Genomic DNA, 129,179 nt, shown 5'->3' with positions numbered 1-129,179 from the left:
AGACGTAGCTAATGAAGAGATTAATTCACCACAGGTACAACTGCAAGGACTGCAATAAGAGAAAATAGGCCGAACGTGTTTCAAGGTCAAAATAGATTTTTTCAGAACTTTACAAAACAACTTTTCCTCATCACTTGCGGTTTCTCACACATGAAAATATCACATCTGCTGCCTTTTTTTCCCCTTTTTTATCCCTATTCTGTTTTTTTCCCCAAAACACCTGCAAAATGCAGCAGCCTTAGCAGGTAACTTTCCTGGGATAAGGGACAGAACTGGCTATTTTCTGGCCATATCAAACACGCATCATCGCTTCTCAGTTTGGAGCAGTGGGAATGCTCTAATGTTACAATCTAAGGTACCCAACAAGTGGGTCCTTGTTTCTCTTAATCATAAAAATCCTGTGTGAGTAAGAAGTACTAGTCCTGAGAAAGAAGCAGTGGAGTGACAGAGCTGACCTCACAGTAATTTCGAATACTACCCCAGAACTACTCTCTTAAATGCAGGCATCTCACCAACTTCTTTTTTTAACTTTTCGTTATTCAAACTCCCTTCCTCGTGCCATTATCCTCACTGCCCAGGTGATCTCTCAGGAGGAGAGTCCACACACTGACACACAGTTGTTCACCCTGGTTCTTGCCATGTCAGCTGTCCCGCTACAGAATAATGTCCCAGCACGTTTCAGGAAACCTCTCCTAAGAAGACAGCTTTGACATAACTCCATCATTCCACAATAAAACACACTTTTGTTTTTAAACCAGGGTTCACATTTGCAGAGCACAGGATCTGTCAATAAAATGGGGCGATAAAACAATCCATATCATTCTGTCCCAAAGGAAATGGCAGAGAGGAGGCAAATAAAATTAAGAGCAGCTTTCCTTCAAGTGTTTCTATGATACATGAAATCTTTTGGGGTCAGCCAGGGATCTCCCCCTGCATCTCAGCAGTGTCCCTGATTTTCCTCCTCCTTCAGCTTTACATAATCCAAACATGAATTTCGCACCCACACAATCAAATAACTGCATATGAAAAGGCAAGAAAGAGCAGTAAATGTAAAAAAACCCAAAAACTCTCTGGAGAAGATATTTGATTTTCCTATTGCTTGAACTCACAGCAGACAGCTCAGGAAAATCAGCCTCCAACCTACCTTCCTGCATCTGGCAGGAGTCTGTCTCCCTTTCTAGGGAAAGAAATCAGTAGAAACGTTTCCTAACCTGAAGCTTTTAATGTGGAATTTATTTTCCAAAAAGTGAGGGTTTTTTCATGGACTTGAGAGAAGAAAAATGTTTTTGAGAATCTATTCGCCTTGCAAGTGTGGGATAGCAAACACCAAAATACTGTGGGATTTTCAGTGAAGAGAAGCAGCCACACACACAGAGAACATGGAAACTGCCCTCACATCTGCCATCAACGCCATGTCTGGATGCATGAAAAATCCCACAGCAGAAACGTGCAGTATGGAAGCTTAGCCAAACCTTACCTCTGCCCACCTGAAAACCTAGCGTGCTGGGGTTTGGGTAACCCTCATTAATAGGGAGATAGGGTGATCAATGGAAATGAAGCCATACTGCCTGTATGGTACATGATGCTGTATCCAGACTTCTAAAGCAATTTTAGTCTTTGGAAATCAAGAGGATCCATGCAAAAAATTTAACACTCCACAGAGAAGAAAAAATTGGTGCTGTGCTTTTTCAACTTGCCAAGTTAAAGCAATGTTATTGAAGACTCTCTTACATAAATGTTCCTCGACCTCTGAATGAACCAACAGGTCTTAAAAACTGCATTAGCCAAAGCAAATTCCCACAGCAAATGAAACATTTAGCCGAGAGTGCACTGGACTTTTCTACGAACAGCACAAAGAAAACTCCAAATGGCAAGTTAGCATTTCCTGTTTGGGTCTAAATGAGCCCAAGAAGCTCGTGATGAGCAGCTGCCAACATCTAGACAGTAAAACTACACCACACTGATTCCTCCTAGAAGATGAAGCTAAAGCTGATGGGAGCAGTTTAAGGCAAGAATGTAATGCTTGAGGGCCAGATAGCTGCTAAACAACCTATTGTTTCTCAAGGCAGGCAGAGAGCATTAGGAACTCCAACCAGGATCTCATTCCAGCTTCATCTCCTACAGCATATTCAAGAGCCTCATGCAGTCCATAACCCTCTGAACATCCATTACCCCGTGCACTGAGGCACAGCTGCCAGGAACGAAACTGTCTGTGGCCATTTAAAAGTGCACCGTGACACAGATAGACAGGCGCGAAGAAAACTGCTCTGACACCTTCAATTCTGCAGTTTAAATACTCAGCTCTGCAAAAGAAGGGGATTTTAGCAGGTTTTGACAAATAAATGTACATCCTTATGTCACATATCCTCTTGGTGTCTGGATACAGACATACATGTAGTCTTTAAATAAAAAAAGTGTAATTCCATAAAAACCAACCTGTACCTGGTTACTAAAGAAGAATCTTGCAATCATCCAGATGCGCAGATCCAGCGTGATCGTTACATGTCTCAGGAGGTGAATTTATGTCACATACAACACTAATGGGGTTCCTGAGTAAACTCCTTAGAGCAAAAATGTCTTCTGCACTCAAGAAAACAGCTCTTAGGAGTCAGGTCCTGTTGTTTCCGGGGTTCAGTGAACTCCTATGACGTGCAATAGAAAAACCTGCCTTACGCCCGTCCCCAGGGTGTGAAGGAGCACAAGCCCCTAAATAAAACCTGCATTTCAAAATTCCTTAATTAGTTTAGTTTCTATTTCCCTACACAAAGCTCTTATGGCATGAGAATCAAGCCTTTGGGGTGGTATATCCTTGGGTTTACAAAGATATTCAGCATTCCAACATCAAATTTTAGTAATAAAAGGCAACAAAGGCTGCAAGCTTGGAATAGCAATTAGGCTTGTTCCCAAAAAAAAAGGCAGAAAGTCTATATAAAATAAGCTGTGGGGGTTTAATCAGTGACAAACTTCAGACAGAGCTCACACAGTTGACCTCTCAGAGCTTTTCTTTCGCAACTTGAAGGATATTCTGAACTTGAAGAGACCTATGATGAGGAGCAGTTTATTTGCTCAGCTTCCTTCCATAAACCAGAAATATTTAGAAGCAGTCAGAAGGGATCCTACCACGCATGCTGGAATGCTCAGCCATAACCCGTACACTACGGAGAGAAACAAGTGTTTGTTGCTAAATCATCTCAGTATTTTTGGCAGTCATTTTACAGATAAAGCAGGAGACATGTTCCTTGTCCGCGTATGCGTCCAAATCGTGGCAGCAGCAAAGGGATAAAAAAAGAAACAATCTTTGTATCATTCTACTCACAGGAGGAAGAAAATGGAGAAAAGAATGATATCTTTATTCCACTGAAATCGGCCACAGAATTCCTGCTGGCAGCAGCAGGTTTGAGACTGATTCAGAGACTCTCTGAAAGGATGAATTTAGATGGATTCACTCAAATGAAGCATAAAAATCAACACACTTGGGCAAAACTTGGAAAAATTTTGGCCCACAACAAGTCCCAGTGATGCTCATCCAAAGAGCAATGAGGAAAGACAGAAACCAGTCCAAATCCACAGAGGCTGACAGCACAGGAACACACGGCTCAGCTCAGCCCTGAACGGCAAATCAGTGTTTTGCATTATTTAACAGCGTTAGAACATCCTCTCACCTCACAGAACCTGGGGGAGAAACATTATAAAAGGCGAAAGCACCAAACAGATTTCATTTGGCCAGAGCAATGGAGTTACTCTTCCCTATCTTCAGGATTCTTAGAACCTGTTTAGTAGTCAAGGCCTCACTCCTACAGTTCAGCACCTACCAGATTTCAGTCTGATTTTCCACCAACATCTTCAATCCGAATTTTGCATTGCCACAGCAGCAAACGACTTGTGACAGCAGATAACATGATCTAGAGACTCACACCCGAGCCAGACTATTCTTATTTTGGATCCAATCCTTGGGGAGCTGGCAGCACTGGAAAAGCACACACGCCGGAGCTCCAAGCTCTCACAGCCTGTCAGCTACACTCTGCTCAACTTTGACATGCTCATGTCAACATCACCACGCTGCAGCAACGGGAACACTGGGAAATAACTAAAACACAGCACAGTTATCTTACCTGCAGGGTCAGCTCTCACTGTAAAGGAGCGCTGCATTAAAGCAGTTTAAAGCATCACTGCTCCTATTTTCTCTCAACTTCTACAATTAGTTCACTCTAAACTATCTGCATCTGAAGGGGAAAAGGTCAACATATATTTTTTAAAAAACTGCTGTCATGCACATAGTCTCTGGGGACTTATCGCCAAAATCATGACTCTAAATATCTCCAAACAAAGCTTATCTCTCAGCCTTCCAGCAAGAGCATTTAAAGTGGAAAAATGCACGACTAGCAAAGCTTTTATTAGCAAATTAATCTGGGCTTGTTTACTTTGTAAAATACAACAGAATTATCGGTTGCACTCTGGAGCAAGCACTTAGGCAGTAACGAAATAAAAACCATGAACTGCACAGAGATTACAGAGGAAAACCAGGGACTCCTGGCAAATGGCCCCACTTGGGAATCAATGGACACACTTCCAGTCCCTCCCCATTTCCCTTCTGACAAAGCTGCACCTTCTCCACTTACGAAAGTTAATAAGGACCTAGTGCTCAACTGTAACTCTGGCAATGCATTAAAGAAATTCCTAAAAACAAGAAACAGAAATATTTCCAAACAGCTGAGTGAGTATCAAGTACCTCTTTACAGACCCTTCACAAAAAATATCTTGTTTCATTATGTGGCCAGCTGGACTTTAACAAAATGCCCAAAGAACTTGAGTTCTAAACCAAATCTGAACTAAAGTCCCTTTAGTCGTCCCCACAGGGTTTAGGCTACATTGATATGAAACCTCCAAAAAGTTGCTGTCTGCCAACTTTTAATCTCCAGCTCTTCCTCAAAGCAGGAATAATGTGCCTAGAGAGTACTGCCACTATTTATATTTTATTAGATACATTTCTAAGCAACTGATTTCCCCCAGTAGAAGATTTTATCATTTATTTTCTAGACAGAAAGGGCTCAAGGTCAGGAATTCATCCAGAAGAATGTGTTCTCTGCCTGTAGCAGCTCCCACTAAGGCATGCTTGATAAACCTCTGTCAGCAGGAGAGAGGTCAGTTTTCTGTTCAAACTCAGGTGCTGAAAGAAAATCATTGCACTTGAGTGTTCTGGTACCTCCACTAGACCTCTCAAATCAAATCCAGCCTTTCAAAACTTCCAGGAAATCCATATCTTAAATGTTATCCCGTCAGAAAAAGTTCAGAGTTTGCCATTTTCCTAAACACATTCCCAAAGTGAAAAACACACACAAGGACAAATGGGAATCCATCACTGCCCTCAAATAGGGAAGAGGACTAAAGCCAAGCAGATGAACTCCTCTCCTCAAGTTTAAGTATTTCAAAACTTACCATGTCTCTGCCTGAAGATTCCTGGCCCATCTCAGGTCATCTTAAAACACAAGAGTGGAAAAGCACTTCTTGGCTTGCTTCACTTGGCTGCAAGAGCACATTTTAACTACAATCCAAAGATCTTCTTGCCCTCTTGCACTTCCACGGATCCATCCTTTACCACAGGTTTGCATTCTACCCCTTCTGGAAGAACTGCATGCCACTGACCAACAGCTCCCCAGAAAACTCAAACATACTCAGGCCCAAACTCCTGAATCCACAAGGCCCTTTTCCTCAGGAATGGGTGATGCTGAAGGCTGGCATTTGTTTCCAATTAACATTCTTCCCGTTACAGCCTGTGTGGTAGCCACTGACATTCCAAGTGGCTTTTCAACCTCTCTCTCCCCTCCGTTTCACACATTTGAGCCTTGGACTTGTAAAGCCAAAATCAAGCTTGTGACAGCATCCCAAATCCTCAGCTGTTCTCGGCAACGAGTACCAAAACCATCTTTCTACTGCTCAAGCGTGAACACAGGAGTGTGATTTCCCTGCAGGAAGGCCGGGTACTTGGCACAGAGAAATGCTTTCCCTACCTCTCTCCAGGCCTGAAAAGGCCAGGTAATATTAAGCCTCAGAGCATACAGCACAATGCCACCCCTTATTTTCATGAGGTTTTTGAGTACCAGGGATTCTGGGAGCTGGAAGATTTCCCCCAGAAGCCCAGTCCCTACAAATAAGGCAGTAGCAATCTCTTTTTCGCCGCTTTCAAACAAAAGTAGGGGATTATACTAAGTAAAACAGGCTAAAAAAAGTTATTTACCATTATTCCAATTGCAAAGTTAATCAAGGCAATCAAATTACAAATACGTGCCTTGACAAATGAATCCACAAAACTCAGCTCCTTAAATAAAGGAACATATGGATGTGTGCAGTCACCTTAATGATGAACCTAATTTACACAGGCTTCTGTAAACATCTCTACCCAAACCCAAAGTCCGTAACACCACAGTTGTGTGCAGCAAAAATGGATCAAAATCATCAAGGTGCTGTTGATGCAAAGCACCAATCCCTTATTCTGATTTTTTCTGTGATCCCTGAAACTTAGAAAATAGAGCAAAACACCTCGCTCAGGAAAGCAGCAGTTGCTGTTGCTTTTAGCACTACGCTGAGCTTCAAAGGAATGAAGAATACCTTATTTACCATTAGGAATCAGTCAGATTAATTAAATATAGGTAGGTTAATAATATCAAGTGAAAAAAGAAGTCCTGCTGCCAGCTGGCCACATGGCTGCACAAACGGAGGGCTTTGCAAAGACAACCAGGGATTGTTCCGACACCTGCCTGCTTCCCTTTGGCAGCCTCAGCCACAAAGAGGGAGCAGCGAGCGAGTTCTTTGCATTATTTTCAAACTCAGCAGTGTTGAACACTGGGTTACTTCAAAGGGCCATGGCAGCGAGGTGGAAAAGAAGTGTACACTGTAAAGGACAGCCTGATTAAGTTCTGAAACAGCAGCAAGATGAAAGACAGAGGAGGAAAAATGTTTTAGTCCAATGTCTGCCTGTCTTGTCCTGGATTTGAGAACCTGGCAACCCTACAGCTGACAGGAGCTGGAGCACCCCCGTGTGTACAGTAGCGCACTCCACATACTTCGGCACTTCTTTTCTTTCCAGAAACCATGGAACCATGCCAAAAATGACACTTAGTCCAGGAAAAAAATTCTTGCACTTCAAGGAATCCACCCTAGTAACTGAGCTTTGGATGAAGAGTTTGGATTCCCCACTAAAACAACCCCAAAGAACAACCAGGTGGACTGGCAAGGTGCCAAATTGTCTGGCAGACAGCAGCAGCCCCTCCAGCACCCCGTAAAAGGTGTCAGATCATACTGACATCTCATTCCTGAACGGGACAGGGGCCAACTCACCTCACCTACAGTATTTCAGGCTAATAATCAAAGGGAGGATAGGAAGGAAACTGCCCTCCTTTCTAAAGCCACAATTCTTTTATCAGCACTGGGTTTTGCTCATTCACTTACAATTTCTTTGTTTTCAGCAAAGCCAGAACAGGAAGCAGACAGGAGAGGTGAGGACATGGTCATTCCAAACAGAGCTACAGATCACATTACTTAAATAATAAAGTGTCATTCACAAGGAATATTGTACCAGCTTTTTTAAGACACTTCAATCGGGTTTCTCAGAGAACACAGCATCAGGTTTTCTTTGATTTCTTCTCCAGAAATCTCCCTTGGCCCTTCCACAGTCAAGAAGGACTGATTTGACCTGACACACACCGTTATATGTATCTGTGCTCCATCTTTGCCTCATCAACGTGGACTGACAACAAAATAATTACATTACCACAAAAAGGCAAACAGCAAAGCTCCGATCCTCCTTCCTGGAAACAGCATCAAACACTGAGACAAGGGTTTTAGGCCAGACAATGTATTGGAACAAAGTCGTTACTATGGTTGAGAACAGAGGTAAGATTTTGGGTTAACAATGTCTTTTTCCAGGGCACAACCACCAAAGATAACCAGCATCACAGCCTGTTCACACTGCATCTTCAAGACAAGAGAACGAAACGTGTATTATCCAGCCAGGATATTTTCAGCACTTTTTGAGTTCCGCCAGAACAGAACCCGTTCAGGGAACTTGAACTTGCCTGACTTCAGCTCCTTAAGCTTAGGCTCCCTCCTAAGTACATGCAGTGCTCCAACAACCCTCTTCCAGACCTAAAATAATGCGGTGAGAAATCCACCACCAAATACACTCACTGGAGAAACTTCATTCCCTTTTAACTCGCACTGGCAGGTCTTGCATGTAATTTTTTAAGGGAAAGAGGGTGTAAAGTAAACATGAATAAATGGAGAACTGCAAATCTAACAAAGCCAGTTTCCTGCATTGAACATATGGGGTCCTGACAGAGCTGTGAGGCATTTTTTTCAGTGACCAGTTTCATAGGCCTCTTTATGCTTCCCAAGGAATCTCACGTTATTTTTTTCCTACACACAAGACATAGCTGTTGTCAGCTTGCCCTGTTCCTGAAAGGTGAACACGCCGGGAACATGAGCCCCTCTCAGGTGAGACTGCTGAGGAACAAGAGGCGGCTTTCCTCAGCACTGCATGGAGCACCAGCTCCCTCTACCACCAACTTCCCAGACAAAAATTCACTCCCCTATGCAAAGTCTTTTTCCAACACCTTCAGATGAGGCAAAACAACAATATTCATTCAGAGAAATCTGCAAGACCCTTTAAAAGTCTAGAACATTATCCTACCTATAATGCAGACCCAGAAAGGGCTTTAACACATACCTTCTGATCTCCTTACCTGTGGATTTTGAATTGTTAGACACCACTGGATGAGATGCTTTTGGCTGCTTTACCTTCAGTTTCACACCTGTTTTGGGGAGTTTTTTTGGTACAAGAATATCCTGGCTGCATCCAGATATAACTCTATCACTGACGTTCTGAGACTCCTAGCAGTGAAAACAGTGAAAGACACGAGTGAAACACCCCCACAGGTGAAGTGCAGTGTTATTAGTACAATGACATCTGCACTTCTTCTTCCAGACCGCTGATTTTAGCCAGAAAGCGTACCTCAGCCCTACCTATAAAGTCCCACTAGGCTACCACAACAATTCAAATAAATGCTTCCAAGTCTGCATTAAAAATTTTGCCTCTCTGAATTTTTGTTAGTTTATACCACAGTAGTAGCCTGGAATCTTTTAAAAAGTTAGAGCAAATAATGAATTCCTGATCATTTTAACAAAATAAACCAACAAAACCCAAAACTTCTTTACCTTCAGGAGTTAAGAGTAAAAAAGATGCATTGTATACAAGTCACAGTTTTATTTCACTCTCACATGCCCGATTTCTTACGGTAATTCAGGAGACAAACCTGGATTTCTGGACTACTGCACCTGCAAAACGACCACCCTTGAAACACAGCTTCCCAGTAAAGACACATTTTTGCTGACCGATCCTTCTTTATGGCCGGCCAGCGTTTTATTTGGAAAATAAATACACAGCAAATAGGTACATCTCACTAAAACAGCACTACTTGAAACAGCTCTTCCTGGAGCTCAGTGGCGCTGTTTCTTAAAGCTGTATTTGGTAGCCAAGGCTGCCACGATGTCTCTGTAAGGAGTATCCGAGTCGGATTTGGTCCGTGGAATGCAGCACAGCCGGCGGAAGGCGGGAGAGCGCAGCAGGAGGTTGTGGGAGAGTCCCACGAGGCTCGAGGACAGCCAGTACAGCGCCATGGACTGCAACAAGACAAGCACACGTCAGCTCCCTGGGGGCAAGGAAAACACTTTTTAGGCAACTCCTCCTGAACCACAGCTGTGGGTTCCTCCCAGGTATTGATAAGAATGACTCACCTAAAACACTCCTCCTCTCATCTGCAATAATGGCTTCCATGTGAAATGTAACTGTCTGTCTCTGATCTCTTCTGGGGAAAAGTGCCATCTACACTGAGGCTTGACAGTTCTTAAATTAATTCATATTAAACTTGCTTCAACTTCTGTATTTGAAACTATAATGGAACAACCAGACACTATGTTTTTGCTAAGAATACTCTGCAGTAGAAAACCTGGTAAAAATAAGAAGTGTTTGAAGAAAGATGTAGAAATCTTCCTAATTTAAGAACTACACTGGTTTCCAGTTAACAAACATGTGCCTGCGTGTCTTGTCATAAAGCTTTCCTCTCCTTTTGCAGACTACACGAAGGACTTCAACTCCTTGCAAGTCTGCAAAGCCTTCCTCCTTGAACAAAAACATTCCAAAGGCAACAAGATTTAAACACACAATAGACAGAATACCTGATTTTTTTTCTTAAGCACACAGCAGTAGAAATATGAAACATGTGAGGCCTTTGGGCTGTCCTTTAAGCACCAGAACAGACCGGACACAGGTGACGTCCCAAAGGTCACCTCGGTACTTACAGAGGGCACGGTGGCAGCAATAGGGATCATCACCACGGATACCAGGCGGAAGAAGTTCGTAACAAGTTTCTGGAAACGGGAAACTGGCATTTTTTTTTGGGAGGCAAAGATCTGAAAGAGGAGAAACTCAGTCATAAACAAGCTCTTTTTGAAACAGCCATACTGAGGATTAATGCCCAGAAATCTCATTAGAGCAACGTTCTAAAAGAAACTGCAGTCAAGACTGAATATTACTGAAGCTCAAGTAGATCTGACACATGTTACATGCGACCTGGAGGTCTCTGAACAAAAGACACCTACATTAGAATACACAGAGCAAATACACAGACTTTGTTTCACTGCATTTAAAGCAATGATAATCTGCAGCCACCTTCACGTGTTAGCCCTTTGCAGCCACTGCTGCTGGTTTATTCCACCAACATACCTCCACCACCAGCAAATTCACCAGCCCCAGGGAAAATGGCAAAATCCACGTGGAATCAGGTGCCGTGAGGTCTGTAAACCACAGTGCTCCTCCTGAGGAAAACTGTTCTTGTACTACAGGAAAAAATTTGAAGAGAATACAGAATTCAGTAAAATTTGCTGTCTCAAGTGAGCCAGAACTGCAGCATGTGTCAAATCACAGACTCAAGTTTCTAGGTATGTTTTATCTGCATGGTAAGTACGATTAAAGCAGAAATCCTTGCTTTAACGCTCTGCTACCAATGTAAGTAAGAAGAGTGAGAGATATAAGCTGAGACCCAGCTTAGCTCATGACAGCCAAAGACACGAAAATCTGCAATAAAAAATACTTTCATCTCAAATACTTTACAAGCCAGTGAGGAAAATATAAATGCAGTAACCTACAGCGTTTATTTCCTGATTTTGAAAAGCTGGGTTTTTCTAGTAACTGTGTAACTAGCTACATTTTTGCTTAAAAAGAACAAACTAAACTCCTGTCTAAAAATCCAGTATATAATTTTTTTTAATTTAAAAGACCCTCGCACATTCACCTCGTCTACAGTATTTCAGATGGAAAGAAAAAAAATACAGATTAGAAGTGAGTGTGCTGTGGCATGTGTAATATTACTTGCTAAAGTGAGTTATCAGACTACATCAAGTTTTAAACTCATTTCAAATTATATTAACTATTATTAAAACTAATTAATTAATTAATTAGATTAAGTGGAAACTATATCGAGTTCAAAACCTTAGCAGCCGCCTGTTTTTATATCAGCTTGTACATCAAGCTCAGGACGCTGCGTTCTTTAAGCAACGAGGTGTCTGTGAAAGCAGTGGGCAGGTAAAAAGCAGCAGTGAGAGAAGACAGGGGTGTAGCACCTGCTGAGCCCAGGGCACCGACGCTGCAGTTGCGCAGGGCCAGGGACACGCACACCCACATGGGGATCTGCACCCACAGCAGCAGGGTGGCTTTGAAGGGGTGGCAGTTGTCCCGCACGTACAGCTCCGTGACAACCCTCCGCATGTTCTTCGTGAAGTGGAACCTTTTGCGGAGAGAAAAACAGAAGTTCAGAGCTTTGGAACGGGTAGCATCTAAAAGGGAATACAGAAATAAATCATGGGGAGGGAAAGAAAAATCTAAGCTCTGGGCAACGGCAGAATCTTGCTGCCAAAGTGCTGTGGAGGACCTTCCTTCCTGCCAGGCCTCACTCTAGAACGGATTCAGGAGGTGTGTACACTCGCCCTCATACCTGGCCACCTTTTCAGACCAGCCCAGCTGCTTTCCACGCACTGCAACTTCATAGCGAAGGCGCTTGGCAAGTTCCTTAATCTCAGGCTGCAGGTTTTCCAGCTAGCTAAAGAAAAGGAGAACTGTTTGGGCACAGGGGCAGGTAACAATTGCTTCCTCTCCTCACCTCTGTTATCAGTTATCCCTGGTAATTCAATACCTGAACAAGTATTAAACTCATTAATTGCCACTGTAAAATTTAGTATCTGTCCAGGAATTAAACATATACGTTGCCACCATATAATTTACTACCTCTATGGACATTACACATATTAATCACCCTTCTATGATTTAATACCAGCACAGGCATCAAACATATTAATTACCACTGTAATTTAACACCTGCACAGGTAGTAAACGCCTGTGAGGGACATCTTGTCAATGTCTTCTTCAACACCAGTGAGCACCTTTCATCTTTAAACAAAATAACTATGTGAAGGTAAAAGTGACAAAAGTAACAGTGACAACCAACTACAGTAACAACCAAAGACAGTCTCTTACTACTGCGTGAAGCGAAGAGAGAATTTTATTCCTTTTAGATTTTGTACTTCTTTAAGAAGAAAATTATTTCTACCGCAGCTGAAATCAGGGCAATTCTTAACAAATATCTTTCTGCCTGCATTCAGGACCTGTAATCAGCTACTTCACTTAAAAAGACACAGCTTTAACGCCACTTCAAAAATAAAAATAAATAAATGGCAATATTAAAAACTATTAATAGACAATGTATATTATAGAATGTGTCATTTACAATACACTGCATGTAATATATAAATACATTGTGTTATACATGATAGAAATATATAAATTATAATAACATACTATATAAATAAGAGCAATAAAGGCCATGAGGACTCAACTTGCAGCGAACAAAGTCACTACCCACAGCATATGAGGCCCCATTACCTCAGAGCGCAATAGACGCTCACTTTCGCAACCAAAAAAAGCACAAAATGTAACGAAATTCTTCAACAAGACCCCAAACTCCCCCAAACCCGCGGCAATAAAAGCATTGTGATGTTTATTCCGCGGCCCCCTCGGCCCCTCCCTCGGTCCTCCCCTCAGAGCCCCCTCACGGCCCTCAGCGCTCCCACCTTGGCCAGCAGCCGGCCCTGCTGCGCGGCCAGCGGGAGAGTCACGGCGGTGCGCAGCACGGCGGCGCCGCCGGCGATGGCGGCCCAGCAGGGCAGCCCGGTGGCCTCCTGCAGCGCCGCCAGCCCCCCCTCGGCCCAGTGCACGGGCGCGGACCGCGCCGCCCATTCGTACCAGCCCTCAGGGCCGCCGCCGCCCGCTCCCGCTCCCGCCGCCGCCAGAGCCGGCGGGGCCCGCGCGCCCGCCCGCGCCAGCCGCCACATGCCGCCGCTCCCGCCTCTGGGGCGCATGCGCGGCCCGCGCGCCCGCCCGCGCCAGCCGCCACATGCCGCCGCTCCCGCCTCTGGGGCGCATGCGCGGCCCGCGCGCCCGCCCGCGCCGGCCGCCACATGCCGCCGCTCCCGCCTCTGGGGCGCATGCGCGGCCCGCGCGCCCGCCCGCGCCGGCCGCCACATGCCGCCGCTCCCGCCTCTGGGGCGCATGCGCGGCCCGCGCGCCCGCCCGCGCCGGCCGCCACATGCCGCCGCTCCCGCCTCTGGGGCGCATGCGCGGCCCGCGCGCCCGCCCGCGCCGGCCGCCACTTGCCGCCGCTCCCGCCTCTGGGGCGCATGCGCGGCCCGCGCGCCGCCGCCGCCGCCGCGGCCATGGCGGCTGAGGGCACGGGAAGGGCGGGCAGGGTACGGGAGCGCCTCACGCCGTCATCCGCATTGCACTGTGAGCGGACTGGGTACGGGCCTGGAACGGAGCTCGGAACACTCCCAACGCCCTCCTGCCGTGGGCAGGAACACCTCCCACCACATCACAGAAGGCGCTGGGTTGGAAAGGAACCACGAGGATCAGGGCGCTCAACACCCGGCCCGGCGCAGGCATCACGCCGCAGGCCCGCGAGGGCTGTCCAAACCCTGCGTGGAGGCTCAAGGGCTTATCAAACTGGCTCTGAGCCCTGCCAGGGTTGGGCCAGTGTGTCACCCCTCTGCCAGTAAATACTTCTTCCCAACAGCTAGCCTAAATTTCCCATTTTTCCATTTGTACCCGTTACTACTTGTCCTGGCACTAGAGCCCCTGAAAAAGGAGTCCCTCTGGGGCTTACTTGTAACCACTTCAGACAGTGGAAGGCTGCTATGAGGAACCTAGCAACCTCCTCTTCCCCAGGCTGAACGGCCCCAACTCTCTCAGCCTGAAAATTATATTCAAGAGTATTTAATCATTAACAAGCACTTCATGGTTTCACACCAGTAGTGTTCTCCTGCCCAGCTATATTCTGAACTGTCTCCTTCCCCCTTCTGTGGCAAGGAGAGGTCAGAATACCCCTACGACCATACACACTCTGCACTGTCTTCTCTTCCTCTCCACGTTTGTCCTAACCCTGGTTCTGCTCCCTTTTCCCAAATAAGCAGCACCTGCCTGCTCCTTAAGGAGCATGTTCCTTGGTTTATTGGACGAATAAAACGCATTCCACTGCGGGGGGAAAGGATCTGAGAATAAAAATGGTCCAAGACCCCCACGCAGGATCTCCCGTGCCTAGCCCAATGCCACGGCATCGTGGCCCAGGCATGGATTAAACTGTCAGGTCAGCAAAATACTCTGGAATTCACGGCTGTAATAAATACTGAGCACGATCTCTCAGTGGGATTAATAATTAATAACCCTAAACAGCACTAAAGCCTACAGCAAATTATTGTAGCACAGGCGAAGGGCACTCACCCACACCACAATAAGGTGCGATACTGAGTTTTCAAAGCTTTTCCTGAGCAGTTCCTCACTTTGGGATCTGTTTTGTGACCACCAGATCTTCACAGGATGTATTTCAGGAGATCAGACAGCTGGAAAAAGGAGCTTGCTTTGATTCAGAGCAGCACCTAAGGGCAAGTATACGGCCTTGGGTATGCAAAAGGTTTGTGGACACCTCAAATATCACAATAGTTAAAAGGCAATAGTTTCTGTGGCCAGCTGAGGTGTTTTCTTGGTTTTCAAAGGGGGAACCATAATAAAACCAAGTAAAACCAAGTAATACTTAAATCTGAGTTGCAGATCTCCTTTGAATGCTATGTAAGGGAACTGTACAGGGATCCTGACTGTATCTGTGTCACTGCTCACCCAGCCCGGCCTCACAGGAGCTACCCTCCTTCATCTCCTGCTACTGCTGTCCACAGGTGACAGCTCCCGACAATGTGTACAGCAATTCCCACTTGGGGAAATAAACCTTGGCCAAATAAACCTTCACGGGCCTTATTCTGGAACAGACCCACCTTTGCAGCCTTCAGGAGGGAAGCTCTCCTCAATGTCAAACAGAGAACGTATGTATTCTCAAAAAATTCCAACACACATTTGGAAAACACCCTCTGATAATCCCTGGGGTGTTTTTCTTTTTATAACTTACTTAAATTACACAAGTAGAAAAGTTATGCTTATTAATAGTTTAATGTATGAAGGAAACATCCAGATTTCTGAATATGAAGGTACATATCTCACATTAATTTAAGTCTACATAAAGTAGAGCCTCTATAACTGACATATTGAAATTTACTTTCTGCTTAGCCATTTGTTATGTAAACAATTGTACATTTATTTGCCATTCTAAAACTTCAGGATCAAGTTTACATAATTTTGCTAAATTTCTGTGTTTGCTCAGAAGCAGTTTACAGTACTAAAACCAACCAGCCAAAGAACAGCTTCAACAGAAAGTTATGTCAAAAAAAAAAAAAAAAAAGAAAAAAAAGAAAAAATAAAAAAAGAAAAAGAAGAGGAGGAAAGGAAAGAAGAAAGTCTAACTAAGTTGAAACATATGATGGTGGGGAATGGGCGGTCACAATGTTCACAGAAAAAGGTCAGTTAGTAAGTTCTTCTGCAAAAAGCCTACACACTTCAGTCAAGCACATCAGTAGAATGATCTGGGAGCACATAAACTGTTTCTGCCAATTGTGGTTTCCTCTGCAAAAAAAGGAATCTCAAGGCCAGCACGTTGATCCCACTCAGCCCAGTTGGTTCATATGCACACTGTTCATGTGAGGTGTCCAAGTTCCAGTCCACACCTGCAAGAGAAACCCGCGTTAACACCATGCTTTGGGCTGCTCCTAGCAGGGCACAGCTCACAGGGACACTGCAGGGCTCACCGTTTTTCCTGTCCAGGACAATTCATAGGACTCTGGGTGTGCAGCAAATGATCTGCAAGCCCAGTTCCTGAATCCCTCCAGTCCCAGAGCCAAGGGACTCGCTCTCCTTTTGACCTTAAGTTCAGACAAACAAGAGCTTGATTTCTGCCCCCTTACCTAACAGCTTCAGTTCCGGGGAATGCCAAGTCTAACCAAGTAAAGCTTTCTTTGGGGGACAAAATTTCCTCATTAAACCAGAAACCACCTCGCAGAGACGAGAAGCCACGTCAGAGCAACACCTGAACTGTGGCCAAACCTCCTCTCCCCTCACACCTATGGTCTACCAGAGCTGGGAGCTGCTCCCCACGGCTTGGATCATTCCCAAGCAAATTAAGCCCCAAAACATCTTTCTTTAGTAACAGGGATCACTGTCTAATTGAACATAATCACAGGATATAATCTAACCAGAGCTACTGATGTTCCATTATAGTATTAGCTCCCGAGGACGAACAAGAGGTTTAGGGGAATTAATCCCTCTGCCTAAATTATATTTAGTGGACAAGCCAGGCAAGATCAAGAGCAGCAAAGAGCTACTTTGTTCCTAAAGAACTGCTTTATGCCCTTCCTCCCTGTGCTCCTGACACAGTCACAACATCCCAAACTACAGAGCCCAGAAGCAGTCCTATTGCTGTGTTCCCTGCTTGGGAAGGGAAAGCTTACCTAACAGCACATAAATTGGCTTTTCCTATGAAATTCTGCCCCAAGATTTCCTTTCCCAAATGCACAGGTTCATAGTTAGCAATCGTGATACATTTAGAGTAAAATGCAGAGTGCAAAAAAGCAGAACAATTACCGTCTGAGGCCCATTGTTTTCTGTGGAATTTGAAACCATCTTTATCAGCGAGTTCCAAGATGGGTCAGCAGCATGAGGCCCGTTAAAGATGGGGCCTCCAGTACCATCTGTGATGGGGGCTACAGGAGGAATTATGGCGTTCCCATACACAGAAAAAGGCATTCCCTGAGGGGAAGGAAAAGCAACAGTCAGGACGCTTTCACGAATGCTACTACTACTGCACAGACAGAAGGATGAAGGGGGATTCATGCAGCATATGGGGGCCAAGGAGGTCATTACCCCAACTTTTGGGAAGTCCATGTATCCTGCAGGGACGGGCTGATGGAATGTACCAGAAGGCGTTACGATTCCCGTGCTGTCTCTCTCCATGGCTTGGTGCGAGAATACGCCTGGATCAGACATGGGCCTGTGGATCATGTGGCTCCCCATGCCGCTGTGACACCAGTCCACTTTATCTGACGGCACAGAGAACCGGCGTTATCCACAACATCCCTCACCGCCTGCTTTCCAGCCTCCAAGTCTGCCTGCCCGCAGTTCTCAGGCTTCCACCTGCTCTACAGCTCAGGAGCACATGGGATGGAGAACACCAGGAATGGCACCTGCAGCCCCCAGGCCAAGAGCACAGAGCACACAAGCCACTGCCAGGAATTTGGGACAGTTACCTGCAACCAGAGTGCTGTTGAAACGGAGGAAAGTTGCAGAGGCAACAAAGCTGGAATTTGGGCTAACTCTCTCTCCTCCAAAAACCTCAATTCCTCGTGCCTTTGGTGCTGTGGAAAGGGTATGTACACTATGAAGACTATTTTCTCTACTTCCCTACCATTCTTCCATTAATTATTTAATATTCTAAGGGACACAGAAGTATCTGTGCAAACCAAAAACCAGAAAATGATCAGCTGCAGACGTGTGCTTATGTCCTAATTCTGTGAATTCATCAGAGGCAGCTTGGTATTGGTGCTACAGTTCAAAGCCCAGACATGCAAAAATCCAATCCTCAAAACAAAATGTAAGAAAATCGCACTTGGAGAAGGGGTAGAGAAACATTTCTGAGGCACCCTAATACTCAAGTGGAGAAGAGACAATCCCATTGTGAACTGAAAATCAGTATGTTGAAGTAGTTGACCAAAGCAGAATCCCAAAAGCCAAGACAGGCACAAAGGACAACTTTTACAGCCACGCAATGCAAATAGTGAATGTCTGAAGCTTTATCTGGGAAAAGACCACTAGTGAAGTAAAAAAAGGGGTTGTATTTGGGGGAAAATTCCAGCACAGTCAATCAGTTAAAACCTTCAGCTGTCTGGACTCAGTCGAGGAGCAGAACAGAGAGGTGGAGCAGTTCCAATCCTTGCAGGTTTTCCAGAGCAGACTGGATAAAGCCCTGAGCAATACAGGCAGAATTCAGAGCAAACCTCATTTTGTGCAGGAGGCTGACAGGGCATCCAGAGGTCCAATCCAACAGTCTCAATATTCCTACCCCCCATCCCAAGCAAAAAACCCTAAAGGAACTAAAAATCAAAAAACCCAATCAAAATGAAAAAAGTTCATCAGTCTCCCAGAAATTGCATCCAAGACTCCTGACAAGTTTGGTAAGAAAAGCTGTAACATCTCTTAACTGAAATTGTTAAAGAACTCTGAAATACTAAATTCTATGTGACTCCAGGAGAGCCAAGAGCCTTGTGCTAGTAGAAGACAAATGGTTGGAAAGAACAAAGGAAACCCAAATGTGGAATATTATCACTTTATAAAAGCACCATCCTCAGCACAAAAAGTTTTACCTTAGCTACAAATTAAAAATTACCTCCTACAGTACAAAGGACCTCTTTATCAACACAGAACACCAGACAGCTATCTTGTGACACCTTAATTTCTCCTCTTCCTACATTCAATGATCCTCACTGTGCTCATCCCTGGAAACCCTGCTTCAGTTTTTCCTGCTCTTACTTGAAGTACCAAATCTTCACAGCCAGGACGTTTCAGAACCCCTGAGGGTTTCAGGAACCTCGTTAAAACAATTAAGTGGACAGGGAGGCTAAGAGAAGTCCTTGCTCCAAACACTTTGGAAAGAACATTGCTGTGTTTTCAAACACTCACTTCTGCATCCTGCCGAGCTGAAGACAAGTTTGGCAAAAACAGTGTGATCAACTCAAGTGCATCTCTGAACAACACATACCTTGACTGCCACCTATACCTTCGAAGGACCAGATCCCACTGTGTCCCACTGGGGCAGCCAAGTTGCTCCCAATTACAGAAGGAGTAGACGTTCCAGTTTGTCTAATACGTGCAGACCGTTCAGTCCCAATAGGAACAGGAACTTTTCTGTCCTGAGAAACGTTACTGGGTTTTTCTGATCCCAAGGACACTGCTGAAGGGGTGGGAGAGGGTGCTCGTACTCCAGAGGACACAGACTGAGCAGGAGATTCTGTAAGGAGAGCAACAGGAGCACTCAGTGATGGCAGCCAGATCCCACAGATCTATCCTTCAGTGTCCAACAACTGACAACGGGGAGCTGGTTAACACCAGATTCATTCACCTCAGGGTAATTTTATTTCCAGATCACGGAGATACTCACCACTGATTTAGTCCCTTATATAAAATGCTTATCACGGCTTGGCAGCTCAGCCACTGGAGGACACACACCCCAAAACCTTAACTAAGTATGTCTACCAGCAACAGAGGATTTGAGGATTATATACTAAACCAGAGCTGAAATAAGCCCACATGAACCCATTTTTTGGTGGGTTTGGTTTTTCTTTCTTTTTTTTTTTTATTAATTTGTTCCCTGAGGGTTTTTTTGTCATTGTATTTGCCAATAAAACAGGCGTTCCTTAAATAAACCAGCACTCAAGAGCTTGTTTGTTTTCTATCCAAAAAAAACTCCTTACTGCAGGGGCCAAAGGCAGAACCTGCCCTCAGGATTTTCTCCTGGAATTCCTTAGGCAGTTCTGCAAGACAATTTTATTTATACAGCAGCTTCTCAGCAGCTTCCTGCTGACCAGAACTCACCATTTGATGCTGATGAACATGGAGGCAATAAACTGAGAGGGGAAAAATGCTGTCTGTTAAAATTAGCAGCTGCAGGCGCTCCACCCAGCGGTGCCCCGGGGGCGTAGATCTGCCCTCCCGACAGGTTCGAGGCAAAGGTTCCCAGGTGCGTAGAAGAAGGTGTTACAGAAGCATAGGGAGAATCCATACTGACAATACCTACAAGACAGAACAGGCACAAGTGACTCCCAGAACTGCATCAAGAGGCCGCCTGTGGAAAATGAATTATTGTTGGTTTTTTTTGGGTTTTTTTTAATGGAAATTAAAAGGAAAAAGGGAAAGCTTTTATCCAATCTGTCTTTGGGGGTGTGTGCTACAATTTTCCAAAGGCAACAGGAGTATTAAGCTTCACACTCTGCAAGTCTATTCAGTATGTGGCAGTTGAGCTGCATACCTAATTGAAAAATGGTTCTTTTATCTCATTAACATCAAATGTCATCGATTAGCCAAGATATTCAAAAGACAAGAATTAAATTACTGCTCCCTTCATGTCCTCTTCAATGAGGAAAGGGAAAAATAAAATCTTGGGGATCTAAGACTTATGCATTTATATATCTTAGGGGCATCCAGGGCCATAGTCAAAATGCTGACTAGTATATCAAGACGAAAAAACTCCATCATCTTCACAAAACAGGAAAAAAAGTGTTGTTGTATCTCTCAACCCATTAACACCTGAGTGGTCCTACAAAAACAGGCAGAGATGGTCCAAAACCATTAACGTACTTTCTGCAAACTATGTAACAGGTTCTGTGACAACCCCTTGGCCTCTGTTTCGGGCAGAAAGCTCAACATCTCACTAAAAAACTCAGGCAGTCAAGGAAATCACATTTTTTGGATCAAATTTAGTAATTAAGAGAACACACACATTCTAAGTTACAAGTTCATATCAAAACACCACTCTTTTGACCATCCTAACCCTTGGAAGATGCTGCATATTTTCCTGCAGCCTCAGGCCAAGGTACCAAAAACTCGAACAGTGACTATCTGGTAGGGAAGGGAGATGGAAATAAGAGTGTTTTATTATCTCAGCTATCAGACAGTAACAGACTGGAACGGCAAAACCACTCTACAGTTACTCGACAGGGCACTTAAAATGAACTCAACTCGGCTTAAAAACCACAAGAATAAACTGTATTACTGTAGTACGGACACAAGCCAGAGACTTACCTGAGGGACTTGGAGCTGGCCTCTGTAACGGTGGCCTAAAACCTGGGGCTTTGGAAGTATCAGACTGGTGTAACGGATCTGAATTTGGCAAAAATGAGGACTTTGCTGATAGCATGGATTCTGGTGTTGTCTGAGAGGAAACGACAGACCCACCCCAGAAGGCATGAGCAGACGTGGGGCTGTTCTCAAACAATGTACTAAAGGGCCCGAAAGGCAGAGTAGCACTGAAGTTGTTCCCCATGGGCTTGTTCGCCGGGTGGGCTGAATTCTGAGAAGCACTTTGTGTACTTAAGGTAGAAGGAAGCTGCACTGAAGAAGGAACGCTGTGGGGCCTTTTGATGTGGTTAACGTTGAGGACTGCGACAGAGGAGTTTTGCACAGGAGCCGGATTCTTGGGGACGCTGCCGCTTCCGTGGACCGGCGGTCTGATGGCTGGGGTTTCCATCTTGGCTGTGGGCTGAGCAGAGCCCATCGACGTCTGGGACACGGGGTAGCTCATCGGAGCGTTGCTCGAGCCTACCGTGGGAGCAGATGAGCTCGTCGCTGCTAAATTTGGAGGCACGACCATGCGAGGATCTGGGGCAGGAACCTGAGGTTGCTGGAGAGGGGGCCTGGCCTCCGGCAGAGGAGCTCCTGGGGGCTGCTGATGAGCAGGATGCACAGAGGAGCTGCTGGTTCCAGGATTGGGCTGCCTGTTGCTGGTTGAGCCGCCTGCATCCACCGCGGGCGGGCTCCCCGCTTCCGGCTCAGACGGAGGTGCACCTTTATTGGGAGAGGCTGCCGCGCAGTCGGGAGGACTGCTCCTGGAGACGCCTGCCGGCTGTGCGGGAGGAGAAGGAGACGAGGGGGAGGATGCAGGGTAGTGTTCTTTGGCAGTAGGAGTCGGATACGTGGTGTTCGTTGGCGCCGTGCTCGTGTTGCTCGCCGTGGTTGTCACGGTGGTGGTGGTGGCATTGGACGTCTTCACCACCGTGACGAACAGCTGCCTCCTGACCGAAGGAGAGCTCGGGTTGCCGCTCGCCGAAGATCCAGGCACAGTAGAAGCCGCTGAAGTTGTCGTTGCCGTGGGACTCGTCGTCAAAGAACTTGCTGAATTCACCTGAGAGCCGCTGCTGTTCTGGCTGTTATGGCGAGGCACCATGTGAGGTTTCGGCGAGTTCGTAGCTCTGGCGGGGCTCAGCGGCCTGACGGGGAACGGACCCCACGTGGACTGAGCTGGCGGGAAGGTCCCTCCGAAGTGCGTCATGGGCAGCCGAGGCGGACGGATCTGCTGGAAAGTCTGAGCAGCGAGGAGCGCGTGTGCAAACTGCGGAGGAGGATACGCCAACGGAAGAGAAACTTGGAAACCGGGCCGCACGTTGTTCACGGGGTTCTTGATGCTTTTGTGAGCGGATGCTGAGGAGATTGCAGGCACGGTGAGCGCGGAGGCGGTCTGAGATGTCGACGAAGCAGCTACGGTGGTCACTTTGATGCCCACGAGAGAACTGTTAGCAGCTGTAGTGGTGGCAGGTGTTGAGGACCCTATTTTGGAATTTACAGTTGAACTTTTCAAACGGTTCTTTGGAATAAGTTCATCGATTTCTTTATCCGGATCCTTAATCAGAGCATTGATCAGCTGTGTGGCCTGTCTGGTTGATTCTGTGCCACCCCTACAAAAAGGAAGGACAGGGAAAGCGCATCTAAAGCATTTACACATATTACAGCCAAAGGCCTCCCACACTCAATCCAGCCTATCTTCCATCACCCTAACACAAACAGGAAAATAACACTATCCAAAAACTGAGCTTGGCACAGTCCTGCTGCAGAAAATTACTCAAGAAGTTCAAGTTGAATCCTCCAAATCCCAAAAAACTCCCATGGATAAAACATTTGCTTCCCTAAATATTCCTTCGTATTTCACCACGTACCAACAAGCCCAAACAGAGAATCCCAACGTTTGTGTTCCACCTTATCTCACAAGCTGTCTTTTGTACCTGCTGGTGGTTGTACTCTGTTTCCCCGCCCCATTCATCTCCCCTGCTTTCAAGGGATCTTCCAAGGAACCATCAGATCAAGCCTCTAATTTTCCTATGCAGACAAACATTCTACAAGGAGAAACCAGCCACAGGCAGAGCCAATGCAGGATCCTGCTCACCTTATTGTGATTATTCGGTCTCCAGTTTTATCCTTCTGCTTGTCAATGTCTATATGCGCTCCCGTGCACTCCCGGATCGCGTTGATGTTACATCCTCCTCTGCCAATAACTCTGGAAATCACAGTTGATGGGACAGAAACCTTCTTGGATCTATATAAAAAAGAAACAATATTAAGTAGGGAACACTTTCACGGCAAGAAGCTGTGGACAGGCTGGTCAAAAGAAAACTGTATTTTTTGATTCAACTTACGCAGCAGCAACTTTGTGAAATCTCAAACCCACCAAGAAGGTCATTCAGCAACCCCAAGGAAGGCTACACGAAGGACAGCATCAAAGGGAATGAGGGGAATTATTTTGTTTACCTTCTCACAACCTCCTTCCAACCTTCTTCCCTTTTCTGACCACGTTTAGGACTAGCAATGGTTAGCTTTCCATTTGGAGAAGAAAGGGGAGAAGGAGTGGATTTTGTGCAAGTAGACAAGGAATTACTCGTCACTTCATTAATGACTTCAGACAACCTGCAAAAGGAATTAAATGCTGTCACTATGTGGGGGAGAAAAAAAGGATGACTTGTACTTTGCATACAAGGTCACAGGAACTTACTTGATGGATGACTTGCCAGGGACTGCTTTCCTCTCATCCTTCGGACAAGTGACGAGCACTGACGGCTGCTTTTTGTTGCTCTGTGTGTTAGTGACAGCTGTGGAGGAATGATTGTCACTTTTGTGGCTGCTGTTGCTATTGCTGCTCTCATCGCTACAGCTGGAGATCCTCATATTGTCACTGTCACCACTCTCACTAGTGCTGCTGCTCTTGGATTCTCCATTCACCTTCTCAGGCTGGCTATAGGAAATTGGAAGCTGATCATCAAATATAATCTGAACATTATCAGGGGCTACTTTGTTTTTCCTGTTTTTCCTCTTGGAGCTCGTTGTGGTGATAGTGTTATTCCTCTTCCCGTGAGAACCTGCTAATGTAGTCCAGGTTGCAGATATACCTATGGTGGTGGTGGTGGTAGCACTGGGAGGCTCCATTGGGACCTCGGGATCATCTGATAGAAGAGTAAAAAAAAAGCAGGAGTAATTTAGCTGGTTTCAAGAAACCTGAGTATTTTGCTTACCAAATCACACCTGTCCTATCAACTTTAGGAGTAACTTTTTTACACAGCTCCAAGAAACACACAAAACCCTTGACTATGGGGCATCCGTCAGTCTATTACGGATGTCATACCAGCTCACACTGAATTTCGTTCTTTTTTTGGAATAATTGCAGTAATCACCTTCAGCTTTTAACTTCTCTTTCTCCTGAGCAGCTTGAAGTTCAAAATTCTCTTTATTTTTTGCCTCTATTTCTTCTAGTTTTCGCCTTTGTTCTTCTTTTTTCTTCCTCCTCTTCTCTTTCCTCTTCTCTCTTTTGGCAGCCAGAGCCAGTCTCCTGCTTTCTTCCCTTAGCTACAAGTCAAGCACGTGGAACAGCATTACAAGATGTCCCATGCATTTAAAGAAATCCAAATGCTTTTTATTTCCTTGGACTTTTCTGTTTTATTTTTACTACACTACTATGGTTTTTAGTAAATTAATTTTTTTAAAAAATATTTAGGACACAAAAAAGGTTTAGATCTAAGATCCACATGAGTATGACTAGAAAACGCCCTGCTCATTTTTTTGACAATTCATATTCAGAAATGCTTCTTTCGGTACAGAGGAAATAGTTATATCGGCATTTCCTGATCCAATGTCTCTCAATAACAGCAAAGTTCAAAGATTACCTGAACAAAAAGATGCTCAGCTCTAGACACTCCAATTATGATGATTACACACACTCCTGTACCCCAATAACTACTTTTCCCGACCTTATCATCTTGAAGGGATGTGAAATTGAAATTTTAAAAGAGAAATATTCCTAGCTGCAACTCTTTCCACTTGCCTTCTCCAAGTCCAGTTCCTCTAGCAGAATGCTTGCATTTTTGTTGGCTTCTGCAGCCTGTCTATCTTTGGCTTGAACAATTGACTCCATACACAGGTGGCACTTCTTCAGCATCTCCTGAAATGACAAAGTACATCGAGTACAAAGTGCCACGTGTTCTCATTTCCTGCCGTCTTTCCGCAAAAATTCCAACGGGACTTGTGCTCTGGCTGAAAGCTGGTGGCCAATGAGCTAAAGAGAATTCATAACACTGTCTCTGAAGCTGAGACACAACACTGCTCCTTCTCAAGTGTTTCCTTCCCTCCCATCTTACCTTATCAGTAATGGTTGCTATGTATCTCATGCACTCCGAGTCGGATGGGAACTGGTTTACCTCTTTCACCAGGTAACGCACCACTTTCACATGACCCTGCAAAACAAATTTCAAGGACAACACTTCCTATCAGACCAGCTTACTGAGAAACACCTCGGTCCCAGCACTCCTTGCCAAATATTTATCTGCAACTCCTCAACACATGAAGCTCTCAACACTCTGAGATCGTTCTCACCTTCTGAACTAGCGAGGCACATTTCTGACACCAGAAAAGGCACGTAATTACCTCTTGTCAGGTTTCCCTTACTCCAGAGGTACTTGCACAGACTTGTGCCTTTTTGGGGGCAGTTTTCAGACGCCCATCTCTAACAGCTTTAAAAGCTAGGGGCTTCTACAGTCACCTGCAAAGTTGCCGGTACTGTGACACCTCAACTACACCCCCTCACTAGCAGAAATCACCTGTAGACTCAAATCAGGCTAAAGTGCACTTTTTTTGACCAAAGTCCTCATTTTCTTTTGCACGGGGAACCAATCCTATTTCCCCCCAGTTCTACCACACAGAAACACGCTGCAATTTTCACCCCTCACACACAGCAGAACTAGCTTCAACACACTGCCTGTAAAGCAAATTGCAATTCGAATTGAACACCGATACTACACAGGTGACACACATATCTGTTTCTGAAGATTAAATGCCAAGTATTCATATTAACTGACATTTTATTAAATATGTAGCTCCTGTCAGTATGTTCTACTTCTAACAGCTACATAGGGATGAGCGAGACAATCCTAGCTAAGAGCCAAGCCGAACTTCACATTCTACCTTTCGGAAGGCTGCCATGAGAGGAGTTATTTTCCTGTTATCAGCTGCATCCACATCAGCTCCAGCCTGGACCAGCAGCTGGACAACATCAAGATGCCCCCCATTTGCTGCCAGCCACAGTGGGGTATTCCCCTTCTTGTTCCGCACGTCGATGTGAGCTCCCCTACAAAACCAAACACACTCCATCAAAACCCTGCATTTAGGCAAAAGGAAGCACTCAGACCCCAAGAACAACTTAATTTGAGTACTTCGGAAAAATTAAATTATGTAGGAAACGTCAACAGACACACAGAATCTTTCCCATTCCCTAAGCCTTTACTGGATATTTGGAAATATTGTACATTGGGAAAATGAAGTCTAAATACAGCCACATTTTTCTTTAAGCTGCTCACTTGCAAATGCCATACCTGCTAATGAGGAGCTCACAGAACTTGTAGTGCCCTTTGTCTGCTGCAATGGTTAAAGCTGTATCTCTGGATGAAGGTACTGGGGGAGCGTTGACATCGGCACCTTTGTCCAGCAGGACCCTGCCCACTTCTGCATATCCCCCAGAGGCTGCTTCCATTAGCGGCGTGAGACCAGTCTGGGGCAGGCAAGCGGGAGAAAGAAGCCGTTAGTGGGGGGTGAGTGGCTCACCTGAGACACAGTATTTGTTTAACTTACAAACACAATGGATTACTGTCCTTAGGCTGGTAAGCACCTGAAGATGAATCAGCACTTTTTTGAGGAAACATTTTCTGATGAGCTTTGCAACCACCAAAATCTTAGCCCCTAAATGCAGCCGTTTTTTTTCTCTACACCATCTGGTTCAGTTCAGTTAACTGGACTAGAAAAGCTGACTTGCACAGAGGCAAGAAAATCAGGTAACAACAGACAAACACCTCTCTCTGGAGCCCCCTCCAGCTGTTTCCTCTTTACCTTGGCCCTGTGTTCCACATTAGCTTTTCTATCAAGCAGCAGGCTGACCACCTCAGTTCTTCCTTGGAAACAGGCCAGAGTCAGAGCTGTATTCCTGTTGGTCTCAATCTGGGCGTTTATATCAGAGCCCATGTCCAGTAACAGCTTGACAGCAGCAGTGTGCCCATTCATGGCTGCCAGCATCAAGGGAGAAATGCCCAATTTGCTACCAGTTCTGAAAGAGAAGGAAGAAAGAACCAAAACTGCTTTACAGGTCATTTCAGAAATGTGATTATAATGAACTCATGAAGGCAGAGTACTCACACAGGACTGAAAAATCAGCTTCATACCAAGATCTACTGAAGCTACAAAAGGTTCTCCACAGCAGCATCGTTCAGGACAAGTATTTCTACTTAGAGACACCACGCCTTGTTACTTTTTGATTGCTTCCAATTGAAGGGCATCTCTTATGAGGTGTGCTTATAACTTAAAACCTGTGCTTGGCCCTTTCCTTGGACCTGTGTGGCTCACACCTCAGCTGTTTTCTACCTCCCAACGGATGCAAAAGTGTGGCATAAATGCACGCACACAGAGAAAACTACGCGGGGAAAACACACACACACTTTCCTCACGTAACTCACAACCAAGCACATGAGATAAGGGCTGTAAAGGGAACTTGCCTGGAATTGATTTCTGCCCCAGCATTCAGCAGAATCTTGATAATGTTCACGTAGCCACCCGAGGCGGCGAGGCTCAAAGGTGTGTAATCAGACACATTCCTGTGCTCCTTGTTTGCCCCTCGAGCTAGCAGCAACTCCACCACCTGCAGTGTTTCAACAAATAACATCTGGTTTTCTCCCAAACTTGTGAATCTCCCCAAGACAAATGCTTTTTAGACCTAAGTATTCTGTTGGAAGATGTCAATGGTAAGAAAGCCGCTTTCATCAGTTGCTTTGCTATACCCCTTGCCTTCATGACCAGATGAGGCCAAACCTGTGTTCCCAAAGCCACTGCAAAACCTCCTTGGAAAAAAATCCATCATGACTGCTCTTGAGTATACCAAATTCAACAGCAGTGAAAGAAGAAGCAGATCTCTTCAGGATTATTTCAGCTGTCTTTAAAGCCTGCCAGACCCAGACACTCAGTTTCAGTCTGGTGTACAAAGTACTCCTGCTTTTTGTCCTCTCCTGCAGAGGACTTGACAAGAAACAGAACTGTCTAGCAACTCAAAATCCCAGTGTACACTGAGGTGAAAACCCCTGGTGTCACTTCCAGCGCAATGTTAAATTTGCTTCACTTTCAGGTCTTAAGCATTAAAAAAATTTAGATTAGACCTGCACAATTCTCAATCAGAATGTTTTCCCATGAAATCACAGAACAAATATACTGTCAAACCCAAAAATCTGGGCAGGAGGGTGTTCTGACATCATCTCTGCTGCCCAAAGCCCAGCTTTTTCCCTTCCCCCTCCCCTCCAAAACTACAATAAGGCTCATCTATGGAACCCGTTTGTGTCTAACTCCTCATTCTCAACAAGAACACTCATGGCATTCATTTTCATACCTACATCTAATTATGCTGGTAAAAGTCCCATAATGGGGCACTAATGACTGCATTCACCAGGACACCTGCACAGCGCCAGTCCAGTTATCAAAAGAGAAAAAGCCATCTGTATGAGACATGTTGTAATGTCTAAATTGGAAAATCTGAAGCTCTCTGCATCTCTTTTAAACACACAACCGGTGTGATCGTATCTTTTCTGCAAGTTTCTTGTACTGTACTGGCACAATATGTCATTCACACTCTGCTTCTGAAGATTTAAGGTTTACTTCACCTCTTGCCTCCCTCCTGAACAAGCCAAAGACAAGGGAGTGTCCTTGGTTCTCTCAGACTGGGCTTCAATATCAGCTCCATTATCCAGTAAGATTTCCACAACACCCACATGGCCAGCTGTAGCAGCCAAAATAAGTGGAGTAAACCCTGAAACAGAAAACATGACATGACTTAAACCACCAGAAAACCAAGCCTAAGGGTTTCACGTGAAGTCTAGGCTTACTGGGGATTTATTCAGTGGGACACAACGGCAAAGCAGACGGCTCATACTGCCATGGTGAGATACCCACCTTTCTTGTCCCTGTGCTCAATGTTAGCTCCTCTCTCCAGCAGGGTTTGTACCAGTTCTTCATGGCCACCAGCACAAGCCAGCGTCAAGGCTGTGTCATGGTTACTCTCAGTCTAAACCAAACAGACACACACACAAGATAAATACTTGCTTTTTCATGGACAGCCCCGTTAGAGTGCACGTTAGCCAAAACACAACCATACTCGTGCCAAAATAAAACGCTTCTGTAAGCTAAGGGCATGTTTATGGATGCTCCCCTTGACAGCTACCTTCTGTGTGCAAGCTCATGACAGGATTCTGCCTCTCAAGGCAGCTCTGTTGGGAGACTTAAGAAGAAATCCTGACAAGAACTGAGATTCTTCAAGAACTGAGCTCTCACCTGTGCTCTGCTAACCAGATTAACTTCTTTACCACTGCCTGACTGGGACCTTTAGACGGTATAATGAAGGTAAGAATTCTGTCTTTAACTCCTAGCACTCTGGTTCAACCAAAGGCTTCATCACAGCACAATCCAAGCCCAGTGCCACAAGCAAGTAGCAAGGGCTGATTTTTCAGAGGTTTCTCTCCTTTTCTCCACAATGATCTCATGCCTTTGCTCTACTCCATGCTGCCCAAATCTTAGTCACGTTAAGTACAGCCCAAAGCTGCGCATAGATATGTGCCAGTTAGTATGTGCATACTTTCAGCTGATGGCCAGCTAGCTCAAAGTCAACAAAAAGTTGCCCTTTTAACCATTATTTTCAATACAGAAAAGCCTTTCCCTTAGTGGAAACGAGAGCTTGAATTACTTCCTCTTGCTAAAAAATCACAGCATTTATTAGTTTCAAAACTTTCATACACCCGTGATCTCTGGCCAGCAACTTGGAAGCACAACCGAGAACTCAGTGTGCAATGCTTTAAGGCTTATTTTTGTCTTACGATATCAGGCCAGAAAACATTTAATTTATGTCAGTAGACAACTCTGCTGTTCCTCATAATCACACTGACAACAAAGGAATAAGAAATACAAGTGTTTAGCCATTCAGAGACTTTTTTTTTTGTTCGGTGAGAGCACCGAGGAAAGTGGGTTGCAGCTCTCGGGGGTGTTGTTCTGGCTTTCTAAAGGCAGCAAATCCAGTCCCCAGACCCCAATCCATTATACAACAGAGCTGTTTGCCACCACTGCATTATTCAGGACGCAGGAAAAAATAGCTCTGTGCATCTGTGAGAGTGGCGGGCTCACCTGGGCATCGATGTCTATAGCAGGGTAGATGGGCAGCATGGCTGAAGGAGAAATGATGGGACTCGGAGTCGGCGTCTGAGGTTGGGACACTGAGGTTGCAATGCTGTGGGTAGGAGTGTTTGACATTGCAGATGCTCTTCCACTCACTGCTGTTGGACAGAAGAACCACGCTTAGTCAAAGCAAAACACTTCCCAAGTGTAATGTGACAGTAAAGGGACGGTGCTATGAACTCCCACTGACAGATGGAACTCCTCAAAACCTCTTGTTTTCCACACATTGAGCCCAACCTTTGAATCTTTAACTCTCAGATTTTGAACTATGAAAAAGGTTTACTGTATTCAATCAAAGAAAGAGTTAAGTATCAGATTGAGATGTTTTCTAAAAGCCCACCACAAATTTTGGTGGTTTTTTTTGTTGTTGGGTTGTCTGGGTTTTGTTTTGATTTTTTTTTAACCCAAAGATCTTTCCTACAACAAATCAGCTATTATTTGGACCTGGAGTTCCTTACCTTTGGAAGCAGGGCTGCAGAACAAGTCCAACCAAGGGGTATCTATGCAATTTTTCTTAAAACAGTTTAAATGTTTCCATGTAGAAGTCTGTCCAGCCTTCACCCCCACCCCCCGAAAATGTAACAAAAAAGCAACAGGGCAGGATGCTTACATGGCAGGATTTGCTGAAATCAGAGAAGTGGAACAGCAGGTTGCAGAGAGTTTGGTCAAGGTGTTAGGTAAGCAAAGGTAACCACTTACAGTGATAACAGCGTATGGACATGACACAGATAGCACCAACTGCCACGCCCCCTGAAATTCATTCTACACATGGGATGTTTAGAAGTACAGAGTAAACTTGAGTCTGGAGCAGCCTTTGGGGAAAACACCCATTTTTCCTACTTTTCCTCACAACAACTCCGTGTTTTTTCCCTGTCACTTCTTCAGTGTTTCTCCAGCTGTTTCTCAGGCAAACAGCAAAGGAGAAAGTGAAGCACCGCACACTTCTGTCCGGTTGACAAAAGCCCTTCAAACTGCAAAATGAAACACTTTCCCAACTGATGCCTCAAAACCTGTATCCTAACAGGCCCAGCTGTGTGCTCCCACCTCTGCAAGGCAGCTGTGCTTTACGTCCATAACTAATTTAATTTCTGGATTTCCTACACAAAATCCCAGCAAAGCAGGTGATAAATGACACCAGGAGAAGCAAAGAACCCTCAGCTTCTAACACAGAAAGTATCATGAATCTTATATTTAAGAGTAAGTCAGAACTCAGAATTCAAACTCCCCTGATTTACATCTTCGAGTGCCTTTTGAAAACTTATCTCACAAATTACACTAGGTATGGACTAAAATTAACATACTGAAGATATGCCAAAATATTTTGACCCAAGGTCAAAAATCGCCTGTAATTTGAACAGTTTCTAAGAATTCTTGCTCAGGTCCCAAAACGGGGACTGGGAAGCATCTTCTCTATTACAGGAGACATTAGTAAATTCTCAGGCTAAAAAAGTCAAGTTAGTTAAGAAGGTCTCAGTTCAGGTGAAGCGTACTTTTTACATTTGCAGTGAAGGGAGGAAAAACCAAACAAATAAAATCCCAATCACCCCCCCTCCCCAAATACAAAAAAACCCAAACAAACCCAAAAAAGAAAGACGTGTGCTTCAGCAATAATACACAAATTTAGTTCATATACCTACAGCACAATTCACTGAGACACAATGTTAATTTTTACGGGTAATCACTTTGATTATATTTATTTCAACATCACCTGTATGGAGTTCAAATTTGTAATGAACACATCAAGGGTGATGGACAGAATTTTCACGGCGCCCGACCTATAATATTCGAAGTTTTCAATAACCCAAAAGGTTTTCACAGCAGTCCTGAGCACTGAGAAGAGTAAGCAACTAGCTTGATTCTATACACTAAACACACTGACAGCCAAATATTGCACTCTGCTCCTTGCCCTGCTCTAGTGGCAAAGTGAACTCAAGTCTGCCTCACCATGGAAACATCATTATTTCATGCCTGGGATAACCAAGTCTTCAAAGTCAGGCCATCCCTGGAATATTTTAGTATACACACGACTTGGTACAGGACCACCTACACCTTAATCCAGCGTCTTGGTTGGAAGACTTCACCAAGCACCATTTGACTACTCCAGTTGGAGTCTCGGACATTTGCTGGGGCACCAGACAACCAGTTTTGTGCTTACTGATACCTGGAACAGCCCTGCTCTTTCTCTTGATTTTCTTCTGGCCATACCTCAACTCCCTGTGAGCTTAAACGAAGAGAAGACACCCTCAGAGCAGCTGCCTCCTCCCCCACACCCACTGGCCTCACCAGCACGTCATGCCCTTGGCTTTCACCCTTGTAACATCACTTCTCTTCATGCGGGTGTCTCGTGTCCCACACGTGCTGTCTTGCTGTGGGCACAGCACTGGCCTCACGCACTGATTTCTTGTCTCCTCTAATGTCAGCAGTAGACAGATAAAAACTGTTCCACATTACAGTACTTGACAAGAAATGCATGAGACATCTCAGCTTTTCCCAACTGGTTTCAAGCCAACTCTACAGGCTTGCTCCACACCAGTTCCCTCTCTGTCCTCAGTTTCTCTGTAGTATCCTCAGTCACTACAAACCACGTTCCTGCCACACAGGATTAAAATCACTGCAGTGCACTTGAGACGCAGATCATGCCTCGGACTGCAACGGTCCAGTTATGCTCTGAATTCCAGCACAAACACAGGGCTGCTGCTGTGCAAGAGGGGCTCCGTGCATGAAGCCTGAGAGCAGTTCCACACCGGTAGTCTTGGTGGTTATTAGTGAAGAGTGTGCAAGGCTGCCTTACGGCAGGTCAGCCCCACATGAAGCCAGCTCCTGCTCAGGTCCCAAGTGGGGCACAACCTGATTTCCCTGGGATGCTGGCACTCAGCTGTTATTTCTTTCAGTATTGAGTCTCTGTGAAAAGCTTACAGCCAAGGCAGACTCTTTCTCACATATTAATTTAGACAGCTGCATTCCGAACTGACTCGACCCACAAGGTAACTTCCAGGAATGCATTTTATCAAGTGCTTCAAGATTCTTGGAGTTTTTTGAGAAGCTCTGTGACTGGATGTAATCCTTGGAATAGTTTCTACTTTATAAAAAGCTCGCTGTTAAAACCAAGGTGGTTTTTCTCTTTAGATCTTTACAACACTTAACAGATGCAATGTTTTCATACAAGACTTACATAAGTAACCCTAAAAAAACCCTTATTTTTATGATCCTCACTTGCCCAACATCTGAGGCTCAAGAGCAAGCCTTTCACTTGTCCTCAATTCCATTAGGACCATAAAGGAGCCCAAAGGTAAAAAATGAAGTATTATTTACCACTTATTCATTGTTTTCAAATAATTAAGCACAGACGTGCACAGTAAATCAAGTTTGCACAGTCAAGGTGAAGCTTTGTTTCCGTAACTGGTGCTGTAAACACAGCTCTGCAATGGAACTAAACTCAAGGCATCTCAGGAACAAGAATTTAAATGCGTAAGAATGCTCTGGAAGCTTCTCTTAAAGCAGTACATGGAGTTACTTATCAAATATTTAGCTGCTACTTAAATGCTCTGTATCACACTGAGCCCATTTCAGGTCCACATGAGACTGTGATTTGTGGACTCACTACAGGTTGGCACTGAAGTTCTATACTCTGGCCTGTGTCGGTTCTTGCCTAAAAAAACACCCTACGATCAGGCACTTGACCGAAAATGAATTCAGACTTCCTTCCCAGCAGCAAGTGTACGTGCATGTACTAACATGTGGGGCTGAGCAGGACCAAAACATTCACCTAGATTCACACTGGAAATACCTGAGTGCCCAAAAAGGCACGCACAGCCATTTGGGCATGTGACAGCTGACCTGAAATTGCACCTTCTCAAGATGTGACATGCAGTTAAACACGTGACCCAAATAACTCCAGGTTTACCTTATATTTAAACACAACTCAAGTGCATTACACAGACTCTTTTTAAGTTACCAAGAACTACAATCATCCCAGCATTTAAATTCATCTTGTCCTGTACCCCAGCAGCTCCACAAGAGAAATCTTTACTGTTAGTGCATCATTTATATAATTTTATCTACTTTTTCATGCATACATGTGTATTTTTATCCACTTCCAATCTCTATGCCTATGCTTCAATTCTAACACAAGATTTCCAGCAAAAAGTTTCAGTCCTCTTTAACGAAGCTTTGCCAGGACACAAGGTCACTCAGCAGGTGTCTCGTCTCAGAAGTGGTGTTCCAAGTACTTTACAAAATCACCACCTGGTAGTTTTAATCCTTTACCATACCTTCCATTGACTCTGTGCTACTACTCTACTCCAACTCTTGCAGTACACGCACGACCAGCTCCAGGCCAACATCTTCTTGGAGACCTGCCTCCCCTCTGGCACACAAACCTCATCCTAACAGCTTTGCAAAGCAGACTTGTTCAGATAGACAGCATTTGTAAAAATGACAGTGCATTGGCTTAACCAAGAGCATCCCGGTACTTTTTCATCAAGTGACTTTTTTTTTTTTTAAGACTATGGCCTGCCAGTTCACCTGTGCTCAGCCAAGGAGTATTTCCACGACTGCTTTAGCATGGAAAGGGGAGGAAGCACAACTGAGTGAGGTGTAAACTGAAACAGTGACAACTCACATTTAAAACCTGCTTCATTCTTCTATTTTACTGCTTAAGGCCTTAGAGCATTCAAGTCACTGGGAAAAGAATTCTCCAGAGAGATGACAAGATTTTGGTAAGGTTAACCATGTTGTCTGCTGGCAGCCATTTTCAGGAGTAGGTGTTTCAAAAAGTCATAGGATTATCGCCTTTGTTTTTCCCAAGCAGAAGTAAAAGCTTCCACTAAGTAGACTACAGAAGGCCAACTGGAGCAGCCCTTATTCTGAAGATAAACCCACAGCTCCCTCACACTTGACAGGCTAGTTGTGGTGCTGCAGTTGCTCAGCCTACTGCAAGTCAGCTCTCAGCTCGTCCAGAGTCCTACCCAGCACCACCATGGTGCTATTCCTGAGCTACGACCAGGACAAAACAGAACCACCACATGAACTCTAACACATCCCTCCCCAAAGGATGATGAGCTGAAAATGCCACTCCACCATACCAACCTGACCAACAGGCACCGGTTAGCTCACCCTGCGAACTGAAAAGTTAAAAGCTAGTTTTCCCAACTCCTCAAGACAGGGATCAGAGGGCGAGTGGTGCTTGCTGTAGAGCTCGTGGGAATACACAAACACACACACACACACACACACACATATAAAAAGAAGTGGACATACCCTCAACTGGTGAAGCAAATATTATACCTGCTCATAACAACGTAAACCCACCTGCCATGATGTCATCCAGCGTGTCATTGAGCGTCTGAGCAGGGCTGGCTACCATTAACCCTTGCTGTGTTTCTGTCAGTATTCCTTGCCCCAGCCCTGCTAGTTGTGCTTGGCCCAGCACTGGCTGTCCAACTATAACACCTTGCAGTTCTGTAAGATTTGCGATGGACCCTGGAGGTAAGGAACCTGCTGCCAGAGGCAAAGCTTGTGGCATGGCCAGAGGCTGAATTGGTGCAAAACCCGTCTGCGCAGCAGCTTGCTGGGGGTCATCTTTAAGCAAGATGGAGTCCACTTGCTGCAATCGTGCATAGTCTCCCTCTGAGAGTTGTTCTCCTACCCCAACGGGAGTCAGTAGTCCCAGATGCTGGCAAGACTGCTGCTGCTGCTGCTGCTGGAGCTGAATTCTTTGCGCTTTTACCTCTAGATATTGCTTTTTTAGCTGCTGCTGAGTTTTCAGCTGTAACTCTCGCTCCACTTTCTGCAGTTCCTCCAAAATCTTTTGTTTCTTCTGAATTTGTTCCTCTCTCGTTTTGTTCAGCTCCTCAATCTTCTCTTTGGTGAGCTGGTCAGCGTGTGCCAATTCCAGGGACTGCAGCTGAGCGTTCTTCTCTATGGCTTCTTTTATCCTCTGCTCCAGCTCTGTCAACTTGCCCTGAGCCTCTTCTACAATGCTCTCTGGAGACTGATTGGTGATGTAACCCTGTACATCCTGGTTGTTTGTTGGCAAATGACTGCTGGACTTTTGTTTAGAAGCAGCTGTGTGAAAAAGAAACCCCCTCAGAACCAATGGAAGTGCATACGAATGGCATCCTCATTACAGAGCTACTGCTGGGCTGCTGCATGGCCGGCTACACACCAGGGCACAGCACCCACGGAAGGTCAGCGCGTGCCGAAGGCCCTCCAGGAACACCTGCCAATTTGTACCCAGCAGTCGGATTGCAATTTAACAGGACACGCTAGTGCACATGCATCCCACATATCCCTGTGCTACGGTGACAGGTCTACTCCAGCAATCGTTATGCTTTTGCCAAAGGAAGCGATTGTCTCGAGCCGCTGTTACCGGGTGCTGCTACAAGAAAACTGGGAACAAAAAGCAAGGATATGCTGTCTCTTTACTCGGTGTTTTGCGTCTGGAATGGCGTTGGGACATAAGCATATGCTTACAGCCCTGAAAACGCAGCCCAAGGGATACAAAAACATCTCTAGGACTGGGACTAGGCCACCGGTTTTTGCAACTGACTTTTAAGTAGTGCTGGTACATTTTAAGAAGTGCTACGCTTTCTAGAACTAGGCATCCTTTTGCTCCAGGTATCCAGCTTTGCTCAGGTGACAAAGAGTGCCAGAACCCAGGACAGTCATTTAGATTTAGCAGGATCTAACAGGGTGTCTTTAGCCACTACGTTTTATCCATAGCAGACATGATTTTGCCTGTGTCAAAACTGAGCTCTCTGCCCAGGCAAGGCAAACATTTCAGCCTTCCTGCAAGAACAAGCGATGGACTAATCCAACTGGTCTTTTATGCAGAAGTCCCCAGTAACACAGCTGACATGCTCTGCCATACCAGGTGGAGAGGCAACAATCGGGTAATTTTGAAGGGCGAAAGGCAAATCAAAACTCAGGATCTGAGGCAGTGGAGGTGCCCAGTTTCTTCCAGCCATCCTCGCTGTATCTCCAGAACAATACAAGTGTACACACAGGATTAATTTTAGGACATGCACGCCTGTATTTGCTACTTCTGATGCTTGATAAAAATTGTTTTTTGAAGAGAATTCTTAAGTACAGAAAGCATTAAGTGTCAAAATGGCGAGAGCAAAATAGATGCAAATTTAGTCCTAGGAGGACCTGAGCCACATCGGACTAAAGATTTTACTGCACAAGAAATTCCGCCTTCAATCCAATTAGTCAAACCCACGCCCAGACTACTACCCTAAGGAAACACAAGTTATCAAATCAACTATGATGTGGAGATTAACATGGGTTCTGCAACTTCCATTTTCCAATTTCTATAGACTTCTGGGTAGCATTTTGCATTAGTTCAGTGTGTCAGACTAGAGATTTTAACGTATTTACTTAGGCAGATTTCTTGACGTTCTATGATTACAGGTTTAGATGACTGATACTTGTTGGATAAGCAAATCCTTAAAAAAAAATAAATTAAAAAAAAAAATTTGCAGTTTCCTTGACTGAATCCATAAACACTCTTCATAGGAGCTACTCTGCTACAAGTGCAAGCCTCTATCTTCTACCTCGGAAGGATATTTAGAAAACAAGCTCCAGAACTACGACTGACCTTTATTTCTGATGGGAAGGGTTGTGGCGACATTAGCAGGGGGTTTGTCAGGCTCCTGGGGTGGGACGACCATGGGCAGCGCCTGCACTGGTACTCGAGGAGCCTAAAACGTCGGATACTAATAGATTACTTTTCTCATACTCTGTGCTAGTTATAATTCAATAGAAGGTAAACAAAATCTGTTAGAAAAGCAGACTTGAATGGTGACTGAGAACATTTATTACTGTTTTTAATATGCTGAGTTCAGTAATTAACACCTGGAGACCATGTGATCTCCACATCCTTTGCATTTTTAACCTAAAAAATTACTTGCTGAACTATACTCGGCATGGTACAGTGCTGTACTGTAACACAGGAAACACAAGCCACAATGGGCTATAAATTCAACTCTGAAGAGTCTCATTTAAGCAGACCTTTGCGCTTGCTGGTTTTTTCCACCCTCGGGGTTTTTTTCCCAGTAATACTTAGAGAACAATAGGAATGATGAGAGCACTGTACCACAATGTTCGAAAGTCTTCCCCATTTCCATTACAGCTCTAAGTAATTCTCAGTGTGCTCACCTCCAGTTTACGATATGACACGACTGACTCCTCTCTCACCTTTAAACTCCCAAGTAAGAAAGTGCAAAAAAGCCCCGCAGATCACGAGCCCTGAAATCTTACCCTGTTCAGATCATGGGATGGTGGGGTCAGCTGAGTGGCATCGGGTGGAGGAGCAGAAAGCAAGTTGTTTGGGTAATCTAGAAGGTAACAAACCACGCTGGTGTGACCGCCCTTGGCTGCCTCAATTAGCATGGTCGATCCGTCCTGAAGAGGGAAAGATCACAGACTCAGGAAAGAGCATCATGGAAACAACACTGCGGCATCTTGGGAGACACAACACGGTACCTAGGTGACTGCCTCCTGCTTTGGCAAATACGCAATCTCCACAAGTTCACATCCAAACTTAAAAGACTTCATGAAGTATTAAAAAGAAAAAAGAACTTTAAAATTCTTTCCTCTTCCACAAAGAGCACTTCACAACTGGAGGGCAGCCTCATTACACTCATAACGATCAAGAGACCTGCACTAACTCCAGCAACACATACACGAGGAACATCTGCTTGTGGAAACTTCCACTTAAACCATCACAGGCTGGCTGAGTTGCAGAGAATACAAAAGGAGAAAATTCAGTTGGGTACCCTTAGAGGAAAATGAGGCAGGTAAGGGACAAACCTTGAGCCTGTGTGTGGGATCAGCACCATGAGCGAGCAGTAACTCCACCACTGCCAAGTGACCTCCGGCACAGGCCAGCGACAGCACTGTGTGATCGTTGTTCGCTGTGGTCCTGTTCACATTTGCTCCTGCAGAAACAGAGGGGCAAACATCAGCTAAAACAGACTTCGACACGTTCGCCTCTATCAAATACAACAGAATTAACTACTCCGCAATCTACACAGGGAAAACTCCATCCTGCCAGATGTCCTACTCCATGCAAGGTAGGGATAAGAAAACTTCAGGAGAATCAGCCCAAGAGAGAGAAAACAGAAATTCCAGGTTTGTATCAAAACATTAAGCAAGCTATAGTCAAAATCTGGAAGACAACAGGCATTTGTAGTTCAACTCCCAAATACAGTGCTCCAAAGCTGCACCAGGGGGCATGGAGACCCCAGTGATCCCTACTACTGCTGCATTTACTAGGAATTAAAAGAGGAAATACACTATGTTTACAACTAGACACAGTTCCACCAATCTCAGCAGAAGCCACACGTAACCATTACATGCCTAGTTGGCAAATAAACTGCCCACTTGAGTTGGGACATTTAAAACACATCCAAGGAAGCTAGACTAGTTCTGACATTTACTTAACTTGAAGTATTTCTAATGTCAGGAAAACCCAAACCATTCCACACTCTTACCTTTGCTAATCAAGAACTGAACAGTGCAAACATGACCTGCCCTGGCAGCTTTCATGAGAGGAGTTCTTCCACCTTCTGATTCATGCTCCTAGAGTAGATAAAGAAAGGCTTCAAAATCCAAAGTAATGTGTGGAAGAAGGCAAGCCACCCTTCTGGGTTTTCAATCCTTCTTTAGTGTTTTCATCCTTCTGTAGTGTTTCACAAACTTAGATATAAATGTTTAGCTAACATTCAAACCGAGGGTGTCTCGAAGGCAGATAAACCATTCCCCACCTGTCTCTGCACAGGTGTGACTCCTGGACAAAAAGCATTCAAGGCACATGCGGGGCATTTTAGTTAAACAGGACATCTTCTCATATGCCTAAACATCGCTTTTTGATAACACTCTGGTGTGTACAAGCCTACCGAAAAGTAAAAACCAGTTTACCTTCATCATCTTAATTCCATTACAGTACACCAAACAGACTGTTGGAAGGGTTTGCAGGGAACAGATTTGCAGGAACAAGGACTAACCCAGAATCAGTTCAACAATTTGGAGCCAAATACCGTGTCAAAAGAATGAAATCCCCTATTTTGTCCAGGCAGCCTTGAATGGCTCGGAAAAGCTTTAGACATCAATCACCAGAGGACTGGAACTGACCTCAGCACTTTTGAATAATTTAACAGCCCAAAAATACATGAAGGAACGTGTAAGTTTTCAGCAATGAACACAGAAACAAACAGAAAGAACATGAGATGTTGTTAATTTTAGATCCTACTTAGATGTTTCAAAGAAGGTAGGTAACTTACCAGATCTGCACCTGCCTGAAGTAAGACATCTGCTACATCAGTGTGGCCGTTTTCACAGGCGTACGTCAGCGCCGTGTCACCTGTTGCTGTCGTTGCGTGCACGTTAGCCCCTGAAACAGAAAGGGCAAAACCTTGTAAGCTTTAGGATGGGCATTACAGAAAATATACAAGCCTCCACAATCTTCACAGGATCAAACAGCAAATTAAACTTCTCCCTTCCAATGCAGCATCTATTGAACTGGTAACTTCATCGTACTCTAGAGGAATAAAAACATCAACTGGAAGTTTACATCAGTTCAATCTTCAAAAGCTAAATTAAGAGTCCAACCATTAAATTACTTTGGGCTCCAAAGACCTTCACAGTCAACTTCAAGAAGCTGCTAAAGAACAAGCAATGAATATTGAAAAAAAGTGGTTTTCTCTTAGATTAAGCCTTTACAAAAGTGTTAACAAAATGACTCCATACCTGCAGCTAATAAATATTTAACCAGCTCCAAATGCCCCTCTTGAGCAGCTTCCATCAAAGGTGTGGAACAGCCGAGTTCTATGTCAGCTCCTGCTTTAATGAGAAAATCAGCCACCTCCAAAAACCCTCCGCAGCAAGCCAGAGTCAATGCAGTTTCTTGCGTCTCCTCAGTCTGAGCATTGATGTTTGCTCCTTCAAACAACACAAAACACCAGTTACAGAAGGCAGGATCAGCAGACAAATCACTTCCATGTGCACAAGGCATCTTATTACCAAAGAAAACAAAAATCACAGTAACTTAGAGCTTTCCCCCCCAACACACGCAGCTGCTGGCTGAGTTCCAGCCCGCAGAAGGTGCCGCAGCAGTTACCTTGCCCAAGTAACAGTGCCACCATCTCCTCGTGGCCCTCTCGAGCTGCCTCCATCAGTGGTGTGTATCCTTCATCATTGACCTCTTCCAGGTTAGCCCCACGTTCAATTAACAAAGCCGCCAGCTCGACGTGCCCGCCACAGGCTGCCAGAGTCAACGGAGACTCGAAGGAGTCCGCAGGCATGTTCACCTGAGCTCCGCTGTCCAGAAGTAATCTTGCCACTTCCACATGACCATCCTGGAAATGCAAAAGAAAAAAAACCAAACCAAGATGAAAAGATTGACCAAATGGAAAAACTGCTTTTCTCCACAGCTTTGTCACAGACCCAAATTCCCTCAAAAGACACAAAAAGCAATGAGCGAGTAAAAGGTGTCCAAAAATGCAATGAAACTTGCTCAACAGTTTTTCTGAATATTTTCCCCAAGTATCTGGATAAAGCTCAAGATCTCCTACTGAAGAGGCTCCTGGAGAAATGCTGAGCATGTTTTACTGAGTGTGCGCTGTGAACCTGGTACCAGACCTCTTTGTCAATGGTGTAAGCAACAAGCCACTCAACTTCATTTGAGACTCAAGTTCAGGTGTTTGGGACCAGCTTACTTGGGGCGGGGGGGAGCTCCAAAACAAAGCCCAGAAAGTCGAGAGGGAGCTCACCACTATTTAATGTTTGTCTCCTCCACAAAAACAACAGTTAGATCCTTTTGCTTTCTCCCTTTTTTAAGAAAAGCAACCGTGCACACTGACCTGGCTTGCCTCATGCTCCTGCAAAACTATTTCACTGCTCAATTTAACAGTAGAGTCAAGACTTACTTTCTCCTTCCCAGAGAAAAGCCAAAATAAGATGACTTGTCAGGGGTGCCTTACGCATCCCAGGAGCCACCCACCTGAGCAACAGCTTTCCCTTGGCAGGATTCTGGCAGGGTTTTCCAGGTATCGTGATCATGCTGTCAAACCCGTTCTACCAAAAGGTAGCTCCTAAGTTTGCTTTCTTCCTTCAGAAATACTTGAGCATTCGAACTCCACATTTTCAGTATGCCATAAATTCAGGAACTATTTGAAGTGGTTTTTCAGATCCATGTTTACACTGGAGGCCTGACAGTGACACATCCAACTGCCATTCCATTCTGCTTTGTTCAGACAGAAGCAGAGACTGGCTCGGCCGCTGCACTCCAACAACAGCATGAACTCTCCAAGCTGGTTTTCTCCATGAGGAGATTGCCACCATTCCAACTTGGAGGAACCATAATCTGACAAACAAAACACCGGAGGGCTGCAGCGAATAAACAACCACTCACCAGGAGCACAAGGCTTTCCCAAGATGGTCCCTGAATGAGCTAAGTACACCTTGATCTCAGATTAATTCCTAAGAGGCAGCAAATCACAGCCACGGCCGTCCTCGCCAAGCTGGAAACCACAACTCCAAAAAGCTCTTCTCCAGACAAAATACCAAACTGCATCTGACATTCTTCCGCTTCATTTTCTCAAGCGTTTCATACCTTATTCTGATATCCAGGGAGCAAAACACGGTTTCCTCTCGGAAAAATATCTAGGACATTAACTAGGACATATTCACCTTTTACACGAAATGACAGTACTATTTTAGGGAAAAACTCCAAGACTCCATAAAGAATCTTTCCTCAGGGAAATGCAGAGACGGCACCTCATCCATCAGGCTCTGGCAAGACAGCTAACTGCTCACCCCTGATCCACGGTAAGGATGGCATGACAAAGCACCAAGGTTGGCTTCAAAGCTTCCTATGTGGGCCAGGCAGCCTGGAGGAGAACTGCTGGCGCTTCACCACGCAAGGGAACTGGATCCATGTTTTAATAAACCTTGCAATGGATGGGGCTGTTAAGCTCTCCAACAGCAGCCAGGAAAAGCTTTCCAACCGCTAACAGGTTAGAAAAAGTCACCTGAGCAACCTTCCCAAGAGCACCAGGTGCATTTTAAAGATGAAGCTCTATGGGCATTAGTCCTTCAGCGAGAGGAAACGCCAACTAGATCAACCTGCTTTTTGCTCCCACAAGGCAAGTGCCATTCTCCAACACCTCATTTGCATGAAATCAATATTAACTGCTGCCTAAGAAAAACTCTCAGGCCAAAGTCCTCCTGCCTCAAACCTGCACTGGCTATGCCACAGACAGACAGTTCTGTTAGCACATATTCAAGCTCAGTGGTGTTCCAGAGAAGGAAGTTCTCTCGTGCCACTGAAGAGCAGAAGCTGTTTCTGCACAAAGTGGATGCTGAGATGGAAGTCATTGCTCTGCTTCATTTCACACGGCAAGGTTTTTAAACTCTGCTAGAGAAAGCCGCTCCTTCTCTCGTCAGCAGAGCTGAAGGTACGAGACACTCAACTGTCTGCCAGCTCTGAGCACCGGTGTGGAGCTGCCTCCCTAGGAACAGCTTCCCGCAGAAGTAAGGGAGATGAATTTATTTCCTATTGCTCTGTAATTTTTAACGAAAATTAGGTCTTAACATCTCTGTGGGTCCGATGGAATTTTGTTAGTCTGTTAGAGGAGTTGAGAGGGCATAAGAGAATGGTAAGGAGAGGAAGGCTTGATCCATAGCTCCACCACAAAAATGCCCTGATGAGAAGGCAACTGCACCATCAAACAAAGTAATTTTACCATCTCTCAGGAACTGGCTGCAAGGCCATTGCCAAGGATATTTATGTGGCTGCTGTAGTAAGATTTCAGGGTGAGATAAAGGACAGCTTGAGGTCTGTTTATATACGTGACTTTCTTTGCAACAACTTTCAAGAAGTGTAATGGTTTCTGTTAATCATTCCCCTATCTGAAACCATTAACTTCCTTGAATAGACATAACCAGGCGATTTTAGAATGATTCCAGTTGTTTCAGGGAAGGGCAGACTAAACAGGGATTTACTGCCCCCCTCTCCAGCCACGGGTTCACAGTGTGACATTACAGAGGGCTAACGGCATGAAAATCCCAACACGTGAGGAATCTATTTGGAGAGAAGAATAAAAAGGAAAATGAAGAAATCAATTCTCAGTTTAACAATGAAGTTCCATATTCAGGTGAACACAAGCACCTCAGATGGATAAAGGAGCAACATCAAAGAAAGAATTAACCATTTCCTCTTGTATTTCCTAGTTGCTTTCCAAACAGCTTCTGTGTTTTCAAGGAGTATGTGATTATGTGAACTATACTGAAACATGTTACACACGTAACCACCTGCTTACAAACTGCTTAAACGTAACTGAGGTGTGTTAAATGCCTCCAAAAGCTAGGTTATGCTCATATTCACTGACTGTGTTTAGCTCATTAGAAATGTTAAAAGCATTTCAACAACAACTGACAATCTTCCCACTTGAAGTGGATTTCTAAATTCCTATATAAAGTATTGTCCCACTGCTAACTTCAAGTAGACAAGAGAACCAAAACATCACAGTTAGATTTCGTAGCAGTAGGAGACTAGAAGGAATCACTTTCTCCATTTTTGGGAAGAAAAGAGGGCTCACAGACCTCACTGCCCAAGCCTCGTATCTCTTACCATGCACGCCTCCATGAGAGCAGTGTGCATCTCATCTGTCTTGTGCTCCTGGTCTGCACCAGCTTCCAGCAGAAACCTCACCATTTCCAGATGGCCTGTGTGGAGAAAACAGTGAACAGAGAGAGACCGCTTGAAAAAGTATATTTCAACACTCACAGAAAGGATCGAAAGTACATAATGAAGGTCACGTATGTCCATGTTACAACATAAAAAATCCACTCCGGAAAGGTGTGTTTGTATCTCTGCTATCTACATGCACAGCACCTTAGCAGTGGAGTTGGCAAAAAATATAAATAAAAGACCATGATCAACTTCCATACTGGTGCCACACAAGTACCTCTGCCACCAACATCAACTACTCCATGATGGCAAGGGCCTAGTAAAACATCTCCTAAGTGACCGTAACAGCAGCTGCTGGCCTGTAGGAACATATTTTGCCTCTTAATTAAACGTTTTCATTCCTTTCTGGGGTGCTCTAAGGGAGGAAACGAAGGCCTGTTGTCCTCAGCACCGACACCTAAAAGGCAAACTTCCCATCATTTCCAAGTACCAAGTCCTTTAAAATTAAATATTTCCGTATTTAAGCAGAGGTACCTGGCATAATACAGCTGTAATACAGAAAGTTTAGCTTACTTATCCTGTAATACGATAGAGTAGTTCCTTGTCTCTTGATTTGTTTAACAGAGCATCTTCTAAACCATCGTAACTCAGGCCCACGGTTTAGACCTTGACTCTCAGACTCTGCACACAGGCAGTTTTACGTACAGCACACACGTGCTGTGTGGTATCACAGCAGGACAAGAGCACCACGATGTCGTGGGCAGCGAGGCTGAATGAACCCGTGCTCGAAGCAGCTCTTTGCCCCTGACACTTTTCCACGCTTGCTCCTGTACCTTTGTAGCAAGCCAGCGTCAGGGCGCTCTCCTTGAATTCGTTGGAATGCGTATTGATGCCCGCCCCGTTTTCCAGCAGCACCCTGGCCACCTCCACGTGGCCGGCGCTGCCGGCCTCCATCAGCGGCGTGTGACCGTTCTCGTTGTGGTCCTCGATGCTGGCGCCCGACTCCAGCAGCACCTTCACGACGTCCACATAGCCCCCGGCACAGGCATAGGTCAGGGCTGTGTTGCCTAAAGGCAGGGACAACAAGGGGTGAAAACAGAACGCGGTGGCGTTTCTCCGCCCGGAACGCCACCTCCATTCCGTCCCTTTCAGCTGGACACCTGACAGAACAGGGGTTTTCAGGCTACACATGAAGAACTACGGGGGGGGAAATGAGTAATGGCACCAAGAAGCTCGGTGCTGACAGACTGAGGATCTCCTTGTGCCTGTACTGATGCACCTCTCTTCCCATTTCTAGCCCAGCTCCTGTCACAAAGGCCCAGCCGTTTTCCTGTTAATCAGCAGGAGCACACAGTGCTGTAAGAATGAAAGCTCAAGTCTTAAACACCTGCAAGGGGCTGGTTCCAACGTGTTCACAGTCTTTAGGAGGAGAGGAAAACAACTTCAGTGGAAAAATACAAAAAACACAGATCTGCACACAAGTCAAAGAATTTGCCTTTGTGAAAGACACCTTGAAAAACAGTTAAATGTCAAGGCCATATTGCTACTTCACTGAAAAAAATATTAAAAAAGCCGAATAAGGTGTCTTCTGGTATCCCCCTCTCCCCCTCACGCAGCGTCAGCTCTCCATTCATCAGTTACTGCTGACTGCAAACCAGCTCTCCATCTCCACTTCCAGGCTACAAAACTCAGACTTCCCAATCGGGTCACTTCAACACAAACGGCTAGCAAATTACCCTGGGAAGAGGGGAAGGGGGCATGGGGGGCCATCTTCTCATGTTTCCTGTTCTCCCCTTGGGTCTCCTGACCTGCCACCAAATAATTTCTCCATGTACACGCAAACTTACCAAACTGTGCTTAAAATGTGACAACAAATCCTATGTACTCAAGCACCTCCCAGATACTAACTGACCTTATCCACCTTCATGTGTCTCCATAGTATTTTATCTGCATCCAACAGTATTTCAGAGTTTCACTTAGAAAAGAGAATTTAAATGGCAAAACCGCAAGAAAGCATTCCGCCTTTCCGGGCTGAGAGCCATTGCTCCCAAACTTCCGTGCCAAGTTCCCTGCGCAGCGCAAATCCCAGCTCTCCAGTCGCTCCCAACAGCCTCTTTACCTGTGGATGACTGTGCGTTCACATCAGCACCGTGAGCTAGCAGCAGCTTGACAATTTTGACGTGCCCGCCATTGGCAGCAGCCATTAGAGGCGTGATGTCTCCTTTGATTCCCCGGTCCTCCACATTGGCATGCATTGCCAGGAGAACCTGCCGAGAGACGGTGATCAGCAACACCGCAGTGACACGCCGCCGTGCCCCTGCACTGCGAACCCCCAGCCTCACCACAGCGCTGTGTGAGCAACCCCTGCAGAAAACAGGCACCAAGGATGCGTTAGCGACGCTCAGCGCATGTGCGAGTTTTCCAGTGAGCTGCCATGTCTCACTGCCTTAACGCCGCCCTCCCCCCAGGTGCACAAAATGGTAATATTTTGATTTAACATTTCCTTTTGTTCAACATCCCCATGGTACAGACAGCCAGGAAACCAACCTGTGCAAGCTCATAATATCCTGCTGAGCAGGCCAAACAAAGGAGGCTTTCCCCTTCTTCTGTGTGCTCGTTCACACTCCGGCCCTCAATGAGCAACTTCCGCACAGCATTCACATCGCCTTCAGAACAAGCCTCGGCCAAGCTGCGGCTAACAAGGGAGAAAGCATTGAAAGTGGAAATGCACTGTGCCTCAACTCCAGTGTGCCATGAGGACGCAGTCAGCAAAAAAGGAAACACGGGCTAAAAACATGCCAACTGCTAATTAAAGAAGTGCCAGCTTTACACTTGAGGTTTCCCAGCTAACTTGGTTGAAAATTAAGTTGTGTCCATATGCACTCCTGCTATTAATCTTTAACAGAAGTTTACAACAGAAATACACGCAGGATACCCCAAGACCAGAGGACACAAAAATCACCTGTCAATCTTGAGAAAACTTTATTTGTTCAGCACTGTAACTGCTAATTAAACTAAAACAAATCACCCACATCAGTCTTCTCCTGTAAGAAACGTAACCAATTCTCTTCTCTCCTGTGCTGAAAATACCAGGATCTTGTAACTAGACACAATTTTAATACATGGAGGATCAGTTCTGAAATGTGTCTCTTTACTACACGGTGACTTTTTTTTTTAATTCCCAAGAACCTCCGTCCCTGTACAAAACTTTGGCAACCACCACCATTCTCAAGGAAGAGGTACAGGGGAAAAGAGGAGATGCAGACATAACCCAAAATTACACTGCTCTTCACGCATCCTGTTCCTACAGCAAGAGATCTTTCTCTGGAGTTATTCTGACAAGCACAGCAGCACTTGACTGTCCCTACTAACACTGTTTCCACTGCACTGAAGCCTAATGACAGCCTGGAAGGAAACCTCCTTCTTCTTTCCCTCCTGAATACCCCAGTAAGACAAAATTGTACACATACATGCACAAAGTCCAGTACAAGAGCACCAACTCCCTGGCTGAGGCTCCATCCAGGGCCCCGTGCAACACTGACCGCTACGGAGCTCCAGTCCCTCAAGGCTGTTTCCCTTCCTCAATTAAAAAGGCACTCTGAAATTCCCTAAAAGATTTTTTTTTGATCTGAAATCTTGTTTCATGCTATCACTGAATGACCCATTTTGGGATTTACAAGTGTTTGGAACATTTCTAAGGCCCGTACTATTGAAGAACTTAGAAATGTTTCTACAGTTGCTGGCGATAAACTCCTTGGAGTGTCATTCCGTAATTGTAAGTAGCATTACGTTGCTTCACTCTCTACTGCAAGACCTGCCAGCCCACAAATATTTAAGCAGGAGAAGCAAAGGTGATAACTTGGCACCAATTCCACTTGAGTAAGAGTTTCATCATCCCGTAAGCGCAAGTGATAGAACAAGAAAAACTGCTTCTAGAAGCAGCAAAGGGCCGAAACTCTCCAGGACTGAAGTTGGCTTACTTGTCCGTCTGCCCTGCGTTGGCCGTGCTCTCCGCTCTCATCCGGGTCAGCGCAGCGGCAGCCTCATCCAGCGCGCAGCTGACCGAGGAGGTCAGCCTGCGGAGCACCTCGGGATCCGCAAAGGCTTTCCCATCCGCTGTCGACAGCTTCCCTATGCCTGCCAATCCAATTTGCAACCAACGGGGATGCGTGCCAGGAAAGGAGAGAACAGACAAGCTGAAATTGAGCCTATGAGATCTGGCGGCAGAAACATTCCAAGCACAATCAACCACAGCTCCTGAAACGATGGGTCTGACTGTTTACAACACTCATTAAAAGCTGCACGTGACTGAAACCCTCCAATCCACAGTTTTCAGCTACTGAAATTACTTAACGTAAGCAACTGCTAAAACTTTCAAACAGCAACTACTACAAAATAAAACCTACTTAGCAATTTAGGGTTTGACATAAGGGCACAAGCCATAGTCAGGCTTCAATTCTGACTCAGGCTTTTAGAACGCCAGCATTGGAGGGATCTGATTTGAAGCGTCTGCACGTGAAATGCTGATTTTCCAAACCCTGGAACACTCTGAACGTTTTTCTCTTCCGTGACACCCTTGCCAAATCCACCCCACCGTACATTTTGCAGCTGCATCACGCTCCTATGGATTAGCCTTTCGCAAGCCATTCCAGTACGGACTCTGGTGAGGGCTTTGGGGTTAAACCTGCACGGGACACGAGGACTCACCCGCAGCTTCAAGTAAAGCTTCTAATCTTGCCTGGGTTTCGGGATCTACTGTTCTCAGGTCAGCACCATCAGTGGTTGACAGCAGCAATTTAGAAGCAGTTTCCAACATAGGGTTTTCGAGATCATCCTGATCCAAGATAAAGGATTCCACCTGGAAAGTAACAGACCTTGTTTAAGAATGATATAACTGACCAAAACAGACTTAAAACAAAATAGACAAAAAAATCTACAGCTGCAGTTATTATTTAGGCATTTTATTTTTAAGGACATTGTTGGCTTCAGGTATCTCACTTCGGGTCTGATATCCCCTAGTCCAACATCCAAAGAAAACAACCAAAAGGACAAGTAACACCTTCCACATAATATCAACACCACTACAAGATGACTTCGTGTCACAGCACCTTTCCCAAGGAAACATTTTCTTGAACTTGATCTACAGAAAATGCAACTCCACACCCGCCTTCTTTAGAAAACAGATACTGAGTTGTCAAAGCTTTTCTGTAGACCCTACCTTCCTGTGCTGTCCATTTGTTTTTGCTGTGAAATATGTAGAAATTAACAATGAGATGAGTGTTTTAGAGAAGAATGCCCTAACAGTCATTTGTGTTATCCTGCCCGCTAGAGGACAACTGGGGCAAATATTTTAGAGAAGACACTTCTCTGAGAGTTCCAGGAACTCGCTTCACAGCCTGTGAACTAGTCACCAAAACAATTATCAAATTATAAAGACCAAGTTAAACGTCCCCCTACAAAGCTGAACAGCTTCCAAAATTCCCGGTTTCAGAACCCAAACCCCAATCCCAATCCAAAATCAGAACCAGTTTACATGCCAGTTTGCCCAACAGAGAAATCATATGCACCAGCCACCCTTACAACAATTAAAAACTGCAGTCATCCCTGGATAAAAGCAGCCACTGTCTGCATCTGTTTCCACATGGAATATACCTCATTGAGACAGAAATTATTTTATTCTTAAGCTGTATTTGCATCTCCAAAGTTTCAACGCAGTCCCATGAGCATCACAAGTTCAGATTCCTGCAGATAAATTCCCCAAGAATCCATCTCTGCGGGCAGATAAACCAGAAGAGCAGGCAGTTCATCCAAGGACTCCCGGAAGGTCCCTCCAGACTCCCATCCATTCTCTTGTCACAAGTGGGGAGCTCATACAACTTTGGCCTTCTGCTGTTTGTCTCCCACTCTACCCTTCCAGGACACACTCAGCTTCAACCCAAATGCCTCGTTTGCTAAGGAGGGCAGGCTGAGAGCGACTTCCCAATTTTCTTCATTTCATCCCTTCAACACCACCACAGAAAAACAAAGCCTCTGGTCAGCTCTTGGCAACACACGAACACACATCTCAAGGGCACCTCTAAAGCCTCCCTCTGGTTTTCTGCAGCCATCTCTGCCCTCCTCCAAATCCGGGAACATCAGCTGAAAGGGAGGACTTCCAACTTCGCATCAAAGTGGCTGTGATGGCAAGAGCGGGACAGCCCCGCAGCACTACCTGGCACTCCCCAGCAGTGTTCTTTCCAAGGGATGCTCACACAGGCTGCTCTCTCCAGTTTGGCAAACGGGTGAAGGCAACTCCTAGTTTCCTCCCCAGTCCTAGGGAACCCTGCCTTGCCAGAGTCCTTTGCCCATCACTGCCCTCTGCACCTACAGCGCTGCTTTGGGCCTGCCTTGGTTCATCTGAGGACTTGCCATTTGTCTTCTTCCAGAGGACGGCCTGCTGCAGCAAGACAGAGGAACCGCGGCGCTGTTCAGGAGCCAAGTGACAGATTTCACCCCTGGAAAGGCAAACTCCGGAGCCGGCAGAAGGATTCTTGGCTCACCCAAATTATGCAAAACCCCAACTGCTCAGACTAACTGAAAAAAAAATCTCCTCCAAGTGAAATAATGAACAGCTGGTCGTGGTTCTTCCTAACACTATGAAATATTTGCTAAGAAAAAAGTCAAAATAGGAAAACTACTCTCCCCCACACATATCCTCTCCCCAAAATCAGGTCTTTCACGCAGTTAAAGTTTCAAATGGAAAAATCCTCTCATCTCCCTTCCAGCTAGGAATATGGGCATGGTGTGATTAAATAAAAACCCAAGGAGAACAGGGAGAAGCAGAAATCCACCCACAAACAACACAGCACCAAGACACCCATGAGAGACCAGGATAAAACATCCTCACAATAAAGACTGGAGAATGTTTATATGATGTGCTGTCGCTGAAAACATTTCAGAACAATATCAAGAAATTAACTTACTGGAAAACCACTTCACACTATTTTTTAAATACTAAATACGGAGTAAAAATCTTTTCTATTGCAAGGTAGAAGAGATCCATCTTCAGCCTGCAGCTTTTCTTATCTCCTCTGCAGTTTCAAAATTGTTATTTACCTTCACAGTTTCATCAGAGTTACAGTCTTGTCTTCTCAGTTTTTCTACACACCACCATACAGGGATAGTGACAAAGACATAGCGTATCAAAGCAGGGAATAAAACCGTACTTTGGCAGAAGGGAAAACCCCACTTCCGTTTCTCAAGAAAATCCTGCCTTCTCCACAGAAGCTACAAACAAAGACAAAGCATTTCCATGTACCAGGTCAAGTAAACAGACATTTCCTTTAAAGGGCTTCGGATGTATTTTATTTCCCTTGACTAAAAAAAGGCTTGGACTAGCACACAAATGCTCCACCTTACCTATCAGAACATTTCATCTGCATGCTCTGTCAGCATTCCCCCAATCCAGCAATACTCTGACAGAACCCAATTGTTCGGACAGACCCGAACATAAGCCCTTTTACAAGACTTCTCCTACTCTCTCATCCTGCAGTACAAATCTCATGTTCTGTCCTTGCCTAGGTCTACTTTGCTCAAAACAATTTCCAGTGCATCTGACGCTCCTACTATCAAAAAGATACCAGGAGAACAAAATTCCCAAGTTCAGGCTGCTCTCAAACAGGCCTCCTGTCTGTACACCCTGAAGACAGCCCTGGAAGATGCCAGGAAGTTTGTTTTGACTGACAAACACCAAACACTAAACGTGCACTTGAACGAATGCCAGGTTCGGACGGGAAGATGAAGCACACCCCAGCTGCCCTAACTGGGGTGGCTCTTGCCACCACATAATGCTGAATCAAACAGAGACAGAACCCAGCTCTGGAGGCTAACTCTGACTTCATCCAGCTCCCTCCATCAAGCCACCCGCACATAAAACTGCCATCAGCACAGATCCCACTGGGCACCCAAGCCTCCACATCATCTCACACAGATGTAAACTACGGTCAAAGAATCCACTTCCTCTCAGAGGTTCCCTCACTGTAAGAAGACACAACAAAACCCCAAGTAATTACACACATATAAACTCCCCCAAACAAACAAAAAAAGAAACAATTCTCATGCATTAAGGACTTGAAAAAAAGCTTTGGGTTATCTACTGATTTCAAATGTACTGCTTTTAAGGCAAAACATGGATTAGCATCCTCATAATTTTACACCAGGCCAGGGACAGAGGCAGAATGGAAAATACATCCCTCCTACAAACAACTGTCCCTGGATGTCACATCATCTTCTGCTGGGAGGAAGAAATGCAGTACACCCAACACCAAGGAGCTCCTCTAGAAGCACACCATCAACTAAGGTATCAAGCCAGGCAAGTCTCTTAAGTACCAAAATGAGTGTACAATGCCCAAATTAACATCACAAGCTTAAAATTACAGCATTTCTAACCTTACTCCCAGCAGAAGAACCTGCCACCACTTCCATTACCTGAGAGCTTTAAAATGATCTGAACTCTATCAGAATAAAATCGACTCTTAAACACTCACTTTATGAACAGGGCAGAAAAGACTTGGTTTCCAGCACCCACCTCCTTCACTGCAAATGCCACAAGCCCATTATTTATAAATCTAACCAGTGCATGGCTCTGCTCATTTACAGAGCGTCCCGAGCATTTGGTTATCACTGAGTTACAGTTTTTGTAAACTACATCTCTGCTATAAGGACAACCCAGAAGCATTAAGAAAAGGCTGGTAAAAGTAATTTCCTCCTTCCCATCTTAGGTCCCCTGTCTGATTCCAAGAACCCATTCTGCTGATCCCATTCCCTACTTCTTCTCCTTCGGGCCATCCTACATGCACGCCCGGTGTCGATGTGCTCCTGCCCCCCAGCACTGAGCCAGAGCAAGCACTCTGTCTGAACTATAAAATCCCATCTGTAACGTGCCACGTGTGGGCAGAGCACTAATGAGTTGTACCAAAGGGTACATTTGGGCACCCAGTGTCACTACCCAGCCCAAACACTTGCTCAGAAGAAGTGTAGCCTGAATGGCACCTTTGGACAAACACCTCCTGGGAAGCAGCACGAGTTCCCAGCTGCCTTTTAGCCATCTGGAGGACAGCAGACAGCACGGTATCTCCGTCTCTCGATGACGCCCTCAAAGCATCAGTGCAGAGTTCTCTAAGCAGTCCCAAGGAAGCAGCGCACTGCAAGGAAGTGTCTGGCAGCCAGGCTGCACACAGCAGCTCTACACGGCTGTGAAACAGCAAGGCGGGCTCATTATCCTAACAAGGTTTATTTTTTAAGCTTCGGTGTTTTTAAAAGCACCATAATGTAAAATGGCAGCATCTGAATCTGGATGTGGACGAACCACACTAGCTCGGACAAGTATTAAGAGACAAAAAAAGCCCACCTTTCATGAAAAGATATCTTCACTGCAGGATTTTTGCTTATTTTTGGGGCTGACCCGTATTTTCCAGTCTTAAAAGCCAACACAACTTTGTATCTCAGCTTTTCTCACGTGAGCCCCATGACTTTTGCTTTATATTAGGCAGGGAACACAATTTAGAATTTGCTGATTTTTTCACTTGGCATTTGGGCCTTTGGTGTTTGACACCCAGAGGGTGCCAAAGGATCCTATGAGGACCAGAGCAAAGCCCTTCCAAAGAACCTTAAGGACAAGGAACAGCCAGTGGCCATCGTCAGGCAGCAAACTGCACCCCCTAAAATAAACCTTACCTGACACTCCTTTGGGATCAGTTTTTTGTGAGGCGCTTACTGACAATTATCAAGTGCTTTAGCAAGTTGATTTTTCCCAGCTCTAAAATTTTTGGAGAGCAGCAAAAAGTTTTTAAAGACAACACTAAACATAGTAAGAATTTTCAACTCTGCTTGGTATTGCAAAGCCACCTTGAGCCCAAAACCACAACTATGACCAGGGCAGTTAATAACCCTTAGGCCGACTTTGCTGACTTCAGCCCCACTTCCCTGCTTGAAGAGCAAGGAAGTTTCAGATTCTTTCCTTACTCAGCTAAAAATGACTCCCTTACAGTGAGCAGTGTTAATCCTTCTTTACATGAGGAACTCCTCATGCCTGACCTACAGCCACACTGCCTTCCCTGGTGCTCCAGCAACTCTCATCCAAGAGAATTGCAGCTTTGTCTCCAGAACAATTCTAGCTCTCACACCTCCAAAACACTGCCAAAACAATTATTCAATCAATCTATCTATCTTTCATACATTACTGAGCATTTCTTGACAGCACATTTTCCACTGTACACTTGGAGCCTGTTTCACACAGGAATAGCAATGCTTATACTATTACCTTGCAAGTGGAACACACAAGAGGAAATGAACCCCCATTCCCAGTGCAAGAACAAAGTCCGGCTCTGACCAACAACCAGCTAAGTTCACTTTGCAAGACACTGCTAGGGCTTTTTCATGCCTCATATCTAACCCTCTGATGCACATCAAGGGATTCGTGAGGCAAGAGTGAATCAAAACAAAGCAAGGATCATTTGAAATGTGGCAAACTGGGCCAAGTATTTCAAGCGCCAATTCTTCACTTTGGGATCCAAACCACAACATTTAAACAGGCAACCCAAAACCCCTGCAAGTAACAAGGTATGATACCCCACACTACAGCAAGAACTTCATGTTTGCTCTCCCTCACCCTGCTGCCTTTTAGCCTTCAGAATATCACCTCTGATGCTTTCAAAATACATGAGCCCATCTCAGTTTCAGGACAGCTTACTGGAAAAAAATAGTCTGATTTGAAACATCAAGACGGAGAAATTAACCTATGCACGTCCTCAAATACTGGAATGAGAACGGATTTTGACTTCCACAAACTAACAATTGAGGCAAAGTACAAGGTTCTGCCTTTCCACCTACATGTTTTCAGGTGAAACTGCCACTCAGCAGCACAGGTTTCAAGGCACTTTAAGACGCAGATCTTCACAGCATTAATAATGCAGCACAGAAAAAATTCCATCCGAGGCTTTGCTGAAGCCAAGGCTCTGGCAGTGCCTGGCATTTCTATGGGTCAAGCCCTCACCACCACCCCGTTTGGATGATACATCCCTGAGGTATGTGTGATGGTCTCCTGGCTCCTTACACACGACACCATTTTCTTCAAGATAAAGATCAGCTCCCTGGTCACTGCAAGGGAAAGCAGACACAGAAGCCAAGCGCAGCAGATGATCGAGTGCCCACTCCATCTCAGCTTGGTGAATTTTGTGTGTTTTTCCTCAAACCTATTTTCTAGGAGGAACAAGCTGTGTGATTCTCACTTGCCCTACCCTGCTACTACAGCAGCACTGTCACCACAGACACCGTCTGACAGCACCACCTCTTCCCTGCAGAGTGAGGATCGCTCCCACTTATCTGGGATACACAGTGAGATCTGTGGTCTTCTCAACATGCACTGACCCTCCCCAAACCAAAACGCCTCGTCCAGCACAACTCTGAGGTCTGGCAGCTGGAACATCTCAACAGTGTCTTCTTTCATTTTATTCCTTTAACTGTACACTCCACTGCTCTCGCTGCTGCCACAAAAATTGAAAGGGGGGAGAGGAGGAGGGAGGTGAGAGGAGTAGCATGCTGCTGAAATGGCATAACACAGTCCCCACGACTGGCACCAGCCGAGTCTCTGCTGCAGGGACACCTGCATTAAGACTGCAGTGTGCTTCTGATGACGAGACAGGTGCTGAGGTATTCACAGGAAAATTCCCTCCTCTCCTCCGCACGCTGCATTCCCAGCAGCATACACAGCAATAAAAACAGAGGGGCAGGCATGCTGAAAGCTGTAGCTATGAGGAGGCTGTGAAACTACAAGGAGGAATACTCTTTTTCCACTTGAAACCCTCATTCCAAGCACTTGGCATACTTCCACATGAAGCAAATTCACGCATTAACTGGTTTTCGGCTGCAGCCGTTCACGCGAGAAAAATTTCATGCCAGTGTAAAAATAGCAACACCTTGTCTCACTATCATTTTAACTTCCCTGCCCAAATTGCACATTTATGTGGGGAGGAAAGAAAACACATTTTAGTCTCTGACATGAATAACAAGGTACAAACATCACAATTAAAAACCCCACTGAAACACATACTCACGCCTGTGAAAGCTGAGCTTCAGACAACGCTGTTACATCAACAATATAAAGTCGCCGCATTTTCAGTCCAAGCCCCTAACACAAGTTTGCACCTTCACTCTCCTCCAAAGCCTCCCTCAGCCTGAACTTCTGACAGAAACCCCTGCTCTTGGAGAAGCTTAGAAAGACATGAGCACGGAAGCACAGCTTTGACAGGGTATGAGTAACTCGTATGTACCAGCGGAGATGTGGCGGTCTACATCAGAGCCACAGACAAGCAGCAGCACCTGCAATAAAGTTTCTTCCCATGCTGTTGCAGAACCAAAATGGAAACCAACCCCTGCAAAATCCCCAACAACTGCGGCCAGCCTGAGCCTATGCGGACAGTTTTTGCCACACGTGGCAAGTGACCTGTCAAGCCTTCCTCACTGTTAAGTCTATTTTGCAGAGACAAAGCAAAGGGATCACAAAACCGTGAAGAAGGAGATGGTGCCACAGGGCTTCCCAGAATCACTCTCTTCCCTTAGCGCCAAATCCCCGAATGTCTCACCTGAACAACTGCAGCCCCCCAGGATCCTCCCTCAAGCATCTGGGGTAAGCATCACCAAAGCTACTTAACAAATTTCCTACAGGGCCACTCAAACCAGAGCTGCCTCACCACAGCCCTGAAAAGCCTTCAGGGGTTACACTCCCCCCAGACTGTGCCGTAGGCTCGGTAACAAGAGGTACAGAGATAGCAGTTCAGAGTTTTCCTGGAGGACAGCTCAAGGACTCTAAACTTCCTGGGATAAGCACACCCCAAAGACCATCACCACAGGCTCAGAAAGATCCTTAAACATGACACGGCCAGCTTCGATGGATTCAGCAGTGAAAACTAAGGAATGCAAAGAACACAAGTAGCAGGTAACAATGTAGTTCTGCAGTAGTTGCAACATGAAGCTGTTTTGACTTGGTCAATTCTGTAACTAAAACCTGGGAAGTACATGAAGCATGACGCTGCTCCGAAGAGAAGATTTCAGCCATCTTCCTAAAAGACCCTTCACTCAGCAACACCAGCACCTCCAGACAGTGTGTGAGAGGCGACTGAGGAGCCCTGCTGTGCACTGTTACATCCTATTCCTCACTGCCCTACTTCAAGGGACTAATTATTCTCTTAAGCCTTGTTTAAGGAAGGTGAGCTCCCAAGAAGGAGAAAATCCTTCTCTAACAGTTAATCACGTTCCTTTTCCACCAGACTCACCTTTTGCCTTGACTGTCCAAGGATAGATCTGACTAATTCTCAATGCAAGACACTTCTAAGCATGCAATGAAGCACCCTGCTACACTGACAGATCCAAGGCGACTGACTTGGATCCCTAAAGCATCTTTCCTTTAAACTGACACCTAAGGAAAAGGTGAAGACCTGAAAGAAACCCTAAAGCCCTAAGCTGTTAAAAACACAAATGCATTGTTTCAGTGCTGCCTCTACAAGAGTCAAGGTTGAAACCCCAGTAATAATTTATTATCTTCATCACTGATTAACCTGAGGGGGCTTTTCTACATGTTTGCTGCCTGCAGAGTCCTCAAGGGGAACTACCTTGAGCTTTCTTCTCGCAGCTCAATAAGCAGTCATTTCTATGTCACACTCGGACTTTGCTGCAACAGACCGTGACCCTTCACTAATCCTTTGAAAAGGGAGTTTAGAGCATTGTGCAACTAAAGGTGGAACAACTTCTTACAAATACTTTTTCTGGAATATTTTTCCCCTATTCCATTTGGCCGGCCTCATGCACCGTGTCCAAGTTTCAGCTCAGAACTGTGCACACCCATCCATTTCCAGCTGAAACAAGTTGTTTTTCTAAGGATTGTTGCTCAGCACAGCTGAACAATGGAAACACGACATCCGAACTTGTAAGTGGACAAAGCCAGCAGCAATAAAGCTCTGGGCAGACTCAGCTGTGGGGCCTCGCCTTCACCCAGGTTTCCTAACAGCAGAGCTGAAGTGTGTACATGCAGGAGCAGCGCTCTCCCGTCTGAGCACATGATTCCTTCTCGCAGTGCAGCCAGCCCTCGGATCAAAGCAGCTCCCCTGGAGTCCACGCCAAGCAAGCCGCTGAACTCAGCAACCATGCAGATCGAGAGGAAAAAGAGGACAGGCATTTATAGCTCATCATGTCAGTCACAGGCAAGACCACCCTCCTACCCCTTCATCAGAATCATCTATATGCATCCAAAATAAATTTCCCAAAAGGAAGCCTCTGCACGGGGCTTTGTTTTCCCTGACAAGAGCGTGTTCCATTTTTAAGGTTAAGAAGAGACAAACCGTGGACTTTTCCAGTCTTCAACAATAAATGCTCTAAATTTTTACAGAATGTGCCAGAAAGGATTTCTCAGCCAGCACAGACTTTCAGCAACCAGCCTAGTCAGCTTGGCTGCATTCCTCCTGCATCCGCAAGTGACTACGGCAGTAGTACAGCAGCTACAATTCCCAGAAGAAGCTCACCCCTGGTTCCTAACTGTTGTCAGATGACTTATTTCTGTCTGTTTCCCGATTCTGATCCTAAAGCCAAACTCACTGTCAAAACAGAGAACAGCTCACATGCTCATTTACACCACAAAGCTTCCAAACAGAAGACAGACCTCCATTCCATGGAAATCTGACATGCAGACAAGCTATCAAGCCAACAGTTTTTCACTTCAACAGTATCAGAAGGCAAGTAATCCATGTTTGTCCATGTATTTTCAATATCCCTACACATGGATATTGAGATAAACAGATTGGTCAGACCACAGGACAAGAGAAACAGCAGGAGCAGAAACAAAGGACCCGGTATCTTGTATGATAAAGTCATTCTGATTCCTATGGCCCTCTCTTATGGACTCAAACACTGCGTGTTCTCATCCCTAAGCTACTCCTTGCCCTCCCCAAACTTTCCAAGGTAATAGCTCTGTTTTCTCCGGGGATGAGGCCCTCCCAACAGCACTTGTAGAAACCTACTCCCAGCACCCACTGGCAGCCACCCGTGCAGGACCAGCTGTCCTCAGCTCTGCAGTGATGACAAACCCCAGGGATTCCTGTTGTGGGAAAAAGAGCCCGTAACGCCACAGTTCCATGAAAGCATGATCAACCTTTGTGAATCCAACACACGCACAAGACACTGCATCCCACCAATTTACCACTCAAACTGAATCTGGGGTGCACACAAACCTGATGCTTCAGAGAATTCCCCTTCCCAGATACAAAGCCATTCAGTTACCAGCAAAACTAAGAAAAAGCAACTTCCCTGCTTCATGGACAAGTAAATTTGACTTCTGTAGCAGCGCTCTGAACGTTTTCTCATGCCCAAAAGCCACCTGGAGAGCTTTCTTTACAACAGCTGGGGCTGTCACCCAACACTGTGGTGTCTCAAAGCTTTAACAACGCCTGTATGACACCACACTAACATCAAGCAAGAAGCAAAGACACCCCCTCAGTTTAGGCACCGACAGGATGATACACCAACCCCAGGGCAACAAAATGGCATTTTGTAGTAGGAGCACAGTGGGGTGATGAAGCCTCGGAAATGAACTGTGGCAAAAAATACTGCCACACAACATGCTCCCAGGCCTTCTCTGCTCCCTCCATGGCAGCAGACTGTCTCCTTGCCTGTGCTCAGGAAAACGAAGATCTACTAGGGAGGAAAAGACATGTCAGTCAGTGGCAGACATCCATCTCTCCCAGCATGGCAAGAAAGAAAAGCTGTTCCCTCCCACTCCAGTCTGCCTGCTTGGCCCACTCTGTATAACCCACACTCCCCCTAGAACTGTGTTTCTCTCCCACAAGACAACAGCAGGGATTAGAAGCCTTCATTAAAAAATCCTGAAAGCACACCTAAGCAGTGTCTCTTCCTTCTCATTCCTGCAAAAAGGAAATCCTCTCAGATTCTCAGTTCTGATCACTCTTGCACACACTCTGTCATGTGCACTTCAGACAGCAGGTCCACAGTCACCTGTAGAACACATAAATTTATTCAATCGTTCACTGTGGCCACTGAGCATAAGACACAGTGAGCAAGTGGCCTGAACTGCACAGCACCCGTTGGGTTTCAAACAGAAATAGCTTTAAGCTGCCCACATGTTTTCTTACACAAATTTGGCAGGCAATCTTTCCCTTCTGTAAGTGGTTTTGGTCAGCTGCTCTTCACAACAGCAAGAAAGTGCTCTGCTCTGGAGGATGAGGCAGCAGAAGGGAAGGAGGACATGTGGAGGAGGGACAGGATGAACACACAAACAGCTACTCTGTTCCAGTCCAGCTCAGAATTCCCTTTGGCATGAATGAAACACTAGCGTGTGCACGGGCTCCCTCACAGCAATACAGCATCCACTGGTGAGCAGATTTGAGACGTGTAAAAGGAAAAAAAAAAGAAAAACGAACCAAAACCAAACCACCCACAGAAATGCAGGAATAATGCGAGAACAAATTTTTCATCGAGCAATGCCACATGTAGCTTGGCTTAGTCAGAGCTTTCCCGTGCCATCATCAAAGCGATTAAGAGCACCAGTTCATTTAAAGGACACCCTACAAGAGGACTCTATCCCTCTCTTCATGGTCTTTAGGCAAAACACAGTCCCAAGGTCTGAAAAAGCCAAAGAAATGCCGTTTCTTCCCCCCACAGCTCATCTTCCTTGACACCAGGCGGTAGCTCCTTGTCTCAAGCCACGCTACACTGACTGATGGACAGGAGATGTGGATGCCAATGCACATTAGAAACAAGAAACACAACACAACATGGCAGAAATTATTGCTACTGGAAGGACAGAATTTTCAAATATTTCTCTAATAATAAAAACAGACGCTGCAGACGTGCATTTTGAATGCAGCCTCCCCAAAGTTTAGGTAAAACCGTGAAACCTTTCAGTGTATGAAGGTTTAGCTACCATTACCCTCCATCTTTACTTCCCAAGCCAGGAAACAGCAAAGACACCAGCAAAGCTGCTACTGCCGGAAATTCACCACCACAGCAGAACCTGGAGACTCAAGAATGGCTCCTTAAAGAACACGTTTTGAGTGAGCATCAGGGAAACGGGTTCATCACAAGAAATCAAACCCTACGTAAGGTTCAGTTTATGGCAACCTATAGAAATCCCTTCTTTCTTCCTGTGCAGATGACTTTCATCAGAACTTGCTTTTATCCTGCCTCCAGAAGTTCTGCAGCCCACATCCAATCTAACCTATCAGGATCGGGAAGGGGATAGCAGAAACCAGAGGTCCTTAGAGGACATCTACGTTTCTTCATGCAATTATCTTGCTGAAATAATTATTGATATTAAAAATTGCTGACATCCCTCATCATGCAGCATAACCAAGCCCACGTATTAAGCAGAGGCATTAATAATGTTAACCAAAAATAGTTTTGGAAGATATGACTAGTTAGGTCAAGAGCTTTGAAATTACTTTGAGTTATTGCAGCTTAATTCATTTGTTATTTATTCCTGCTCTATAAAGTTAAATGAAGTCATACCTGTGCCACTGTCCCAAACCAGCAACCACGCTTACACACAGAAAAACTGAGCCCAACAAAGGAGTGAAACGAACCAGCTGAATCCTAATGCAGATTTCCTTTCCTTTTTCGGCATTTACAATGCGAGTATTTCTTTCAATGAAGGAACCAGTATGGCCTAGCTCACTAATCTTCTCTTATGATGAGAAGTGAAAGGATAAAGTTACAGCAGGAGACAGTTGGATTCAGTATCTGATTAGAATTCCTATTGTTACTGCCTGGGGAACTGAGCACAGAAGGAATTATTTCTAATAATTTCAACTCATTTGGTTAAAATTCTGACAAGCTTGACAGCCCCTGAATTCTTCCTTCAATACAAACTTCTGTTAGGCATATCTAATAAATGAGTTGCAAATTTTTTTTGCTCTATTTGGCACACCCAGCTGAAAGCTGCAGCATATTGAAAGGATTTGAACAGTTTTTAACATATGGTAAATGAACAGACTTGTGAAGGTAGCTAGAGCAAGACACAAGTACAGCTAAATCCAAATATATCTACTTTTCCCATCTTATCAAAAAGAGGTTCTATTTTTAAAAAGTAAATCAATGTCTAAGGGCAAAGACAGCAAGTTTAAGTGGAGCCTTTGCTTTTCAGTGTTTGCTTCCCATGTTAGATATAAATATCATGTGCCAATTTCCTTCAAGTCACCACCACAACTTCCATTTCCACTCTCTCCTTAGTGCTTCCGATCACCTCTGTGCCGTGAAGATATTTAATCTTATTTATTTCATATTTACATGGCCATTAAGAGACAGAGAACCACTATTTATACCAGGCAGCTCCCTGGATTTCCTTCTTGCAGGATTCTGATGCCAAGGCAGCGCGACAGGTTGTTTGGAGTGTGGGTTTCAGCTTTGGAGCATGTGACTTCCTATCAGTCAACACAGGCAGCGAATTCCAGCGAGGCAAAGATCTGAAGAGATTTCAAGCACATGCAGAAAAAAGTACCAAGTACCTTGGCCATGGAAACAACTTCTTCACATGTTTCTATGAACATTTAAAGACAGGATGTACGAAGGGGTAGGAAAAAAAAAGGGGAAAATCTAAATAAACCCACCTGTCCGAAATGTCCCTCTCAATTCTCTTGCTGTTTTTCCATTCATTTGAACCGAGAGCTTAAAAGATGAAGACCCTGGGTCCAAAGAGACCTTTGCTGATCAAGGGATCCCACCTGCCAGCCAAGTCTTTGGCTAAGACTTCCCAGTTACAAGACCCTCACTGGCAGACACAACCACTGAATGATACTGACCTTTTAAACAGTCACCCAGTATGAAGTTAGTTACGTAGACATTTCTCACACAGTAACTGCATTTTCATATTACTGTTACTGACAAAGATAAAGCAATAAAGCATTAATAACAGGAATGGTTTCAAATCACACCATTAAGTCTGTGACCTCTTCCTGCATGGCAAGAAGAAACAGATGAAAACTCAGAGAAATTCCGTGCAGGAGATTTTCTGTCCCATTTGTCACACAAAGGAACCCAGAACCAGCTCCCTGCTCCACACAGCAGCAGGAAAAGTAACAGAAATCCAAGGCAGTGTTTGCTTTTCCAGGAAGATTCAACCCATGCTTGTTCCAAGCCCTTTGCCTCCTGTCACGGCACAAACAGGTAGAGGAGTCACCTTCCCATGGTTTGTTTGAAGGCACTCAACAGTGAAGGAGCCCTTGGGAACCACCCGAACTTCACTGCCAGGAAGTTCTCTCCTGGTCCCATGTGGGTGTCTTGGCGCTGTCCTGTTTGTGGGAGGATTGCTGCTTCTCCTCCTCCTCCTCCAACCCTGGACACAGGAACATCAGCTTCCAATATTCAGCTCCTGGGGCTGGGACTAGATGTGGCCCAGCCTTAGTAATGGTGCCTCAACAAAAGGGATACCACAGTAGGGCTCCAACTTCCTTGAAAATAATGTGCAGAGAGGCTGTCCTGACGACCTATGAACACCTGCAACATCTCAGCTGGATTTCAAGCTGGACTTCAGCGGGGAGCCAGACTTCCACGGAGCCTTGGGAGTCCCTTCCAGCTCAGGATATTCTACAACTGAAACCACTAGGAAATACTGGGGCACATAGTAGCCGACACCAACTCCATATGGGCTAACTCTTTTTAAAGACAGGAAAACAGGCAAAAAGTAAACCAGAGAAGATTACTAAGGGAAACTGTGAGAAAGAAATCAGGGAAAGGATTAGCCTGTTTAAGAGCTGGAACGTGGGAAAGCTACTAATGCCCGAACACTGCAATATAGTGCTGATTTTAATCTTCAGACCAAGAGACTACAATGTTTATAAATATTAAAAGACTTGGTCTGTTAGAGGAAAGAAAAATTGCATTGCAGAGGCCTCCCTGATCTCTGAACGTGCACTGCAGACACGACTGTGCTACTCAATGTTTGCTCTCCCTTCCACCAGTGTTCCAAGGAGCACCTGTGTGCTCACGCAGGGCAGTCTCTGCTCTGTGTAAATCTTGTGGTCATCACTTAAACTATGCTCTGCTGTCCTCCCTGTGGCTCAGCCAGACAATCCAAGGTGTAACACCTGATCCTCTCACATTACCTCACCTCTTACCTACACCACTGGCAGCTACATACCAAGCAGGATCTTGGGCATTATTAAATTATCCCCATGACTCTAGTACAAAATCGAACTAAAAAACCCCTTCTGCAGTCAGGCAATACTCCCAGCAGCACAGTAACAAACGAAGTTTTTCTCACAGTGATTTGGAGTTTCAGCTCAAAGCAGGTGGAAGATATCCACCTTAAGCTAGAAAGCTGAAGGACATAAAAGCACTTAGTAAGGACATAAAGTAAGTGCCGTGTGCTGGCCTGCACTAGAGCCCAGCCTGCCTCCCTAAAGTCAAGCACAAACGAGCTTTCAAACAACATGAAGGTCAAGACCACGTGGCTGCAGCTCTTGAAAAGTCTCAAACCAACGCAGGGAACATCAATTTACCCCTCCACTGTCATAAGCTTCCTAAGTGGATTTCTGAGCTATGAGCCTGAGTGCGGTGCACGACACAGACCACATTCCTCATCTGCCAGGACTGGACTTACCCCCTGTTCTCCCACTCAGAGTGCTTATCTTGACTAGTTCGAGCACCAAAAACACAACTCCGTGTTTACACCACACTAAAGTCTCCTGTGATGTAATTACTCCTTCACTGGAACACACGAGCCAAAACCTGAAAGCTTAAACCGACAAAAAAAAGCCTTGTGTCAGTGGAGTCACACACCAACAAACATACACGGGCAAGATACAGGAGCCAAAGAACCAAGTGAGCAGAAGCTAACTGCACAGGTTCAGCACACGGTGCTGAAATTCCATTCACCTGTATTCCCACACAAAGTTTGCAACGCCAGATACAAGTGACGGAGCCAAAACAACACTCGTCTTCAGCTGGAAGTAGCAAAGCCAGCTCCACTTCTGCACCAAGTGCACCTTCTCTGAAGGTGGCCTAAGCACAGGGCAGCCAGGACGCTGTGTGAAATCCTCTGGGCTGACAGCCACGTCTGCCTCCCGCTGCACTGGATTTGCTGAAGGTTTATTTTTGTTTTACCATCCAGAAGTGATTCTGGCCCCAGAAGCACCCCTTGCAGCAAGGCCCTCTGACACCGTCTGAACCTCGGTCTCTTTGGTAACTGAACCCAACTAGCACACTACAGAAAACACCTTTTTATCTGGTTTTAAATTATAACCAGCTTAGAGGGAAAATGGTCTTGAAGATTTTATGAAGAGGCAAGGTCTGATGATCAACCCAAATTTAACTAAATCCTAAGCAGTACCCATTATTTTCAAAACAACAGAGATGACAGATCCTGCTGCCCAAGCAAGCGCAGTTCCCTCCATCTCCACACTGCTGTCTTGGCATGAGCACCAGAAGCAGCTCCACGGGAGAAAAAAAAGCCCCGAAATGGGAAAATAAAGACACTCACTGTAAACAGACTGCTCGAAGTTACAACAGAAAAGCTTTGGAGGGAACTATAAATTGTACCTCTGGACACGTCCTGGAATGCAAGACAATTACAGGGCTTCTAGTGATGTGCTAGGAAATCATGACTAGACCGCACCGCTGCCGGAGTACCTGAGAGATTCATGAACTGACTCAGCCATACTTCACACACATCCAAAGCCTGACAAGCCATGCTTGATTCCTGAGGATGGTTTTAACCCGGATCCAGCCGGTGTTGAGAACAGGAAGTGAATGTGTGACAAAATTATCAAAAGAAAAGCCACCACATCCCACTGAGAAGCAAGATGTAATTGCTCAGTTCACACAAGTCCAAATTCTGTTATACTGAAAAAACTGACTTCCCAACTGCCCTTCCAAACTGGACTATTGATAAGCACCACGTGCCTTATTAATTTGACATACTATGAAGCCGCATATGGCAACTGTGGTTAAAATAAAGAACAAAAAAGAAAAAGAAAAGAAAAAGCTTTCAGTATGCAATGAGGCAAGTGAAGTACTGAAATATTTATTTGATGGCACAAAGCCCAGTTCACTATTGCTCTTCCTACTTCCCCACACAAACCCAGCCACACACAGAGATATTGGTGAAAACGTCTTGCTCCTAAGCCTGTGCCAGTTTATTCAGCACAAAGCGAACAGCTGAGTTAATACTCTGGGTGTAATTATGTTAAACAGTTCCAAAGTCCACACAGAAGTTAACACCAAGTACTCCTATTGATCAAAAACTTTGTGGCAACCTAAGTGTGGCTACCACGGGAAAAAGCCTACAGGACAAGTACTGGTGGAAGAACTACTTTGTCAGAATTCTGACAGCAACTCATAAGGTTGCAGCTTCTTGTTACAATAAAGAACGCATGCAAATATTTTGACAAGTCATCTGGCAATGAAATCATGTTTTTTGCTTGCAAAACCTGAAAAACCACAGGAACAAGAGAGAGGTATTTCATAAAATGGTTTGGAAGCTCATCTCTTTCCAGCTCCCTGCCACGTGCAGGGACACCTGCCACCCTCCCAGGCCCTGTTCAACCTGGCCTTGGACATTTCCAGGGATGGGGCAGCCACAGCTTCTCTGGCAACCTGTGCCAGGGAACGCTTCCTTGAACCACAGCAAATTTCCTTGAATTACAGTGAATATAACCTGTAAAAGAGACCTCTTTCACTCGATGATTTCTTGGCTGGCCTCTCCATTTGGCTCAAAGGTTACTTCCAGCTTACCCTCACAGGAAGGGATAATGTCATTCATTTCATAATAAATTACTGCTGCAGAGGGAGATCTGCTTGTGTAGAGGAAGCAAGAACAGGCTACACTTAGACAACTGGAAATGCAGTAGGAGAAATGACATACTGCAACAAAGGTGCCTCTCTGCTCTGCTGGGACACCCCCTCGCCTCCTGCCTCCAGCTTTCGGGTCCCCAGCACAGGAAGGACATGGAGCTGCCGGAGAGAGCCCAGAGGAGGCCAGCAAGGTGATCAGAGGGATGGAGCCCCTTTGCTATGAAGGAAGGCTGAGAGAGTCAGGATTGTTCAGCTTGGAAGGAAAAAAGCTTCGGGGCGACCCAATTGTGGCCTTCCAGCACCTGAAGGGAACTTGCAGGAAAAAGGAGACACTGCTTACAAGAGTGTGTAGAGACAGGACAGGGAGGAATGGGCTCAAATTGACCGAGAGCAGATTTAGATATTAGGAAATCGCTCCCTGTGAGGGTGGTGAGGCCCTGGCACAGACGGCCAGAGAAGCTGTGGCTGCCCCATCCCTGCAAGTGTCCAAGGCCTGTTGGGACGGGCTTGGAGCACCTCGGCATAGTGGAAGGTGTCTCTGTCCACAACACAGGACTGGAACGAGACGATCTTCAGCGTCCCTTCCAACCCAAGCCATCCTGCGATTCCACGCTTCCACGAAACGCAAACACCGGCAACAAAGATTAAGGGAGAGTTACGGCAGGCAGCGGCTGAAATGCCCGGCGATGTGACCGCAATGTCACCCGCGGGGGGGCGGGCGGGCGGGCGAGCGCCGGTTCCCGGCCCCGTTCGCCCGGGCCCCACCGAGCGCCGCAGCCTCAAGGGCCGGGGCCGGGGGTCCGGCGCCGCGGCCCCCGCCATCCCCCGGCGCCCTTTGTTCGTGCCCCGGCCGTACCTCCAGGATGTCCTCCAGCACGTACGCCTCCATCGCGGCCGCCCGCGCCCCGCCTCACCGCGCCGCCGCCATGCCCCGCCGCCCCCTCCCTCGCGGCCGGGCCCCCCCCGCCGCCGGCACGGGAACAGGAAATGGACCGTTCCACCCGTGCGCGCCCGGCGCTACCACCGCGTGCGGAGGGGGGCCGCGCCGCTGCCCAGCGCCCCGCGCCGCCGGCCCACAAACGGAGCGTCGGCCGAAAAAAGGCCCGAGGGAACCGGCTGGCCTGCACGTGTCCCGCGGACCGCTTCGCCTCCTTCCCCGCCGTGAACTCGCAGGAACCCCAGCCCTCAGATGAGGCAGATCCGTGCCACGCCACGTTTGTTTTCTGTGCTATGACCTGTCCTCCCGTTACACCAAAACCTCCTGAACCTCCTTCGAGTGCTGCTCCATCGACTGCCGTGCTTCCAACTGGCCTCATCCCTTCCTCCTCCACCCGGCTCCCGGGTGGCAGCAGTTCCAGAAACAGGCTAGGACACCAACAGCAAAAGGCACTGACCGCCTGGAGCAAGGTGTCCACAATGCAGCTTTGAGAAACATCATCATCATCTACCCACCAAAACGAGTAACCACTTCCTACCTGCACACTTCTCCGCTTAACCCAAAACATCAAATGCACCGAAAGATTATATCTTACATCTTCCATAACCCTAGGTGACAGTGATACCAATGCTGTACACAGCAGGTCAAAACCACTGAGCAATCGTAGCTGCAGCTCTCAAAATAACTCATTTCCCAGGTCAAAACGTGCAGCATAATAAATCCTGTCAACCCCACAAAAATCTCCTCTCTCATGATGTCATTTTAGCAGAGCACAAAGGAGTCTAAAGGCCAAAGGAATTAAATTCATGTTTTTACTTGAAGAAACACTCACAGTAAGAAGCACTTAGTTTAATCAAAGCTATCTTTTCCCCCAGAATACTAATTATTAAAAACACTTAACAGGCAAGAATATTTTTACCTGGATTTAGAAAGCTGGCCAGACTGGCTAGTAACATCACAAAGAGAAAATCCAGTTGATCATTATAAATTTTAGGCATATCTACATTCTTCCATTCAAAAAAAAAAGTCATTTAACCACCAAAAATGGGAATTACATCCTGCTCGCCTATTACAAAGCCCCTCATTTCACAAAAACTCAACATCTGCCCAGGCTGTCCACACTATTTTTCCACTTAGGGAAACACCCCAGATTTTACGCTGTTTTATAAGAATTAATTCAAGGAGGAACCACAGAATAATATTCCATGGTTCCCCTGGAGTCATGCTTTTAGGGTGGCATCCCCAGCAGCCCACTGGAACTGTTCCACTGTACATGAAATCCATCAATTATGCACAAACACTAGCCCAAGCACAAAGCTGTCCCTGACAGCTTGAAGGATTTCTTTGTACGTGTATATATGTGTATAAATATATATATATATATGGAAAAAAACCAGCCACCACCTCCCACATAACACTCATGTCTCAAAAGACAAGTTATTCAGTCTTCTGAGCCTCAGAAAGAATTAACAGATACCTTATATCACACCAAAAAAAAAAAAAAAAGGCAGATTAAAACATATAACTTAGCACTAGACATGACACCACTGAAAACATTTTCAAATGCAAAGACAGCGTTACACTGGAACAAAAGCAGCTGTCTGCTCCACACAGGGCAAATTGAATGGCACCGTCTCCTCCGGCTCTACAAAACAAACACCAGATTTTCAGAAGGAACACCATCACCTTCAGAGCTGAACCAGTTCCCATTCTGCTTGGGGAACTACAGAGCCCTGTCTGCAACAGCATCACTTCAGTTTCAAAACCCTGACCCAAAGAAGAATTCAGAGCCTCGGGTACACCGCGAGACACGAGGAGACACCAGGACTTGGGTTCTACGTGTGAGCCATGAGGGCAGTGAAAAACCTTCCTGGGGCAGAAAACAAATCACCCTCAACATTTGTGTGCGGGCAGCGAACAAAACTCCAAATTTCACACTCAACCTCAATACCCAATCCTTCCTCCTCTCTCCTGGCCCACCTTAATCTGCAGCTCTCTGGTGCCAGCTTAGAAAGAAGCACTCGTTTGCAAAATGAGAGCTCATACTTTCTTTCATACTTCCAAAATATTTACAGTATGGAATACCAAATTCTAAAAAGCCCATCTCCAACTCCTTTTGTTTTACTGAAGATCTCATGGTGGAGTTAAGTAAAGGCTTTAACACATGCTTCCGTTCTGTTCCTGAAAAATAAAGAAAGAAATAATAACCAAAAAACCATGTTTCTGTTGAAAAACAAACAAAAAAAACCATTTAGACCCTTGTGATTAATTTCTTCTGTATTTCTACTGTGTGATTTTGGGTTTTAGACACAGGTCAGGAAATACATCTTCAATTCTGCACAGGTAAACACAAATCCATTTCTTCCTCACTTTCAAGTCCAGCTCTAGAAATTACTCGAACCGGTTGATTAGAAAAGATAAAACACCTTATCTCTTCGAAACATCTCAGCTCCTACCTGAAAGCTAATGATCTTTATTGAGCATTATGCTGAAGGGCATGATCCACTCAGTGCCCTCATCTATTACCATCCACAACTGAAAATCAGCCTTCTATCCTGATCCAGAGGTGCCCTAAAACCACACAGCTGTCTGAGCTGTGTCCATCCATCATGTCCCTTACACTCTGTGAGCCTAGAACACACAAAACCCTTCTCTCCCACCTCCTGCTCCCCGCACAGAAGGTGGGAGAGAGAACATCTGAAGTGCAGCTTGAGGAGACAGTCTGAAAAATAGGGAACAAAGTCCTGTTTCAAGCCACGCGAAGTGTGTGAAGGCAAGGGGAATCCTGAGGGTGTTCTGAGAAAAGCAAAGCGAGGGACGGGTACAAATCAAGGCTGGTTGACTCTGCACTGTGCTCCCCACGCAGCACTGGTAACTATGTGGAAATGACCGAGGGGAGAATAAAAACCTGCATGGGACCACAGCAGCTCACGCAGAGCAGAGCTGTACGCGCTCAAGAGCTCGCAGGCAGTTTTCAGGAAGATCTGTCATTCCAACCTCCCAGGCCCACGCAAGCCACCACCAATTTTGCACTGGCATCACGTCACCCTGAAGCACAAGCATTTCGACCATTGATCCGAGACAGATTCTGGCACCCAGAAATGTGAGCATTGAACAATTGATCAGACAATTCCCACTCTTATATCACAAAAGCACATTGTTATCTATTTACAGCTGATCAAGCAGTACTGGTCACCAACTGTCCCAAAGCACATAAACACACTTTTTTGTGTGTGTTTTCAGAGCCACAGAGCACAGTGTCAAGGTTGGGCTGTTTAAACCCTGTCCCATGCAGCTACTAACACCTTATTCAGCAAAATCATGAGGTGCATTCATCACTAAAAAACCCTAATCATTCTGAGGAGAAAAAAAGGAGAGTTGAAGACAGGCCCTCAATACAGAACCGATTATCCGTTACACCCTTTAGCAGGCGTTCCCAAGGATTTTTCTGTCCAGAAGTAGGCACACAGTTAGACAGAATCCAGAAGTTCCTGAGACAGTTAAGACCAAAAACCAGAGTGGGAAATTTTGTGACATTCTGATTACCTGCTGGAGGGCCAAGAGGCAAAACCCCCACCACTGTGACACGGAATACCTTGAAAACTGGGGTACCTATCACAATGAAAAATCCAAACAAGATACACACACAAGATGAGCACTGAACATTAATTAGAAATACCCTTGAAATCAGAGAACTCAGTTAATTCACCAAGGGAAAAACTCCATCATTAAAACCTTCAAATGACCAAGTTTGCTCTTCTAACATGAAACAAAAAAACATGACAAGATACAGGAGCAGTTGTGGATGTACAAGAAAAATACTTGGTGCAAGGAATATCCACATAGATTTTTCAAAGGCTGCTTCAAACTTGTGTTGGGCCCAATTCTTCCATTTTTAGAGTGATGATACTTCCACCTACGTTCATTCTGCCGGACTGAACCCAGTTCTTCATATCTGCTCTTAGAATAAAAACCATTTTTCAAACCCTTTACAACTAAGCCAGAACAGAACGTTTCCCCAAACAGATACCCCTAAGGGTACTCACTGCTCCAGATAAATGCACCAGGATTTATCAACCTTCATTAGGAGCTGCAGCCTATAACTTGCAGCTCCCCATCATATCAGTATAACCACCAAGACACTAGAAACGTTCTTCTCTGCGACTTCTCATATCCTCTTTTCCCTTCTGAATACAAAAATCTTGTTATACCCCAAAAGCATCATCTCTGGCTTTGTAGAAGTTTGCATCAGCGACCACCTGGCGCAATCTTTAAGGTCCCTTAGTTCTACGTCGATACAAAATAAAACAAGTTTTAAACCTACTATTTCAGATTCTCCCTTCAGAGAGATTCCTCCAGCTCCTACTTCTAGATCCTCGGTGGTTACATAAAAGCAAGTCAGTCCAACCCCAAACCTCAGGCACCACCAGAAGTCATGACCCCCACCTGTTTTTTCCTATTTTCACATGGTATATAGGTTTCTTTTACTTCACTTCTTGCAGCAATCACAGCTCTGCAGTTGTCAGCCGAAATTTCCAACATTCTTCAGCGGGTGCCTAATGAATTTCAAATTAAAGAAACCTACTTTCTTCCATTCATTTTCATTATTGAGGTGGGGATGTACAGGGATGATGGGCTCTAAACTGATAAATACTGAAGCCATATTTTTATTCTGATTTTTTTAATCCCTTAGCCTTGTAATTCAATGTGTCTCTCTGAGCATTTCAGACTTTCCTGCCAAAAGCTGCAGGGGAGCCTTCACATGAGTTTTAGAGTCACAAGATGATCCTTGCTGCCCATTCTCATTATCACACCCTCCTCGATTCAGCTCCGCTATCTCCCACAGACAAGGAAACTTTGATAACAAAGACACATGTTTTTCTTCTCTAACAACCATGGAACAACTTTTTTTTGACCATCCAAGATGATTTCCCACTCAAAAACTAATTTTTCTGCCAAGACTGATCTTTCATTTCTCTCCAGCCTATTCTTCCCTTGGCCTAGGGCAGCAGCCAGGCATTCCAGACCCTTCTGACACATTCAGTGTTTTCTGTTCAGTTAGTATTACTCATTTTGGTAAGGAGACAAAACTGGAAAAGATGGGATTCTATTCCTCATGGTATCCTTGAGATCTACGTTTTCCACAGCTCTGGAGAAACTAGAATGTGGAAAAGGTGTCTGACTCAACTACCTTTGGAAGCACCACAAGCAACACATCCCAAGGTCTCCATTTCGAAGACTGCACAACGATAAAAAGGTTCCAAGGCTGAGCGTTGAGAGACTAGGACACTTTATGACCTGCCTGATGGAGCAACTTCCCCAATTCCCTTCATAACACCCTCCTCTGATCTGTTCTCCCTAAACAGAAGCACTACGCTGCAGAAGTTGACTTGGCAGCTTGCATCAACCAACTGTCAGGATGTGGTGGGATCAGGGAATATAAGGACTCCATGCCTTTGGAGAAGCCTTCTCCAAAGAGATGGAGACCTCCACCCAGTAACAGCTGGGGAATTAGCAATTTCAGCATTCCAGCTGCATTACCCTTTCATAGACGATTTCTCCATCAAGGGTCAATAAAAAAAGCTGATTAATCCCACAACTGAATTAAGAGTTAGCACCATCATGCCAGGAAGCCAAGAGAAATATAAAGATTCACTAACAGATCATACAAGCTCGGCCAAAAAGCACCCAGCTTATAGCACTTTTCCGAGGAACCTGAAGACAGGGAATGTCAAAAGCAAGCTCTGTCTGGAGGGAAGCCGCAACACTCCAGTCAAGAGCTGTGACCCAATCCTCTTCACTTTATCAGCAGCCTCTTATTGTTACCCCATCCATCTTGAGACAGGAGGTAGAGGCACGATATAAAAACATTTCTCAATTCAGTCTTCATTTATCTCTGCCTAAATGCATCTGACACCTGAGCAGAGTTTCACAGCCCAGCAAGCAACCAGCATCCTGGCACAGAGAGCGAGAGACAAACCCTGCTCATCAGCCAGGAGCCTTCTGCCCTGGTCAGTACTTACCTCAGCCCTATGCTCTTGGATTTCAACTCCCTAAGGCAAACCGAAGCATGGAAAAAGGAGGGAAAGAAGGTATCTTTACTCCTCTACAGCACTGCCCTGAAGATGAACTGAACTACGACATCACTAAAAAACAACCGCGTGAAGATGGCTGCTGTGCTTTTGCTATGGAGGAACTGCCCAATGCAAATGCAAATATACCTCACAAAAGGTGAAAAAGGGAGACAAAGTCACAGGAGCATTTTGAAAGGGTTTTTTGGCAGAAGTGTAAGATTACTGGTGGACCCTTTTGTCTAAGGGGAGCTTTCTGTAACAGATCTTCCTTCATGTCATCCATATCCAGTAAGTTTTCACTGGGTAATACAATGCTCCCAAGGCCTTAGGCCAAGGACTTTGAAACACGCTAAGGAACCCTGGTTTTGGGAAAAACACAAGTGAAATGAGGGACACGTTGAGAAAACACAGCTTGGGACACAAAAGATCCTTCTTCAAACGAATGAACTTCTATTCCTTTCTCACTCCACACGTGAAATGCTGGTGACAGAAGAGCTGTGTGTGACGAGGCAGCACACACAGTCCAACAACATTCATACTAACACCTCTCAAATCCTAGGGCAGGTACTAATCCAAGATAGCTTGATTTTAGCCCAAGACTAACCCTAAAGAGTCCAAACCAAAAAAACCCTTAAACCCTCCTCAACAGCGTGGCTAAATCCCTCACTGCCCAAGCTGAGGTCCCCTGTCAACCCAACACACTCCTCCCACAGAACTTCTTTCCCTCCACCACATGTAAAATACATCATACACACAGAGCCTGACAGAAGTATTTGACTATGACCAAGTCTAATAAATGCTGTGCAAGTTGACAAAAAGGCTTTCAGAAAACTAAGTATCTTCTGGACTGGGTGATAATATTTTTGTTACGAAATCAATTGCTTGAGTTATTTCTATTAACCAGTACTCCAGTGGTTTTTGGAAAGGCTGTGTACTCTTTAACAGACAATTCTGGATTACAGTGAAAGCCACCATAGAAGACATCTGCCTTTCTTGAAAACATTTTGGCAATTTTTTTCTTTTCTTTTTTTTTTTTTTTTAAATAAAGCTCATTGAGAGTTCTACTGGTAACCTTACTTCAAGTCTAATTTGCTCAAGGAAGTGCCTGTTGGCTGTCACTACTTCATACACTTCCTCAAAACCAGTAAATCATTACTACTGTAGGATTTTTCTAGGCCTAACCGAGGCCTTTTTGGCCATACCCTGATACAACTAAACAGCACTGGGACACAACAGCCCACAACTGCTCCACAGCACAGGAGGAATTCGCATCCATATCAACTTTCATAACAAACGCGGCCCTTGGCGCAGTGCTCAGCTACAGAGGGCAGAGACGGAGAGAGAGACTCCCTGCCCTGGGCAGAGGTAAGCTTTTAAGTCAACCCATTACACTGTGCCATTCTCTAAACTAAGTATTTTTGCAGAACCCAGCCGTGGTGCAGGTACTAGCACGTTTCTAAAACCCACCTCAGCTTAAAAACACTAGCAAATTTTCTCAACTTGAAGACACAAGTGCATTTAGAGAGCGATTTTACACAGAACTGTAGATACTTCCCCCCTGGTGCAGGCTACAGAAAAGCCCTTTTCTGAAGTTTAGCACAGAAAGTTGGCCACTATATTTATCCCTGAGGAGTTCCTTGATCAAGCTGATTCTCCACAAAAATACCAGCACGCTGTTATGCCAACTTTCACTTCTGTTAGTGACGGAGATGGACAGAAGGCATATGTTCATCCGTGGAGCAGACTGCAACATTCAAAGTGCTTTTCTTCTTTAAGCCAGCTTGGGTTTTTGTGCTATGGTTATGATCACAATTGTGACTTTTTTAGTCAGTCTCCAGAGTGACTCCCTTGCTGCACTGCACTAAATGACACAAAAGTGACGGTGATAAACCAAAAGGCTGCAGTACTTTAATAAAATCCTGCTTAATTTCTCTCTTTCTCCCTATCCTTAATATGCTGCTTTTAAGAACTTGAACAAATACCAGAGACAAAAGTCAGTACTGATTTTATCTGAAGAAGCTCGGAGTTTTTAAGCTACCTGCAAAAAAACCCCAAAAGAATTCTGTGTGGTTTATCTGTTCCAGTCACTTCCAAGCAGAATGATGCAGAGGAAGTGCCAAGAGGACTAGTATGCCCTTGAAGACAAAAATTCTCGCTGATCTGTACCGTTCTTACCAACTGGAGTCCTCAGAAACAACGCGAGTGTGTTCTATGACAAGGATTTAAATGAATTATCCCACCGAAAGAAGCAGTGCTCATCCTCCTCCCTGCCTGCTCTTCGCTGTGTCAGCACAAGCTCTTGTGTCTGACAAACTGGGTCCAGGAACTGATCAACTGGAAATATGTTTTTTCTCTTACGGAGGTTTTTTTTCAACGACATCATTTCCCAAGTGGCTGGGAGGAGCACTGAATGCCTCTTTTTTTTTTTCCTCCTTCCTCCAAGCCCAACTCCCCCAACTTCAGTGGAATTAGTACCCACACTGATGCAGGGGCTGAACAGCACTGAGCACTTGAGGAAAAAAAAAAAAAACTAAGTCACATCATGACTTGAAAATTTCAGCTTCATTAAAGCATTGTTCCCCATTCTGTGGAGGAGAACAATTCGCATCTGCAGAAGAGTATCAGCAGGAAAATTCCACTGGCAAAGCATTTCAGGACAAGACTGAACAAAAGGCAGGAATACCTGAAGTTTGGAAATGGGAAAGCTCCAGGACAGGAAAACACGTGAGTCACCTGCCAGACACAGATGCACAAGGGAGCTCCAGCCTCTCCTCCGAGTGTTTAGTTTTTTCCTTGTGTGTGGGAAGAACTGGGAGGTACAGCTGGGAGGAAAAGAGCAACCTTCCTCCTCTTATCTCTGAATCATTCCCTGCCCAAGGCGGGGGGTGTTCAGATACTCCCTTCTGCTGGGATTGTCATCCCCAAAACTGCTCCTGCACAGCTGGACAGATGTACAGACTCAGAAAGAACCATTCCTTGTACAGCAGCGCAAGGGAAAGCAAACCTGAGACCAAGTGTGAGGCAGCCCCCGTGGCAGCAGTTTGAACTTGTGCTACTGTGTGCAAGATTTCTTCAGTTCTAAACTAAAAAATAAAGGATCTAGACACTTTTTGATTGTTTCAAGTTAAACTTGAGGAGAATAGAAGCCAAAACCCTAAACTGGTATTCTAAATAGCAATATTTCATCCTATTTCTTAGTGATCCAACATCTTTCCAGCTCTGTTTTCTAGCGCTGAGCAGCTGCTTATTTGGACACATCATGTACTCTTGATGATTAATACCACATAAGATATTGGGGTGGGGCAGGGGAAAACATAAAATCAAGGTTTACTTCAGCTCATTTCCTAGAATATACCATTATGCTCCAGGAATTTGAGGATGCAGGTAAAATACAGAAGAGGAATGACTCCTGTACATCGAACACCAGTAATTTGAATTTGCCAAGAAGTGCTTTGGGTAACGCCAACAAAATCATTCTAATGACCACATCCAGCCTAAAAGAAAATACTGCAAGCACAAACAAGGATGTATTAAAGACATGCTTGGCTTTGTGGCTGATTTTTAGCCTGGTGTGGGACTATTACCTCATGTGAAAATAAGGTGATACAACAGTTAAGTAATACTTCCATGTGTCTTTAGCTCTTCGCACAGTCATGAGCTGAGGACGGTGTAGGGGGGATAACCTGGCTGAAAAACATCTGGAATACTGAGATCACCTCTCCCAGTACTGGTTAACACAAAGCACTGCTCAGTGGAAACAGAGAGGAAATGCTGCCCTTCATTGGTCAACAATGGAGTTTTCTTTCTCCAGAATTCCTGTGGACACTGCACAATGACTGGATGGAAGTCACCAGAATTCTCACGCTAACACCAAGACATACTGACATTCACTGGTAACTTCACTTTAAAGAAGACTTTTTCCCTAAATGACCTTACCCAAATCATTTGCCAGCATTAGCCCCTCCTCACCCAGGGTTTTCTTACTCAACAGATGAAAAGTTATGGACGTGACAAAAGAAGTCCCACACAGGTGCAGAAGCTCTACAGGCCCAGCACATCCTCAGGATGTCATTTCAGTAGAGTCACCTACAAAGCCACACCATCAAGAAACCAGAAGCACAGCATGTTGGAAAAAAACACACAATGTCTACCGAGGCAGCCATGGATTCTGCTCAGATGGCCTGAAGACACTAACAGCAAATTTAGGTTATTTTTATTTAACACCGAGTTTAAAGGGCTTGTTCCCTTAACCTCCAAAACAAAGGCTTCTTACTCAACCTGGATCTGCAGCATTGATTTCTTAATTCCAAAATCCAATTGCAAATCAGCTATATCCTAAATAAGCACCAACAGTTTTGGTTTTAAAACACAGAGAGAGGGAAAAAAAATAAACACACATAATCCCATTTGCCTTCAACCTTGACAGATGAGGCAATTCTCTCAGCTGATCTCTTCCAGAGAAACCATTCTCTTTACAGAACTGAATTACTGGCTTAAAATGTAAGGTGTTTGGCTCCAGCCTGCACATGGGAATTATGTTTATAATAACATTTCCTGAAGAAATATCTGAGGAAGTAAACAAATTCACATGGTGCCGCCGATATTGAACTCCACCTTCTGCGGTGGTCACTTTTTCCGGGGTTGTTTTTGGTTTTTTTTCCAACCCAGATATTCACTGACTACTTGAATTAAATAAAGCACGCAAAAATGTAGAAACATTTAAGAATTTAAAAAAAAAAATAAAAAAAAAAAAGGCATGAGGTCTAACCAAACCGATTTTGCTGGAACCTAGTGCAGGAACAGTTAGGAAGGGATGTTAAACAGTTTTGGCTAATGCTTCCTGGGGTCAACCACAGCACATTTCACTACTGTGAAACCTGGCCGTGGGATTCCCCCACCAGCAGCCCTGGGATCAGCCCTGAAATCTCTGGGATTTTTGAGAACCACCCTAAGGTGTATCTCTCTTATTTTCTCTTTTGAATGGAAGAAACAAAGCGGTACAAGCAAAACACATCTGAAACAGACAGAACAAAACAAAAAGGCAATGCAGCAGAAGCTGAGACTGAACTGCACCTTGGGATGTCACACACTCACGAGGACAGGGCCCAATTCACACAGTGGTCGAGCCAGACACGGTGGCCCTGCAGAATCCATAGGCCTAATTCCAGGATTCCAATGCAGGCTGCTAGGGTTAAAAAAAGGAAACAGACTTCTAAGATAAATTCCGTGTTTCGAACCAGCTCATTTGAACACTTAAGCTCTTCGAGTCTTTTCCAATTTAAATATTACAACCATGTGCCTGTGACGCTCTTGAAACCACACCAGGACGCCCAAGTTTTCAGATTAACTTGGCCTTAAATCTGGACCCAAGGAATTCAGAGCAGCTCCTGCGTGAAGAAATTTTAGAGGACTGGTGGTGTTTTGTTGTTCTACCTACTTCATCTTACTAAGCTCAGTTCAATTACTATTTCAACTGCAGCTGAAAAAACAAAAATGAACTTTGACTTACAGGAGGCCCAAGTGACTCAAAAATGCTTAAGAAACAGCCAAAACACCTCAAAAAGCATCCTTTGCATAGGGCAGTGCTTTCAGGTATAGTTAACTGAGGATTATATTCTGGAAGGCTAATTTGCACAGCACATAAGAATCCAGTAACAGAAAAGGTAGCAAATACACACATATCCAAGATGGATCTACGCCTTGGATCAACACAAGATTCACGGACAAAATGTAACTTACAAACTCCTAAGATGGATATAAAGGGCAATTATAAATTTCACTGCCAGCAGCAAACATCCTCCAAGTTCAAAGACTTGAAATAAGCTTGTAAACAATTTTTATTACACAACTCAACCCTTCAGAGTTAAATAAGAGAAGCCCTAATGCATTCTGGACATCAGGTTTCTAAGCAGCACCTTGCTATGAGGACCTGCTCATTTTTTCCACTATTTCACTATGAATTGAAGTGTTGAACAAAATTTGTGTGTACAAGAACACTTCGAAGGAACCTGCACGCTGACCTCCCCTGCTATGTAACTCCTACTGTCATTCTTCTCATACTTTAAGATTCCTCTTCCTGTAGATGAGAAAAGTTGCCATGTTTTAGCAACTGTTTTTTAGGGAAAACGCAATTTACCTTTTACAAACAACACTGGCCCCCACTACCTAAAGTCTTGGGGTTTTACAGCAATTTGCTGCAATTTAAAAAATCAACCCTGGAGGTTGCCATGAACAGCGAGGAGGCAGGAGCTCACTGCATTGATGGTATGAAATTTCCATTAAACTTCTCCCAAAGCTCTCCACAGTGCCTGTGTTTCCACATTGAGATCTGATGGAGTTTGGACATAGAGATGAAAACAGCTGATTATAACCCTTTATTCCATTCCATCAGCTCAGCAACAACTAAGCCAAACAACGTCTTTCTCCTCCTGGGGTCCCCCTGACTCAGGATGCACCAGGTTTCCCTTTAGAACTCATTGGACTTGTTGCTACTATACCCCTGATTTTTTAGAAGCAGTGTCATTAGCAGTCAAATCTAGAAGCACTTTGCTTCAGAGATTAGAGAAGTCTTAATGTATTAAGCATGGGAAGGGCAAAAAATAGCCTAAGACTAACTATCTTAAGTTTGCAGAGATAACGAAGGGAATGGTTGGGAGGGAACACCAGCTTCTGCAGCATTCCCACAGTAGTTTCCATTTACAGCAAAGCCAGCAACTTACATTTCTTTGTGTTTTTCACTTTATGTGCCTTCCAGACTGCCCGTGGTCAGAAGACCACAATCCAACTGCAGAGCTGGGCACAACTCAAGAAAATGCAAAATGAAAAAAAAAAAAAATTAACCCCCTAACAACTAAAAAGCCCTTCATTTCTACAGTGGGATTTTTTTAAAAAACTTCTAAAATCCAAAACTGACCATCAGGTTTCAGACAAGGAAACCCCCCTTCCACAGAGAACACTCAAAACACGTTTCCTCCCCAGGAGCTGCTGGGAACAACGTTCCAGTTGAATGCTCTGCTCCAATAATCAGGCCATCTTCATGCTCACACTCCTAAAAACTGACTTCAGCTGTGCATATTCTGCAAGCTGCATCATTTTATCCTGAAGTCACCAGGAGAAAGACTAGATCACATTTTTGCAAGCAACCTGCATGATCAAGAACAATTACAAATGAAGCATGCAGCATATATTTTGTTGTGAATCCCGAGTTTCATCATCTCAGTATTATTCACTTGCTTACTTAGCCCTGCTTAATATTTAATCCCAGACCACCCAGCCTGGGAAAGCCTTCCCTTTGTATAAGATGAAACCATCGGGGAAGCTTCCAGATGCCCAAACTACCTTCACCAACTGCCTATATCAGTATCTACAGCACATGTTGCTCTGTCAAAAAAAAAAAAAAAAAAAAAAGAAGTATACTGCGGAGTTATTATATGTAATGATTACAGGCATTTTTTCCTCCCTGCAGATCTCAAAGAATCTGAAATAGGTGCCTATGGCTCTGAAGGCAGAGCACGCAAGCAAAGGCTCACCTCATCCACTTCCTGCACTCCTCAGCTGTCTCTGCCCTTCTCATCCTGCTGCACACATGATTCCACCTGAAAGATCCCAGCGTAAGGAGCCACGGGCAAGAATGGCTGAGGACCACTAAATAAAACCTGCCCGTGACCTCACCAGTAGGTCTCGCTTGACACAAAGTCTGTTGAATGTTTCCATCACACACAACTGATCCCAGGCTTGCCAGCTGATAGATACATTGAAGTTACTCCAGGGCCTCCATTCCTTCACCACCCATCACCACAGCAAATCCCAAAGCCTTTGCTCAACAGAGTTCTCCAAGCACCTGTAGGACTGCTGGACAACAGAGTTCAGCAGCAAACCAGTTATCCTACAAGCCTCACACCATAAAAATTCCTACCTGCCAAACAATATTGACTTTCCTAAACATCAACACCACAGAAACAAGCGACTTGTTTGAGACTCGCTCACTGCGTGGAATTTATCTCAAACAGCTGGATAAAATGCTTTTTGTATCAGCTTCAGCAGGAATAAAATGCAGAGTGCTGCTTAACCGTGGAAAAACCTATCACCATCCTAGCCCAGCCCTTCCTTGGACCTATCAGACTCTTCCTTCCTGCCCAAATTCTAACAGAACTGTAGATATACCACTTGAAAGCCAAACCGCCCAGAAAACCAAGTTCAAAGAAAAGCTAAAAAACTTCAAGTGGACTCCTTTGAAGACCCTACTCAAAAAAAAAAAAAAAAAAAAACCAAAGGGGAAGTGAATGTTCAGCTGGGGAGGTTACAGAATTAAAACCATTCAACAAAGCAACCCCGTGTGACTACATATGCAAATAAGGGGCTCCCAGCCTCACCGGTCTTTTCCAGCGATACCCACCTGAAAATCCTAGCACCAGACAAAATCGAGTTATTAATACTTCCCTGGGCTTGTTTCTGCATTGCACGGAACCGGGGTGGCTTTCAGGTCCAGAGGAAACACCACTCAACAGTTCAACACCCTGGGCTCTCTGGCAGCCTTCTCCTGGCTGCACCTTCACCCGCTTCAGCTGCACTTTCACCTGCTTTACCTGCTCACTCTCTCCAAGACGACCTATTCCCACCACTGGGCGCGCCAACCCCTTTCCAGCCACGCCGCCAGCACTCCGGCCTATCTCCGGAGCCTCATCCCGGGCCTGCCAGCAGCACTCCCACCGCTCGGCTCTCCTTCTCCCCGGCTCCCACATCCATGGCGATATAGCACACAGCACGGCGGCAGAGAGCACCTGCAGCAGCTCCTGGGCCTTTCCCTTCGGGATAAGGCCGCACCAGGGATGAGGGCGGCCGCTGGCTCCCGGGGAGCCTGCGAGCCCTGGGGGAAAGCGGGGGGCGCTGAGCCCGCATCCCGGCGAGCAGGGGGGCCCGGCGGCTGCTCCCCGAGGCGGGGGGGGCCGGCGGCCGGCACCGGCCGTGCCCCGCCACGAGGGGCTGCCCCTTCCCGGCTCCGCCGCAGGGCCGAGGGCGGGGGGAGCCGGGAGCGAGCTGGAATTACGAAACCGGATCAGCAGGGAAACCCCCGGGGCCTCCCCCGCGCCGTACCTCGGAGACCTCCTCTTCTTCCTCCTCCTCCTCCTCCTCCTCGTCTTCCTCCTCCTCCTCCTCTTCCTCGTCGTCGCTGCCGTTGTTGCTGCTCTCGCTGCCGCCGCCGCCGCTCTCGCTGCTGCTGGCCGGCCGGGCCGCCCGCCCGCCGCGCTTCGCCTTGCCCGGCACCGCCTTCTTCTTCAGCAGGAGGTCGCACACCCGCACCAGCCCGGCCGCCCCGGGCCCGCACGGCGACGGGGGCGCGGCGGGGCCGCTCGGCCCCTCCGGGGGACCGGGCCCTGCCGTGGCGCTGCCGGCCTCGCCGCCGCCGCCCTCACCGCCTCCCTCCTCCGCCGTCACCGCTACCGCCGCGCCGACCGCCTTCTCCATGGCCGGAGAGGAAGGAAAAGGAGGAGAAGAAGGAGGAGGAGGAAAAAGAGGAGGAGGCGCCCGCGGCCGCCGCTGCCTCGGTCACCTCTAGCGCCGGCGCCGCCGCCGCGCCAACTCTCGCGATACTTCCTGCGGCCGCCGCTCGCGCCGCTCTCGCTCCCGCGGCGCGGCGCGCGCTCCCGCTCTCCCCTCGCGCCGCCCGCGCCCGCTCCCCTCGCGTCCCGGCCCCGTCCCCGGCAGCGGGACCGCGGCGGCGGCGGCGGCCAGACACCCTTCCCCCGCCTCCTTCCCTTCCTTCCGCCCGCGCCGCCGCCTCGGTCACCGCCCCGGCGCCGGAACCGCCGCTTGCGTCATCACCCCCGGCCTTCCGCCTGCTCCGCCTCGGTAAGGGCCGCGGGTGGCTGGGCCCGGCCTCCGTCGGGAACGTCCTCCCGGAGCCGCCCGTGGCTGCAGAGGTGCCCAGATACGCCCTCGGGGCCCCGGCGGGTCTGCGGGGGCAGCGCTGCCCCCAGAGCGTGAGCGCAGGGCGGGAGGCCCCCGTGAGGGAAGGCCCGTGTCGAAACCCCGCGGCACTCGGAATTCCGGTTAAAAGGTGATGCTCTCTCGTGCAGTGCGGACGATGTGCATTGAAAAGCAATGTCCAAATGCCTCTTGTAACAGAAATCGGTGGGGCGTGGCTAAAAGGGTCAGAAAATCAGTTGGTAGAGTGTCGCTGAAAGCGGTGCCCAGTGAAACGGCAGGGCACAGAGTTCCCGTTAAAAGTGATGTCCAGGGAAAGCCTGGACGTGGCAGACAGTGCTCTGGTCAAGCTGACAGGGTGATCTGTCAAAGGCTGGACTCGGTGGTCTTGGAGGTCTTTTCCAGCCTCAGTGTGTATGTGTTCTTCCACACAGTTCATTCCCACCAGGCGCTCTGCATTCCACAGTAACCTCCAAGCCCCTATTTTACAACAGTTTTCTTACAATTTCACTGAAAATGACAAACATTAGCATGCCCATGTCCATTCGACCATATTTCTTTAATGAAACCTTTTGAATGTCACCACGCCCTGCTTCAGCCCTCAGGCCCCCTACCCCAGATTTTCATCTCCAAAGTGTACTTGGGATATTAACACTGTCGTCTCCATTAGGGCAGACCAAGTTAAATGTATGTTAAATCTAAGTATAAATATAAGTAAAATATTTAAATTCCAGCTTCTTCATTGGAGAAATGGGCCTTTTCCATTTCACTTTTTAGACCTGTTGGAGATAAAAATGATTTTAACCACAGAAACACATGACTGTAATGATCAGTAATGGCTCTGTGCACTGGTACACTGTGGATGTTTTGGAATTGGTGTTTCAAGCCAACAATGCCTGTTCCAGACAGAAATGAAAAGAGATTGTTGTTCTTTGACTACCTGGGTGTTGGTTCTCCTCTTTGGCTGATGTTGGAGAGCACCGGTCAGGTCTGCAGCTCCTCTGAAATCAAACATCACTTTTTAAATAAATCCTCAACTGGCACTCATCATGGGGTCTGCACAGTTCCCCACAAATCTTCGTGTTGCTGAAATCCCACCGAAACATCCTGATACATGCCTCTGTATGCTCTTAATGAAAGGATTGCCTTGGCTGTAAAAGCCCCGCTATTAAGTTACGTTATTTCCCAGTCAGCTGGAAATAACTGACAGAGATTCTTGACCTTTTAATTCAGAAGATTAACCTCTAATCTTCAGGTAGAAGGTCTAAACTGAAAAATACCTTTATAAATATGTCTGCAGATGTTAGTTTGATGTGTAGCAGGAGGAATAAACCAAATACCCTAGCCACCTACCTCCTACTTCCTGGTGTGACTGCACAGAAATCTCAAACCACACCAGCATGGGATGTGTGATGGCAGTTCAGTGACAATAATACTTTTGTCATCCTAATTTTTTTTTAAATTAAAAAAATAATTAAATTAAAATTAAAATTATTGCAAATGCATCGATTCTTACTGGTTTCTATCCGGGTGCAAGCACAGATTAAACATTTGTTATTTGTTACAATTATATATAGCATATGTTACTAAGCATTTATGTCATGTATTATTCGTTGTCATCACAAGAGGCAGAAAAGGGAACTGTAAGTGAATGCAGGTAATCTCAGCCCTACAACCTGAGATCTGTGGTGTGGTGTGACAAGGATGCCACTTTTCCAATGGATAAGCCTGGAAAAGTGAGCTGATAGTCATCATTTGATCTGCAGGGTGACTGTCTTTAAACAAAACACATCTGAGATTGCTCTGGCTGGGCAAGCAGCCGGACAGGTCGTCCAAACGCACGACGTTCACCCACCTGGGTCTGGGGAGGCTGGTTGCAGAGCTGGGTTTTATCCTCTGGGATGTTAGCTGCCCTCTCTGTGTCCCTTCCCAGGATGGTGTGAGGTGGGGAATGGCCTCGAGGGCTTCTGCGGCAGAGCTCGGCCTGCGGTTACTCTCAGCTATATTGTTTCACAAACCTGCCTTTGACACCGCTTGCACCCTGTGCCCAGCTCAGGTTGTTGGACTTGGAAAGGGTCCAGCTCCTTGCTAATGAAAGCCACAGTGTTTTATCAGTGTCCTACTCCCAAGCCCAGGATCAGATGGAGCAGCCCCACTTGTGTTGGCGCAGGCAGAGTGACCTGTGGGAGACTGTTTGTTCCGTTTCTTTTATGGTGGTGACCTCTGCTCTGATCAAAGAGTGGCGCCTCCTCATCTTGCACTGCAGGGCAAGTCCTTTCCTCCATTTCATAGCACCCAGTTTATCCCTGCTCTGCCTGCCACCCTAGCTGGAGCCCTTCCAGGGGAAGAAGGGCAGTGGAGCTGGGGAAGGGTCTAGAGAATAAATCACGAGGAGCAGCTGAGGGGGCCGGGGGTTCAGGCTGGAGAAAAGGAGGCTCAGGGAACATTCTCACTCTCTAGAAGTCCCTCTAGACAGAAGGGTGCAGCCAGGTAGAGGTCGGGCTCTGCTCCCAGTTAACAAGCAATAGAACAGGAAGAAACAAGCCTCAAGTTGTGCTTAGGGGAGGTTCATGTTGGAAATGAGAAAGAATTTCTTTGCAGTAAGGGTTGTCAAGCATTGGGACTGTTCAGGGGTGTGGTGGAGTTGCCATCCCTGGAGGTGTTCCAGATACAGCTGGACACGACACTCGGTGTGTCCCGTCTGGTCTGTCTGTCTGGGCTCTGGTCCAGCTGACCAGCTGGAGATTGGTCACAGGTTGGATTCGATGGTCTTGGAGGTCTTTTCCAACTGAAATGACTCCGAGATTCTCTAAGTGTAACAGCAATCAAAGCCCTTGGGTTCTTTAGAGAAACTCGGTTTTAGAACCATGGGACTTACAAGATTTGACTTTGTCGTGGGAAAAGCCGCTGACACAAGTGTGCTCCTAATCTTGGGATGGTTTGAATGCCTTGAGAAGGTGTGACACTTGCCCAGCACTTTATATTTTAGAAACCCAAACTAAAACACTCCTGTAAATACTATGATAATCATCAAGACATAATGAAGGTGTAAATAATCAAGATTTTTTTTTTTAATTAGGTTTTTTTTGTGTCCCAGTTTCCACAAGGGTGTATGACCCGTAGCTGTGTTTCTTGTTCGCTGGGCTCTTAGGGAATGGATTGCATATCACTGAAAAGTCAGTGTAGGCTCTGATTAGGGAAGTAACACCTAAAAACCACATTTCCTTCCCCTGGTGAGTCTGTGAAGTTGGCTGACTTTGGACACTTGGGTTTATTGGTAACATAAAGCTGCAGGACATCATGGAATCATAGGATCACAGAATGGTTTGGGTTGGAAGGGATGTTAAAGATCACCCAGTTCCAACCCCCTGCAATGGGCAAGGACACCTTCCACTGGCCCAGGTCGCTCCAAGCCCTCTCCAAACTGGCCTTGGACACTTCCAGGCGTGGGGCAGCCACAGCTTCTCTGGACAACCTGTGCCAGAGAAAAATCCTGAAATCAGAAAAATGATAATTCTTTGTTATTTCTTTCATCTGTGACTTCTGTATTTATTCACCTTCCTCCAGGCAATTGATCATTCCACTGAGCACTCCATAGGAGTAGTGGGAAAGCTTGGGATGTGGATTCAGTGAATACTTTCAGAAGCTGTCTCCTCTGTGCCAGATTCTTTAGAAAGTTCTACAAGACAAACAATGTGTTGAAACCTCTGCTATGGTATAACAATCCTCGTGGATCTGCTTTCAGTTTCATTTATAGCTGCTGGAAGCAGTGTCATTGTCAAGGTCAGGAAGCAGGGAGTAAGGGAGCATGAGGTTTGTTTGCAATTAATACAGGGACTGAAAAAAGTTTGTAACTTCTTGAATTTTTAACCTGAACTCAGGACTGCTACTACTTCCACAAGGCTACCAAGTTGATCACCCAAATAAACTTTTAAAATTATAATTAAAAACTACTTTAATTATTAATTATATTAATCCAAACCCCAAATCCTGCCATTCTCACTGGTGAATGCTTTGGTTGTCTTTGATATGTCCAGTTTTGCCATTGTTGCAGCTTCTATATGTGCTGGAATCTTTTATTCGTGTCATTCAGGGAACTGTGAACCCCAGATTGTATGGTTTCAACACACAGACCAAAGGGACTGGCTCACAGGACGTCCTTGGTGCACAGCATGGAAGGTCCATCTGAAATGGGAGGCAAGATGAACTAAAATTAGACCACCGTGACTTATTTTAAACAGAAGCAATAGAATTGAAGTTGTTCAGCAAGTATGCGATGACCGCTGTCCAAGGCAAAGGGAGAAAGAAGGAAAAGAACACAAATGTATGTTCAGAGAAGTGCAGTTTTCTGAGATTCACATTTTTAACCTTGTCTAAACCACTCAGTTTTAATTCCAGTAAATTGCACATGGAAAAGAATGATTTAAAACGTATTTTATGTAGCCCAGGCATTTGCTTTAGATTACATTTTTTAACTATCTCTATTTCTCCATTATAGCAAGTTTCCCGTGAGCCTCTCAAGTGGTGTGGCCTTGTGATTAAAGAAAATAAAGACAATCCAGACAGATGGAGAATTTAAGAGGAGTAGCGCTAGCCTGGGAGAAGTGCAGAGTCACAGCAGAAGGTAAATTTACATTACTGTGAACACTCAAACCCTTCCAATCTGAAAACCCCTCTGCTATCAACATCTGCCTGTTTGGTGCAGTAAGTCAGGTGATTTTGCCCTTGGCTGTCCTTATCCTGGTCAATGTCATTGGAAATACACATACATATCCCACTCAAGTGTCCTGGAAATCATTTGCGTTCCATCTCGGATACCGATGTTGCGTTTTCTATTAGTTGCTCTTTAAACATCGTGCTAGCTTTGACCGTCTCCTCACAGGGAGAACTGTGAGAGGAAAAACAAGTTCAGAAAGCAAAACCTTTTAACAATTGATTCAATGAAGAGATCTGCATGTGCTCTGTTAAGAAACCAAAACATTTGTTCTGTAATATATTTAGCACTTCAGGAGCCTTAGTTAAGAAATGGCTTAAGCACTAGAAATCCTGCCCTGAGCAGCAATGACTCCAACGTGAGAGCGGCTGCGTATTCTGTCTTGGCTTCCTTCTCTCCCACCTGGAAGGGGCTCGCTTTCAGGAGAAGAGCCAGGTAAGGCTCAGCTCTGTTGCCAGTTTGGCAGGTGAGTCCTTGTAGGTCATGGACATGTGTGGGAGAGATGTTGCCTTGCTCACCCACCTGCAGGCATGTGCTGAGACAGCTAAAAGAAGCTTTTCATCCTCTCTCCCATTTTTTCCCCCCTCTACTGCATCGTGTTTCCTCCTGTTATAATCAACGGACAGAGAAAGTGGGAAATGTGTTTTAGAAATTCTTGGGAATTTTGCTTGTAGGAACGGAAATCCTGAGAGAACTGATATTTGACCTGCCTGGCCTATGAAATGTCCCAGAAGCTGGTTCATGTATCCATGCTCCTGTTGTGTTCATCTGGGCTGTAGTTCAGGCTTTTCTCCCTGGGCTCTTGCAGTTGCTGTGTCTCTGGGATGCGGTGCAGAATGGAATCAGGCGGCCACACCTCAGGTTCACCTTCTCCCTGACCCTGCTCGTGTGGCACAGCAGATCCTGAAGCCAGGTACTGGAACTTCCTGCGTGTGTCACTGCTGGGGTGAAAAGCAGAGCCCTGGGGAATGGTGATCTCCCCACCTGCTTTGTGCTCAGACACTCTTGACTGAGCTTTTCATTCTGGGGAAGAGAAGGGGAGGGGTGGCCAGCAACACGCTGAGCCTCAGAGCAAAGGCCTTCTGCAGTTCCTGCGCTGTTCTCCCAGCTTGGAACACTGCACAGTACAGCTTCCATTCATTATTGTCCGTGCTTGTGGATTGGGAAGGTTGTCCTCCTCCACGATGCCCCACCCTTTTTCTCTTCACAGAGGGACACCTGTACATAAAGGTAAACATTCCTTCTGTCACATCAGTATTCGGACCTGAGGAAAGTACCAGGTTTTTTCCAGCTTTTCTACAGTTTTGATTCTGAGGTAAGAGTCCCATTTTAGGCATCCAGTAATTCTTCAGAAACTTCTAGAAAAAGGCCATAAAAATACATTGAAATCTCATTCTCCCATCAGTGGTTATTTAGAAACATCTTTCTTTTGTTTCATATTGGAATTTAAACTGCTATTTCTGTGGGAGTTGTGTTGTTTTCTTAATACTAACACACAATGAGTGGCGCTGTGTATTGCTCTGTGAGCACAATAAACAGAATGTTCTGCCCCAGCTAGCTCACATTCATCTCCGAGTTAAGATTAGTAACGTTGAGTTCAACTGAAGTGTTTTAGGAGCACCGACTTCTACAATTCCATTTCCAGCTGCTGGTGAGGCTCTGCCTTCCAAATGTGGTTTTCTGTTTTGTGTTGTTGTTGGTTGGTTTTGTTTGTTTGGTTGGTTTTGTTTGTTTTTCAGGTTTCTGGAAAACAAGGTGATAAATAAAATGATTTCCTTACTTCATTCTTTGTGGCTAACAAATTTAGGAGATGAGAGAAAGCAAGAATCAGTCCCAGGCAAAGAGGAAACTTCTCCCTATTCAGCTTGTAAATGAATTTCTGTATGTTTTGGCCACCTTAATCAAACATATTCGGTATGTCCTTTGTTTTGGTCAGTTTGCATTTCATCCTCCGTCCAGTTTGAACTTTATTAAGGCCAGGAGGATTTCTTTGTCTCTGGTAGATGAATGGCTTTTTTCGCCTTCAGTGTGTGTGTTGAGTAGTGAATTTGGGTGTGATTTCTTTGACAGGAGGATTTAGGTATTTGAATCCATGGGGAATAAAGTAAGGCTTCAGGAGCTTCTCTCACCTCCAGGCCGGGGGATCCAGTTAGGAATAGGGTTCCAGCCTGGAGTCCCTGGGAGCTCCCAGAGCCCCTTGGAACAGCACAGGCTCCATGAGGCTGCTTAACGAGGCTGGTGCTTACCATGGTAACAACTGAGTCAACACAGGACAGCACCTTACTTGCACAATTTTATATCAGGAAAATCCTTTGGAGTATCTGATGTTTGTTTTGGTGGGGTTTTCTTCTTACAGAAAATACTAAAGACAAGCACAAACCTCAAACCTCATCTCATCGGAAAAATCATCACACTCGGAAAAAGAACGAGGTGGAAGAAGATGACACTGCTGCAGACGTGGAAGTGTCCGAGCTGGAGAAATGCAGAGAACACCTGAATTCCATCCTTGCCCATGGGGAGCCTGTTTTCCCAGCACCACCCTCCACACAGGGAGGGGAGACCCTCAGAGCTGGTGAACCTGGGGGCGAGGCAGTGGCCGTCACCTGTGCGTCCACTCACGTGGTCACCGAGGGGCTGCTGAGGTCCCTGGCCGGGCAGAGCCTCCTCAGGGAGCAGGACGTGTCCCCAGCCCTGAGGTGGCTGCGGAACCGCGTCCAGCCACGCACGGGATGCTCGGGGATGAGACACTGAGGAACGACCTCTTCAGGCTTTACACCCGGCTCTGCCAGGCCAGCAGCGCCTCAGCTGGGCTCTCCAGGGAGCTCGGAGTGCTCAGTTCCATCGTGCTGCAGCTCCTGGAGGAGCAGGGCCTGGCCAGCACCTTCCACGAGCCTGTGAAATCCCTGCGCCTGTGGGGGCATTTTTGAGGGATTTTTTCGGGGATTTTGGGGGCTTTTTGAGGGAATTTTGGGGGGATTTTTGGGGGGATTGTGGAGGGATTTTTTGTTGATTTTGGGGGGATTTTTTGGAGAATTTTGGGGGGATTTTTGGGGGGATTTTGGAGGAATTTTTAGGGGGATTTGGGGGGATTTTTGGAGTATATTTGGAGGATTTTTTGGAGGATTTTTCAGGGATTTTTGGGGGGATATTTTGGGGATTTTCAGAGTATATTTGGAGGAATTTTGGGAAATTTCTGCAAGATTTTTGGGGAAGTTTTGGGCGATTTTGGGGGGATTTTTAGAGTATATTTGGAGGATTTTTTTGGGACTTGGGGGGAATTTTTGCGGGATTTTTGGGGAAGTTTGGGGGAATTTGGGGGGGCCTTTGGGGGATTTTGTGGGGATTTTTGGGGGGTTTTGGAGGATTTTTGTAGGATTTTTTATTTTTTTGGAGGATTTTTGGAGCACTTTTAGAGGACTTTTGTGTGATGTTTGGAGGATTTTGGAAGATTTTTCGAGTAGTTTTGGGAGATTTTTGGAGGATTTAGGGGGTGTTTTGGGGGATTTTTTTGGCGGATTTTTAGGGAATTTCTGCAAGATTTTTGGGGAAGTTTGGGGGGATTTGGGGGGATTTTAGGGGTATGTTTTCAGGATGTTTGGGGAATTTGGGGGGATTTTTGGAATACAGCCTGAACGAAAGGCTGTTTTGTTTCGGTCTGGTTGCTGGCAGGGTTCTCGCAGGTGTGCTCGGGGGTCTTTTGGGCCATTTATTCCGGAGGCTGTTCGCCAGGGCATTCCTGGGCACGTTCGTTTATGGCTCCGCTCCGCGCCGCCGCGCGGCAGTGCTGCCACCCTGTGGGCAGAGAGCGGTAGTGCAGCTGTCCCGTCCCGCCCGTCCCGCCTGATCTGTGAGGCAATGCTGCCACCCTGTGGGCAGAGAGCGGTAGTGCAGCTGTCCCCCTCCGCCCGTCCCGCCTGATCTGTGAGGCAATGCTGCCACCCTGTGGGCAGAGAGCGGTAGTGCAGCTGTCCCCCGTGCCCGTCCCGCCTGATCTGAGCGGCAATGCTGCCACACTTCTGTTCTGGGGGGCACTGGGTTTGTTTCCCTTATTGCTGCATAATTGAGGAAAGCCATGGCGCTTTTTTAGGCAGTGGCAGGAGGTGAGAGCTGCGTTTATTTAATTTTGTATTTTATTTTTTGTTATTTTTGTATTTTTGTGCTCTTTTGTTGTGGTTTTTCATGTTGCGTTTTGTGGTTTTTCAAAGACTTTTTCTTCAGTTTTTTAATTTTTATTTTTTTTCTTTAGCTATTTATTTACTTGTTAAAACTACTTTTCGTTTTTTATTTTAATTTTTTGTTTAAATTTTTTTTCCACTTTTTTGTTACTTTGAAATTTTTTTCTTTTGGTATTTTAATTTTATTTATTATTTTCTATAGTTTTGGTTTATTTTTTCATGTTTTCTTTGTTCCTTTTTTTTTTTCCCCGTACTCTTTCTTCCCCCGGGCGCCTGGGGGTTTGGCTGTTGGCAAGAAAGATGAGAAATGACCTCGGTGCCCGCTGGACGTCGGGATGTCATAGAGAGCGCAGTTGGCAAAAGCTCTGTATTTTCTGCTCCATAAAACTCCTGAAGGGAGAAAGCTGTGACCACCGTGGTGCCGTTTTTTCCTTCCCAGCCCCGACCAGGTCTCCTCCTACCCGTGCACAGTGTTACCAGCAGCAGCCTGCTGTCCAGGCTGTCGAGGCGTATTTCAGAGGGAGCAATAAAAGCAAAGTAGACGTTTTATTTTGAACTCTCCGACCCTGCTTGTTTATTAGCAAAGAACTCCAAAACAAAGCGAACAAAAAAAGAAAACCCCCAAAATAAACTCCCCCGCAACCCACCAAAAAAACCCCATACAGATAGAGAAAATATGCCCATATTATCTAAATAAAGATTAAAACTTTACCCCTTAGAAAACCAGGCTCATTTAATTCAAATTAATTGTGTTTCTGATGTGTTAGGTTCATGAATTCATCTAGTGTAAAATATCGTTTAAAATATAAACAAACGAATTAAAAAAATAATGAAAAAGAAAAATAACAAAAAGTATAGGATATGAAAAATAATATCAATAAAAAATACACAATATATTATTACATACTACACGTTTTATAAATATATTTAATATACATAATATAAACATCTATAATGTACATAATCATATTTAAATGAAATGTATTATTATTTATAACATTACATAATAAATAATAAATTATTTTATATATAACTTTCTATATTTAATATCTATAATAAATATAATGGTATAATAAACATAATACATGATGTATAATGTACATAATATAAAAGATGAATTGTAATGATGAATGTAAATATCAGAATCACAAAGATAAAAAATATTGAAATAGAGCCTGAACGAAAGGCTTTTTTGGTTCGGTCTGGTTGCTGGCAGGGCTCTCGCAGGTGTGCTCGGGGGTCTTTTGGGCCATTTATTCCGGAGGCTGTTCGCCAGGGCATTCCTGGGCACGTTCGTTTATGGCTCCGCTCCGCGCCGCCGCGCGGCAGTGCTGCCACCCTGTGGGCAGAGAGCGGCAGTGCAGCTGTCCCCCGTGCCCGTCCCTCATGATCTGTGTGGCAATGCTGCCACCCTGTGGGCAAAGAGCGGTAGTGCAGCTGTCCCTCCCGCCCGTCCCGCCTGATCTGTGCGGCAATGCTGCCACCGCGTGGCCAAAGAGCGGTAGTGCAGCTGTCCCCCCCGCCCGTCCCCGACGCGCGTGGCAGCCCCGCACTGTGAGCTCGGGGGCGGCGCTGCCGCCCGCCCGCCCGCAGCTCGGGGCCGAAAGGGAGGGAAAAAGGCAAGGAGCCCGGGCGCGTGGCAGCCGGCTGCCTGCGCGCGCCACCCGGACCCCGGAGCCGTCCGGGCGCGATTTTCCGCGGCGTTTGCGGGTGTGCGGACACGGGATGGGGGCGCAGCGGCGCCGCGGGCTGCAGTCCATTCAGTCAGGCGCTTGTGGGAGGAGCCGAGGGGGCATTTTAGTGGGTTCCACTACCAAGATGGCGGCGAGACGCGAGGCGCCCGACCTTCCAAAAAGGGCGGCCAAAAGGGCGGGAAAAAATAAGGACCCTATAGGCGTTTAGCCAGACGCCTGCACAAAAACCCCCACTACGGCGCCGCCCGGGCGCAATTTTCCGCGGCGTTTCCAGGTGTAGGGACACCGGTCGTGTGCTCAGCCGCGCCGCGCTTGCGTTCGGATTCGCGGATTTAGTCAGGCGTCTGTGTAAACACCTGGCGGAGGCCTATGCCGAGCCGCAAAGAACATGGCGGCCGGGACGGAAGTGGCCTCAGCCGCAACAAAGATGGCGGTAAGGAAAACCGGAAGTCACGCGACGCCCCTCACAAAATGGCGCCCAGGCGCGAGGCGCCCGACCTTCCAAAAAGGGCGGCCAAAAGGGCGCGAAAAAATAAGGACCCTATAGGCGTTTAGCCAGACGCCTGCAGGAAACCCCGACTACGGCGCCGCCGGGACGCAATTTTCCGCGGCGTCTCCAGGTGTGGGGACACGGGCCGTGTGCTCAGCCGCGCCGCGCTTGCTTTTAAATTCGTGGATTTATTCAGGCGTCTGTGTAAACACCTGCCGGGGGCCTATGCCGAGCCGCCAAGAACATGGCGGCCGGGACGGAAGTGGCCTCAGCCGCAGCCAAGATGGCGGCGAGCAAAAGCGGAAGTCACGCGACGCCCCTCACAACATGGCGCCCAGGCGCGAGGCACCCGACCTTCCAAAAAGGGCGGCCAAAAGGGCGCGAAAAAATAAGAACCCTATAGGCGTTTAGCCAGATGCCTGCACGAAACCCCGACTACGGCGCCGCCGGGGCGCAATTTTCCGCGGCGTCTCCAGGTGTGGGGACACGGGCCGTGTGCTCAGCCGCGCCGCGCTTGCGTTCGGATTCGCGGATTTAGTCAGGCGTCTGTGTAAACACCTGCCGGGCGCCTTAGAGGTGCCGCAAAAAAGATGCCGGCGGAACCGGAAGTGGCCTCAGACGCAACCATGATGGCGGCAAGGAAGGGCGGAAGGCTCGTGGGGCTCGTCGCGGCCGAAAATCGCCGAGTGCAGCTCACACCCTGCAATGGCAAAAGCTGTTTTATTAAAACTCAGCCGAGAATTTTCCTCTTATTTCCAGGTCACAGGATATACTGAGGCTGAGAGGGATCCTAAAATCTGACTCTCAAGCGGACGGACCGTTTGAGAATCGAACTCAGCACCTTGGCATTACCCGGACTCTGCTCCAAGCAGCTGAACCAATCTCTGCATTATGGGGATGGACCTCCATAGGATGGCAACGCTTGGCCCCACTAAGGTAAGTGCAGTGCCGCCTTCTCTGCCAAAGCTGCTTCACACACCAGCCCCTGGAATGGCTCGAGGGCAGAAGTGGCTGGCAGCTCACGACAGCACAAAGCTCTTCCCGTGACGCTGATTTCCTGTCCTTTCCAGGATTTACCCAACAGCTGCCGTAAAAGTACTCACACAAAGTCTCTTTCCGGGCGGAAAGGAGCAGGACAAGTCCTGAGGCTTCCCTTCTTCCACGGCCAAAGCTCTGCAGAGAGGCAGGGCCGGTCCCACCCGCACAGGGGCGTTTCCTGCAGGTGAGTGTTGCCGGGCCAAAATGATGGCAGCTGCTGAGGCCGGGGCTGCTTTTCTGGCCGGAGGCCTCGGTGCCCCCCCGTGCCGCCTGCAGTGTCCCTCGGGGTTTCCTGCAGGTGTCCCGGGTGCCCGGAGGCGCAGGGAGGAAGGAGGCCGGCAGCCCCAGCGGGGCCAGCAGCCCTGGGATGATGTGCAGGGAGGAGCTGTGCCTGCGGGGCCCCGCCCGTGGCAGCGGCGGCCAAACGCAGGGCCCGGGGCCGGGCTCGGGGCTGGCACGGACACGGCCCCGGGGCTGCCGCGGCTCCTCGGCCAGGGGCTGCTCCCGCCGGGCACGGGGAGATGCTGCAGCCCGGACAGAGGCACCCACAGCCCAAGAGCTCCCCGGGGAACAGCTGGCATTGCCCGGGAACGGCGGCTCGGGCTGTCTGCAGAGGGGCTCAGACAGCAATTCCCACCTCCCGGAGCTCCCACACAGTTGCCAGGGATGTCCTGGCCACCCCAAATCCCCTCCCTTTCAGCCTGAGGACATCACCCGTCGGCAGCATTAAAGCCAAGGCGCTCCTCCCTCACAGAAATTAAATCCAGAGCAACGGCCCTCGGAGATGCCTCAAAATCAAAGGTTTGAGTGGGATGGAGTTTCGTTTGGATGAAGTCTGGACTTTTCCAGGGAGCCGGCCGGAGTGCAGAAGTGATGGAAAGCTTTTGCAGGTGGGTCCCACTGGAGGCGTGCTGAAGGCAGGGATGGGCGTCCCTTGCCTGAGGGAAAGGCACTTGCAGAGGCCACTGCTGGGGCTCGGAAAGGAGCTGAGCTCCTGCAGGGAGCTGTGTCCTCCCGAGGGCACAGGGGCTGCCTCAGCACAGGCCGGCCAGTGCCTTCTCCTGCTCTGAAACATCACCTGGAGCCCGAGCTCAGGGGGGTGGCTGAATTCCAGGGAAATCTGACAGGTGACCCCCAGGGGGTGAGGGTTATAATTAACCAAATCTATGGAATAGAAACCTATCCTGTCCCCATCCTGCTGAGCTTCCTTGGAAGCTCTGCTGGTTCCTGACACGTCTGGCATTCAAGCAGCAGCTCTGCGTGGGAATATCCGTGCTCCGTGAGGCACTGTGAGGTTATTGCAGCGGGAACTGAGCAGGGAATTCGGGGCCGTGGGTATAATTCATCTAAAGTAGCAAAGGTGACAGTGAACCCCAAATCTGGGCACCACACAGAGAACAATCTTTGTGCTGCCCTGTCAGCTCAAGCCCCTGGGCTGGGAAGTTTTAGGAGTCAAACATATGGAATGATAGAAGTCACAGCAACTGGTGTCACCCCGAGGGACAGTCCAAGTCCCAGACAATTCCTCTGCAATCCCCTCGGGGGGAAAACACCCTCTGTCTGCCAGGAGCCCTGGCTCTGTTTCTCCTATCAGCTGTGTTGGGCTTTAAGAACTTGAAATAACTTTGAAGCCAAAGAAATCACCTTTTCCTACTGGTTTGATTGTTGTGTTTGTTTTTTCTTTCAGATGCTGGACTTGCTTCTGTGGATGTGTGCTGAGCTCTGGCTGCAGGGGACTGTCAGGCCTGAATGGCTGTGAGTCTGTGTTCTTCTCGCTGGGGAAGCGGAAATAATTATTAATTAGACTGCAGAAATGTTTTCAGAAACCTTTCCCCTTTCCTGCCCTTTGCTGGTGGATCTTCTCTTTCTGCCTTTGACTTTACAAAGCTGTTCCCTGATGTCATTTCCCCTGCCTGAATTCCTTGCAGCTCCTAGCTGGGAAAAACTGGGATGATGTCCTGGGGATGTCCTTAGTGGAGGACAGAGGTGAGCTTTTGCCTGTATTTTTCTAATGTTTTCTAAAATTTCAGAGAGCTGCTGCTGCTGCTGCTCCTGCTCCTGCTGCTGCTGCACAAGTGGAGCCTTGTCAGCGAAGACCTGCATCTGCAGGAGGCCCCGCAGGCCCTGGCTGGGAAGTGCCAAAACAAAGGAGTGATCAGTAAGTGCTGAACTGCTTCCAGGAGGGCGTATTTTGTTGCAGCCGTTACAGACCAACAGTCCAAGTGAGGCCAACTGCTCTGGAAACAGTACTAATGCCTTCTGCCAGACTGATGGAGCTTGAGGGAGGAGGAAAGGAAATGGCAAGGCATTTTTCAGGTCTTCCTTGGGGTGAATTCTAAGCTTAGCACAATTGGGAAGCTTTGAGGAAACACAGTTTAAAAAGGGGAAGAGCTGTAAAATGAAACTTAGTTGCCAATCTCATGTCAGGCTCTGAAAAATGGTCTTCTTGAATCAAATCTCAGAAGAAATAAGCGGTGCCTGGAGGCTCTGTGCTCGAAGGTTTGAATGATTCTGAGTGTGGATGGGGATCTGAAAGTCACGTGTAAGTAAAACCAAAAAACACATCAAGCAAGCAAAACTGCAATAGTTGACTTTTCTTGTTGTCATCGTTTTGGAAGAAAGGAAAAATATGGGGCGAGAGGTGAGAGCAGGATCTGCAAAATCACGGAGTTCTCCGCGTCTCCCTGAGGCTGAAGCTGTGTTTGCTGTCAACGATGGCAGAGTGGAAGATGCTAAAGACTGAAAACTTGGGGTTTTCCCCCCTGAATCCCAAGGCTCTGTCAGCAGCTGTGCCCCGTCTATCTCTTCAAAGAGTTTTCGGGTTTAGGAAGGCTTTTCTGTTCTTCCGCATTTCTCTAGAACTCCACTCCAAAAGAACGGTGCTGTGTCCGTGTGGTGTTGGTGACTTTGTGTGAGTTGCTTTATTAAAGCCAATCGTTGGTAAGGGTTCTGAGCCTGCCTTGGAGAGCCCTTGGAGGTGGCAGCTCTTCTTTAATTTCCCTTGGTTCCTTTCATGCCTTTCAGTGATTCCTGCGAGGTGCACTGCAGTCTGCCTGAAGCCAGCACATCCTGTCCGTGTTTGAACTTGACTCCTGTTGTTTTTCCTCTTGCAGGTAGTTGGCAAAAAGAGGAGAGAGCCAGTAGGAAGTGAAGCCCCTGGAAGGCCTCATCCCAGTCCAAGGTTCCCACTTTTCTCTCTGACTCCTGGGTAATTACCTGGCCAGAACTGGACACAGACTGTCCCTTTGATTTCCTGCCTTTTCCAAGAAATCCTTGCTGTCAGCCGGAGTGTGTTCCTGGTCTCCTCCTCCTCCTCCTCCTCCTCCTGCTCCTCCTCCTCCTCCTCCTCCTCCTCCTCCTCCTCCTCCTCCGCCTCCTCTGTTTGCCAAGGTGAATTTTGGTTATTGCAGGAATTCTGCCCAGAAATCCTGGCTGGCTGAGGGATCCTTGTGTCCCCTCTGGAATAAATTCCTGCGTCTCCTCAGCCCTGCTGGTTTGCAGTAGCGTTTGTACACCTTTCGCTGCAGCTGTGGTTCTTAATAACTGGAAGTCCAGGGATTCTGGGCGATTCCCATAAGTTCTCCTGTTTTGTAGGAGCTGCACGGTGAGGTCAGCATTCTGAGGGAGGCCCTGGCACAGCTGCCAAGGGCAAGGAACGTGGAGCATCCCGGGGCTTCTCCCGCCCGAGTTTCTCCCGGAGCGTGCTGCGTGTCGTGCCGGATGTTTAACCCGGGTTTGGGGTGTTCTCCTGCAGTCCCAGCTCTGACTGCTGCCCCCGAGCCCCGGCCTTGCTCTGTCCCAGCACTGAACCTGGCAGGTGGGTGTGCTTTTCCAGCCCTTGAATCCCACGGGCAATCCCAGATTCCCGGAGCTCCCCGAGGCACAGCCTGGCCTCCCTCGCTGGGAGCTGCACCTCAGTCTGCCTGGACCAAGGCCATCCTGTTTGAGACTTTATTCCTGTTGCTTTTCCTCTTGCAGGTAGTTGGCGAAAAGGAGAGAGCCAGTAGGAAGTGAAGCCACTGGAAGGCCTTATCCCAGTCCAAGGTTGGATGGGAGTAACTGGACCTGTTGAATTCCCACTTCCCTTTAAATCAGTGCAGAGGAAGCAGATTTTAAATCATCATTCCATGAACTTTCACCAACTTCATGACTCTTGCAAAAGTTTTCAATGTTAGAAATTCCTGAGCTTGTTTTCCAGGCAGGCTTGGATTTAGATGTTATTCCTTCCTTTTAATTGAAGGAATAACTCTGATTTTCTCTCTGATTTTAGTAAGGGAATATTTATTTATTCCAATTTTCCATCCTAATTGGAATTTTTGTACCTTGTAGAGCACATTTCCAAGGAAATTTACCCAATTAATGTTGGTAAATCAGCAATTGTCCAGCACCATCTCCACAAAATTCTGTGAATTCCCAAGAAAACTTTGAAGTATTTATTTGCCACGATTCGTCTCTTTGTAAAGTTCAATTTACTGCATTTTTAATTACATAAATGCCATTAAAACCTGAATCTAGGCCTAGCTGCTGTTCCTTGGACACAAGGGGCTGGTTCTTTCCTACCTTGGCACATTTGGATGTTTGTCCAAAATGAGCTTCCCACTAAAATAGAATTTGTTTCCAAGCAGAAGTGGGAATTGTCTAGAAAACCTTCTGTTCTGGGGGGCACTGGGTTTGTTTCCCTTATTGCTGCATAATTGAGGAAAGCCATGGCGCTTTTTTAGGCAGTGGCAGGAGGTGAGAGCTGCGTTTATTTAATTTTGTATTTTATTTTTTGTTATTTTTGTATTTTTGTGCTCTTTTGTTGTGGTTTCTCATGTTGCGTTTTGTGGTTTTTCAAAGACTTTTTCTTCAGTTTTTTAATTTTTATTTTTTTTCTTTAGCTATTTATTTACTTGTTAAAACTACTTTTCGTTTTTTAATTTTTTGTTTAAATTTTTTTTCCACTTTTTTGTTACTTTGAAATTTTTTTCTTTTGGTATTTTAATTTTATTTATTATTTTCTATAGTTTTGGTTTATTTTTTCATGTTTTCTTTGTTCCTTTTTTTTTTTCCCCCCATACTCTTTCTTCCCCCGGGCGCCTGGGGGTTTGGCTGTTGGCAAGAAAGATGAGAAATGACCTCGGTGCCCGCTGGACGTCGGGATGTCATAGAGAGCGCAGTTGGCAAAAGCTCTGTATTTTCTGCTCCATAAAACTCCTGAAGGGAGAAAGCTGTGACCACCGTGGTGCCCTTTTTTCCTTCCCAGCCCCGACCAGGTCTCCTCCTACCCGTGCACAGTGTTACCAGCAGCAGCCTGCTGTCCAGGCTGTCGAGGCGTATTTCAGAGGGAGCAATAAAAACAAAGTAGACGTTTTATTTTGAACTCTCCGACCCTGCTTGTTTATTAGCAAAGAAATCCAAAACAAAGCGAACAAAAAAAGAAAACCCCCAAAATAAACTCCCCCGCAACCCACCAAAAAACCCCATACAGATAGAGAAAATATGCCCATGTTATTTAAATAAAGATTAAAACTTTACCCCTTAGAAAACCAGGCTCATTTAATTCAAATAAATTGTGTTTCTGATGTGTTAGGTTAATGAATTCATCTAGTGTAAAATATCGTTTAAAATATAAACAAACGAATTTAAAAAATAATGAAAAAGAAAAATAACAAAAAGTATAGGATATGAAAAATAATATCAATAAAAAATACACAATATATTATTACATACTACACGTTTTATAAATATATGTAATATACATAATATAAACATCTATAATGTACATAATCATATTTAAATGAAATGTATTATTATTTATAACATTACATAATAAATAATAAATTATTTTATATATAACTTTCTATATTTAATATCTTTAATAAATATAATAGTAAAATAAACATTATACATGATGTATAATGTCCATAATCTAAAAGATGAATTGTAATGATGAATGTAAATATCAGAATCACAAAGATAAAAAATATTGAAATAGAGCCTGAACGAAAGGCTTTTTTGTTTCGGTCTGGTTGCTGGCAGGGCTCTCGCAGGTGTGCTCGGGGGTCTTTTGGGCCATTTATTCCGGAGGCTGTTCGCCAGGGCATTCCTGGGCACGTTCGTTTATGCCTCCGCTCCGCGCCGCCGCGCGGCAGTGCTGCCACCCTGTGGGCAGAGAGCGGCAGTGCAGCTGTCCCCCGTGCCCGTCCCGCCGGAGCCGTGCGGCAATGCTGCCACCCTGTGGCCAAAGAGCGGCAGTGCAGCTGTCCCCCTCCGCCCGTCCCGCCTGATCTGTGCGGCAATGCTGCCACCCTGTGGGCAAACAGCGGTAGTGCAGCTGTCCCTCCCGCCCGTCCCGCCTGATCTGTGCGGCAATGCTGCCACCCTGTGGGCAGAGAGCGGTAGTGCAGCTGTCCCCCTCCGCCCGTCCCGCCGGAGCCGTGCGGCAATGCTGCCACCCTGTGGGCAAACAGCGGCAGTGCAGCTGTCCCCCCCGCCCGTCCCCGACGCGCGTGGCAGCCCCGCATTGTGAGCTCGGGGGCGGCGCTGCCGCCCGCCCGCCCGCAGCTCGGGGCCGAAAGGGAGGGAAAAAGGCAAGGAGCCCGGGCGCGTGGCAGCCGGCTGCCTGCGCGCGCGACCCGGACCCCGGAGCCGTCCGGGCGCGATTTTCCGCGGCGTTTGCGGGTGTGCGGACACGGGATGGGGGCTCAACCGCGCCGCTGCCGGCGGTCCATTGAGCCAGGCGCCTGTGCCAGCAGCGGGGGGGCACCCCAGCGAGTGCCCGCACTGAAGATGACGGTTCGACCGGAAGTGGCTTCAGCCTCAACCAGTATGGCGGCGAGGAAGGGCGGAAGTCCTGGCACGCTGCTCGCAACCTATTGTAACCGAGTGCAGCCGAAAATAGCCGAGGCTTGACGAAAATCGCCGACTTTCGGCCAGCAGCCGGACTCAGCCGAGGGCAGTTCGGGGTGATCCCGGACCGGTGCCCGCCCTCCCTGTCGCTTCCTCGGCCGGCGGTTCGAAGGCGATGTCGGGGGCCGCTGTGCCCGGAGCGGGAGCACTCGCTGTCGCTGCTGGAGCCGGGCGGCGGCCGGCCCGACCAGCAGCAGCGGCTGCTTTCTGTTCACACCCAGAAAGTCATTCCTCACCCCAGTTATGCTATCACAATTAGTTCATTTTTGATCTGCAGTTACAGCCACATTTCTTGAAAGCTGCCCGGAAAACCTGGCTGGGACTCAGGTAAAGAAAGGGAGACTGACCGGTAACACCCCGCGGGGCCGCCGGCAGCGGCTCGGGAGCGCCGGGCGCGGGCCCCGGCTGCGGCAGTGGCGGCCGTGAGGGCTGTGCTGACAATGGAGGAGGGCGGGAGCTGCCGCAGCGCGGTTGAAGCGGAGCGGAGAACGGCCGGTCCCGGGAGAAGCCCCGAGGACGGCGGTGGCAGCCGCGGGGGGCGGCCCCGAGCGGAGCCGGGCCGGGAGCGGGCGGCCGGGGCTGCGTGGGGCGAAGGCGGTCCCGACGCGGGCACGGAGCCGGGGAGGAGCAGCGGGGCCGGCTGGGGCCGCCCGGCGGAGCCTTTCCTGGGAAGCAAAACCTGCGGTTTCTCCCACCTCGGCCCCGTGGCGAGGGGCAGCGCAGCAGAAGGGAGCAGCACCTGAGCGGGTGGGGCAGTGCTGGGGCGCAGGGAAGATGCGGCTGGGGCAGAGCTTGCAGGCTTCTTACATTTAAATGAACGTGGAAAGCTGAGAGAGAGGTAGTATAAAAGCTCTGTGGGTGCTCGGACAGGTGAGACGTGACTCAGGGGAGGGAGTCGCTTTCCTGAGCTCCTGAAGTTCCATTTGTCTCTCTCAGGAGCAGATGTGAGAAGTTTCCTGTTTGGAATTGGGCTCCAAAAGGAAGGAACCTGAAGCTGCTTCTTTTGATAAATCCATAAGCATGGGAGGCTGTATGAAGCACACTGTTTTAAGTAGTCAGTAACTTCCATGGATATTTTAACTATTAAAAATGGTGACTTTTAATTCCTCTGCACACTGATGTCCCACACAGGTTTCACTGAGGCTGTGAATTGCAATCCCGACCATCTTTCGGTTTCTGGTGCTTAGGGCTGTGGCATTTGGTGTGCAGAAAACATCCCAGGCTGTCCACCTAGGGACTGTATGGGCATTTCCACAGGTCCTCAGAGTGGGAAAAGGCCAAGAGGGTCGTAGTGGGACCTCTCTTTCTCCCAGGCCTGGGCATCCTCAAGACACCTCTAGATTGGTTTTTAAGTGTTTGTTGTTTTTTGTTTTCCAGCCCAGGACTAAGCTGGAGAAGAGGTGGAGAGTAGCAAGTGGGACTGCCATGTTAAGATCCATCCTTGGATTCCAGGTTCTCCCAATGGGTTTGTCCAAAGAAAGGAGGTGTTTGCGGTACCTGTTTGTTCACCTGTTGAGCTTGGAAGAGATGCTGAGCATGAAATTCCAGGGAAGCTGCACTTGTGTAGTGGCTGGAGTGAGAAGCATCTTGCCTGTCTTTCCCCACTGGTGTGCTGTGGTCATTTCCTCTCTGGGTCCTTGTTTCCCTCTTTGTCTCTGTATCCCTCTGTCCTTGCCATGTGTTTGGCACTCTCTCTTTTTCTCCATCTTTCTCCACGCCTCGTGTTCATGCTTATTCTCTGTGGCTTTGTGGTGCTCCCCGTGCCACTGTTTCCCATGGGATCCTTGTGTCCTGTTTGCTGTCCCTGTTCTTTTTTAATCCCTCTCCGTCGTGCTGCCCATCAGTGTACAGAGGCTGACTGGAGGGAGGTTCTTGTGCTGCAGGTTCCCTTCAGGAGGCTGGTGTGATTCAGCAAGCCCACAGTTTGAATTGCCCCCTCCATGTGGTCCAGCCAGCTGTGCCCAGTGCCCATCCTGGAGTGCCTTTTCTGTCAGCTCACGCGCCATCGTGCTGGAGACTGTCAGGCAGGTGCTGGGGTGGACGAGGGGAGGGCAGGGGGCTGAGGTGCTGTTGTTGGGCAGGGCTTGCTCTTTCACCCACACCGAGTGGTGGCCAGGCTCAGCTGAGCACAGCAACTGGTGTTGGAGAGGTGATGCCTGTCTCGTCTGTCTGAGCTGCCCCAAAGGCCGAGGACAGGGCTGAGGCTCTGGTGGTTTGGCTGTACGAGGCCCATGGCAGCACAGTCACCGCCCGGCTCCAGGCCTCCCTCCCCGTTACGGAGGCGATGCTGTGAGTCCCTGCAGAAGGGCTGGGGCATGTGGCGATGGAGATCAGTCCCTTCAGCCCTGCGCTTTGTCCCCCAGCTGTGACCTCCTGGAGCATCTGGCTGTGTGGGGCCACCTGCTGCTGGAGCCACAGGGCCTGAGGCTTTCCTTTGCAGCCTTCGTGTGCTCTCTGACCTCCTGGTCCTCCTGCAGCCACCCAGGCCAACACTGTGAGCTCAAATCACAGACTGAGCTGTTCCCCATCCCGAGCGTTGTGCAAGGCAGCAGTTCCAGGGAACAGCAGTGTCCCCATGTCCTGCACCCAAGTGTTGCAGAGACGCGCTTGAACAACCCTGCTCCTCAGGGAAGGAGGACAGCTGCCCACTGCCCAGCCAGGGTAGGTGGTCTTGAGCGAGTTCTGAGTTCTTTAAGTGTGGACAAAGGTGCAGAAAGGCTGGTGTGCACAAGTTCTGCTCCAGCCATAGAGGTGTGGGGAGCAGCAGCTTCCACAGTGACTCCTGTGTTGCAGCCTTCATCTTGCCTAGCAGTGAGTGTAGAAACACACTCTACTCCCTTCCTTCTCCCTCTGCCTGTCCCTTGCACCACCCTTGCAGAAGAGGAAACACAAAAAAATCAAGAGGATTATGTAAAAACAAGCTGGAGCCTGTTTTTTTAACTTGTTTCCAGGTAACTGCACTGACCTTCCTCCTCCCAGGGGCTTTGTTGTAGTTGCTCTTTTAGTGTCTGCCTCTGAGCAGTATCTCACTCCTGGGACTGGGGAGGCTGAGCTTACCTTTATTTTTTGGGGATGAGGTGGAGGGGAAGTCTGCTTCAGCCCCTGTGGGGAAGAGACTGGGCACAGGGATTTATCCTTCCCGTGAAAAGGCACGCACGGTGATTTCTACGCAAAATACTTTATTAGTCAACTAAAAGCAGTGGATCCGCAGCCGGAAAGGGAAGAGGGAGAGGAAAGAGTCAGAGTCCAGCACAGCATGTGGTTTTCACCCTTTTCCCCTGAAATGCCTGTGGCCGGCCATAAAAAGCCCCACCACCAGGCTCAGCTTCTCCCTCCCACACTGGCAGGGTGCAACAGTAGCAAAGAAGCGTGAGCACAGGTACAGGGCAGCTCCGTCTGTGGCCAGGCCCTGCCTGAGCTCCTCTTGGCCCCTTAAATGTCCCTCAGGAGGTGGCAGCAGGTGACACTCACATGGCAGGGGCTGCACCTGGAGAAGGAAGAGGGAAATGAGGAGTCAGAGGGCATATCTGGCTCTGCCCCATGGGCTGTGGGAGAGCTCCCCACAGCCCCCACAGGGACTGCCAGTCTCACCTTTGGCCCTGCGAGCAGATGTCCAGCAGCTTCTTCTGACACTTGGAGGCACCTCAGGCAAGGCTGGAGCAGCAGTCACTTTCCTCCTCCCACGAGCACGTCCCTTCCTTGGCCCTTCAGCTACTGGCGATTGAAGGAGAGACAGGAAGACTGATTCAGTGATCAGAATTTGGTTTCACTGAGGTTTTCCAAAAGCTTGTATACCATTTCAGGAAGGTTAATAGTTTCTACTACAATAATTAGGTTAAAAGATCATACAAACAGCTCATGCATTTTACAGCATCTTTTTCGTAGGGGGTTGATTGAATCTCTCCTCTTCCCATAAACAGGTTTAATCCCATCTTCTGTAATCTCAAAGTTCTGTTTGTTCCTGCCATGGCATCCTGGTTATCAAACCAAGCCTGCAAATGAATGGTGAGCGGTCTGGGGCAGATGGAGGGAATGGCAGGGCTGTTTCAGAACTGCAGAGAGAGGACGGAGATGTGGGGGAGCTGCTGGTATTGCAGCATCCCTTCCAGCATCCCCTTCCCAGCGTGCCTCCCACAGCACCTTCCCCTGCAGAATCCTCCCTGCTGCCACCCCTCCGGGCGCCTCACCTGCCAGCAGCACCTGGAACTTGTTGGCCGAGAGCATTGCAGGGACAGCTGTCATTTTCTCACACTCTGTCCCGCACACTGAAGGTCAGGTGCACCACGGGCTCATTGACCTCCTGCAACTCGCTGGAGCTGAGGGTGTAATCCACGTGCCAGCACACTGAGCCCAGCTGGGTCAGTACGGTGGGGAGTGGGATGGTGTCAGCACCCCGGTTCACTCCAGCATGGTGATTTACACTGACCCCCACACTCCTGTTAAGACCCAACACCCCGCTCACACCTCAGGCTGCAGGCACTGAGCCAGTCCTGGAAGGGGCTCTGCTTCTCCTCAAAGGAATGGCACAAGGCGCTGGCATGCTCTGCTCTTGAGGGGAGACAAGAGAAGAACCCCTCTGCTCACACCAGACCTGAAGCTGCCAAACTCCACCAAAGCACCTGGGGAGGCCCCAGGGACTGATGGACAGAAGGGAGGTGACAGAGGACAGCACAGCAGCCAGCCTGCCCTCCATCTGGATGTGAAGGCAAGGCTGGGAACTGTCAGCAACATCCCAGCACGCCTGAGGAACCTTTGGGCAGCCCCAGCTGCTGCAGGTCACCTGACAGAGACTCACCATCTACCCAGTGCTTGGCCGCGCTGGAGAGGATGAAGCCGAGGACAGCAATGGTCGCCTTCAAATCCCCCGACTCTGCAGACGGGAGGGGGGGTGAGCTCTGTCACCTTGGAAAGGCATCCCCAGACACACTGCTGCCCATGCCTGGAGCATGGCTCCATCAGGGGATCGTGGTAAGGACAGCAGTGCTCACCTAACTTTGCATCTAAGGGCAGATTCGGGATCTTGTCATACTGTGGGAGAGCAGAGCACCACGGTAAACACCAGCTAACACACTCACTATCAGTGTTAACACTAACAATTCTTACCTAAATATTAATACTAATAACATATGCATAATATACGCATATTATTACTACTAGAAGAGGCCGGTAGTGTTCTTAACGCTGAGGCTTGCATGAAGAACACGAGATTAAATAATGTTGCTGATTATGCCATTGTAGTGTTGAAGCGCTTGACCCCCCCCGCGGTGAGCAGCGGGCCCGCAGCAGGCGGGGGGCGGGCACTTGAGTATCTTGGCCAGGGTGCTGATCCTCCCAGCGCTGATCTCGGCCAGCACCCAGTCGGGGCGCCCAAGTCCCCGCAGAAGCGGAACCGCTGCGGGGAAAGAGGCGCCCACAGCCGGCAGCGGGCTCTGCACGCGCCCCCGCTCCCCGCCGCCGACCCCCCTCCCCCCCACGTCGCCGCCGCTCCCTGGCCCGCGCTGCTACCGCAGAGTCCGCCTTGGCGACTCGGAACCGCTCCCGGCCGGGCTGCCGGCTACGCCCCTCCCTGCCCCGAGTGCCGACGGGCGCTCCGGTGGGGGCTCTGCAGGGGCCTTTCAGCCGGGACCGGGGCACAGGGAGGGTCGGAGAAGGGGACGGGGGTCTCGGGAGCGGGACCCCGGGCGACCGCGGACCCCCGAGCGCCCCTGGCTCCGCCCGCCTGAGCGCTCGCGCTCCCATTGGCTGCAGCCTCAGCTGCCAAGCCCCGCCAATCCCGGCCCGCCTTTCTCCGCCCCGTCCAATCACAGCCGCCCTTTCAATCCGGGCGTGGTCCCGCCCAGATCCGCCCGCTCAGTCGCGGCCCGGCCCTTCAGCCCGGTCCCGGTCCCCCGTTCGCCTGAGGCGTCCCTCCCGCCGCCCCGGCTTTGGGAACGAGCGGAGCCGTGCCTCCGCTGCCGCAGCCTCGGCAGGTGCTGCCGGGACCCAGGAAGGGCGGCGGGAGCTCCCCGTTGAGGTCCCGGCCGGGAGTTCTCCCAGGGAAACGGGGAGACGGCGGGGAGCGGGCGGAATGGCGGGAGCGGGGCGTGAGGGGACAGCGGGGGGTCGCGGAGCCGAGGGGGGCGGGAACGGGCGGGCCGGGATTGGCGGGCCGACACTGCGCTGTGATAGGTTGGGCTGGCCCGGCCGCCGCTGCCTCAGGTTGTGATTGGCTGGGGTGGCCCGGCCCTGGGGGATAAATAGCGTGCCCTGAGGGGTCTCGGCGCTAGTTCGGCGGCGGCGCGGAGAGCGACGGGTGGGACTGGGCGGTCGGAGGAGCGCCGCCGGAGGAGCGCGGCTGCGCCAGGACGGGATGTTTGCGGCTTCCGGTCAGGGGAGCGCCGGTGAGCCCGCACGCGACTCCCGCGTCTGTCTGTGCTAGCGTGTGGGGACTGGCGGTGTCCTGGGGCAGCGCTGCCGGCCGTGCCCGGTTCTTTCCGCCGCGCCCTGCGTGACTCGGACGGCCGGAGGCTGGTGCGGGGCTTGGTGCGGCGCGGGGAGACCGGCTGGGGCTACCAGGGGAGAAGTGCTTCCGTGGTTTCTGGATACAAAGTAACGCTTAAGATATCAAAAATAAAGCTGCATTTTTTTCAGTTTTAATGTTTTATTTTGTTTTATTCGAAATAATTATGATTTTTTTCTTTATTACTCCGTTTCAATAATTTCGTCGCTTTATTACATTATTTTGGTTTATTTTTGTTTTCTTTTGCTAGATAGTTGTTGTTACTTCAGTAAAGGTTGTAGGGCTAGGGCTGAAACACCGGTTGCGAGGCCAGTGGAGGCATAAAGCCCCAGGGTGTGGAATAAGGATCTTGGCACTAGAGGCCGGCCCAAAACAATGAGGAGCAATGGGAATGCTGGGGCTGGAGTGGATAAATGCCACGGGAGAAGGGGATGGAGCTGCAGCTCAGGGCCTGCAGGAGATGCCTGGGGGGTTGCCAGCCCTTGCCCTGTGGTACCAAGCAGAGGCTGAGGGTGTGGGGGTTCGGAGGGCACCAGGGCCCGAGAACCAACACAAGGGCACTTTTTGGGATGGGGGAGCAGGGGCCCAGTGGCTCTTCCCAGCCCCCGGTGCTGCCTGGGGGAGGTGAGGGGGGCCTTGGGGCAAGTGCTGGGCTGAGACCCAGCGAGAGGGGGAAGACAGATGTTGGGCTTCAGGTGCCAAGTGTTCCCAGGGCTGGGAACCCAGGAGGATGGGTGGTAGAGCTCCTAAGGACATTGAAGCGATGATAATAACTGACTTGTGGCCTTATCAACAGTCCTGAGCTGCAGGGAGAAGCAGTAGCGGCTTTTAGCGGCAAGCAGCGGGACGCTGAGGAGCTGGAGCTGAGACAGCAGAGCTGGAGGAGACACAAAGATGGTAGGGTTTGGGGTGAAACCCCTGTGGGGCTGGTCTAGGGAGTATGGAGCCGGGACGGGAACTGCGTGACTGGAGCTGAAATCACTGTAAGGGGGGGATAGGGATGGTAGAGCTGTTGCTGCAGTAAGGATTAGTAGGTTGGGGCTGGAATGTGGGTACAAGAGCTGTGCTGAAACAACACAGAGTTAGACCTAAAACAACAACCATACTCTGAGAACCAAAAGCAACGTTATTATGTGCCAGTGCTGGGAAGACATGGAGACAAAAGTGAAACAAGAGCTGGCAGTGAAATAAAGCCTGTGGGTCAAGAGCTGAAATCACTGGGGCAGGGAAGGGGACTCTCCAGGGCTCGAGCTCAAATCACTTTTAGAGTAACATAGGAACTTTAGGGCTGACGAACTGACTGTGAGATTGGTGCGCTGAAATGACTGTAGGCCTGTGATACTGATGTTGTAGCTGGGTACTGAGCCCAGAAATGGGAGAGAGGGTGGAGAGCTGAAAAGGGATTGCTGTAAGATTGCTCCTGAAATGCTGGTGCTGCTGGGATATTGCCCGTGTCAGGGATACCCACTGTAGGGCTGGGGCTGGGATGTTGACTGCGGGGTGGGCATAGACACAGTGGGGTCAGGGCTCAATGGCTGCTCAGCTGGGGCCAAGATGAAGACCCTGCCCCGTGGACGGTGGAGAATTTTCAGCTGCCAGAGTCGGAGAAATGCGCTCGTGGAGCTGGAAGAAGCGAGCTGGCCGTGAAATAAAGCTTGTGGGTCAAGAGCTGAAATCACTGGGCCTGGGAAGGGGATGCTCCAGGGCTCGAGCTCAAATCACTTTTAGCGTGACAGAGAAATTCTAGGGCTGATGTACAGACTGTAGGATTCAGCCCGGCCCCACTCCCCTGGCCCGGGCTCTGCCCCAGTTCCCCAGCATCGGCACCGGCCCGGGCTCTGCCTGTGCGCGGCGTGGGCGCTGCCCCGCATCCCCGTCCCTCATGGTGCGGGAGAGGGCGGCTCGGGGCGGGCGGCAGCCCCGCCGCCTCACATGGTGCGGCCGGTCCCGGCTGGCGCCCTCGGGGCTGCCCTTGCCCCGCGGGCGGAGGAGGAGAAGGGGCAGAGGGAGGGCGAGGGCGGAGCAGCCCTGCCAGCGGCCGCGGCGGGAGCGGGTCCGGCGGGCGCGGGCGCTCGGGACGCGGGGGCGGCGGGGAGGGGACGGGAAGGGACGCGGGCTCCCGGCGGCGCCGTGCCGGGCGCTGCCCTCCGCGCACATCGCGCGGCCGGGCTGACTCAGAGCCGGCTGCACCTCGCCCGCCCTCCCCGGCTCTCCCCACCCCTCTCCGAGCAGTTCGCGCCTCCCTCTGCTCTAGAGGCTCCATCTCACCGTCTCCCCCATCGTTCTCGCCTGGCAATGGTTGGAGGACTGTCACGGACTTGCACACACCGCGACTCGTGACCGCGTTTCCCCGCCTGTGTTTTTCCCGAGGCAGGTGCCAGGTGCTCCCCATCACTCCCCGTCCCCCGCAGCCCAACTTCCCTGCCTTGCCTGCTCCAGGCGCCCTCGGCCCTCGTGCCCGACCCTGCCAAGTCTGCCGCTGCAGCCCTTACACCTCGGCTCACGGGTCTCTGAGGGGACCCAGCTGGGACCTACGCCTGTCAGGATCTCTGGGTGAGGGATTTCAGTGGGCAAACAACACTGACTCTTCCAGGCTGCGAAAGGACCTTCTCTCTTTCCTCACACCGGTGGCACCTCCTTGCCTCATCCCCGCAGCGTTCCGACTCCAGCGGGTCTTGAGTTTGAAGTGTGTAGGCTTGGCTTAAAACCTTCACTGCAAAGTGGGGAAACATCTTGAAGTTACTTTGAGAGAGTTCAAGTTGTTCCCTGTAATCTTTTGTGATACAGAAAAGTGAACCGGTGAGAAGTTCCAACAAATTGTCATTACTACCTGCTAAACTACCTTCAAATGTCATTTGGTGCTTCTTTTAAGGTATGAGGGACTCAAGGGGATAAATCAGGACACTCATTTCCCAGTTCCTGTAAGAGCTGTCCTCAGGAAAGAGAGCTTAGAACCAACTCTGGAAATGGGGAATGAAAGCATCTTTTCTTCCTGGGGCTGTGCTGGGGTGTAAAGTGGGTAAACATGAATATCCAAATGTTTACATCCTGCTATGCATGTTCACACTGATCTTTCTCCTGAAAAAAAAAAAATCAACAAAACCCCATGAGTGAGTAGGTGAAAGATGATGGAACTGTGAAAAACGAGATTTTTTTAAAATGTAAAATTTAAAAATAAATTTAATAAAGTTATAAGGGAGATTAAAAAAGCAAAATAGGGTTGGTTGGGTGACTTGGCACTCAGCTAAGTCTACACTTTGCTATATTAAAGTTATACTTTAGATACTTTTTTATTGCATTAGTTTGTTGAATATTCATTTTTTTATAAATTAGTTTTTATATTTTAGGAATTGTTTTGTATGGCTTTTTTGGGGGGTTGCTTTTTTAGAGTATGTGGTTTTTGTTTGTGTTTTTGTTATTACTTTTAATTTGGGCTTTGGTTTGTGCTTTTTTTAGATGGTAGATGTTTGATAGTTGGTATATTAATAGTAGAGGGGTTTTTTTGTATGTTTACTGGATGTTGTTTTGACCAAACAGACAGTTTAAGCAAATAGCAGAGTCTTTTTTATATGTTTATTGGATGTTATTTTGGCTAAATAGACAGTTTAAGCATACTATATTAGCGAATATTAATATGCTTAGTTTTCTTTACTAATAGAAGAAATAAAAGAAAAACTTATATTTTTACTACAACATTATTACTTATATAACATACATTTTGCGGAAAGCCAACCCTATAATATAGATTTCTAACAGGACCAAACTAATTGTGTTAAAACTATTCCTCTCCTCCTGTTCCAACTGAAGTTGGAATGCATCCAGATTTGAATTTCCAAAGTCTGGCCCCTCTTTTCAGAGGTTACACTGAACTTTGACCAACTTGGTCTTCGTGTTTGAATCTGAATCCACTTTTATTCCTCACCTTGTCCCTTTTAACACCCAGAAAAACAACGGGGTATCACATATATCAGACTATGCCTCCGTAGTCTTGGGCAGCTGGTTTGATAACCAGGATGCCATGGCAGGGACAAACAGAATTTTGAGATTATGAGAAGATGGGACTAAACCTGTTTAGGGGAAGAGGACGTGCTGTGTCACATCTCAGCATCCCACATGACAACACAAAGTGACTCTGCAAGGCAAAGACTTAATTTTAACAGGTCTCATTGATACTAGGCAAGCCTGATTGTTATCTCAAAAAGCCATTGCCTAATGATTGGCCGTTAATGCCCGTCTCCCAGGCTCTTTCAGGGGTGGGTGGAAATAGTCAAAGCCTGCAAAGGACACTTAATGCAAATTGCTGCAGTCAAACCTTTTCTACTGTCTGTCCCCCGGTTTTGTGGGGGAAGATTCTCTTAACACAGCGGGGTTTTAAAATTCAAACAAATTTTGTGGGGGGTCATTGAAGCGCAATCAATGCAGAAGAATATAGACAGCATCCAAAATCACTGGGAAGTATCCCATTCTTGTGCTTGAAAGGCTTTGAATCAGAAGGTCTGCCAGGGCTGTTGCCTGATGAGTATTTGTGAATCTTCCCAGTGAGATAACGTAACTTTTTCTAGCCTGGTGATGCTGTAAGCAAAAGACCATCCCAAAGCGCAGGAATGAGCCTGGCATTCTTTTGGCAGTGTGCAAGTATAACCCGAAGGCAAAGGCAGTTTCCAAGTGGAATGACTGAACTGGGAGAGGTGTGAAATGCAGGTAACCTCCAGGGAGGTGAAGCGGGGAGGGCTGAAGGACAGCACAGCGCAAGAGGCAGCTGGGTGCTCCGGCTTGTACACATCTTCCAGGGAAGCCTTCCTGTGGAGAAGGAAAACTCACGGACACTGTGGCTGACAGGAACTGAAGACATGCTTTCAGTAGAATGGCACTGAGATATATGTATACACTTTCTTTTTCTTTTCCCGCTGAATGGGGGCTACTTTGCTATTCAACATTAACCTAAAAACCAAGTACCCTAAAATATAAAAAGTATTTTTGCGAATCTCTGCTATCCCCCGTGATGGGTAGTGTGTGAATAGAAAACTTGGAGACAGTAGCATAAAACACAAAGGCAGGAAGGGAGTAAGTGTTTATCACGATGTGCAGAATGCACCTCTCTGCTACAGCCTTGAAAGCTGCTTCTACAAGCTGGCAATATTCAGTTGCTGGAAGACAATATAACTAATCCAGACATGTTCAGCATGTAGAATTCCAGAATCTCAGCCTTGTCCTTCCCTCACAAGCAACAGGAATTGGATTCATTTTTTCCCCAAAGAAAAAAATCACTTGAAAGTCTAGAAGTTAGAATCCAAGAAAGATATCACATCTGCTTCAGTGAGTTTCTCTCTTTTGAACTTGGGGAGGAATGATTTTACTGTGCCAGAAATGCAGGAATTGTGTTGTTACATGGAAGCTTTAAAAAAGCAAAGACAAAATTTGAGCACTTCACTTCTTTTTCTCCTTGATATTCATTTTCCCCTGAATTTCAGCCAAACTGCCAATTCAAAACTCATATCATTGCTTAGTGTATGGAAATTCCGATAAAATTAGTGTGTCAGTTAAGAAGGAAACAATGTGAAATAAAGAAAGTGAATGTGAAAATAGTAATTTGAAATAAAATAGTTCAGTTAGATGGCCTAAAATCTTCTATTAGTGAAAAAAAATCACTAGATTTAATGTAGAATAACAAGAGTTGTCAGAAAAATATCTCAGAAATACTTTTACACACACACACACACACACATTCCTCTGTGTGTGTGTGTACACTTCTCCCCATCCTACTGCTTTTTCTTCCTGCTTTCTCCCCTGTAATTTTTTAAGAGCTGGTATTTGTCATTTTCATTCTATTCGCCCAGAATAAAATTTCCAAGAAGTTCCCTAATGTTCTTTTTGGCTTTTGAGAATTAAAACAAAGAAAAAAAAAAAAAAAAAAACAAAAAAACAAAAAACACCCCCATAATTAAGAACAAAACCCCAGGCCTTTCCCACATTTTTAAAAGCTTTATATTCCTGCATTCTGACACAGACAGAATCCACAGGACAGTTCAAACAAGTGGGCTGTTATCCTCTCTCTGTTTCTATGGAAATGAGTGTCAGACCACTTAAAACAAAGCACATACCTTACAGTAATCACTACATTTGGATTATTTAAAATAACAGAGCGCAGTTTTCCCAATCCAACCTCTATTTCTATGGATACAAGCTGAAAATCGTTGTAGAGAAGCCTGTTCCATAGTTTTTTCCAATTCTGAATTTGTTTTGGATGCTGTAAGTTCTCACAAGGCGCTATGGATGATACGATCTAACAAGAGCTTCAAGTGTGCTGTAATTTGAACTGGAGAGGACCAATTCTGTGAGCCAGAGTTAGGAAACATTCTTGTGTGTGTAAATAGAAATTGGAATGAATACTGAGTGAAGTACTCCACCCAGCAGGTTTAGAAGGAGGGGAATGATTTGCTGTTTTCTGCTATTTTTTGACTTGCTTCAGAGAGAGTGAGCTGAGCTAAGCAAGTTCTGAGTTTGGTGATCATGAGCTGCTCCTTGGCCAAACTAGTCAAAACACCATAGAGACCCCCACCACTTCACGAGACAGAAGATGTGACCCATGAAGTTTGCAAAGCCAGTCTCCTCACGTTTCATTTGGAATGAAACCTCACTCCATTTCCTCAGGAGAGGCAGCAGAAGGTCCCCGCTCCCCACCCCCCTGAATGCTGCCAGTCTTGCTGGCACTTCTCCTGTACGCAGATTGTTTTTTCTAGCAGTGCACCTGGCACTTGTATAGACATGAAGTGAGAGGCATGTCCCATCTCAGAGAGCTTACTGCTGCAAACAAGAGAATGTCCCTGGTCACTTCCCGACATGATGTTTCAAAGACACAGTGGGAAAGACTGTGTGTCCTGCCCCTCAGTTAGGAAGGACATTAGGCCACAGTTACTGGGTGGAGCACGGTCAGGGAAATCACCCTCTTTGTCAAAGTGCTTTACTACGGTTTTATGAGCCTGCCTCTGATGGGTCGTTATCATGACACTGTTCCCCTTCCGTAAGTATTTAAGACAAGATTTTCCAAAATGACCAATGACTACGTACTTGAAATTCAAGACAGAAGCTTTTCAAAGCCACAGAATCAATGTCAAAACACTGAAAAAACTGTGGCTTTTCCAAGAGCCTTGAAAAAATCGGGCTTCCAGATGTCTCAAGTTAGGTATGCAAAGGCATGCAAAACTGATGGTGTTTCAGAAAAGAATAGCCCGTATCAATATCTAATCAGTGAGAGTTAATAGTTTTGAGATCCAGACCTCAGGCTAATTCGACCTGAGCACAGTGAAATTAGAAGCATATAACAAAAATTTAAAATGATATTGCAGTGCTTATAAGTGCCTGCTTTTCCCATCAAGACTGTAAGGGCTCCCTGGTAAATTCTGTGACTCAGTGACTTTGTCAAACTCAGACTGGATGATGCTTGAAGATTATTCCATGTGTATAAGGTGGGAAGGATTTCAGTACACAGAAATACCCGAGAATCGCAGTAGATACTCAGAGGTGCTCTCAGCAAATGCCTCCTCTGGCTATGCACAGCCTGCTCATTGACACTTTTCTGTCCTCTTCCCTTTTTTTCTGATCTTTCCACCCATCTTCAGCACCTGGGCATGCAGCCCAGTTCCAGAGTCTCCCCATGCTCTGACTCAAACCCCTGATGCTCATAATGCCTGGTCGGCAGATCCTCCCATATCGACAGGCTCTAATATTCCTCGTGGGAGGAAGATAAATTGCCATTAGTCAGGCTTAAAATGCACTCCTTGCACTCCAGCTGAAATAACTACGGGATTGGAGGAGGAGGAAGAAGAGGAGGAGAGATGATTTTGTTTTACAGCATCTAGAGTAAAAAAAGTTGTGGTTTTACCTCAGCCTTGCCAGCCCACTCATCTCCTGGGTCCATACACGGACCTTGCACATACCCTGGACTCCTCGATGCCGAACTCCTGGAATTCAAGCTCTGCAATGACTGTGTCCAAGTGTGTGAGCTGGCACTGGGCTGATCCCAGCAAGGATCATGGAGGTGCAGGGCACAGGGCATTTGGACATGTGATGACAAAGAAGAGATAGTGTTGGGAGCATTCCCTTCTTGGGAGGCTGTGCCGAGGAGGTGGTCCTGTCAGCCCATCCCTGGGCAGCGTCACCCTCTCTCCTTCTGTCATCCCATGCCTCAGGGTGCCAAAGGCTGGAAAGCAGGAAGATTTGACAAAGAGCTCTATATCACACATGAAATTTGGGGAAAAACTGAAGGAAACTTTTCTGTGTAATAGTTGTGTAAACTGAGAGCGAACACTGAGAGCTACAGTTTTAAGGTGCGATTTTGGATTAAATGTATTCCCTCTGAATGCTTTCTATACTTAATTTATACATAAAAAGAAACATTTATTTTAAGACACTAATGCATTTCTTACCAAAGGAGTGAAGGGTGGGAGATTGCAACTCACAGATGAAGTGAAGTGAAACCACCACAGGGGTTACTGTAACTGTAAGTGGGGTATCCCAACAGCAGGACAGGTTTGGGCTGGGATTAGCATGGGCTGTATAGCTGGGGTCATGCAAAGGTCTGTCTGCAGCCCTTCTCATAGTCCCTCATCTGCAGGGAGAGGCTGTAGGCCTGGAGATCAGGCTGAGTTTGGGAAGGGTCAGGAGGACGCCGTTACGGAGTGATGTAAATGCGTATCAAGAGACTTGAGGGGTGGCAATGTCAGCTATAGAACAGCAAGGATCCATGGCTAACGGCTGGAGATAGGGGCTGCCTGAGAAGGACAGGAGTGCTTAAGGCTGAAATCAGAAGAGAAACCTCGGTGAAGATTTTGTGTTAGAAATGGTCTCATCTGCCAAATCAGATATTTGTCTTCAGGATTGCACGAGTAAGGAATCCCACAGCAAAGAAAAAGGTTCAGGTTTGGGAGCAAAGGCAAGTTGGGCAGGACTGCGGGGCTGGGGCTTGGCTGTTTACCTTCTGTTCAGGACAGTAAAGGCCTCAGAGGACGTAACTGAGGCAGGAAAGGGTCGCTTGGCTCAGTTAGTCTTGTATCTAGAACTGTTCCTTGAACAAGGGGGGGAGCTGAGGTTCATGCAAGGGACCAGGAATTGCTTTTTAGCCTTGAAAATGCCAGAGGGGTGTGTGTAACTTGGATATGATGATAAGTTCATCTGGCAAGAATCACAGAATATTTTGATTTACTGAAAAACCGGGCAGCTCAGAAGTTACTACTCGACTCATTGCTGCTCCCATCTGTTGCACACGTAAGCACAGCAGAACAGATGATTTTTTTCTGAGCCTGAGGTCTTCGACTGACCCTCTGTAAATGCGTCTTGCCAAAAAGCAGACTCGGGGGAGGAAAGTTGTCAGATATAATAGAGAAAGAAAAGGACACAGGCTTCAAAGTCCACTCCAGCAGAACATGGAAGTGACCTGGCTGGAAATGAAACCCGTAGTCTGCTTCCCCAGCCTCCTGGAAGCCTCTAACAGCTCCACAGGCAGTGAGGGGAGAGAATAATTTCACTTCAAGTTGAAATAAAAATAATTTTCAGTAGCATTCTGCAGTACTTTTAAAATACTAGAACCATGAAATATGGTGTGATGATAACTATCAGGCTTGTAAGCCTGGTAACTAGGACTTTTACCTTGAAGATCTCAGTATGGGTACTTTAAGCCTTTTAAAACAGAGTTAAATCAATTTTTTTTTTCCCTAGTTCTGCTAGCACTAGCCTTTCTTTTCACCCCCTCAAAAACAGAGCAACTCCCTCTTGAGGATGTTATTTACTTTCCATATTATGTGCTTACCGATTTCTGGAATTGCCAATGTATTTGGATACCTGCATAAATTTAAGTTTCAAGAAAACTGTAAGGCTGAAACAAAAGAGAGAGACCGCTGCAGATGGGATACTGGGAAGGAATTCTCGTCTGTGAGGGTGCTGAGGCCCTGGCACAGGGCCCAGAGAAGCTGTGGCTGTCCCGGATCCCTGTGGCCTGACTGAACTAGAGGTAAAGCCGCCTGGGTGTCCTGCCCACGGCAGGGGGTGGGAAGGGATGGTGGAACGAGATTGAGGTGAATGTTTTGAGATTAATTCGTGGGTTTTTTAATAATATACTTTATAAGCCTGTGTAGTAGATATTTTAGAGTTAGTTTGTGTTTTACTGGATAACATCACTTTCTTAAGCGTAAAGGAATGCGGGGTTCCTGGAAGACATTCCTCTGCCGAGAGGGAAGATAATCACCCATCGCGGAGAGAAAGGAGGGTGTGACCCCTGGCTGATGGAGCTGAGCACCGCCATCAGCCACCGTCAGCCGAGTGCTCAGCGCCCCACAGCCATCATCCCGACTGTCGTCAAGGACATACATCTCAATACCCGGTTCCAGCAAACCCCGACAAAAGCTTCTGTCTCCCCGGAAAAAACTATTCACCTGACTTGCAACCGTAAAAGACCCTAGATGAATATGAATCAAGAATCATACACACAAAGAACCCATGACGTAATCGGTTGCCCAAGCCCAAAAACTGTATAAAAACGGGCTCTGCACACTCTGAATTTGTGAACCGGAGGGGGACTCTGTGCCGTTCCATGGTAACTATTTTTAACTCTTTTTGCTCACCTGAGCACCGGTCGCTGGGCAGGCCCGACAACTCGGCCGGGGCGGGACCGCGGGAGCACCACCCTGCCCGGGCCGCGATATCTCCGGGCCGCTGCCGCTCCCGCTCCGCCCGCCCCTGCCTGCGGGAGCAGCGGCGATTCCGGGGTGCCGCCGTGCCGGCTCCGAACCGGGCATGGCCGGGAAGCGGAGCGGGGAGCCTGCGGCCCGCGGGACGAGGAGTTCGATGGCGCCCGCCTCACGGCGCTGCTGCGGGACCCCGCGGCCGCCGCCAAAGGTGAGGGGCTCTGCGTGGCGGGAAAGGCGCGCCCTGAGGCGGCCGCGCTGGACAAAGGCGGCCGCGCCGTCCCGGGCGGAGGCGGCTGCGCTGGACAAAGGCGGCCGCGCCGTCCCGGGCTGAGGCGGCTGCGCTGGACAAAGGCGGCCGCGCCGTCCCGGGCGGAGGCGGCCGCGCCGTCCCGGGCTGCGGGGGCCGCGCCGTCCCGGGCGGAGGCGGCCGCGCCGTCCCGGGCGGAGGCGGCCGCGCCGCGCCGCGCCGCGCCGTCCCGGGCGGAGGCGGCCGCGCCGTCCCGGGCTGCGGGGGCCGCGCCGTCCCGGGCGGAGGCGGCCGCGCCGCGCCGCGCCGTCCCGGGCGGAGGCGGCCGCGCCGCGCCGCGCCGTCCCGGGCGGAGGCGGCCGCGCCGCGCCGCGCCGCGCCGTCCCGGGCGGAGGCGGCCGCGCCGCGCCGCGCCGCGCCGTCCCGGGCGGAGGCGGCCGCGCCGCGCCGCGCCGTCCCGGGCGGAGGCGGCCGCGCCGTCCCGGGCTGCGGGGGCCGCGCCGTCCCGGGCGGAGGCGGCCGCGCCGCGCCGCGCCGTCCCGGGCGGAGGCGGCCGCGCCGCGCCGCGCCGCGCCGTCCCGGGCGGAGGCGGCCGCGCCGCGCCGCGCCGCGCCGTCCCGGGCGGAGGCGGCCGCGCCGTCCCGGGCTGCGGGGGCCGCGCCGTCCCGGGCGGAGGCGGCCGCGCCGCGCCGCGCCGTCCCGGGCGGAGGCGGCCGCGCCGCGCCGCGCCGTCCCGGGCGGAGGCGGCCGCGCCGCGCCGCGCCGTCCCGGGCGGAGGCGGCCGCGCCGCGCCGCGCCGTCCCGGGCGGAGGCGGCCGCGCCGCGCCGCGCCGTCCCGGGCGGAGGCGGCCGCGCCGCGCCGCGCCGTCCCGGGCGGAGGCGGCCGCGCCGCGCCGCGCCGTCCCGGGCGGAGGCGGCCGCGCCGCGCCGTCCCGGGCGGAGGCGGCCGCGCCGCGCCGTCCCGGGCGGAGGCGGCCGCGCCGCGCCGTCCCGGGCGGAGGCGGCCGCGCCGCGCCGCGCCGCGCCGTCCCGGGCGGAGGCGGCCGCGCCGTCCCGGGCTGCGGGGGCCGCGCCGTCCCGGGCGGAGGCGGCCGCGCCGCGCCGTCCCGGGCGGAGGCGGCCGCGCCGCGCCGTCCCGCGCGGAGGCGGCTGCGCTGGGCAGAGGCGGCCGCGCCGCGCCGTCCCGGGCTGAGGCGGCCGCGCCGCGCCGTCCCGGGCGGAGGCGGCCGCGCCGTCCCGGGCGGAGGCGGCCGTCCCGGGGCACGTCGCAGGGGGTGGGTGGCACCGGTGCTGCTGCTGGCGGGGCTGGCGCATATGGCACCGCTCGGCCCCTCAGGGTCGCGGCCGGGCCGGAGCGGGCCCTGCACGGGGCGCCGGTGCCCCGGGTTGACGCTGCGCCTTTGCAGGGCTGGAGACGTTCGTGTCCGTCGCCAGGACGCTGCCATCGGCCCAAGTGTACGATGTCGTGGAGGGATACGTGAAAATTTCCATGGAGTGTGCTGAGATATTCAAGCTTCTCGATGGAGAAAGGAAGCCTGAAAGTGAAGTAAGTTGGACAGGGGGCTTGTAATTCAGGGACTGGCGGCTGCAGTCCCAACAATCCCACCCTGGAGAAGAAGCGACAAAAGGTTGCCAGAAAATGGTCACAGTGGCCAAGGCTGCCAGAGCTCCAGGAAGGTTTGGGCAGCGCTGTCAGGCGTGGGACTGTTGGGGTGGCTGTGCAGGACCAGGAGTTGGACTGGATGATCCTTGTGGGTCCAGCTCAAGATACTCTGTGGTTCTGTGAATAAATGCTTTGTGGTGTAGATAACTCTGATAATTGATTATGGCTTTGGTTTGGTTTTTTTCTTTTTTTTCTGGAAGTAGCAGTGGCAGAAGCACCTACCGAGTGGGAGATGCTCTTTTCGGTTCATAGATGTTCCTGGATTTAATGACACACACAGCCAATCGTCCCGTCCAAATCAAGCTGTTAAGGTTCTTTAAATGTTATCAAAAGATCTTTTAGGAAATAAGGGGATCAATAAAAGCAGTTAAGTAAGCAAAACAATAGTCTGGTGAAAGTAAATATTCTTAGGTATCTCCCTGATATATCAGTATTTCTAGGAAGCCGCTGGTAAAGTTGACCTCATTTTTCTTATTTTAGCTGGACACAATTTATCCTCATCAGAATATGACGAATGAACAAAGAGTTCAATAATTTTTCACTCTGAATGCTGGTGCAGCATTGCTGACTGCTTACAACATAGTACTGTATTGTGTGGCTTTTTAACCATCGCCTGCTATTCTTTGTCTTCCAGTATCATTTTTATCTGTGTCGTGTTCAGTGACAGCCTTCCCTCAATATCCCGTTGCTCACAGGGGCTGGTGTTTGTAATGGGCGCAGCCCAGTGCTGTGTGGTTTCTGGATTCCTCTGCAGGGAAATAATTGCAAGACCGGAACAGCCCCAGTGTTTTTCTCGGGGACATTTTGTTTTTCGTCGTCCACTTAGGAGCAGCCGTCTCTTAAAGCAATGATTCCTTGAAACTACATGCTCTCCAAAGTGATCTTTTCCGAGAGGAAGCATTAATTTGGGAGAGAATCTAAAAGTTAATGTCACTTTCGTGTGTGGAAGCTTTCCTCTTGAGGTGGGGTTACCCTTTATCGATGGTGGTTATTACTATTTGCTCAGCTAATAATTTCAAGTCTTACCTGATATTGTCAGATACTAACATACTTTTTTATCCGGCAGATGCTGTTAGTCTTTCAAGCCCTAGAAGCCATTTTACTGAGGACAGCCAGCGACCGCTCACATTTGTGGGAATGAACATCGTCAGAAAGTTGATTCATTCCTATATGAGACTGGTCTATGCTGCTTTGTATTCTGAAAATCACAAGTAAGTCTTCTTGGTGCTCTGCTGGAGAATCTCTGTCAGTTGATCTGGAGGGACTGTACGGGACGTTTCAAAATTCATCTTGAGTTATTGCTAATAATCCACCTTTATTTAATAATCCTTTTCCACTTGTCATAAAATAATTGCCTGTGGAAGTCTTTGCAAAGTGAAAGCTCTGATGCATCATACAATCCAGTGCTGTAGGATAATTTCCTGAAGGTGTAGTTTTCATCGGTTGGGCCTGCCCTGGTGAGAGCTAACACTGGTGGTACCTTGAGTCCTCTTACTTTATTGCTGCTTGATTTGTGGGGTGGAATGTACTGCGTGGAACAGGGCTGGGCAGTCTTCCTGTGACAGCAAAAAGAGCTGCTCTTGAGTTCTTTGTTTTCCTGTATTTTTTTTGGAGTCAGGTTGCCATGTTTATAATAGATTTTTCTCTTTCAGACTGGCTTTTTCTGTAATTTTTTCAGTCTCCTAAAACTGAGGTCATTTTAGGTTGCTCAATAACTGTTGTTATTTAGTCCAGACCAAACAATTTCTCATGCTCCTGTGGATGGGGAAAAAAGTTGCAAATGCCAGAGACATTTCAGTACAGACCTGGGAGGAAGAGGGAAGCAGAGAAAAAATCAGACTGAAATTGACTTGGCCGAGGCAAATGACTCATCTTTCAGTCTTTGAGCAGAACTGGAAAACCTTTTCTCTGCTTGCCTAGTTCATAGGCACAGCTGTGCTTCCTGAGCTGTGCAGTTGATCTTATTGCAGCAGGCTTTTTAACCTGACAAAGAATCTCAAATGTGTAAACTGGAAACAAATTTTGAGGCTGTGCAAGATGTGCACTTCTGATGAAATGTTTAAAGATTGCAGGTTCTGGAGGAATCCTTCTAGAACCTGCACAGAGGGGGCTGCAGATTTCTGGTGGGAGATGCTCTGCATTTTCTGTGCAACCTCTTTGCTGTGCAGAGGGATTTTCTTTATTGCATGTCTAGATGGGATCTCTGCTTGAACCACACGGCTTTTTACAGATTGTCCATGACAGATGCACGATGGACAGGTTACAAATCTGTTCATGGTAGTGGCTGTTCAGATGATGGAGGTCTGCTGTCCTCTTATGTATTCCTGTTGAAATAAATGGCAGACCTCTATGAATTTAGGAGTTCATAGAATCATAATTAAGGCTTGCGTAGTCCAGCCCCACTGCCATGAACAGGTCATCTTAAAGTTGTTCGTTTTGGCACTTTCACCCTTTTAAACTACTTGATAAAGGGAACATCCAGCCTCACCTTATGGCCTAATTTTGGGGAAGAATATGAAAAGGCATTTCCTTCTCCCTTCCTCCCTCACCCCTCTTTCCCAGCTGCTGTTATTACTACCTAAAATAATTGCTTTGATTATTTAACTTCCCTTCTATTTTCTCTTGAAGTTTTAATCTGTTGGTTTGGTGATTAGTATAACCATGATCCTGGAAATAACCTGCAGGTTTTCCCTCTGCTTTGTCTTTTTAGGATGAGCCAGGGGTGCCTTACACTGCTGTCAGCAATGGTGGCTCAGGGCCCGGGTTCAGCAAGGGATCTATATAGTCATTTCGATTTCAATGAAATACCTGCCTGGATTGTTGGAAAGAAGATGCAAGAAGGTAAATTAAGGTCCTGCATGCAATGAAATGCTATGCCATGGCTCCACCAGCATTTTTAGCTAACTGTTGGGAACAAACTGTTGCCAATGTTTGTTGTATTTTCATCTGCAAGAGCTTAACTCTCCCTTCCTGTCCTGTGTCAGGCTGAAGTCCTTGACTGTGCCTAACTGGACACATGAAAATGCCTTACGTGTTGCCAACGAGCTGTGGAGAAACATAAATGTACAGTTTCTGTGAACTGTCCTTCTGGTGTCTAAAACAGAGTGAAAGCGATAGTACACTCCTGGAAACTAGTCAGTCATTTTGTGGTTTGGTCCCACTGAAATAAATGGAAGTTGGAGAGGGGATATTGCTCAGTACTAATACAGGGTAATTGTGTTTGAAAGGATAAACAGAATAATCCAAATTATCTCTAACTGGAAATCCTTAAGAGGAATATGTGAGTGAGGGGAAGAAGTCACTCCTCTTTTTCCTGAAGAAACTATCTCTTGTTTCCTCCCTGTTTGCTAAAAATAGTCAGGATTGACACAAACCAGAACAAGAATATCTAAGTGTCATTCCAAATGCAAGTATAAAATTAATCCAGTATTGTTTGCAATGTTGACATATTGTTTCTAGATTTTAAAGATTACTTGCAGAGTGAATGTGTAAGTTTGTGTTAGGTTTGTGCCATGTGAGGTGAAAATTCAGACGTTTTCTTTATTAAGCAGTCAAATGGAAGGCAAAAAACCAAACATCCCTTTTTCCCTGGAACCACCTTTTATAGTTCTGGAACTGTCAGATTCCTCGAGTTTTGACCTCACTGCAGGAGTTGTCTGCAGGAGTACCTCCACCCTTAATTTTGAGTGCTTGGGTGTAGTCTTTTGACCACAAGCTGCTCAAGTGCTCCAGTAAGGTACAAGGAAACAAGCATCCAAAAGGTCTTACTCTTGTACAGCTTTCCATGAAATTGTGTCACAGCTGGTTATCAGAGGTGAGTTTTTAACACAAAAATACCAGGCCCAAAGCTTCCAGCAAAATTTTGTTTGTTTCTATATTTCTTCTTTCAGCCTTTTCATGAGTCCCTGCTGCCTTATCTTTTGCATACACAGAATCATCTTTACATGCAGATTATTTTGCACAGCAGGTTTATAAAAAATTGTAAACCATGGGGGGACTCTGTCAGGGAGTGTAGTGATAGGATGAGGGATGAGGTTTTTTTTAAAAGAGGGTGTATTTACATAGGATATTGGGGGGAGATTCTTGGCCATGAGGGTGGTGAGACGCTGTCCAGCACAGGTTGCCCAGAGAAGCTGTCACTGCCCTGTCCCTGGAAGTGTCCAAGGTCAGGTTGGACAGGGCTTGGAGCACCCTGGGATAGTGGAAGCCATCTCTGCCCATGGCAGGAGGTGAATGAGGTGATCCTTAGGATCCTTTCCAACTCGAACCATTCTGTGATCCGTTGTTCATATCCTGTGGTGCTGTTACAGGTCAGGGTGTCGCTGCTTCCACTGTGCCTGAGTTGGTAGTTTTATACTTGCCCCTTTTAATGGGCATTTTTGTGACCTGACCAAGCAGGGCACAAGTGAGGAGGTTCAGTGACGCAGGGTTTGGCATGAAACTGCTGTTAATGTTTCCTTTTTCTTTAGATCTGTGGCCTGGTCTCATATCTCTGGAATTGAAGAGCACGTGAACTAGCACATTTTCCTTTTTAGGTAAAAGTGATCTGCTTCATGCCAGAAGCGTTTTAGCTGAATACACTGTGGATGTATTGCATGTAAATGTGGGTCTGTGGCTGCATGCAGCATGTTTACAGAAGTTGTTTCATTTACCCATTTGTGGCGCTGGTACAGGTAATCAGCAGTTGCAGTATTGATTCTGCAGTTGGGTACCGCCTGTGTGCTGACAGCTTTTTTTTTAATTTTATATTTACATTTTTATGTTTCCAGGGGAGAACAGATGCCCGCATGGCCTGTATTCAGTTTGCTCTCTCCTTTCTCATTGCTGGTGGCAATGCAGTCTTGGCACAGGTGCTGGAATTAAAAGGTACTTCATAATTGCATTTGGGTTTTTGTTTTCTAAGGCACGGTCATTTACATGACCTAATTAAAATGCAAACCAGGTAGAGAGCACTAATGGGGCAGCAAAATGTCAGCACTGACAGTCCAAGGCTTGGAAACCAGTGGGGCAGCTAGGTTCTGTAGGACTGCAGCTGTAGTTCCTCAGCATTCTGTGGTCATCATGCTGTCACTTACTCCCAGTTCACCTTTAACAGCTTTATTTGCATTGTGGCCTCTAGAGAATTCCTTTCTAATGGGAGCTGAGACTCAGGCAAACAAAGTTTATTTGTGGCATTCATCCAGTTCTTTCTAGCTCCCTGAGGGAGATGAAGTTAACAGGGAAGAGTTAGGTGCTGATTGTTTTGGTCCATGTGCTTTGCTTGCTTTCATTAATGGCTGGATAACAAGTAGCTTTTATGCCTCCTCCTGTTACAACTGAAACCTGAGATGGCTTTTCCTAGGAAGTGAACAGTTGCATTAAGTGCTACTGCTGTTTCTCTCAGACAGGTATTTGTTGTCTGCCTCTTGCCAAAAGCTTACGCTCACAAGTCTTATTTTGAAAGGGGAAAGGGAAAGAGAGAAATTTTTAAGTGAAATAATAAATTTGCCACAAACTGTAGTGTACTGTCTCGTGCACTTCCCCAGCCAAACCTACCTGACATTAGCTAAAAGTAGCGCGCCCAGAAATCGGCAGCACGACCATATCCTTTCCTTCGCTTTTTCCTGTTGTTCAGCCCTGCACTGAACAGCAGTGGGACTGGTGGGGTTCTTACAGGGAGTATTCAGATGCTCAGGTTGTGCTTTATATGTGTGAGCACTTGTGAGTCAAATTAGAAACGGCAGCTCTCGATCTAAGCACCGAATAAGTGGATTTAGTTTTGAAAGTATTCATACAGGAAGGTGTGGGGAAGGAAACTGGGGATTCTGTGGGT

The 129,179-nt window shown here is 47.4% G+C and overlaps 2 protein-coding genes and 3 long non-coding RNA genes across 13 annotated transcripts; 2 read left to right on the top strand and 3 right to left on the bottom strand.

The window, feature by feature from the left end:
* Nucleotides 1-9,359: 9,359 nt before the first annotated feature.
* COX18 (cytochrome c oxidase assembly factor COX18) lies at nucleotides 9,360-13,449 on the bottom strand. 2 transcript variants are annotated; one of them, XM_066184715.1, is made up of 6 exons: nucleotides 13,177-13,449; nucleotides 12,045-12,145; nucleotides 11,674-11,837; nucleotides 10,778-10,890; nucleotides 10,354-10,464; nucleotides 9,360-9,675 (listed from the first exon to the last, which is right to left on the bottom strand). In XM_066184715.1, the coding sequence occupies exons 1-6, from the start codon at nucleotides 13,435-13,437 to the stop codon at nucleotides 9,493-9,495; spliced, it is 933 nt and encodes a 310-aa protein (XP_066040812.1). In that variant the 5' UTR covers nucleotides 13,438-13,449; the 3' UTR covers nucleotides 9,360-9,492. The 2 variants fall into 2 exon arrangements, with proteins under 2 accessions (XP_066040812.1, XP_066040813.1); XM_066184716.1 differs by having other exon boundaries at nucleotides 12,045-12,149; nucleotides 13,349-13,435.
* A 2,127-nt stretch (nucleotides 13,450-15,576) lies between these two features.
* Nucleotides 15,577-85,138, bottom strand: ANKRD17 (ankyrin repeat domain 17). 7 transcript variants are annotated; one of them, XM_066184707.1, is made up of 35 exons: nucleotides 84,444-85,138; nucleotides 50,217-50,367; nucleotides 49,490-49,646; nucleotides 48,057-48,204; nucleotides 47,629-47,776; nucleotides 46,343-46,576; nucleotides 45,450-45,544; nucleotides 41,937-42,174; nucleotides 41,567-41,758; nucleotides 41,101-41,210; nucleotides 40,312-40,399; nucleotides 39,629-39,756; nucleotides 39,077-39,220; nucleotides 38,415-38,517; nucleotides 36,125-36,880; nucleotides 30,764-30,912; nucleotides 29,543-29,654; nucleotides 29,254-29,399; nucleotides 28,102-28,244; nucleotides 27,443-27,656; nucleotides 26,932-27,107; nucleotides 26,525-26,687; nucleotides 25,702-25,797; nucleotides 25,389-25,505; nucleotides 24,742-24,913; nucleotides 24,066-24,513; nucleotides 23,825-23,980; nucleotides 23,463-23,612; nucleotides 21,329-22,977; nucleotides 20,123-20,320; nucleotides 19,290-19,538; nucleotides 17,782-17,889; nucleotides 17,399-17,574; nucleotides 17,120-17,284; nucleotides 15,577-16,206 (listed from the first exon to the last, which is right to left on the bottom strand). In XM_066184707.1, the coding sequence occupies exons 1-35, from the start codon at nucleotides 84,813-84,815 to the stop codon at nucleotides 16,147-16,149; spliced, it is 7,911 nt and encodes a 2,636-aa protein (XP_066040804.1). In that variant the 5' UTR covers nucleotides 84,816-85,138; the 3' UTR covers nucleotides 15,577-16,146. The 7 variants fall into 7 exon arrangements, with proteins under 7 accessions (XP_066040804.1, XP_066040805.1, XP_066040808.1 ...); XM_066184708.1 differs by having other exon boundaries at nucleotides 30,764-30,909; XM_066184711.1 differs by lacking the exon at nucleotides 84,444-85,138 and adding an exon at nucleotides 69,196-69,277.
* Nucleotides 85,139-89,017: 3,879 nt separating this feature from the next.
* On the top strand, nucleotides 89,018-92,956 carry LOC136290383 (uncharacterized). Its single transcript, XR_010721110.1, has 6 exons — nucleotides 89,018-89,598; nucleotides 89,773-89,898; nucleotides 90,797-90,901; nucleotides 91,199-91,303; nucleotides 91,796-91,902; nucleotides 92,345-92,956. It is a non-coding gene; the product is annotated as an uncharacterized lncRNA (long non-coding RNA).
* Nucleotides 92,957-106,172: 13,216 nt separating this feature from the next.
* LOC136290381 (uncharacterized) lies at nucleotides 106,173-109,503 on the top strand. Its single transcript, XR_010721109.1, has 2 exons — nucleotides 106,173-106,300; nucleotides 108,197-109,503. It is a non-coding gene; the product is annotated as an uncharacterized lncRNA (long non-coding RNA).
* On the bottom strand, nucleotides 107,450-108,536 carry LOC136290380 (uncharacterized). Of its 2 annotated transcripts, XR_010721108.1 has the most exons (4): nucleotides 108,464-108,536; nucleotides 108,130-108,268; nucleotides 107,868-107,990; nucleotides 107,450-107,763 (listed from the first exon to the last, which is right to left on the bottom strand). It is a non-coding gene; the product is annotated as an uncharacterized lncRNA (long non-coding RNA). The 2 variants fall into 2 exon arrangements; XR_010721107.1 differs by lacking the exon at nucleotides 108,464-108,536 and having other exon boundaries at nucleotides 108,126-108,212.
* Nucleotides 109,504-129,179: the final 19,676 nt, after the last annotated feature.

Source organism: Chamaea fasciata, unplaced genomic scaffold (genome assembly GCF_029207755.1).
Source record: "Chamaea fasciata isolate MVZ Bird 193981 ecotype frontalis unplaced genomic scaffold, bChaFas1.0.hap1 SCAF_6, whole genome shotgun sequence".
Taxonomy (NCBI): Eukaryota; Metazoa; Chordata; class Aves; order Passeriformes; family Sylviidae; genus Chamaea; species Chamaea fasciata.
Note: the sequence above shows the minus strand (reverse complement) of the source record. Positions and strands in the feature narration are given on the sequence as shown.

Coding starts and splice junctions, on each gene's coding strand:
- ANKRD17 (XM_066184707.1), bottom strand. CDS start 84,815: ATGGAGAAGGCGGTCGGCGCGGCGGTAGCGGTGACGGCGGAGGAGGGA. Junction 24,914..25,388: donor AGGAACTGGACTTGGAGAAG/GCAAGTGGAAAG, acceptor CTTGACTTGTAG/CTAAGGGAAGAAAGCAGGAG. Junction 24,514..24,741: donor AGAGAAGTTAAAAGCTGAAG/GTGATTACTGCA, acceptor CTCTTCTATCAG/ATGATCCCGAGGTCCCAATG.
- COX18 (XM_066184715.1), bottom strand. CDS start 13,437: ATGTGGCGGCTGGCGCGGGCGGGCGCGCGGGCCCCGCCGGCTCTGGCG. Junction 12,146..13,176: donor AGGGCCGGCTGCTGGCCAAG/GTGGGAGCGCTG, acceptor TTCTTTAGCTAG/CTGGAAAACCTGCAGCCTGA. Junction 9,676..10,353: donor TTGCTGCCACCGTGCCCTCT/GTAAGTACCGAG, acceptor GTCTTGTTGCAG/TCCATGGCGCTGTACTGGCT.